This window comes from Mustela erminea, chromosome 2, assembly GCF_009829155.1.
Source record: "Mustela erminea isolate mMusErm1 chromosome 2, mMusErm1.Pri, whole genome shotgun sequence".
NCBI classification, from domain to species: Eukaryota; Metazoa; Chordata; class Mammalia; order Carnivora; family Mustelidae; genus Mustela; species Mustela erminea.
The window spans coordinates 106,708,761-106,852,939 of NC_045615.1; the positions used below are offsets into that span (position 1 = coordinate 106,708,761).

At 36.9% G+C, this 144,179-nt stretch overlaps 2 protein-coding genes across 3 annotated transcripts; both read right to left on the reverse strand.

Annotated features, from left to right (window-relative positions):
* Positions 1 to 1,135: 1,135 nt before the first annotated feature.
* Positions 1,136 to 112,175, reverse strand: RAB28 (RAB28, member RAS oncogene family). Of its 2 annotated transcripts, XM_032333857.1 has the most exons (8): positions 111,859 to 112,175; positions 107,166 to 107,262; positions 101,656 to 101,744; positions 90,507 to 90,636; positions 15,259 to 15,362; positions 10,423 to 10,500; positions 3,284 to 3,378; positions 1,937 to 2,035 (listed from the first exon to the last, which is right to left on the reverse strand). In XM_032333857.1, the coding sequence occupies exons 1-7, from the start codon at positions 111,931 to 111,933 to the stop codon at positions 3,289 to 3,291; spliced, it is 663 nt and encodes a 220-aa protein (XP_032189748.1). In that variant the 5' UTR covers positions 111,934 to 112,175; the 3' UTR covers positions 1,937 to 2,035; positions 3,284 to 3,288. The 2 variants fall into 2 exon arrangements, with proteins under 2 accessions (XP_032189747.1, XP_032189748.1); XM_032333856.1 differs by lacking the exon at positions 3,284 to 3,378 and having other exon boundaries at positions 1,136 to 2,035; positions 111,859 to 112,174.
* Positions 56,278 to 57,747, reverse strand: LOC116584887 (protein AF1q-like). The gene has a single exon (XM_032333858.1). It carries the CDS (start codon positions 57,573 to 57,575, stop codon positions 57,306 to 57,308), a length of 270 nt encoding a protein of 89 aa, XP_032189749.1. The 5' UTR covers positions 57,576 to 57,747; the 3' UTR covers positions 56,278 to 57,305.
* Positions 112,176 to 144,179: the final 32,004 nt, after the last annotated feature.

Genomic DNA, 144,179 nt, shown 5'->3' on the forward strand with positions numbered 1-144,179 from the left:
GAGGAACATAGGGAGAATATCCTCTCCCTAGGAGACTGGCCAGCATGTTAGGAGATGCTAAAAGGAAAGATAAAATGAAATACTTAGAAGGGCTTATTACCTTGTATGCTTATCACCTTGTATGACTTGAAAGGCATACAAGGCTGCTTAATTGCTATAAAATAAAAAACACAGAAATCACAGTTAAGAAAGATTGGACTTGCTACCTGATGACTTCCAAAGTCACAATCTTTAAAATTTCTCGAACTTTAAATCACTCTTGAGAAGTGGTGACGCCTGGCCTTGATACAGAAGACTTCCTATCAGCTCTAGCTTTGATCCCTGTCCTCTAGCAAGTTCCTTTTTCTCTCCAAACTTGTTTCCTTGGCCACACAGGATACGAAATAACAAGGTTTCTAAGATCCCTTACAGCTGTAAAATGAGGTGTCCAGAATTTGTGCACATACTTGTGGCAAGTCTCCTCTGAGGAAGGCACCCTGCTAGGCGCTCCAGAGAGGCGTGAAACAGAACAGACCCAGACTGTTCCCAGTAGGCTCATGGCTTACTATGTAATAAAACACGAGGACACAAATAACTATGATTAGAGGCAGGAAGGAATAATGACCATCCAAGAGGTACTCACATGGAACTTGTGCCATATAGATGAGGACTGGCTTTGGGGAGGGACAGCATTCATTCCTGTTTTGATGTGGCAAGTATGAAGCACTCACTAGGCCAAGCACAACTGTGACCAAGATACACATAGTGTATCTTCACTATGAAGATCTTCGTAAGACAGCCTAAAGGCTGTCTGGCAGAAGACAGAATTCGGAGGGGGCAGATACCAGGTAGAGGGAGCTGTGCACTAAGACAGGAAGGCAGAGCATCATAAAACACACAGGACTGAGTCCAGGGCTCTATCTGTGCAGAGGTAGGAAGTGCACAGGAGATCAGGATGAGAAAAGGCAGAGAGGTAGGGAGCACCTCATGAGGAGTCCTGACATGACAGGCTATGGACTTGACTTGGTCCAACAAAATAACCTACAAGTCTAAGAGAGTGAAAGCTTACTAAACATGACATGATCCCTCACTTTGTATCCAAATACACTATGTTTACTGTAACTAAAAGAAAGACACCAAAGAAAATTCCCCCAAAAAAGTAACTGAAATAAGTTTATTTGCAGGAGAAGAACATCTGAACATCGGGTACAGTCTGACCACAATGATCCAACACCAGCAGTGACTCGTCTGAGAACGCTCTTCTGCAGTTTGGAGGAGACATCAGCTGAACACTTATCAAACCTCAGAAAGCCATCTAACCTGAGTGTTACACAATACATAATGACCGTGACACAGTAATAAAAATACAACAGCAAATACTCACTACTTTGTGAGCTACAACTGCAATATAAACAATTTAGGCTCTTTTTTAAAAAATGAAAAAAATAGATCTATTACAACTTTATTTCAAGCATTTTCAGTTAGATACAACTTTATATATTTTTACTCACAACAGACAGCAAAAGAATGCCTTCTGAAGTATCTATAGATAAAATATATTACTTATTTAAATGTTTGCACTCAGAAGCACATTTGCCAGGTAGGAGTTCAGATGAGAGAATGATTTTGTGCCAAAATCCTGGCAGGTGATCAAGACTTGTATAGTTTTCATATTTGTCTAAAAAGGTTTACATTGGAGAAAAAAGAAGGGAGAACGTAAAGACAACCAACATTATTCTTTTTCAGTGAAGCAGTCTAATTCCAGAGAAGGGGCTTTCCATTTTGGATTCCAAGCGTGTCATCCCAAAGTTGAATCCTGTCCAGGCCGAGGAGGCAAGGGAGCTGGAAGGAAAGTGTTAACAGAATGCTACAGAGATGGCCACTGATAACAGAGCTTCTAGAGGCCCCAGGCCACACAGTGGGGAAGGGCCGCCAGGACTACTGGTACAAAGGTACAGTGCGCTCACTGAACTGCACACATAGAGCTCCTGGGAGGGTTAACAGTTCTTGACAGAGGTTCCTGGTTGTAGTTTACAATATCTGCCTTCACCACCCTCTGTCATAAAAGAAAACAGAGTTATTATCAGAACATCAGAACATTTAGAAAGAGCTCGTTGAAGTATATTTTTATTTTCTGAACTTTGGTGAACTCCTGATGACAGACATCATAAATGAAGCCAGAACTGATATTAAAAGAATCAATCAGGACAAACTGTTGGAGAGCTGAGATGCTGGAGAGTGAGGGACTTGGGTTTGCTTTTTGGTTTTGTTTTTTAAGGACGGAAGACCAATTCCTTTACTGAGTCTTCCTGGTTTTATGACATTAACTTGAGGTTACAACAAGTCTAAAATATAACTGACAAATCAATATGAAAAATTAAACCCTGGTTATAATTTAAAGCAAAGGAATGAGAATTAATCATTCACATATTTTAATTCACAGGCAAGACATCATAATTTCAAAGTAAAATATGTCATCATTTATTAATATTTAAATAAACCATTATACCCAGCCGTAACTTTTTTAGAGTATCTGCAGCAATCTGTGAGTTAGTAAGAAATGTGTAAATGTTAAATAGGAGTCACATACAAAGGAGAAATGTTTTGAGCAACCCAATTTTTAAAACTTTTCCAGTTTTTATAACTTTCCTCCCAAATCCCTAATTTACTACCAAAGAGCTCACTACTGGGTTATGAATAAGGACTCTAACAAAATATAGAATGAAAAATTTAGAAAATTACCTCATATTCATGGTTTTTTTTTAAATTATTTAAACCAAAAGACACTTTTAACTCTTCTTTTCATCCCTCTAACCCACACTTCAAGGAATATCTTCGATGATGAATTTAGTATATGCCCCAAGTAATAATTTAAATTAAAACAGCTCCTTCACTATTCCCAACTCTTTTACTAAATCTGTACACAGAAGCAGACAAAGAAAGGTAATTCAAAGCAAATTTTAAAAATACTCTTTCAATTACCATGCTGCTTCAAGAAAAATGGGAATAACCATTGCACTCTTCACTTCACTGCACATGTGATAAACACAACCATAAGGACAAATATGTTTGAAAGTAACTGAAATGTTATTTTAATTTGTTCCAATTTCTTGTTTTTCGGTCTCCTGGCAAAGAACCAATTTTTCAAAGTTCTAAAACAGGCCTTACAATTAACAATACTAACTTCCAATCATGTACAATAATCATTTGAACTTCTCTACTCATAAGGAATAAAGAGCAAGACAGCATCTACCAGTTCTCCCTCCCTCCTCCCCCCAAATGCAATCAATTTACCCCTTAATACCTGCACTACTGTACTGAACAGATTCTACTCTGAGCAGAGTTGGTATGTTGATTATCTTCTTCCGGGTACTTCACTATTTCTGCCCTGACAATATGCTGCCAATTCCGTACAACATAAACAAGATGAAGAAGAAAGCAGGGGGCAGGGAAAAGAAAAGAAAGAAAAAATGGAAAGTATGTTCAATGGCTGAAAATAGAAGGGAATACCAAAGCAGAAAAAGAAACAAACACATAAATTTAAACACGTCACAGAAAAAAAAAAACCTTATGCATATAAAAGGAAAGAAAATGAATGAAGATCCATGAAACACTCCTCTTTGCAACTCTAGTTAATTATTGAAACAGGTCTACTGAACCGCCCAGACAAGTTGGGAGTTCTATTTTTGGTATCACAATGACACATTGTACCTATAAGGCCCAGAATTTCAGAGGACAAAAAAGAATTACAAGGCTTTTCTATACTAAAGTACAGTAACAGTATTTAATTCCATCTTCTTCAACAAATATTACTGCAGATCTATGTACCAGCCACTCTCTACTGGGAATGCACAGGTGAATTACACAGGCTTTGTTCACTTGGTGCTCTACACTAAATGAGAAGAGAAACATGTACACAGCTAGTTGCCATACAAGGTAAGAGCTTTACTAGTGGACTTATACATGTTGTAGAAATACAGGCGGGAGGAGTAATTAATTCTCTTTGAAGGTGGGGAGCAGACACATAAATCTGGGGAAGCAATGTGCCACTTATAAATGTCCCAGATTTATGGACTTATTAATATATAATGCTTGTCAAAGACTTCTTTTTGATGTTCATTGCCTCGTCCCACACAACCCTCACCTCCACACTTACAAATTCCATAAAGAAATAAACAATTTCGAAACACACTTTTCTATCATTCCAGAGGAAGTCCTGACATACAGTATTTAAGCATAATAACTACTGTTTCAAATATCTAAAGGAGTTTTGCTAAATAAAAAATCAAAATTGCTTTGATAGGTTTTGGATGGCTCTAACCCTTAGGATGAAAAGGGCATGTATGACAAATATGATAGAGATAACGTGCTCCCCTCAAATTTCTTACACTTGAAATTACCCTCACTTTTTTTTATGATTTCAAATATCTTATTTCTGAAAATCTTTCTTCATATTAGTATATATTAATTAACACATATAGAAACACTTGTTAATGTGGGTAGTTGTTTGTAATAATATTTGTAACAAGTTAGATAAACAACTGATAATAAATGAAGAGGATTCTATGGCATATTAGCATTGGATGGGCTCGGCTCCAATCCTCTAGCAAGCAGCATTAACTTCTGGACAAGATTCATGATTTACTAGGCATTCAGCCTGATGCTATCAACAGAAGCATTACCAACTGCCACATGAGGTATTAAAGTTGAACACCATTATCTGACCTCCCCAAACCTAACTGTTTCATGACAAACTATGGGTTACAATAAAGAAAAGGGATTTTCATAATCAGTAAGCAACTCATTAATCCTCCACAATGTCGGTTTAAACCCTATCCTGTAAACACAACCAGGTTACTGACCTGTGGTCAAGACATTGTGGTTGAAGTACTGACTAACATAAATGACTTGGATTTTCACCATTAATTTTCATCAAATTAGTGAAGAACTAACAAGGCAACATCTTTCTTGGAGGCCTTGGCTGTCTGACATAAAGCTTTGTACAAAGTTTCTGAACTGGAAGTTAGACTAAGGCCCTACAGATTCAAAACTTTGCTTTCTATGAGGAGAAAAACAAAATTTCCATGCCATAAACTTCAGAGTCGTTGCTTTCATACTCATCAGCTTGTTTACAAGCCATTCATTGATGTTTTCAGAGAAAATGTTACCTACAAAACACCAAATTTTACTTGTGGAGCCACAAAGTACACTCTGCTATTATTCTCTGCTATTAGTTAACAGAGTAAAAATAAAGAAATGGCCCTAAGAGGAAAGAAGCTGTGTAGCTGAACACCGGCTTAACCCTTACTTTGTCAGAGTATTTACTTGTGAGTGCATATTAGAAATGGAAACGGCAGCTATGCAGAGGGTAAGCAAGAACGCAACCCAGGCGCTGGGCAGGAACGTGTAAAGAGTATAGATGGAGTCTTGCGAGGACACTGAAGATCAATTTGCCAATTCTGCAATGGTGTTTTAATCCAGATAGTAACACATTTGCCATTGCAAAAGTTGTAGTTTGTCATGTTCAGGATATGGAGTAAACATACCTTGAAGGCTTAAAACACTTGTCACTATTGCTCATTCAAAGTTAACCACTATTTTAGATATTGAAGACGTTCAGAAAAATAATACATAATCTCTCTTTCCGAGATGTGTAAGAGTCTAGCATGGAATACAGAGACGTAAACTATTAAAGAATATTATGATTGATACATATTCAAAGTGCAACAAAATTATAGATTACCACTTAAATATGGCTATAGCATTTTTTTAAAATATTTTATTTATTTATCAGAGAAAGAGAGAGAGAGACTGCACAAGCAGGGTGAGTGGCAGGCAGAGGGAGAAGCAGGTTCCCCACTGGGCAAGAAGCCCAGTGCAGGACTCGATCCCAGGATTCTGAGACCATGACCTGACCTGAAGGCAGACATTCAACCAACTGAGCCACCCAGGCATCCTGGTTATAGCATTTTTTTTAAAGCATGGAACTTTGTACACAGTAGAAACTTAAAGGAAACTACTTTTCTTTTTCTTGAATATAATGTGCCCTTAGATGCTCTCAGGAACTTTCATCACTTAGGGTGTAAGTTACTTTACCATTTTGGTGTTCACAACCTCCTGATCTAAAAACACAAGGTTTATTTATGTGGTCTCTAAAGTCCCACCTATAGATCTTGAAACTACTTAAAAAAAATCACTTTGAAGGTGAGGAGGAAAAGAAAAATATGGGATGATAAGGAAATCCATTAAGCAATGTTCAGTACTGAGGATTAAAATAGTATGTATAAAGCGAGTAAATATGTTCTGCAAGGAAGACAAGTGATGTTTAAGATAAGAAAAGAATCTCACTGCAGTTTTTGTAAACAGATTGGAAAAAATGATAAAGATTAACATCTAGGCAAGAAGAATCTAAGTTCCTTGTATCTCCTTAAGGAAGATCAATATTCAGATAAAGCTAAAGAGAGGGACGCTAGGATAAGGAGTTAAATGGGCACTTCAGTTGTACAGTTACGTGCATGCACTACCACGCTAGATGTGTTCATGTGTAGTACATGTATATATATACATACGTGTGTGTGTGTGTATATATTTTAGCATTTTTTTAGCAAGTTTACTATCTCAGACATAAGAGAAAAAAAAATTTTTTTTGAGAAACTAATGCTTATCAAGTTCAAACCAAACAGAAATTCATAGTTTATAAACTGGAAAGTGAAAATGTCCAGGCTTAAAAATGTATTAAGGACTCTTGGGATGCCTGGGTGGCTCAGCTGGTTAAGCACCAACCTGCCTTTGGCTCAGGTCACAATCCCAGGGTCCTAGGATTGAGTCCCACATCAAGCTCCTTGTTCAGCAGGGAGCCTGCTTCTCCCTCTGCCTGCCATTCTCCCTGAAAAGTTGAACGCTACACCTTTGAGAGAATACCAACTGGAAATTCATTTTTTCCCTAAAGGTCTGACTACTTTGTAAACAAACAAACAAAAAAACTTGAACAATATGGGAAATAAGGACATTTGGTAACAACCAGTCCTGGCTTTTACACTATCTAAGAAGAGAATAGTTAGGAAAAAAAGAGTACAGATAAATGATACAAATGCAACTATTGCTTAAATTGGGAACTGTGGACAAGGCATCTAGAGTGTACATAAGTGTTTAAATAGCTGTCTGCCCCAACTTGTTCTGGGAGCTCCATGAGGACAAGGACTTCCATATATTCTTCTCTAGATCCACAGATTCTACTGCAGCCCCTGGTATGAAGTAGACCAGCAAAGAACGTCTGCTGTATTAATGAACCGTGTTCCCTTTCCTTCCTCCCTTTTCCTCTTCTTTACAAAGCTTGCAAAATATGCTGGTAACTCATTTTATAGAACTCCCTAAGAGGAACAAACTACGTTAGAAGAACTAAAATAGCAGAATCTTTTAAAATAATCACTAAATGGAACCAAGACCATAACCTGATTATAAAAGTTTTTTGTTTTTGTTTTTTTTAAGATCACTCATACTTTTTTTTTAAAGGTTTTATTTATTTATTTGATAGACAGATTACAAATAGGCACAGAGGCAGGCAGAGAGAGAGAGAGAGAGAAGCAGGGTCCCCGCTGAGCAGAGAGCCCGATATGGGGCTCAATCCCAGAACCCTGAGATCACAACCCAAGCTGAAGGCAGTGGTTTAACCCACTGAGCCACCCAGGTGCCCCTATAACCTGATTATAAATACCTATGTCACAAACTGAATTACTATAGCATCAGTTTCCATGTGTCTGGTCAGTCTACCAACTAGCTCCTTCTCCAGAAAATAAAACACTTCAAAACGAAACACTTCAAATGTTACACCAAATTCCCTCAGGAATCATTCAAAAAACACAGAAAACAAGTGTGCACTCTCCTTCCCTCTTTGTCTTGCCTCCCTGACCCACTTCTTTTTCTCTCCCCCTCTTTCACTTACCAGTTAGAATGGCCAACATCAAGAATAAACAGATAAATGTTGGGGAGAATGTGAAGAAAAACAAACACTTTTGCACCACTGGTGGGAACGTACACTGGTGCAGCCACTATGGAAAACTGTGGCGGTTCCCCCTCAAATTAAAAACAAAACTACCATATGATCTTGCAATTCTATTTCCAGGTATTTAGCCAAAGAAAATAAAAACACTAACTTGAAGATATATGCACTCCCATGTTCACTGCAACATTATTTACAACAGCCCAAGATATACAAACAACCTAAGTGTCCAACAATAGATGGAAGAATCAAAAAAGGTCTAGTACATATAGGAGTGAGTACCTGGGTGACTCAATCTGTTGAGCGTCGGAGTCCTAGTTTCAGCTCAAGCTATGATCTCATAGGTCGTGATCTAATGGGTCATGGGATTGAACCCCATGCCAGGGTCTGCACTCAGCATGAAGCCTGCACAAGACTCCCTCTCCCTCTCCTTCCAACCTTCTCCCCACATGAGCACACATGTACTCTCTCTAGAACGAATACATAAATCTTCTTAAAAATATAGTATATATATATATATATATATATATATATATATATATATATAAAATGGAGGGTTACTCAGCCATGAGAGAGGAAGACATTCTGTCATTTGTGACAACATGGGTGGACCCTGAGCATGTTATGCTAAGTGACAGATGTCAGATAAAGACAAGCACTGTGTGATATCACTTATATGTGGAATTTTAAAAGGCCAAACTTATAAAACAGAATAAAACGGTAGCTGCCAGAGATCAGGGCTGGGAAGGATGAAGAAATGTTGTTTAAGGGTACAAATTTAAAACAAATAGTAAATAAACCCTAGAGACACAATACACAGTGCAGTGAAAATAAACAACAATATTGTATTACAATCATCAAACGTGTTAAGAAACTAGAACTTAATTACTCAAACTGCTAAACAGAAAAGATAACTATGTAATGTGATAGAGGTGTTAATTATCACTACAATGACAATCATATTACAATACATAAATGTATCAAATTAACATGCTGTATACCTTAAGTTTATGTTTATCCAATGTGATATGCCAAATAGATTTCAATTAAAAAAAGAAATAACTGTGCTCAACATGACTTGCTGGCTTGGACGTAGGTCCTTAAAAACCTCTTTTTAAAATCTGAACTTTCGAAAATGTTTCCACAGGGAAATGTTGTCAATTGTAAAATCAATAATTTAACTGGCAAAAGCACCAAATTAATCAGATTCAGAAAAGAACGAGGCTTCTCTACACAAAGGATTCTGGCAAACAATAACAAAAGAGGGTTCTAGTACAGTGAACTCATCTTCAGATGAATGGATTCAAAGTAAACCACACCGACAAACCAAAGACTGAAATAGCGTCATTGCCTAATAAACAAGATGAGGTGCACTAAAAAGGTAAGGTATTCAGGAAGGGCAGAGAGCTATGCAATTAACACATCTGAGTAAGTGCTGAAATAAATGCCTTTTGAAAAATGATAAATAAAAAGAGATTTCCAGAGTTTCAAATATTGTTATCAAGTCCTAGAAACAGTCACATCAGCATAAAAATTTTCAATTGGTATTTGCTCTAAGACAGACACACACACACACACACACACACACACACACACACACACAGATTTACCATGAAAATAAGACCAGGAACACTGAGAAAATTAAAGAAAATATAAGGATGGGAAAAGACAATTATACCTTTTTAGCTAAATGGGATGGGCACAGAGTAGATGGGATTGAGGGAAAATGTAATTTATCTGTTGCTTCTCAGCAAACCAAAAACTTACCTTTAGACTCTAGGATCTTACTCTGATTTTTCATTCTATCAAACATATGAATTGGTGTACTATTATGGTGGTATTTTTAAATGCTTGTTAGTATTCACATTTATTTATTAGTGTAGGGACTGCCTTTATAATTAATACCATTATTAAATTGTGTATTAAATTAACAATAAAATGACATCAAGAACTGGTCTTATTACAAGAGGGGATGTTTTAGAAGAACAGAGAACACAGATTCAAAGAAAAAATAATGTTTTACCAAAGAGAACGTGCAGGATGCCAAATGGAGTAAACTCTAAGACAAAACTTAATTAAACTGTTGGGACTTTGTATGAAATATAAAAAGAATATGGTAGTATAGTAATCCTGGAAGAACTTAAATAAAGAAGTACAAAACAATATGATCAGCATCTTAACCCATTATTTAACTACTGATGAAATGTGTATTATATTAATCTCAATTTTAGGACAAAATGAAGTTTCAAGGGTATCATAATTGAACAAAAAGTTAACATCTTCCATCTTCTACACTAAACACTGATTCACTCATACACACAATTTATTCCTAAGGCTTTTAGGGATATGTACAGAGGGTGCATAAATGATAAAGGAGTCAGTGGTGAAATTAATGTCTTTAGGAAATAAATAGTTTTTTAAAAATAAAAGTTCAAGATAATCACCTGTGACTGTTCTATTTCTGCTTTGTTTAATTTGATTCCAAGGATTTCAGCAGCAACTTTCTGAAAACACAGGAAGACCTACATAACAAAAATAGGTTTAAATGATTTAAAACAGGCATGCTTAAGTTAATGTCAAATAAATTGAACTTTCTAAAAAATGATAAACATCAAGAATTGTGAAAATATGATGTACCAAGTTATTCAAAAAATAGCTCTGTCAAATGCAATAACATTTTAAGTATAATAATTTTAAAATGATTAAATCACAATTTGAAAATCATGCAATTCACTAAACATAAAGATATTTATCCCTAAAAATTTACATTTACAATTTTTTTATTTTATTTTGTATTTTATTTATTTGAGAGAGAGAGATCACAAGCAGGAAGAGGGACAGAGGGAGAAGCAAATTCCCCACTAAGCCGGACAACACAGGGCTGGATCCCAGGACCCGGGGATCATGACCTGAGCCAAAGACAGCTGCTTAACCAACTCAGGTGCCACCTCAGGCACCCCTACATTTAAAAAATTTTAACAAAAGAGAATTAATTACAGATACTACATTAAAAAAAAAAAAAAAGACTACTAGCATAGCAAACTCCTAAAAGTCCAGGGGAAAACAAATTAGTCTGTACTTTAGTACCAAGGTTTTTCACTGCCAATTCTATATTGGTCTTTTGATCTGGCTTTAGCCTATCTTAAAAGTGCTTAACTTCTAACCCTTTAATAATCTTTGTGGCATTCATTAATTTCAATAAATGAGCCATATCTCTTGAGCAAAACAATTTAGTAATCTTTATTTTATTGGTTCAGAGTAAAGGAATAGTATACTGTGTTATCCTTAAACAGAAACCAAAAGTACTTTTCCATAAACAGACTTTCATACATACTTAGCATATGCTGAGCTCACTAGGATTCCCAGGACTCCAACCCAGACACTGACTGTAATGTTATACTTGTCTTTGTTTCATAAGCGTCTTTTCATATTCTTACCCCTACTTATCTCATGCTTATTGAATATTTATTGCAACTAATTTTTATTTCTAAAATAAAAGATACATACCTCCAAAAGGCTTATGTCATTTACATCCTAAAACGGACTATATATGATAGTTCACTCATGGTCAACATTCAAGAAAAATGAGAAAGCTAGCATGATGGGATGGAGAGAAAGTGGGGGATTATGAAGGACAATAAGCAAAGAGATTAAGGGAGTACACATATCACATAAGATCTGGTAAGCTATGGAAGTACTTTGACTTTTACTCCGAGTTAAATGGAAGCCATGGGAAGATGGCTTGATGTGACTTCTATTTTAATAGGGTCAATCTGATTCTTATATTGAATATTCTCACTACAGAAGATAAAGGGTACAAAAAGAGGATCCAGCAAGGACGCTAGTGTAAGAGATGATGGAGGCTTGAACCAAAGTGGTAGCAGTAGACAGGATAAGAAAGAGTCACCAGATTCTGGATATATCATGAAAGAACAACCAACAGGACTTAGCAATAGACAAATGTGGGGTATGAAAGAAAGAGAGAAGTCAAGAAGGATTCTAAAATTTTCTCCACCTTAGCACTTAGCAGAAGATCCGCCATTTATTGAACTGGGGAAGACTATGGGAGATTTCAGGAGAGACTATCAAGAGTTTAGTTATGAACCTGGATAAGACTAGGGATGCTTATTAGGCATGTAAGTGGAGGTGCTGGGCAGGCTGCAGTTCAGGGAAGAGGTCTGGTCAAAGCCCTGAGGCTAAATGAGGTCACTGGGGAGTAAGTTTAGAGAAAGGTACCAAGGACTGAGCCCTAAGGCACTCCAATATTCAGAAAATGGAGTGAGAGGGAATCAGCAAAAGGAAATGAGAGAGTAGCTAGTGAGGTAAGAGTAAACCAGGAGGTGTAGTATCCTGGAAGGTAAGTGAGGAACGTATTTCAAAGAAGAAAGAGTGATTGACTATTCTATATGCCTCAACTAAGTAAGATGAAGACTAAGAACTGACCACTGCATTTAGCAAAAATGAGGTCGTTGGTGATTAGAATAACAGTAGTATGGGTGAAATACTGGGTGAAAAAGTCCAGGTGAAACTATTCAAGAGAAACTACAAAGAGAAAACTGGAGACAACTCTTTCAAGACACATTCCACTGGAACTAGGGGAAAGAAAAAAGGCAACAGTTAGAGAAAACTGTGGGATTTATTATTTTTAAAATTAGGTAAGTCATAGCATTTTCTGTGATGATAGAATAATCCAGTAGACAGAAAAAAAAAAAAAAGTGATGATACAGGATGGAGAGAGAATTGCTGAGCAATCAATGTCCATTCCTAGGCCAAGAGAAATGGGACTAATGCACAATGGAGGAGTGGGCCCTAACCAGGAGCATGGATGGTTTGTCCTTCAGTAACCAGACAGAAGACAGAAGATATGGGAACAGAGACAGGGAGCAAGGAGAATGGGAGTGAATGTGGTGGCAAGACTATGCAGTTATCTTCTGTTGACTTCAGATTTCTATAGAAAAGAAAACAAGGTCATCAGCTCAGAGAATGGATGAGGAAATGTTGAAGATCTGAAAAGAGAAGAGAAGTTATGAAAACAGTCATCAAGGTGAGAGGGACTGATGATGGCTTATGGACATTAAGGCCCCCCCTTCAGGCTAGTGATTGTGAATTTTAAGTGAAACCTCCAGCATGCCTCTGTTTCTCTCTGATCACGTTCAAATACCTGGGTGCTGCCACAAAACAGCAGGAGCTTGGTTTAAACTAGAGTTAAGGTTTAGACAAGTGAATCTGAGAAAGTCAAAGCGAGGAAAGGGAATTGAGGGTACACATATGGCAATGATTTTTTTTTTTAAGATTTTATTTATTTACTTGGCAGAGAGAGAGAGAGATTACAAGTAGGTAGAGAGGAGGCAGAGAGAGAGAGGGGGAAGCAGGCTCCCTGTTGAGCAGAGAGCCCAATGTGGGGCTCGATCCCAAGACCCTGAGATCATGACCTGAGCCGAAGGCAGAGGCTTAACCCACTGAGCCACCCAGGCGCCCCTACATATGGCAATGATTTTGATTGGCCAAGAGATTTAAGTTAGGAAAACAGGAAAATGAGGACATGAAAGGAGGTTGGGGACATTAAAAAGATGTTAAGATGTGCAGATATCTAGCAGGTCCTGCCAGGACTGCAGATTGTCTGGACTAGGGCATTCAGGGGTATGAGCTGGAAAGACAGGAGGGTGGTCAGTGATTAGGATGTCTGACATTGAGATTTTGTGATCAGTAATGACAAAGCCTGCGAGTGAGTGGCTAAGGTGGGGTGAAGGACAAACAAAAATACTGGAATCACTAAGAATTACAACAAAGGTAATATCAGAGAAAGTACAGTCAGGAGCTCAACCCCCCAGGTGATGAGGAAAATAAGCTGAAGATGGAGATGACTGAAGTCTCAAAGTGATTCCACAAGAATAAACCATTTCAAAGTTGCATTTCAAAGGAAAATAACAAGGATTTTTAAGAATGGCTCAACATAAGTACCAAAAAATATGGAGTGGTTAAACACAAGGTAAATTACTGGAAGTTGAAATAATTCTAGGGGCACTTAGGTAGCTCAATGGGTTAAGCTTCCGACCCTTGATTTCAGCTCAGGTCATGATCTCAGGACTGTGAGACTGAGCCCTACATCAGGCTCCACACTGGGCATGGAGCCTGCTTAAGATTCTCCCTCTCCCTCTACCCCTTCCTGCCCACTCACATGTTCACTCACTCTCTCCCTCTCAAAAATAATAAAAAATTATTAAATAAAATAAAATAATTCAAAAATGACAGAAGATCCCTAGGAAGATAAGTGAGGGTAGAAGCCCAATCCATGTATTTATCAAGGAGTACTGATTTTACACATTTTTGAATGGCATGTGTGGGTATGTGCCCATGTTTGCATTATCTTGGAGGAAATTTCTGAAAATAATCAGAAAATAAATAGGTAATGAAATTTTTAAAAGTTCAACCTTGATAGCAATCAAAGAAATTCAAGCACCAAGGTACCTTTTTTTTTCTTATTTTTGGCCTACCAAATTAACACAGATTTAAAAGTAAATTAAAAAATCCTGGATGTTAAAAAAACACCACAGTGAAATAGCACTAATACAATGTTGGCAGTAGGATGGATTATTAAATCTACTTAAATCTAATGGATTATTAAATCTCTTTAATAGTATCAAATGACGTGGTCAAATTTTCTGCTCACAAATATATTAAATAAAACATTAAAACACCAAGTTATTTCTATATTTATGATCTTAATTTTTAAATAAATTTTTAGTGCAGTTAATAACCCTGGACGGTCACTACTTAGGTTTACAAATCCTATCCCCACCACTCATTAGCTGTGTACCCTGGACCCCCCTTACATAAACTGTCTAGGACTCCTCTATAGCACAGACATAATGGGAGAAGCACAACGCAAGTCACAGAGCAAGCATTCAGTGAATGCAATTCACTAGCAGCAACAGCAACAGCATGAGCATTTGGGAGCATCAGAAAACTATAAGGAATCACAGGAGGTTGTGAATGGTAATCTCTGGATGCTGAGATAGTAGGTGATTTTTACATTCTTTTTTTTTTTTTTTTTGGATATATGTTCTTTTTCTCTCGTACTTTTAAATTCCCTAAAATAACCATAAACTTAGGTTAAATGAATTATAAATGTAATATAAACAGAATAAACATTTTATCTATTTTATGTCTTCAATAGGAATTAATTTATTCCAAAAGTTAAGCCTAGGAAGTGTACTTCCTGTGAATACTATTACTAAAAAAGATCGCTCATAATATTCAATATTCATTATTTTACTTACAGAGTCTCCTGTCTTTGCTGAGACAAAGTGGCTACTAAAACCATTTTCCTGGCAAAACCGTAAGTGTTTTTCAGGTTTTACTGTTCGCATATGTTCCAAATCAACTAGAAAAGTAAACAAAAACAGAGAATAAAACTCAGTATCAGAATCAAACAATACATTAACATGTTTAAATTTGACTTACTTTCCAAAATTATTTCCCAGCTTAGACACTAGCTGTGTCACCTTGAGCAATTCTTTAACCTTTTTATGCTTGAGTCTATAAAGCTAAAAACTGAGACTAACCATGTATATATATACATGTAATATATATATACATGTGTGTGTATACACACACACACACACACACACACACACACACACACACACACACCTACCTTATGTAGAGTTATTTGAGAGTGAATGCATCGATGATGCACAATGACCAGCACATGAGAAGTGCTTGAAAAATGAAAGCTATCATTCTTATTACCTACAGCTTCAGGCACATTGATGAGACCCAAAAAAAGATCTACTTAGCATAACATGTTTAAACATAATGATTATGGCTGACACTTGAACATCGTGGGTTTGAACTTAGATGTGGATTTTTTTTTTAAAGATTTTATTTATTTATTTGACAGAGAGAAATCACAAGTAGATGGAGAGGCAGGCAGAGAGAGAGAGAGGGAAGCAGGCTCCCTGCCGAGCAGAGAGCCCGATGCGGGACCCGATCCCAGAACCCTGAGATCATGACCTGAGCCGAAGGCAGCGGCTTAAACCACTGAGCCACCCAGGCGCCCCTAGATGTGGATTTTTACAGTACAGCACTATAAAAGTTTTTTCTCTTCCTTGTGATTTTCTTAACAGCATTCTTTTCTCTGCCTGATTTTATTGTAAGAATATAGTATATAATAAACATAGCAAACAAAACTTGTGTTAATTGACTGTTTATGCTATCAGTAAATCTAGGCAATAGTAGCTGTTTGTGGTTATGTTTTAGGGAGCCAAAGTTATACATGGATTTGACTATGCAGGGAATTGGCACTCCAAACCCCCATGTTGTTCAAGAGTCAACTGTAACTGAAAGATGCACTTACCCAAGCATATTTAGTTTGAAACAATTTAATTGCTTTAATAATTACAATAGTTCTGCAATCTCTATAAACTTTAATGTTAACACAAATACAGAATTAATTTTATGCCAAAAGGTAGCAATATTTTGTTGCATGCTTACTTTATTTGAAACCATGGTTTAATTTCACAAAGATACATCTCAGTTGCTTTCCAAACCTAAAGTATACATTTAAAAGCACTCAGTAAGGGGATATTTCCTTGAATAGGTATTGGTGCTTTAAAGCAAAGCACGGTACTCATAGCCAATACTGGTTTTATCCAGCACAGTCTATTTTTTCAAATGTGATCCTTTATTGGACAGTTTCTCTTTTAACAACACTACAGACCCTATAAGGGTGTTGACTCAATGCCGTCAAATTATAAGGCAAATATATTTGCAGGATTTAAGGACAACTAGGCTCTTTGAGTCAATATAGGAAAAAAAAACTTGAACTGATTTCCTGAGGAAGGGACCCAACTGACTTGTAAAAAGTTGTAAATTTGTAAATCTACTAAGCCTACATAATAGTGGCAATTGATTATCAACTAAAAAATGTTCTCATACTACATAAAAGGCTTTATTTAAAATTATATTGAAGGTCTTTAGTTTGCAGGCTCAAAAGATCTTTCTCTAGGAGATTTTTGATCTAGTGGGGGATTTCTGAGTCTCGTTTATATTGCTTAGCTTGGATAATATGGAGCTTTTTTCTTTTCTGGCCACAGGTTGTTGTTCCTTAAACATCACTGAGACCTTATTTATAAGAACAAGCCAAAAAATAGCCAGATACCATAGGCATCAATTTGTAGAAGACTAAAATACTAAGCTATTAGCACTGACATTTATACATCTAGTTTATCATAATAGTGAGGCTAAAATGCTTTCCTAATTCAACATGAGTAAGAACAAGTCATGTCACTAAGAAAATTAACCAATGAAATCACTGTCCAATTAAAAATAAAAACAAACACATAGTTTGTCATTTAATATATGTGTGTATTCATCTTTTTGAATGGAATAGTCTATCATTGTTCCATTTTTTTTCTTGTTTTTCCTCTCCTCCTGTCCACCAACAACCTAACTACCACATTCACTTACTTATAGCACTGGGGAATATATTACCCAAGCAAAAGGTTTTCCCTAATAAAGATAACCATGATGGGGCACCTGGGTGGCTCAGTCAGCTGAGTGTCCAACTCTTGGTTTCAGCTCAGGATCATGAGATCAAGCCCCACAGCAGGCTCGGAGCTCAGCAGGGAGTCTGCTTGAGATTTTCTCCCTCTCCCTATGCCCCTCCCCCAGTTCACACTCTATCTCTCTAAAATAAAATAAATAAATATTTAAAAAAAAAAAAGACGATACCCTTGAGAAACTAGTACTATCACTGATCAACTGAAAACAACAACATTTATCCATCAAACACTTATTAAGTACCTATTATATACCAACTAGTAGGTTAAGCAATAAGAACCCAAAGATGGAAAAGATACAATCCTGGTCCTAAAAAAGTCATCATCCATACTTTAGGAGCATAAAAGATCACCAGCAATTGAAGCAGTTATAATTGAGAGTCTGACAAAGGAGACAGCAGATAGAGAATAGGCCCTCCCAGAACTTTACCACAAAGTTTTCCTCTGCTCTGTTAAAATTTAGTGGGCAATGTTTAAGAGGACTCAGTTACTAGAATTCTTAACTCTAAATGATCCAGAAATGTATATTCTGAAGATAAAGTTATAGTGAGACACTGGAAAATCTTTCCTTTCTTCACTTTTAAGATCATCCTTAAAAATATTATCCAGTGACAATGCATACATGTGGTAATACTCTCATATATGTGATAACATTCTATCATATATGTGGTAACACTCACTGCTTTAATTGCCTTTATGTCCTTCAGTGAACCACACCATCTTTCTAGTTCTCATATTTTGTTTTTGAAAATGGAATAAAAATTTCCTAATAATCATAATACATTTTCATTACCCAAATATTCAGAAAAACTATGAAAATGAAATGTAAAATATTATCTCCTGTGAGGATGATGCTGTCTTCTCCTGAAGCTCTTTTTTTTTCTCTTAGATTTTATCATTATTTTTTTTTCTTTTTTTTTTGAGTAAACTCTACCCCAACTTGGGGCTTGAATTCAGGGCTCTGCAATCAAGAGTTGCATGGTCTCAGGGTGTACCAGCTAAGCCACCCAAGCACCCCTCCTAAAGCTCTTTCAAATGTTAATTTTCCCCTGTTGTATCTACCTTATCAGTCAGGCCTGAAGGTGGGATAGGTGACCTTGTTCCATGTTTCTCTTTCTAGACCATTCTCCCTGTTTTCCCTAAAAACCTTTAGATTTGAATAATCATTTGAGCCAAATTATTATACCTCCGTCCATCTAGCTACTTTTATTTGTTGGCTTATCAGCCAACCCCTGCCTGAACTCGGTGAATATCTCAGAGATTTCTCCTGGGTCACAGTCACTCCATTACTGTTGCTGTCACCATTCCTGGTAACTCCAGTGCCCACACACAGTGTCCTTGCTCTCTCACGTTCCTTGAGTCCTTTACCTCTAGTCATCTTGTTCCCAACCTACACTAACATACTTAAGATCTAGTTTGTATCAATTTCTGTACCCTCTCTGTAATATCGATATTAATTTTATGTATCCCAGTCTATCCATTATCTCCTGTCTTTACAGCTCAGCTGCTTTTGTAACTCAACTCCAGCAATTTTTAGACTCACACAAAACTTTAACATCAGTTACCAATTATATCTTAACAATTTTCAATTTCCTGAACCATTCCTTACTCAACTTAGATTTCATGCTCCATCAGTATAATCACTTCCTTGCATTTACTATCTTCAAGTTACCTGCCCTTTTTCTCAGTGTTGTACATGGTACAGTTTCTCTGCTTAATTACTTAAGTAATTTCTCTGCTTGAATGCAAGCACTGATCTACTCAACACCTCTACTAATGCAGCTGAGTGTAGTTAGAACAAAACCTGTAACACACTGTGTCTCCTTTAAATCCAGATTAACTGTCTTTAAGTGATTTCTCTCAATCCCTCACATCCCATGTCAAATCCATTAGCATTTCATATTTACTTTTTATTTCAAAAATCTATTGAGGATCTGCCCTACTTTTTACATCTCTACTGCTACTAAGTAAAATATTGTCCAAACTATCATCTTCTTTTTCATAGATTTTAGATTTTTTTTCCTAAAAATGGAGGGAATTTTATAGCCTCACATAACTGAAAAACCCAATAACTATTTTATCTTTAGCTGTGGTGTGATCCAGGGACTCAAAAAATGCCATTAACTAGAGTCAACTACTGATAACACTTTTGTGCATATCCTGCCAATATCAAAGCAACTGAAGGACAGAGGCATTAATGTTGCACATACATGCAATTTCTTCTACCTCAAGCATACTACAATCCTGCTTAAACATGTGCTTAATAATTTCAAAGGATAACCACTTTATAGATCATTCATTCGTTTGGCTAACAAATACTTAAGGGCCTATTTTTAATATATTTTTTATATTTTACACTGGTAAAATCCTTCCTTTCTTCACTTTTAAGATCATCCTGGAAATTATTAATCAGCAAACATACATACATATGGTAACACTCTCATATATGTGATAACATTCTATCATATATGTGAAAACACTCACTGCTTTGATTTAATTTCCTTTATGTCCTTCAGTGAACCACACCATCTGCAGCCCAGTTTCTTCTAGCTCTGCTTTCTTCCCCGATTTTTTTTCCTTAAGATTTTTACAGTAGCTTCCTCAGTGGCTTCTCTGCTTCACATTTGACTCTCTGTAGTTTATTCTCAGCAAAGCAACCCAAATTAACCTTTTAAAACGCCAGATTACTTTTTGTTTGTTTGTTTGTGTTCTTCACAATCCCCCAGTAACTTCCCATCTCTTTTACAGTGGCCTATGCACCCTGTGTGATCTGGTTTCTGGCTTTTTAAACCTCATTTCCACTGTTTCCCTTTTTTTGCTAACTCATTTCAGCCATCCTGGCTGGCCTCCTGTTTTTCTCTTACTCCTAAGTGTAATCTTCCTTTAGGGTCTTTGCACTTACAGTTGTCTCTGATTATGTATTTTTCCTGTTAGTCTCTTTATCGAACTGTAAGCTCCTTGTATCTGCAGCACCCAGGACAGTGCCTGGCCAAATAGGCCCCCAACAGAAAAGATAAGTATGTACGTACATTATACGGTAGAAGTGTAGAACTTTTTTCAAGGAAGATATTAAAAATACAGGAATTTTATTGATGTGGAAGCATCTCAGAAACTAAAAAAGGATCGAAACTAGGGTTTACAAATGGGAGGTCAGAGCTGTATAGGATAAGAATGCAACAGATAAACCAATGATATTAATACCCTAGGTTTTCTTGTGTAGGGAACATAAGCGAGGACAAAAAGCACAAAGATGAAAAAATTCTAAGTCTACATTAGACAGACAAGAAAATCCAAATTTTTTATTGTCAAAACCAACTATGCAAAAAAAAAAAAAATTACGTGGCTCATTCATCCTGACCTGTATATTATAATGGAAAAGGGGAAAAAACATTGTCAAGATACTAAGACTATCTGTCATGTTCCTAAAATCACATGAAATAGAAATCGTATGATAAGCCTAATTTTGGTTAACAACCTTAATTTTGACAAAACTTAGAAAGCTATTAGAAAGAACAACCTGGAGTCAAGATGACGGAGAAGTAGCAGGCTGAGACTACTTCAGGTAGCAGGAGATCAGCTACATAGCTTATCTAAAGATTGCAAACACCTACAAATCCAATGGCAGATGGAAGAGAAGAAGAACAGCAATTCTAGAAACAGAAAATCAACCACTTTCTGAAAGGTAGGACTGGCGGAGAAGCGAATCCAAAGCGACGAGAAGATAGACCTGGGGGGGTGGGCGGCTCCCCGCAAGTGGCGGAGCAACGGAGCACAAAATCAGGACTTTTAAAAGTCTGTTCCACTGAGGGACTTCGCTCCAGAGGCTAAACGGGGTGAAGCCCACGTGGGGTCAGTGTGACCTCAGGTCCCACAGGGTCACAGAAGGTTTGGGGGTGTCTGAGTGTCACAGAGCTTACAGGTATTCAAACGGGGAAGCCGGCTACAGAGACAGAGCCGAGGAGTGAGCTCCCAGCTCAGGGTTACCTTGAACTGGTCGCAGGCTCGGTGAGCTCGGAGCGCAGCCGGAGGCCAGGGAGACGGGAGTAATTGGGCGCTGTTCTCTGAGGGTGCACTGAGGGGTGAGGCCCCGGGCTCTGGGCTCCTCCGGGCCAGAGACTGGGAGGCCGCCATTTTCGTTCCCATCCTCCGGAACTCTACAGAAAGCGCTCAGGGAACAAAAGCTCCAGAAAGCAAACCCAAGTGGATTACTCAGCCCAGCCCAGCCCAGCCCCTGGTAAGGGCAGTGTAATTCCGCCTGGGGCAAAGACTCTTTTGAATCACTACAACAGGCCCGTCCCCCAGAAGAACGAGAAATCCAGCCAGGACCAAGTTCACCTACCAAGGAGTGCAGTTTCAATACCAAGGAGAGCAGCTGAATTCCAGAGGAGGAGAAAGCAAAGCACGGAACTCAGGGCTTTCACCCCATGATTCTTTAGTCTTGCAGTTAATTTTTTTTTCTTTTTCAATTTTTTTCTCTTCTTCTGCTAAATTTTTTTTAACTTTTATCCTTTTCTTCTTTTAATGTTTTTTTAACTAGTTTATCTAATATATATATTTTTTTCTTTTTTATACTTTTTCTTTATTCGTTTTCTTTTTTTAATTGTTTCTTTTCTTATTTTGTTTTTTTTCTCTTTCTGAACCTCTTTTTATCCCCTTTCTCCCCTCTCACAATTTGGGATCTCCTCTGATTGGTTAAAGCATATTTTCCTGGGGTTGTTGCCACCCTTTTACTATTTTACTTGCACCTTCATATACTCTTATCTGGACAAAATGACAAGGTGGAAAAATTCACCACAAAATAAAAGAACAAGAGGCATTACCAAAGGCTAGGGACCTAATCAATACAGACATTGGTAATATGTCAGATCTAGAGTTCAGAATGATGATTCTCAAGGTTCTAGCTGGGCTCAAAAAACACATGGAAGATAGTAGAGAAACCCTCTCAGGAGAGATAAAAGCCCTTTCTGGAGAAATAAAAGAACTAAAATCTAACGAAGTTGAAATCAAAAAAGATATTAATGAGGTGCATTCAAAAATGGAGGCTCTCACTGCTACGATAAATGAGGCAGAAGAAAGAATTAGCAATATAGAAGACCAAATGATAGAGAATAAAGAAGCTGAGCAAAAGAGGGACAAACAGCTACTGGACGACGAGGGGAGAATTCGAGAGATAAGTGACACCATAAGATGGTGTCACTTATTCTAAACAACATTAGAATAATTGGGATTCCAGAAGAAAGAGAGAAAGATTCCAGAAAAGAGAGGAGAGCAGAAGGTATACTGGAGAGAATTATTGGAGAGCATTTCCCCAATATGGCAAAGGGAACAAGCATCAAAATCCAGGAGGTCGAGAGAACCCACCTCAAAATCAATGTGATAAAAAAGAATAGGTCCACACCCCGTCACCTAATAGTAAAATTTGCAAGTCTTAGTGACAAAAGAGAAAATCCAGAAAGCAGCCCGGGAAAAGAAGTCTGTAACATACAATGGTAAAAATATTAGATTGGCAGCAGACTTATCCACAGAGACTTGGCAGGCCAGAAAGAGCTGGCATGATATATTCAGAGCACTAAATGAGAAAAACATGCAGCCAAGAATACTATATCCAGCTAGGCTATCATTGAAAATAGAAGGAGAGATTAAAAGCTTCCAGGACAAATAAAAACTGAAAGAATTTGCAAACACCAAACCAGCTCTAGAGCAAATATTGAAAGGGGTCCTCTAAGCAAAAAGAGACCCTAAAAGTAGTAGATCAGAAAGGAACAGAGACAATATACAGTAACAGTCACCTTACAGGCAATACAATGGCACTAAATTCATACCTCTCAATAGTTACCCTGAATGTTAATGGGCTAAATGCCCCAATCAAAAGACACAAGGTATCAGAATGGATAAAAAAACAAAACCCATCTATATGTTGCCTACAAGAAACTCATTTTAAACCCAAAGACCCCTCCAGATTTAAAGTGAGGGGGTGGAAAAGAATTTACCATGCTAATGGACATCAGAAGAAAGCAGGAGTGGCAATCCTTATTATCAGATCAATGAGATTTTAGGCCAAAGACTATAATAAGAGATGAAGAAGGACACTATATCATACTCAAAGGATCTGTCCAACAAGAAGATCTAACAATTTTAAATATCTATGCCCCCTAACGTGGGAGCAGCCAACTATATAAACCCATTAATAACAAAATCAAAGAAACACATCAACAATAATACAATAATAGTAGGGGACTTTAACACTCCCCCACTGAAATGGACAGATCATCCAGGCAAAAGATCAACAAGGAAATAAAGGCCTTAAATGATACACTGGACCAGATGGACATCACAGATATATTTAGAACATTTCATCCTAAAGCAAAAGAATTCACATTCTTCTCTAGTGCACATGGAACATTCTCCAGAATAGATCACATCCTCGGTCCTAAATCAGGACTCAACCGGTATCAAAAGATTGGGATCATTCCCTGCATATTTTCAGACCACAATGCTCTAAAGCTAGAACTCAACCACAAAAGGAAGTTTGGAAAGAACCCAAATACATGGAGACTAAACAGCATCCTTCTAAAGAATGAATGGGTAAACCGGGAAATTAAAGAAGAATTGAAAAAAATCATGGAAACAAATGATAATGAAAATACAACGGTTCAAAATCTGTGGGACACAACAAAGGCAGTCCTGAGAGGAAAATATATAGCGGTACAAGCCTTTCTCAAGAAACAAGAAAGGTCTCAGGTACACAAACTAACCCTACACCTAAAGGAGCTGGAGAAAGAACAAGAAAGAAACCCTAAGCCCAGCAGGAGAAGAGAAATCATAAAGATCAGAGCAGAAATCAATGAAATAGAAACCAAAAAAACAATAGAACAAATCAACGAAACTAGGAGCTGGTTCTTTGAAAGAATTAATAAGATTGATAAACCCCTGGCCAGACTTATCAAAAAGAAAAGAGAAAGGACCCAAATAAATAAAATCATGAATGAAAGAGGAGAGATCACAACTAACACCAAAGAAATACAGACAATTATAAGAACATACTATGAGCAACTCTACGCCAACAATTTGACAATCTGGAAGAAATGGATGCATTCCTAGAGACATGTAAACTACCACAACTGAACCAGGAAGAAATAGAAAGCCTGAACAGACCCATTACCAGTAAGGAGATTGAAACAGTCATCAAAAATCTCCAAACAAACAAAAGCCCAGGGCCAGATGGCTTCCTGGGGGAATTCTACCAAACATTTAAAGAAGAACTAATTCCTATTCTCCTGAAACTGTTCCAAAAAATAGAAATGGAAGGAAAACTTCCAAACTCATTTTATGAGGCCAGCATCACCTTGATCCCAAAACCAGACAAGGACCCCATCAAAAAAGAGAACTACAGACCAATATCCTTGCTGAACAGATGCGAAAATTCTCACCAAAATACTAGCCAATAGGATTCAACAGTACATTAAAAGGATTATACACCACGACCAAGTGGGATTTATTCTTGGGCTGCAAGGTTGTTTCAACATCCGCAAATCAATCAATGTGATACAACACATCAATAAAAGAGCAAGAACCATATGATCCTCTCAATAGATGATGAAAAAGCATTTGACAAAGTACAGCATCCCTTCCTGATCAAAACTCTCCAAAGTGTAAGGATAAAGGGCACATACCTCAATCTTATCAAAGCCATCTATGAAAAACCCACTGCAAATATCATTCTCAATGGAGAAAAACTGAAAGCTTTTCCGCTAAGGTCAGGAACACGGCAAGGATGTCCATTATCACCACTGCTGTTCAACACAGTTCTAGAAGTCCTAGCCTCAGCAATCAGACAACAAAAGGAAATTAAAGGCATCCAAATTGGCAAAAAAGAAGTCAAACTACCACTCTTCGCAGATGATATGATGCTATATGTGGAAAACCCAAAAGACTCCACTTCAAAACTGCTAGAACTTGTACAGGAATTCAGTAAATTGTCAGGATATAAAATCAATGCACAGAAATCAGTTGCATTTCTCTACAGCAAGAGTAAGACAGAAGAAAGAGAAATTAAGGAGTCAATCCCATTTACAATTGTACCCAAAACTGTAAGATACCTAGGAATAAACCTAACCAAAGAGGCAAAGAATCTATACTCAGAAAACTATAAAGTACTCATGAAAGAAATTGAGGAAGACACAAAGAAATGGAAAAATGTTCCATGCTCCTGGATTGGAAGAATATTGTGAAAATGTCTATGCTACCTAAAGCAATCTACACATTTAATGCAATTCCTATCAAAATAGCACCCATTTTTTTCAAAGAAATGGAACAAAGAACCCTAAAATTTATATGGAACCAGAAAAGACCTCGAATAGCCAAAGGAATATTGAAAAAGAAAGCCAACGTTGGTGGCATCACAATTCCAGACTTCAAGCTCTATTACAAAGCTGTCATCATCAAGACACCATGGTACTGGCACAAAAACAGACACACAGATCAATGGAACAGAATAGAGAGCCCAGAAATAGACCCTCAACTCTATGATCAACTAATCTTCAACAAAGCAGGAAAGAATGTCCAATGGAAAAAAGACAGCCTCTTCAATAAATGGTGTTGGGAAAATTGGACAACCACATGCAGAAAAATGAAATTGGACCATTTCCTTACACCACACACAAAAATAGACTCAAAATGGATGAAGGACCTCAAGGTGAGAAATCCATCAAAATCCTTGAGGAGAACACAGGCAGCAACCTCCTCGACCTCAGCCGCAGCAACATCTTCCCAGGAACATCGCCAAAGGCAAGGGAAGCAAGGGCAAAAATGAACTATTGGGATTTCATCAAGATCAAAAACTTTTGCACAGCAAAGGAAACAGTTAACAAAACCAAAAGACAACTGACAGAATGGGAGAAGATATTTGCAAACGACATATCAGATAAAAGGTTAGTGTCCAAAATCTATAAAGAACTTAGCAAACTCAACACCCAAAGAATAATCCAATCAAGAAATGGGCAGAAGACATGAACAGACATTTCTGCAAAGAAGACATCCAGATGGCCAAAAGACACATGAAAACGTGCTCCATATCACTTGGCATCAGGGAAATACAAATCAAAACCACAATGAGATATCACCTCACACCAGTCAGAATGGCTAAAATCAACAAGTCAGGAAATGACAGATGCTGGCGAGGATGCGGAGAAAGGGGAACCCTCCTACACTGTTGGTGGGAATGCAAGCTGGTGCAATCACTCTGGAAAACAGCATGGAGGTTCCTCAAAATGTTGAAAATAGAACTATCCTATGACCCAGCAATGGCACTAGTGGGTATTTACCCTAAAGATACAAATGTAGTGATCCAAAGGGGCACGTGCACCCGAATGTTTATAGCAGCAATGTCTACAATAGCCAAACTATGGAAAGAACCTAGATGTCCATCAGCAGATGAATGGATAAAGAAGATGTGCTATATATACACAATGGAATACTATGCAGCCATCGAAAGACATGAAATCTTGCCATTTGCGACGATGTGGATGGAACTAGAGGGTATCATGCTTAGCGAAATAAGTCAAGCGAAGGAAGACAACTATCATATGATCTCCCTGATATGAGGAAGTGGTGATGCTACATGGGGGGTTAAGGGGGTAGGAGAAGAATAAATGAAACAAGATGGGATTGGGAGGGAGACAAACCATAAGTGACTCTTAATCTCACAAAACAAACTGAGGGTTGCTGGGGGGAGGGGGGTTGGGGGAAGGGCGGACAAATTTTAAAAAAGGGAAAAAAATGATGAAAACTAAAAAAAAAAGAAAGAACCTGTACAATTTTTAATGTATTTTTAAAATACAATTTACAATATTTCATATTTTATAATTTAGACTTACAGCAAGAAAGAGACACCAACAAAAGCATATGTCAGGGTTTCATGGAATACTAACAATCCAGTGAGAAGTGGTATTTTCTCAGTAACCTAACTAATAATTATGTTTGACAGAATGTTAGGCTACCTTAAAGGCCTTTTTAAGAATGTTTTCACATAAACCTGTGAAAGCATTGTTCAATCAGTATGCAAAGAAAAGCAAGTGAAAGAAAAAACAGAACTGATGTCTACCTTTCAAATGGCAAAACTAAAAACAAAACAAAACAAAAGAAAAACAAAAACAAAAACCCAAAGCAACATGAGAACACCCACAGTTGATGAAGGATGGTACTACTAGTTTTTTGAAAAGCAACTTGGAAATCTGTGCTGAACTTTAAAACATTTATACTCCATAACCACATAACATAACTTGGAAGAGTTTATCTTGAAGAAAAAATCAGAGGTGTAAAAAGTAACAATTATAAATTAAGATCTTCACCACACAGTTATCTGTAGCACAAAAAAATATCAGAAGAAAGATTCATGTCCCAAAAGAGACACAGAGTTAAATTATGACACAACCACATAATGCAATATACTCTCTGGCCATTAAAAATCACAGACTTAAAGACTATTAACTGAAGTTTTAGTAATGATTTTTTGGGTTTGACACAAAAAGTAAAGACAACAAAATAAAACATAAACAAATGGGACTACATCAAATTAAACTTCTCCACAGCAAAGGAAACCATCAAACAAAATGAAAAGGCAACCTACAGAATGGGAGAAAATATTTGCAAGTCATATATCTGGTAAGGAATTAATATCCAGAATATATGAAGAATTCATACAACTCAATAGTGAAAAAACAAACATTCCAATTATAAAATGGGCAGAGAAACTGGATAGATATTTTTCCAAAGAAGACATACAAATGGCTAACAGGTACCCAAAAAGATACTCAACATCACTAAACATCCGAGAAATAAAAATTAAAATCACAATGAGATACACCACATCTGCCAGAATAGCTATCATCAAAGAGACAAGAGACAACAAGTGCTGGCGAGAATGTAGAAAAGGGAACCCTTATGCACTGTTAGTAGAAATGTAAAGAAGCATGGAATATGGAAAAGAGTATGGAGGTTCTGCAAAAAAAAAAAAAAAAAAAAATCCCACTTCTGGGTATATAACCAAAGGGAATGAAAATAGGATCTTGAAGAATATCTGCATTCCCATGTTCACTCGCCAGGATGGCTGAGTTAGTTAAGCATCCAGCTCTTGATTTCAGCTCAAATCATGATCTCACAGTTGTGAGATCAAGTCCCATGTCGGATGTGGAGTCCCAAGTCCCAGGCTGGATGTGGAGCCTGCTTAAGATTCTTTCTCTCCCTCAACCTCTGTCCCTCCCGCTAACTACAAAAAAAAGAAAAGAAAAAAAAGGATGTGGTGTGTACACACACACACACACACACACACACACACATACACATACACAATGGGGTATTATTCAGCCATGAGAAAGAAGAGAATCTTACCATCTGCAAAAGCATGGATGAATCCTATGGGCATTATGCTAAGTGAAATAAGATAGAGAAAGACAAATACTATATGATATAACTTATATGTGGAATCTAAAAAAGCTGACCTGGTAATTATGTGAGGTGATGGAGGTGTCAGCTAATGTCATGGTGATAATCATTTATGCAGTATATAAGTGTATCAAATAAACAGGTTGTATACCTTAAGTTTATACCACGTTACACATTAATTATATCCTAATAAAGGTGAAAAAAAAAGACTCTTTAAGTGAAATAAACAAGAGTATAGGATGTTAAATTTAAAAGTAGAGTACAAAATTGTGTATTTAATAAAAGTCCTATTTTATAAACATTATAGATATAGGTACATAAATGACAAAAATACACTAAAATTTGGTACATAATTTTTTGAAAGAGTTATATTTATTTATTTCATAAGCAGGTGGACAAGCAAGGGGAGGGGCAGAGGCAGAGGGAGAGAAAGAGAATCTCCAGAAGACTCCATAGTGCAGCCCACGACTCAATCCCACGACCCTGAGATCATAACCTCAGCCAAAATCAAGAGTCAAATGCTCAACCAACTGAGCCACCTGGGTGCCCTTGTTACACCAATTTTTAAAAATTAAAATTGGAAAGAGTAAAATTTTTAAATGACAGCTTTTATTTTAGACTATCCTTTCAAAGATGTTTTTACATCAAGCAGTCTAGAGATAGTGCCTTCCTCATGGATAAAGCTTAAGTCTGTACACTGTCTGGTATAATAAAGATGGTACCCACCTCTAGAGCAAAGTTCTGAGGTTTACTTGTAACCCATCATAAAGGATTCAGGTTTCCTAAGCTCCTTGGCTGTGATAAAAATCACTGCAGGCATATATCATCTACGTAGGCCCTCTCACACTGCCCTAGTGGAACTTAGGAACAAGGAGAACCAGTGCAAACAGGGCTGACCTTGCCTGCTTGCTGTGATATGAGTAACAAAGTCCTTTATCTCTGACCCAGGATCTCAGGCCTTTTGCCAGTGGCCACAGTGGCAGTAGGATAATTTGTTAGCTTGCAAGTAAGGTAAAATCTAAGATCCTTCCCTGTTCTTAACAAAAAGAAGAGTAAAATAGATAAACAATTGATAAGACAGTGAGAGCTGACAGCGGTTTATCAACCTACAGTGCATTTCTCAGCTTGGCTTGTGGTTTGGTATGGCCATAACACTAACTTCTGATCAATGTAATGAAGAAGTGACATGCATCACTACAAGGCCTGACCCATATAAAACTTCCAGGTGTGGGTGCCTGGGTAGCTTCATCGATTAAGCATCTGCCTTTGGCTCAGGTCATGATCTCGGGGTCCTCCGATAGAAGCTCGATCCTCGGATTGAGCCCCGCATGAACTCCCTGCTCAACAGGAGTCTACTTCTCCCTCATTCTCCCTCTGTGCTTTCAAACAAACAAACAAACAAATTTATTCAAATAGATAAATAAAATAAATAAAATCTAAATTAATTAATTAATTAAAGTTCATTTAAAAAATGAATAAATAGGGGCACCCAGGTGGCTCAGTGGGTTAAGCCTCTGCCTTCGGCTCAGGTCATGATCTCAGGGTCTGGGATCGAGCCCCACATCGGGCACTCTGCTCAGCAGGGAGCCTGCTTCCCCCCCTCTCTCTCTGCCTGCCTCTCTGCCTAGTTGTGATCTCTGTCTGTCAAATAAATAAATAAAATATTTTAAAAAATAAGAAATAAAAATTTAAAAAATTAAAAAGGAATAAATAAACCTTCTAGGTGTGGTAGTCCTTATTCTCCTGCTTCATGGTAACCAATGAAGCCATCTGTTGAAAATGGCAGTTCCATAAAGATCTAAGGAGTTTATATCTGAAAGGGGGATGAGCCACTAGTGATAAGCATTACCTGGTTTTGGTCTTTACATAAACAAGAAATAAATTTCTATTGTACTAAGATGGTGAAACTTTAGGAATTGTCTCTTTATAGCATCTAGCATTACCTTAACTAATACAGATTACCTAACTAACATAAAATATAGGTCTACATCATTTTTTTTTTAGATTTTTTATTTATTTAGATTATTTATTTATTTATTTGACATAGAGAGATCACAAGTAGGCAGAGAGAGATGGGAGAGAAGCAGGCTCCCTTCTGAGCAGAGAGCCTAATGCGGGACTTGATCCCAGGACCCTGAGATCACAACCTGGGCTGAAGGCAGAGGCCTAACCCACTGAGCCACCCAGGCACCCAAAGATTTTCTTTTACTTTTTTTTTTTTTTTGAGGACTTTATCTTTTTTAATGCAACCTCTACCCCCAGCTTGGGGACTGAACCCACAACCCTCAGATCAAGAGTCAGAGCTTCTACTGACTGGGCCAACCAAGGACCCCTGGTCTACATCATTCTTGTTAATAATGAACCTCTCTTCCTGAGTATACACTGAGTCTTGAGTTATTAACTAATGATAACTGAAAGTTATAATTAGCCAAATAACAAAAATCTAAGCACTATAATTTTCTCTTTGATTGGGTTCTGTCAATATTCAGTCACAAAATTACATTGAATAATCACAGATTGAGAAGCCTCTTTTGCATTTTTTACTTACTAGGGAAAAAAAATAAAACATGAAATATTGGAGAAATATCCTTTCTTCTGCCATTCAATGGCTCAAGTAATACATGGAAAATTGTATGAAAACAAAAATGCATTCTTTGTCACTACATTTTGTTGGAAGATACAAGGAAAGATTCTTCAACAATTATCAGGTCATGACCAATCTTGTTTTATTCATATCCCCACTCTCAGATTATTTTAAGAAACTCAAACATATTATACATAACTTCATCCATAAATATTTTAGTATCATGTACCTTATTTTGTTTTGATTTTATTGAGGTTCATAGCTTTGATTTAGAAGCAACAAATCAGAATTTTGTATCTAAAGTTGTCACTTTCATCCTTCATTTGGCCGTGCTAATTCTAATGGAACACTAACTCTATAAATTGATGTGATGGTTCAAAATTTATTCACTGGATAACTTCCAGGATAAAGTGGCCTATATAAAGGCCCAGAGACAGATTTTATAAGTAACAATAAATGATGTTTAATAAAAAGGATTCTAATAAAATTCACATCATATCAAATATCATAAAGACTTATTGCAAAAAATTTATTCATAGCCCAATAGATTATCTTTGTTACTATTTTATTGATATAAAGTGATGATAGATTACATATGAGAATTAATCTCATATAAGAAATAACTTTTTGGTACTTCTCAATCGTTTATAATAAGGCAAATAAAGAAAAAAACTATGGTTCTTCAATAATTCACCAATTTATGTGAATACCTATTTACGTGAAGAGGAAGTAAGACATGGTAAGTAAAAATGCAATCTTCAGAACCAGACTGCCTGGGTTTGGTTTCCTCTTTTATTACCACTTGTGAAATTTTGAACAAATCATTCTCTCTTTATCTTGGTTTTCTCATTTATAAAAGGGGGGCAACAACAGTTCCTACCTCATAATGTTACTATGATAAATAAAATAAATATGTAAAAACCACATACTCAGTAAGTATTAGCTAGTGTTAGTGTGGTTTGTCTATCCATTCATTTATTCCTGAGTTATTTACCAGCACCACCTAAGTGCTAAGTGCTAGGAAGGCTAAGAGAAACACATATAGAAAGGTATACAGTGGAATTCTAAGACCAAGAGAGCAACAGTATTCTATATAAGATAAGGTGCAACAGGAGAACACAGAAAGGAAATTTCTAGAACTGCTTAAAGGAAAGATCTCACAGAGAAGATGATGCTTTAGCTAACTACTGAAAGATGAGGAAAAAACCAGTTAGACAACCTTGGGGTAGAGAGGATGTATACTCTTTAACAAAGGAAAATGTGCAAAAGCATCTGGAAGAACCTGGCTTCTAAGAGATGGTGAAATCAGCAGGGCTGAGGCATCAGGATCTTATACTGGGTGCTAAGGAATTCATATGCATACAGGTAACATCTGCACAGCTCCACTTTTTTTTTTTTTTTAACATTTTATTTATTTGAGAGAGAGAGAGTGAATAGGAGGGAAAGGAGAAAATGAAGCCAACTCCATGTTGAGCACAAAGCCATACAGACCCCAAACTCACAACTGTAAGATCATGACATGAGCCAAAACCAAGAGTTGGACACTCAACCAACTGCACCACAGCTGCACTTTTCACCCATCTTACCTTAGCTATTCCAGCTCACCTGAGCAAAGACATCGGCACGAAAAAGAAATCCTTGTGAGTAACATATATTGAAAATCCTTCAACCTTCCCTTATTGAATTCAAAGCTCTTCCATTCACTATACAATAGCAACTCCTTGTTTCTAAACTCAGACCATTCAAAAGAATATTACAAATGATAAAAAAAAAAGGGGGGGTATACTCCTACAGATTTCATGGATATGGCATTTTTTCTGTTCAGCCATCTTGTATAACTAGTTTTATTCATATCCCCATTATCTATATAACTTTAAAAATAAAAGCCGGCAAGTTTTACACACATGCAGCTGATTCTTTTTCCTCCAAAAGTTGTTACAGTCCTACACGTTAATCAACCTAAAGATGACTCAGATTAACTGTGTAGTCACAAAAATCACAGGTTACCAAAAAAAAAAAAAAAAAAAAAATGTGCTTCTTTGAAAGAAGTAAAACAATACCTTAAGATTCATTTATTTAATAAATATAAATACCTATTATGTGTCAAGTACTGTGCTAAGTAAAAGCAATAAAGAACAAAATACATTAACCTTAATCTCACAGTAACAAGGGAGAAAGACTGATAAACAAGTAAACACATAAATACACAAGGCAATGAAACAATTTTCATAATGTGAATTTGGGGGGGAGGGCGGATGGAGAGTGATAGGAACCAAGATAGTAATTATGCCAATTTTATACGGTAGCTATGGAAGACCTCTTTGATCTGAGATCTAAAAGATAAGGACAAGCCAACCAGGCTAAGAGGAGACTGGAGGAGAAAAATGTTTCAGTTGCTGGAACAGCTGGGGACAAACCTAACAGAGGAAAATGACCGAGTACAACTGAGAAAAACCAAGAAGCATAATGAGTAAGAGTAGGGGCATGCAGCAGGTATAACATGAGGATTCATATAACCCAAATTCACCAATGCAAAGCCCTTACAGAGTTGTAACCAATGGCACAATGTGATCTTGCATTTCAATAAAACTACATTGGCTACTATGAAGAAGAAAGATGGGAAAGGGCAAAAACAGAAACCAATCTTGGACACTTGGAAAGCAATCTAAACTATGTTTCAAAATTTGCAAATACTTTGGAACCTCGTAACACTCCTGGAAAATAGGTAAAGCATTCATCTAATTCACATCTGAAAAAAACAAGGCTTGGAGTGAATTAACCGAAGTCCCAATGTTAGTCATCAATAGCACCAGAATTAGAACAGAGCCACCAAAAAAAAAGGAACAAAAAAAAAACAGAGCCACCTAATTCCAAATCCACCTAGTGTCTTACCAAGAAGAATGAACACCCTCTTTGGGGATGATCACTTAACACTCTAACTTTCATTGAGTCTTAGCTAAAAGAATAAAGACATAAAAACTTTAAATGCTCATCATTATAAAAAAGTGAACTATTTATACCTGGTTATAACTTATTAGTAACTTAAAAGTATTCATTAATAATAATAAATCGTAAAACTGAGCCCATCAGCATTACTAAGATACTCTTTGCCTTAACACTACAAGTTCTTTACAAAGTACTTGCAGCTGTGCAAATTGTGAAATTACATAATGTTTAAAAATGATCCATCAGGATTAGCCCAAATATGACAAGTAAAATACCCTTAATAATGCACTAAATTTGATCTATGTGTGCTTATAATATGTATATATTTGACATCTAAAACATACACTAATACTAATTAGCCAAGTATATGACAACTTCCTTCTTTAAGTCTTATTTGTTTACTGGCATTCAGGTATCCTTATTCAGGAGTCCCACTGCATCTACCTATAGGATTACTGATATAATCAACAGAAGAGTCTTCAAAGTTATAGTACAAATGTAATAAATAGCTTAAAAACTAGGTATGCCAAATGTGTAATAATCTGACCTACTGATCAGACTAAGTGATGAGAAATCTTAAGATTTTTAAAATCTGAAAAACATTGCAATAGTATCATTTTTTGGGGGGCCTGAGACTTTATGATATTCCTACTTTCCGAAATATTCATTTTTTACATGCTATAAAAACACATTCTGTAATTAATATAACTTTTTCATCAAAATCAGAATGTATTATTGTACGTTTTTACAAAAAGGGAAAGTGCTGTATGATGCTAATCATTATAAATGTTGATTCCCTATCAACGGAAAGAAAGCACTAAAAGGATATTTTGCTCCTCAGTTCATGGCAGAAACATAATATTCTCTGTGAAATGACTGTAAAATATGTCGCTAACTTGAAGAAGTAAAAGCAAAATACAAATACAGCACTTGTACAGATTTTCGCAGTAATTTTTAGGGTATCAAGGAAACATCTAGAGTGTTGATCTGGTTATACTCAATTCAAACAAACTACTTGTCACATTAACTACCTCCAGGAAGTTACTCCAAACACAAAATAAACTGTTTATGCCCCTACTCAGATAGATAACATGACAGATTGTTATTAGTTGAAGACAGATGAAATACATTAATTTGATTGTGAGCATGTGTTTAATTTTACCTTGCCATGCACACTCTCTAATGCTGTCTTTCTCTGATGACATAATAAATCATACTGTATTAGAAGAATTGCTAATGCCACAAAATAAAAAACGACCAGAACTTGACTTTGACTCTGTAGATTCTTAAATGAACCTTCCTAAAAAAGAGAACTGCCTGAAAATCAGTGTCCCACAGATAAAGAAAAAGGTATCATCAAAGAAACTACTTTCTAGTTTAAAGTTTCAAACCTCAGTGAAGTTTAACATTTTTCCTGTGTATTTATCAAATGTCCCTTCCTTCCTTTCCTATTTTCTACTGTGTTTTATGTATTTCACCTTATCAATGTGTATAAGCACTTTCTCTAATAAGGACATTTGCCAAATTTGTTCTAAATATTCCTCCCACGTAAGGATTTTCTTTTTAAATGTTTCATGATGCTTTAGAGACACAGAAATTAGGATTTTATTAGGATTTTACATCACTGATGTAATGATGTAAGAAGCTCAATATTTAAGCCACGCTTATTTTGTTGTTAACATGCAGCTAAAAACAAAAGCAGGTAAGCACAAAAAAGCACATAATAGCCACTCACAAAAAAACAAAAATATTTTTTAAGCTCTTGAAAGAAATCCAAAGCATAGGGGCACCTGTGTGCAGACACTTAACCAGTTGTTAAGTGTCTGCCTTCAGCTCAGGTCAATGTTCCAGGGTCCTGGGATCAAGCCTTGCATCGGGCTCCCTGCTTGGCAAGAAGCCTCCTTCCTCTCCCACTCCTCCTGCTCGTGTTCCCTCTCTCACTGTCTCTCTGTCAAATAATTAAATAAAAATCTGAAAGAAAGAGAAGAAAGAAAAGAAAAGGAAGGAAGGAAGGAAGGAAGGAAGGAAGGAAGGAAGGAAGGAAGGAAGGAGAGAAAATAAAAAAGAAATACAAAGCATCAATGGTGTCTAAAATAATATACAGTTGATCCTTAAACAACACTGGGTTTGAAACTACAGGTCCACCTACATGCTAGCCTTTATTTATTTATTTATTTTGAGTTCCAGTTCTACTTCCTTTTTATTTAAATAACCAAAGCAACTGATTTGGCATAGCTGAGGGAAGCTGCACTGGAGTGCGTAAGAGGTGGCCAGTAGTGTGGCCTAACTGGGGGGCTAGTGGGGAAGTAGTGACTGGTCATAGTGGGCTCTCCAGACCCTAAGTCCAGTTCAGCAGTCATGGCTGTGGGACTGGGGGCACTAGAGAGGAGACATCAAGTGGTGATGTCTCGCGAAGTCCCAGAGACCTCAGGGATGGGGGCTAAGTCAGCTCCCTCCAGTAACAGAGCCAGGGCATCCCAGTCAGGGGTCACAAGACCTGGAAGGCATTTTTGAGCCCCCGGAGCCGCACTGGCAGCTACAGTTTGCACCATCAAATTAGGAAGACACGGGAAGCAAATTCTTGCCAGGCCTTCTGAAAGCTGGCATCTATGTGGCAGTGCAAAGAGTGGCTCTGCCTGAGCAACCCAATTCCCAGGAGAGTGATGCTAGTGAAGAACAAGGTAAGCAGCAGCATGAACACAGCTACAGCCATGCTTCAGCACCATTAGAATGGAGATCCAGCCACTGAACCCCCAACCTGGAATGCCTATCACCCGGAGGACAAAAAACATCCCGAATGAAGAAAATGAAGAAAACAAAGAAACTGAATGAACTGTTTCTCCAGGAAGCCTTACACATATGGCAATACCAGCACACAAAGGAGCAGGGAGTGAAAAGCAGGACCCAGAGGACAGATAGCCCAAGCCTGAGCCACTGCTGGTCTCTATGCAAAGCTGGGCAGGCAAGGACATTCAGGAGAAGAGCCAGAGTGCTGCACATGCAGAGGCAGTACATGGTGGATACAGTCTTCAGAAATTCCTGGAGGATCTCCATTGATATGTCCTGGACAAAGTAAGGCTGAGCTGGGCAAAAAAAGGGCCCAACTCTTCTGTTGAGTAACTGTGTTCCCTAAAGTAGCATGCTGCAGCCCTCACTCTCTCTGGTCCAACTCCTCTGTCTTCCAGCTAACCTGCTTCTGCCTGTTTAGCAGTGAGGCCATGACTGCTGCAGGGGAAGCCTGGGTGCTACAGGATCATAGATCTGACCATGTGAACTTTCTGGAGGACCATAAGAAGGAAGCCAAGGGTGGAGGCAACAATGAAGGAGCAGAAGGCTCTTCGGCTAGTGGCAGCTCCCAGAGTCTCAAAGAGTTGTAGACGACAAGCGTGGCACACTGCAGGCTGGGTCGGCGCTGGGACACAGAGCTGGAACATGAAGCCCGTTTTAAACCCTGTTTGCTTCTGCAGCCCAGGCTGCCCCCTACTGTTCACACCCTTGCCAGAGCAGTGGCAGCCACAGTAGCTCTTGGAGCTCCCTCCTGTGTGCCAAATAAATACAGTACAGTACTGTACATGTATTTTATTTTCCTTATGATTTTCTTAACATTGTCTTTTCTCTAGCTTACTTTATTGTAAGAATACAGCATATAATACATATAACCTATAGAATATGTGTTAACCAATAGCATATGTTATCTGTAAGTCTTCCAGTCAACAGTAGACTACTAGTAGCTAAGTTTTTGGTCAAAAGTTATATGTACATTTTCAACTGCATGGGAGTCACCCATAGCCCCATGTTGTTCAAGAATCAACTGTATATACTTCCTTATTTTTGCAGGAATACTATACAGGTCTGAAAAATTAAGAGTCTCCCTTCACAGTAAGAATGAATATCACAAACATGTGAGCAAGAGAAACAAGACACAAAGGAATACACATAAATGAGAGCATTCATATGAAATTTTTAAAGTGATCAAAATAAATATTATTTAGTGAGGTATATACAGATAATAAAACTAAAACAAACAAACAAAACAAAACAAAAACAAAAACAAAAACAAACCAAAACACAGCAAGAAAAAGATCAGGACAAAGGGTAATAGTTAACCCTAAGAAGTTAGCAAGAGGATTAAGAAAGGCACTTCATAGGCCTTTGGGGTGCCTGGCAATGCTCTAAGTCCTAACCCAGGGAAGAGCTATTCTATATCTTACATATTCTTGTATGTATGTCTCACTATATTAAAACTTCCTATTAAAATTGTAATGATGACAATCTTCATTTCAAACCTAATTTTTCATATGATCATAAAGAAGCATCACTGTTGCAAAAATATTCATAGTGTTTACAGATCTTCCCAAGGACTTCTATTAATCATTTATCAGATCATATTCTTTTGACCTCATGCCATGCCACGAGCCTTGGGGATCTATTTATCACCTGACTCTGTCAGATCCTCATTTGTTAATTACTTTTCTTCTAATAATTCTCCAACCCTTTTATAGATTCTCCATATTATTATAAAATTTGCCTAATCACTTCGCATTGCATTTCTACTGTAGTCACATATATTATCACAAACCAATGTATAAGAACTCCAAAGTGATAATGAATATGAACTCTATAGAATAAGCAGAGCAACACCAACAGCAGCCAGAATCAAGAGGAAAGGAGGGAGTATGTGAGAATCCATATTATTTCCTCAACTTAGTTAGTATCATTAATTAGATTACCCAACTTCTTTCTGGGAACAGATAATGGATAACTACTTCTCCTCTCACTTCACACTAAAATGAATTAATAGGTCTAATTGAGAACAGAGAGTAAGTAAATCTTTCTGCACTTGTGGCTATCTACAACTTTCTATTGCTTTTTGTAACACCTGTGCATAAATCATCAAGATTAACATTTGCCCATATGCCAAAAGCCTGAAGGAACTGAAAAATTAATCCAGGTTTTGAACATTTTCCATATGAATTCTTACTAGAGAATTTCATACCTGAACAGAACTGTACAAGTTTGCAAAATTCTGTGTGATTTATAGATAATAGGGTCTAAATTCACTTATGCCTTTCATAGACAGACTTGCATGGGGTTGTCCTGCCTAGATACCAGCATACCCTGGGATCTTGCAAAGAACAGAATCAACAGTAAGAATTGCCTTTATTAGCAATTATATTACAGTTATTTAATTCTTCTTTATATGTTCTAATTCCCCACCATATATCAGATCTACTGGGAGAGAGAGAATGAAAAAAGATCATTTAAAAATAACAATCATAAGAAAATAATAAAGAGAAAAGTGCCTGATACCAAAAGATCTGAGTAATAGGAAGAGCTAACGTTTCTAGAGAGCCGTTTTTACAGGTACTTTACACTATCAAATCATTTCATCCTCAAAACAGCCATCATTTGACAGATGAAAAACCTGAGGCACAAAGAGGGTAAATGACTTAAGTACGAACACACACCTAGTAAGCAGGGGAGCCAGAACTCAACCTCACATCAATCCAGTTCCAGAGTCTCACATAACTTTCTCTTCATACATGTAGTCTTCTGGAACTGACTTTTTTTTTTTTTTAAGATTTTTATTTATTTGACAGACAGAGAACACAAGTAGGCAGAGAAGCAGGCAGAGAGGAAGGGAAGCAGGCTCCCCGCTGAGCGAAGAGCCCAACACGAGGCTCGATCCCAGAACTCTGAGACCATGACCCGAGCCGCAGGCAGAGGCTTTAACCCACTGAGCCACCAGGTGCCCCTGGAACTGACTATTTTTATGCTATGTTGTTTCATGAATGTTATCCCAAGTAGAAAAGTTCACTCACTTTCACTGCCATAGAGGGTATCTCTGATGAACATATCACAATTTGTATCTCTCTTCTCCAACGGTGGACACTCGAGTTTTTTTTTTTTCCCAAGTATGAGCTATTACCAACAATGACGCACTGTGACTATTCACAGTACATGTCACCTAATATGTATGAGAAGCAGTCTGAGCTATACAGCAGAGTTAAAAAAAAAAAAAAAAACGTTGAATCATAGTCTATGAATGTTCATCGCTTCTCGGCCTATTGGCTGAGAGCAAGCATAGTCTATGAATATTCTTTATAGAATAATGCCAAATTATTCTCAAAGTGGTTATACCAATTTGCAATCCACCTACCAGTGAAAATGAACTCCTGTAGATTCATATTATGTCTCCATCACTGTTATTCTTGGGCCTCCTGATTTGTACCTTACTACTTAACTGGTGGTCATATCTTGCATTTTCTTCCCAGAGATGAGACTGCACTTACTTTCATGTCTTTGGGCCATTTGTCTTTCTTATTCTATGAAATTCCTATTTCTGCTTTATGCCCATTTTTCTAATGAGTTGCCTTTTCCTTGTATATCTGTAAAAGTATAGTAATCTTCTGTCATTTACTTTTGTTATAAATACCTTCTCCCAATTTGTGGCTTATCTTTTTTAATTCTTTAACGTGTCACTTGATAAAAACAAAGATGTTTATCTTCTTTGGTATTTACCTTATGTGGTTGATATATTCATTATTTAAATTTAGCATTTAGATCTTGTTTAAGAACTCCTTCCACATACCAAGATAAGAAACAAATTCCTTTATTTGTTTCTTCTAAAAAGATGTACCATTAACATTTCATTCCAAGTGAACTGATTTTTTGTGAATGGGAATAATATAGGGATCCACTTTCTTTTTCAAATAAACAACTGTCCAAGGACTACTCAATAAATATTCTACTCTTTCTCAAAGATTTTCAATAACACTTTCAAAATAACATCCCAATGCCATTTACATGAGCTTTGTTTCCAGCATCTCTCTTCTGTTTCCTTGAGTGCATTCCACACTGTCTTTATTATAAGCTACTTATAAAAAGTCTTGATCACTGGCAAGGTGTATGCTCCTCAACTTGTAATTCAGGAGCATAGTGACTTTTCAGGACCTTTACCCTTCCATATACATTTTAGATATGGTCTGTTTAAGCACTACACACAAAAATACCATCAGGCTTTAATTGAAATTATGCTGAATCCATAAATCAATCGAGAAGAACTTACATTTTTACAATATTCAGTCTTTGTATCCTTTAATATGGTATTTGTCTTATTTTATTTGGACCTTATGCTTGTACAATTTTCTCAAGAGGGATTTTCAACATAATTAATCATATCTAAGAATCTGGTAATTTTGTTTCTTCATTTTTAATCTATATATCTTATTATATTTTTCTTACCATCTTACAATAGCTGGGATCTCAAGAATGATGTGTTGAATATAAGAATCATGAAAGTAGACATACTTGTACGTACCTGATCTCAGGAGGAAAACATTCGCTCTGTGACTACTCAGTATGATATTAACTATGGGTTTTTCATAGATGTCATTTATCAGGTTGAAGAAGTCCCCTCTTGTTCCTAGTTTGCTGAGAGTTTTTTTAAATCATGAATTGATGTTGAATTTAGTCAAATGCTTTTTATACATCTATTGAGATCATCAAATGGGTTTTGTTCTTTAGTTTATTTAGTTTATTGATACAGTAAATTATACTAATTGATTTTGAATACTGAATTAGCCTACATTTCCAGGACAATGTAGTATCTTTTTATACTGTATTTTGTTGAGCATATTGTATATGCTCTCCCTCTGTCCCTACCCACTTCTTCCCCAAAAAGAGAGCAAAAACAAAGAAAAACAGTAGAGAAATCAATGAAACCAAAAACTGGTCCTTGAGAAAGCGATGAAATTGATAAACCTCTAGCCAAACTGAACATGAAAAAAAAGATAATTACAATATCAGGAATGTAAGAGGGAATTTACCATATGTCCTGCAGATATGCAAAAAGACTTTTCTGTGAATTAACCCTCTGAATATTATGTTTTCTGTCTTACTTATTCATTTTCTTTTTTTAATCCCAAGACTAAATTCCTTATCTTATTAATATTGCTACTCCAACTTTCTTTTGATTAGTGTTTGCAGAATATATCTTTTTCCTTCTTTTTACTTTTAACCTATCTGAATCTTCATATTTAAAGTGGGTTTCTTATAGACAGCTTATAAGTGTGTCTTGCTTTTTTATCCATTTTATCATCATATTTTTAATTGGTATATTTAGACAAGGTTTTGGGAAACTTTTCTCTGTAAAGGGTTAGAAAGTAAGTCAATTATGAGTCTGTGGGTTATATGTTCTTCATAGCAACTACTCAACTCTGCCATTGCACTGAAAAAACAGCCCCAGACATAATGTAAAAGGTGAGTGTGGCTCTCTTCCAATAAAAATACTTATGGACGATTTTCATATAATTTTCAGAATATCCTTCTTTTGATGTTTTTCCAACCATTTAAAAATGTAAAAACCATTCTTAGTGGACCATACAAAAAGAGGACCCTTACTCTACACTAATGGTCAAATCACTATCTGTTTAAAAGCCTTTGGAGACTTTCTAGAGTTCTTAGAAGAAAATCTAAACTCCTTAAAACATTATCTCTTTTTCTCAACTCTCCTTCCTTACACCCTAACCTCTAGCTGGGACAAATACAAATTTCCATTATATTTCAGACTGTTTCCTAGCTTCTAAAGTTTTATTTCAACCTGGACTGCTCTTTCTTGCACTTTTCTATATAGTATGTTCCTATATAACCCATAAGACTCTGTTTAAGTATTTACTTCTGCTGTGAAGTCCCCCTGTGTACTCAGCACATCACTACAGGACAACACTGTCATATTGTCTCCCCCACACTTGTGCTTGGCACTTATGAATGAATTAATGAATGAGTGGGTACTTTTAAATATAAGAGGAAACTGAATATGTGCAAATATCTACAATAATAACAAATTCTAACACACAGTAGTTTTTAATGGTTATCAGCATGCATTTTAACCAAACTGATTTTAGGGGAAAAAAATCCAATTCTCATAACAACTGAAAGCATTTTCTTAATTACAAAACGTCCCTTAGAGTTTGATATTAAACTATTATATAACAGACTCAGAAGATGGTGCTAGTGTGATATGTTAATAAGCAAGAAATAAAAAATAAGACAAAAAGCAAAGAAAACACTTCCTCTAAAAAAAATCTCTATTTAAGGAAAAGGCACAAATATAGATAATTCCTAACAGAAAACTTCCTTTGAAAGAGAAAAACTTGACTACTGAATCTAAGATTAAATGTAAAATGTAATCAATTTTTGTCAATTCTTACGTAAGTATAGAAAAGTGGTCAGTAATCTAGAATGCTTAAAACGAGATCCTGAAGGAAGAAAGAGCTTAATTGCAAACCTAGAAAACATTCATCTCCACTGACAAAGAATCCAGTTCACAGACTCAATGTATCAGTATATCAGGTTATAACTCTGTGGATGTAAGTAGCAATCATGGGGAAAAAGGGAATAAAGAATGAAAATTACACAATCATGTTTGGTGCTCAGTTTTAAACCAAAAAATACTTTTTACTGAAACTGAAATGGACAAATTCAGTTGATAAGTTTTAACAACAGTCACTTGTTTTTTTTTTTTTATTTTCAAATACCTGCCATTTTGTTTTTGTTTTTGTTTTTTTTGTTAAGACTTAACTGACTGCTCTGTACTTTTTGACTAGCCACAAATTACAGAAAAAGTGGGATTTAATAATCACTCCTGAATATTTTTAAAACTTTACATTCAAGTATTCATTTTCAAAAGATTTACCATTTTTGTGTAGAATATCTCTGTCTCCTAATGAAAATGTAAACCCGAGGATATACAGCAGCTTTTCCACTATGAGTGGGGTAAAACCTTGACACCATGGAAACCACATAGAACTAGAGAAGAACCCTAACCAGGCCCTTCTGGATCTGCATTTGCGGGGTTCTCTGTGACTGCCTGAAAAGCCACTTCCTACTTGAGGAGGTGAAAGGTCACGAATATGGTGACCACCTGACTAACCTCGGCAGGCTGCCCACTCCATGGTTGGATTGGCCAGTAGCTATTCCAAAAGCTCATGCTCAGCGGCAACCAGGAGCTTCCAGAGCCCATTAGCCTTTGAGAGGCCTCTCTGCATCTGCCTGGTGCCAGGGTATCTGTCTGAGCTTCTTCCTATGGCCACTGGGCAGCTTTTTAACCATATGGGAGCCTCTCTCAAGCTGTGTATCAAATGGAAACAATAAAGTTTTTGCAGGGGAAAAAAAAAAAAAAGGAAAAGAGAAAATGTAAACCTGTATTTGAGAAGTAAATGGCTTGTCCTGGAAGACTGAGTAAAAATTTTCTAGCTTAGGAGGAAACAAATGCATAGTCAAAATATCAAATCTAAGAATATCTAACTCAAAACCAGCAGTCTTTCTTTTATTGGGATATGCTACTATATGATACATTCTAACTTCAAAATACTTCTTATTTAAAATTATATCCCACAGGGGCCTGGGGCTGGCTCAGTCCACAGAGCATGTAACCCTTCATCTCAGCATTGTAAATCTGAGCTTCACCATGGGTGTAGGGATTCTGTTTAAGTATTTACTTCTGCTGTAAAGTCCCCCTACATATCATAATGTAGGGTGTAGGATTACTTAAAAATTAAATTAATAAATAAATCTTTTAAAAAATTAAAACCTCAGAAATATATCTCATGGGTGCAATGTGTTCTATGAAGCTGAAACAATAAACACCAGTCTACACTCAAAAGAGGCAAAAGAAAGCTGTCAGCCTTTATGAAATACAAAGAGACCACAGAACTATTCAAGAGACTACAGAACTATTAATACACTATATCTTTACTAAATTGAATTTAAATTTTATAAAAAGAGACAAAGACTACAGAAAATCCTTCTGAAAACTACTGTTCTCATGTTAATGAATTACCTGATTCTGAGACTTAAAAAATAGATTTCTTTTATTGACTACTCCAAAAAGCTTTTTTTCTTAAGATTTTACTTATTTGACAGAGACAGCTGAAGAGAGAAAGACCACAAGCAGAGGGAGTGGCAGGCAAAGGAACAGGGAGAAGCAGACTCCCTGTTAGCAGGGAGCCCGTTGCGGGGCTCGATCCCAGGACCCTGGAATTATGACCTGAGCTGAAGGTAGACGCTTAACTGGTTGAGCCACCCAGGTGCCCCAAGAAAAACTTTTAATAAGAAAAGGTGGCAGCACTCCTTACAATTCTATGTCAGAAATACAATCAGTATTTATGTATAAAGTTCTGAGATTTCTTTATGAATATTGTAATCATGGGGGAGAAATGAATGGGAAAATACTGAACTCCGATTCCCATTTTTTAGAATACTCAATTCACTATTTGAAAAATAAATGAAAACTACACCATGAGAATTTAAAATGAACAAGCATTATATGGCTTTCAGGTGAAAACACTAACAAAAATTTTTAATTCCTCCGTTTAGCAGCCCAAACTATAACTTTCACAGTTCACTGGGATCTACTGTTCATCTAAGTTTGACTTTTGGTTCACTGCCCCCTTATAATAGTCAACATTATAAAAGTCATGCTTCTTAGAAATAATCACAAAGAAATAATCATAAATGGAAAAATGAGTAAACTACAGGGTATCCAATCAGTAGAAATTTTAGGTAGCTCTTCAAAATAGAGCTTTAAAAACAGTCTGCATACAAGAAAAGATATATAGGCTTAAAACTTTAAGTGAAAAGAAAATATATACAGAAAGAGCTTAAAAGAATACATGCACATATTAACTGGTTGGTTCTATACGGTAGACTTCGTAGTGATTTTTTTTTTCATAGGTGTCTGCATTTTCCAATTTTCTAAATCAAACATGTAATGATTACTCTTTACTCTAAAGTCCTGCAAAGTATCTATTACAGAATAATTGTAGAATAACTTTAAAATAACACTGTAACGACATCTTAGAATACATTACAAAAGTGATATGTTTTAAATAATTCATTATGCTAAAACTTCAATATGAGACATAAATGTACAGTAAAGTGATTTTTTAAACAAGTGTATCAGGGCACCTGGGAGGCTCAATCGTTAAGCGTCTGCCTTCAGCTCAGGGTCATGATCCCAGGGTCCTGGGATGGAGCCCTGCATTGGGCTCCCTGCTCAGAAGGAGGCCTACTTCTCCCTCTCCCACTCTCCCTGCCTGTTTTCTCTCTTTTTCTCTGTCAAATAAATAAATAAAATATTTAAAAAAATAAAAATAAAAACAAAAAAAGTATATTTTTATGCAATATTTTTTAATTTATTTTTTATTTATTTTCAGCATAACAGTATTCATTATTTTTGCACCACACCCAGTGCTCCATGCAATCCGTGCCCTCTATAATACCCACCACCTGGTACCCCAACCTCCCACCCCCCTCCCCTTCAAAACCCTCTGATTGTTTTTCAGAGTCCATAGTCTCTCATGGTTGACCTCCCCTTCCAATTTCCCACAACTCCCTTCTCCTCTCTAACTCCCCATGTCCTCCATGCTATTTGTTATGCTCCACAAATAAGTGAAACCATATGATAACTGACTCTCTCTGCTTGACTTATTTCACTCAGCAAAACAAGTATATTAATGACATATTTGGCATCAACAGCACTCTAAAAAGTTATGAAGTTAACACCACTAATATTTAATAATATATTTTATTAAAATTTAAGAATATTTTCAGATCTCCCCATTTGGTATTAATCCATTCAAAAATTATTTATTATATTATCTTTTAAATATAAATGTCTCAGAAGAAAATAATGCACTATAATAAAATCTCATTTGGGGCAAAAAGTGGCATCAATTAAACTGAATGGATATAAACAATTCTATCAATTGCCAATAAAAAAGTCAACTTCAAAAATCAAAATATACACCGCTGATACTACTCAATCATGATGAAAACAAAAGATATGCAAGCCAATTCCAATGAAGAACTACATGTCACTGAAACAATCATTCAAACTTTAAAGTTTCCAAAAAGAAAAGTTTTAGACCTCTTTTTATTGATCACATCACATTACATTACCCTTCTATAGCATAATACAAAAGTATGTCTGAATATTGGTTGTCTAACATCTCTCACTACATCTCTCTCATGGCACTAATTTAAAATAACACTTTTATTTTACTCTAGGCCATTTTTTTAAAGATTTTATTTATTTATTTGATAAAGAGAGATCACAAATAGGCAGAGAGGCAGGCAGAGAGAGAGAGGGGGAAGCAGGCTCCCCACTGAGCAGAGATCCCGACGTGGGGCTCGTGGGGCTGATCCCAGGACCCTGAGATCATGACCCAAGCCGGAGGCAGAGGCTTAACCCACTGAGCCACCCAGATGCCCCTACTCTAGACCATTTAAATGCAAAAACTTCTTTGGGTTTTTCATACTCTCTCCAGCTCAGTGTTTTGTTAAATGAGTCTTTATGGTAAAAAAAAAAAAAAAAGCTTCAACTGTCTTTACAAGACTGTTATCTCTGTTAATTGTTTTTAAAATCAGTACTTAAGCAAAATAAGGATTTGTTATTTATTACTATTACTTAGGGTTCAAAGTACCACTGATATGCCAGATGAAATATTAAAAATGAGAGTACAAGCAGTATTTTAAAAAATGAAGGTGCAGGTAGAAAAGAGAAAAAAAATTCTTAAAGATAAAATGAGCTGGTAGAAATAACTCTCAATATATAATACAAAAGTTTTCTAGTATGAATCCCAGAAGAGTAAAGTGTATCAACTAGGGTTGTACCAAAGATGCAGAACCAGCATGGGTGTTAAAGAAGAATTTATTATAGGGGTTAGACCTTGTATAACTGTGGAAGCTGTTGGAGCCGCAGATGTAAGCTTTTGCCTCTGCATCTAATCTTAAGCCTGAAGTCACTATAGGTCAGCCAAACCAGCAATGAGAAAGGGAACAGAATAAAAAGAGGAGCAAACAAACAAACAAACAAACAAACAAAGGAGCAAAGAGAAATTGGAACCCCCAAGGATGAGCCTGGATGGATAAAGACAACTGAAATCTACAAGAACTGGAACCCACGAAGACAAAAGAAAGTGGCAATGACAAACTGGAACTCACATCTGTCTCTCACCAACTCCAACTTTGATGCCAAGTGTGAGCTAGGAGAGAAGCTACACCCTTCCCTAGAGGTTTGTACATGAAGGGCAAGTACTCAGAGATGCTGAAAAGGGAAATCTGGCAGGAGCTGAAAGAACTGCTGATCCACATGCAATCCCACACCTACAAGTGACCTAACAAATCAATGACACTGTAAGAGAGCTAACATAGTGCCTGGTACTCAGCACTGACCCTCAGAGAGACAAAAAGCATGCCTGCCACTTCCTGTGCAAAATGTCTCTTGTGGCCACTACTAACCAAAATCTGGGGAAGCATTTTCAGGTTAGCCAAGTTGACCTAGTACAATGCCACCAGAGAGAGAAAATAGGTTAATACCTCCATGTAACTGCAAACTATTATAAAGGTATGAGTGAAGGAGGACAACTGTACAGACTGGTACACTGGTGGTACACCAGTCTAGGGAAAGTCCTTCTTAACTTCTACAATGGGCAGTGGACTCAGTTATCACCTGCCTATGTACCCATATTAGAAGCCCAACTTTTCCATTTGCCACCAATATTCTACAATCAAGGTGAAAAAAGACTGCAAGCCCTGAGGTCCATCCTCACATTCAAGGTAACAACTACTGAGAAAATCTAATATTGACTATCATCATAAATTTAAAAACCCAGAGCAGCTACTAATACTATTCAATTCTATCTTCATATTTTAATAGGAATAAGCAAGTATCCACAGATCATAAGGAATCAATGTGAGGCCAAAGAACTATTGACTCTCAAGAAAACAGTCAATAAAGAAAATGAAGAACAATACAAAAGAAAGAAAGAGAGAGAGAGAGAGAGAAAGAAAGAAAGAAAGAAAAAGAAAGAAAGGCAGGCAATCATCCTGTCCTCCTCATCTCCAGTCTCTTCCTGTTGGGCAGCAGGGGCTGCTGCAGTTAATTCTTTCATTTCAGCATCATGGTAGAGACAATTGATGCAGCGGGATATGGAGGGCAACGAGGAAGGCTGGGCTCATCTAGGATAGTAATATTCTGTATTTTATACAGACTTAGGTTATACAGGGGTACAAACTGTCAAAATCAACAAATAGTACTCTTGAGATCTTTTCATTTCACTGTATCCCCACCAAAAAAAAAAAAAAAAAAAAAAAAAATTGAAGTCTAAGTAATGGTATGCACAATGAAATGTTAAGTGTGAAAAGCACCATCTGCAAGTTATTTTGAAATGCATGAAAAAGTAGATGAACTGCTTGACTGGTAAGAGGGTATGGCTAGATGGGCAAATTTGTGATAAAGCAAACATAGCAAAATATCCATTGTAAACTCTAGATCAGGAGACAGCAAACCATAGCATGTGGGCCACATCCGGTCTGCCACTTGTTTTTGTTATGGCCCAAGAGCTAATATTGGGTTTTACAATTCTTAAAGATTTAAAACAAATGAATAACCCATGACATGAATGTGAAATATGAAATACAAATTTCAGTGACAATAAGGTTTGGAATACAGCCACATTCATTCACTTATATACTTTCTATGGCTGGCTTCACACTACAGTGAAACAGGTAGGATAATTGTAACAGTTAGCTTATGACTTGCAAAGCCTAAAATATCTACCATCCAGATCATTTCAAAAAAATAAGTTTGCTGACTCCTGCTCTAGATAATGAGTATACAAGTTTACTGTAAAATTCTTTCAGCTTTTCTGTGTGCTTGAAAATATTTATAACAGAATGCTAAAAAAAAAAATCCGTATTTTAACTGATTCTACATTGGCTCACTGGGAGGTTAAGAGAGATTCTATCTGATTTAAGCACTGCAGTCAGCTTTTCTAAAACCTACCCAGAAAAAAATCATGTGCTTACAGTTGCAAACAGAGAGAAAACTACTATCAAGACTCTCATAAAGCTAAGAATCCTAAAGAGATGCTTTGTCCACTAAAACTGGATAGAAACATTCTACCCAACAGCCAATCAAAGTGTCAAGGCAGTATAACATTGTATGAAATCACAGGTTAAAGAAAGAAAAGAGACATCCATAAGAAATCAAGACATCAAGCCTTCCTCCATTCCCACTCTCAGTTGAAGACTGGTAGTTTCCCAGGGCTACATTAAGAAAGTATCACAAACTAGGTAGCTTAAAACAACAGAAATTTATTCTCTCACAACTTCAGAGGCTAGAGGTCAAAAATCAAAGTACTGGCAGGGCTGTGCTCCATCTGAAAGCTATAGGGAAGAATTGTGCCTTGCGTCTTCCTGGCTTCTTGAGGTTTCCAGCAAACCTGGACATTCCTTGGCTTGTAGCTGTATCACCACAAACTCTGCCTCCATCTTCACATGGATTTCTTCCTTAATTGTTTGTGTTTCTGTCCAATTTTCTCTTCCTTAAAAGATATATCATTGTATTTAAAGTTAACCCTACTCAAGTATGATTCATCTTAACTTGATTATATCTGCAAAGACCCCACATTTATGTAAGGTCACACTTACAGGTACTAGACGTCAGGATTTCAATGTATATTTTTGAGGAAAAACAATTTAACCCACAACAAAGACTATTCCTCCTATCTCACTGAGAAACTGGAAACAGTCAAGAGACCATTCACCACATGTGCCACCAAACCTATACATCAAATATGGTATAAGAGGTGTGCCTAGTGGCTCAGTTGGTTAAGCATCTGTCTCTTGATATCAGCTCAGGTCATGATCTCAGGGTGATGAGATCGAGCTCCACATTGGGCTCTGCAACTGGGCATGAAGGTTTCTTCAGATTCTCTCCCTCTCCCTTTGCCCCCACCCCACTCACATTCATATATGCACACTCTCTCTCTCCTCTCTTAAAAAAAGAAAGAAAGAGAGAGAGAAAGAAAAAGAAAAAAGAAAACTCCTCATAAGAATAATCTATATTTATTGATCCCAATTTGTCTTCTGTCCTCACTTCACCAAAATTGATCTTATAGATAAATAATGAATTGCTGCTAATTCTAATAGTCAGTTATTGATCTTCTTACTTACCTATCAGCAACACTTGACATAGTTGATTCCTCCTGCCTTAGAATATCTTCTTCAACTAGCATCCAGAATATCATACTCAATACCAAAACTAGGTAAGTAACATTTTTTTTGAAATGTTTAAGAGGTACACTGAGATGTAGTAAGTACTTTAAGGCATTCTTTGAAATAACATTAAGAATAGCAGCAAGGTTGCAGGATGCAAGGTTAATATAAAAATGTCAACTGCTTTTATATATTCCAGTGATGAATAATTGAAATGTGAAATTAAAAACATAATACCATTGGGGCATGGTATACCACCATAATACCAGGTGGTTCAGTCAATTAAGCTCAGCTCAGGTCATGATCTCAGGGTCCTTGGACTAAGCCCCACGCTGGGCTCTCTGCTCAGCAAGGAGTCTCCTTCTCCCACTCCCTCTATCCCTCCCTTTGCTTGTTCTCTCTCTCTCCTCAGATAAATACATTTTAAAAATCTTTTTAAAAAATTTTTTGAACCATAATACCATTTACATTAGTAACTACCCCCCCCCAATTAAGTCTTTAGGTATAAATCTAATAAAATATGTGCAAGATCTATACCCTGTAGAGAAAATGTATATGTAGAGAAAAACTACAAAAGTCTCATGAACAGGGGCACCTGGGTGGCTCAGTGGGTTAAGCCTCTGCCTTCAGCTCAAGTTGTGATCCCAGGGTCCTGGGATCCCGCATCAGGCTCTCTGCTCAGCAGGGAGCCTGCTTCCTCCTCTCTTTCTGCCTGCCTCCCTGCCTACTTGTGATCTCTGTCTGTCAAATAAATAAATAAAATCTTAAAAAAAAAAATCCCCCTCAAAACAGGATTAAAAAAAAAAGTCTCATGAACAAAACCAAATAAGAGCTAAATAAATTGAGAGATACCCCATGTTTATGGACAGGAAGGCTCAATATTATAAAGATGCCAGTTCTATCCAACTTGATCTATAAATTCAATGCAATCCCTTTCAAAATCCCAGAAAGTTATTTTGTGTATATTGACAAAACTGATTCTAAAGTTTATATAAAGAGGCAAAGGATCCAGAATAGCCAAAACAATAATGGAGAAGAGCAAAGTTAGAGGACTGACACTACTCAAATTCAAGACTTATTATAAAGCTCAAGGAATCAAGTTACTCTGGTATGGCAAAAAAAAAAAAAAAAGAAGAAAAGATAAATGGAACAGGAGAGAAAGTCTAGAAATAGGCCTATATAAATATAGTCAACTGATCTTTAACAAAAAACAAAGATAGTACAATAGAGCAAAGACAGTCCTTTCAATAAATGGTGCTAGAACAACTGGATAGCCATATCCAAAAATAAGTGATCTAGATACAGACTTTACATCCTTTACAAAAATTAACTCAAAAAAGATCACAGACCTAAATGTAAAGCACAAAACTATAAAACTCTTATTAGGTAATATAGGAGAAAACCTAGATGATCTTGGATATGGTGATACCTTTCCAGATATAACACCAAAGGCACAATCCAAAAAAAAAAAAATGATTAGCTGTTTCTTCATTAAAATTAAAAACTTCTACTCTGGGAAACACAGTGTCAATAGAATGAGTAGATAAGTCCCACACTAGCAGAAAATACTTGCAAAAGATACATCTGATAAAGCAATGTTATCCCAAATTTCAAAAAAAACTCTTAAAATTCAGTAATAAGAAAACAAATTGAAAAATGGAACAAAGATCTTAACAGACACATCACCAAAGAAGATATACAGATGGGAAATGGCCTAAGAAAAAATGTTCCACATCATATATCAGTAGGAAAGCACATATTAAAACAATGACATAGCACTGTAACCTACTAGAATGGACAAAATCCAGAACTGGATTTTGACAACACTAAATTCTCACAAGGATGTGGAGCAAGAGGAGCTCTCAATAATTGCTCAATCACCGTTATTTAAAATACAAAATAGAATAGCCCCTTTAGAAGAGAGTTTGACATTTTCTTACAAAACTAAAAATATGCTTACTATATGATCCAGCAATCATGTTCCTTGGTATTTACCTAAATGAACTGAAAACACATGTCCATAAAAACAAAACAAAACAAAACAAAAAAAACTGCACACCAAAGCTTATAGCACCTTCATTATAATTGCTAAAACTTAAAAACAACCAAGATGTCCTTCAGTAGATGAATGGAGATAGACTACATCAAAAAGAAATGAATTATCAAGCCATGAAAAGACATGGAAGAGAATTACTGCATATCACTAAGTTAAAGAAGCAAGTCTGAAAAGGTCACACACTGTATGACTCAAACTACATGACATTCTTGAAAAGAAAAAACTATGGAGACAGTAAAAACATCAGTGGTTGCAAGGAGCTGGGCAGGGAAGGTAGGGGGGCTGGAGAAAAGGTGAAGCACAGAAGATTTTTAGGGCAGTGAAAATACTCTGTATAATACCACAATGACAGACAAATGCCACTACATGTTTGTCCAAACCCAGAGAGTACATAATACCAAAAATGAAGCAGGGAACTATGGACTTTGAGTGATATATGGTATGTCAGTATAGGTTTGTCAATTGTAATTCTGATGTGGTGTTAATAACGGGAAAAGCAGTGAGGTTTGGGGAAAGATGGCGGAGGAGTAGGGGACCCTATTTCAATTGGTCCCCTGAATTGAGCTGGGTATCTACCAGATCACTCTGAACACCCACAAAATCAGCCTGAGATGTAGGAAGATATATCTGTATCTCTACAGAGTATCTCTGGGGGTTGGTTTAGAGGTATGAAGCAGGGAGCCATGATTCTGCAGGCAGATACTGGAAGATAATGGAAGGGGGAGGGAGCCTCTGGGATCCCATGCCCACAGAGCACAAAACCCTCCCACGCTAGGGACTGGGCACAGACTCACAGACTGGTAGCAGCAGGTAAAGGACTTCAGGACAGCTCCCCCAGACTGAAACCTGGAGCTGTGGGGATACATGTGCAAACTAGAGGTGGCTGGTGGTTTTAGAAGCACAAAGGGCAGAGATGGGCCTGGACCTGGAAGCACAGGCTGGGAGTGTTGCTGTGGGGGACACAACCCAGGACTCTGTGGTTTTTAGCAGCACACACAGAAACGGAGACAGTGAGGCTTGGAGAGTACACTGAGGAGCAGACTGTAATCTCTCTGTTCTGAGAAAGAGGTTTGGATATAGTCACTTCTGCTCTGACTCTTAGGGAGGACCCAGAAAGCCATCAGAGAAAGCCACCAGAGAACAAAAGCCTCAAAACACCAGTTTTCAGAGAGCCCATCCCCCTTCATAGGGTACAGGGCAACTCTGCTCCAACATGGCTGACTGAATAACAGCACTACAGCCCCCTCCCCCAGAAGACAGGCTGGAAGAAAAAGAGGCCAACAACTCTAAGGTCGCTATAAAACAGGTGCATCTCACTTGGTTGTGGTCAATAATTTGTACTCTGTACATCCTCCACCACCCCTCAACAAAATGACTAAGAGAACACCCACACAAGAAAAATTCAGCGACTGTGACCTCTGCCACAGAATCAACGGATATGGATATAAGCAAGATGGCAAAAACAGACTTCAGGTAACAGTTATGCAGATAACAGCTAGGATGGAGAAAACCATTAATGGCAATAGATTCTCTAAGGGCAGAAATGAGAGCTCATCTGGAAGAACTTACAGATGCTATCAACGAGATCCAATCTAATCTAGATACTCCAACAGCTAGGGTAAATGAGGCAGAACAACAAATTAGTGATCTAGAAGACAAACTGAGAGAAAAGAAGGAACATGAGGAGGCCTGGAACAAACAGCTTAAAATCCATGAAAACAGAATTAGAGAAACAAATGACACTATGAGAAGTTCCAATGTCAGAATTATTAGGATCCCAGAGGGGCCGGAGATAGAGAGAGGACTGGAAGATATATTTGAGCAAATCGTAGCTGAAAACTTCCCTAATCAGGGGAATGAAACAAGCATTCATATCCTAGAAGCAGAGAGGACCCCTCCCAAGATCAAGAAGAATAGACCAAGCCAGGCATGTAATAATAAAACTCAAAAATTTTAGAACAAAGGAAACCATCTTAAGGGAAGTTAGGGGCAGGAGATTCCTTACATACAGAGGCAGGAGCATCAGAATAACGTCAGACCTGTCCACAGAGACCTGGCAAGCCAGAAAGGGCTGCCAAGACATATTCAGGGTACTATATGAAAAGAAAATGCAGCCAAGAATACTTTACCCGACAAGGCTGTCATTTAGAATGGATGGAGAGATAAAGAGCTTCCAAGACCGGCAAAAACAAAGAATATGTGACCACTAAGCTGGCCCTGCAAGAAATATTAAGGAGGCTCTATAAGAGAAGAAAGCCCCCAAGAGTGATAAAGAACAGAAATTTACAGAGACAATCTACAGAGGAGGGACTTTACAGGCTCAACATGATGACAATAAAATCATATTTTTCAATAATCACTCTCAACGTGAATGGCATAAATGTTCCCATAAAACGGACTAAATGCAGATTGGATTAAAAGATAGGACCCCTCCATATGCTGTCTATAAGAGACTGATTTTGAACCTAAAGCTACATCCAGACTGAAAGTGAAGGGATGGAGAACCATCCTTCATGCCAACCAACCTCAAAGGAAACCTGGGGTAGCAATTCTCTTATCAGACAAATCAGATTTTAAGTTAAAGACTGTAGTTAAGTTAGAGATACAGAAGGACACTATACTATTCTTTTTTTTGGGGGGGGTGGGGATCGAATGTGTTTATTAAAGAAATGAGTAAATGGCAGCACAAATCAGCAGCAATAATTTTGGAAGGAATGAGGGGACAAGGTGTATGGTCATAAATGTGATTATTTCATGGTCTCAAGGTAGCTGAAGAAGTGTGCCTGAGGCCCACTGATCGGTATTACACATTGCAGATGCAAGGCAAGACTAAAACACTAAAGGCCAAACCCTATGCCATTCAGAAGCCGAATCAAAACCTTACAGATTATCACAGTAATCAGTAAGATTGCATCTTAAGAATTGAAATTGGAGTCATTTTCCTCAGAGTTTTCAGTTAGGAGCAAAGCTATAAAGTGAGTAGGCTTGAAAGAGGAACACCCTTTTGAGAATGTAGTTATTTCTGAAATGATTCAGTGCTTTCCCCTATTTTAATTTTCCATGATGTATTACTTCCTTTGTTTTATACTTTTAACTATCCCCAATTTCTCTGAGAAAACATATATTACAAGGAGCAGGATCAAATAGCAAGAGACTTATCACCTTAGCCATTTAGAAATCCTACTGTCTTATCGCAGATAATCTCAAATGAAAACTTCTAAGGTTTTCAACAACGGTGGAAGAAAGATTTATGTTTACTGATCTGGAGCAGGAAATTAGGTTTAAGCAATCTCTAAAGCTGATTAAAATGAAGTAAAAAAATCCACCCTCCATTTTGTACCATTGTACTACTCTCTGGTGCCCCCACCAGGCTTGTTTTCTGGAATTAGTTGGGGCCCTCGTGGAGGGAGGGGGAATCCCTGTGATCCAATACTCCATTGCTCAAACCCTTTTCTTTGTGGCTTAAGGGCTTTTGAGAGAAACTGATAAAATAGAGAGATAGATAAATAAATAGATAAATAAATAAATACAACACAACTCTGGCAGATTAATCAGCACCACCTCAACACAATAGAGGGGAGAGAGCAAGATTAATAGGAGAAAAGGGTAGAAAGGAAGGGGCTTGAAAGGGAAGACAGTGACAGCAGGTGGTGGGAAAGAGAAGTCTTGGGCTTAAAGCAAGTCCAAATCAAAGGAGTGGATGCTAGCAATGGGAGCTCTCCAGAAGTTGAAGGTGCTGTATTCAAGGAGGGAATCGCCTTCGGAGTTTTTCTCCTGTTCTCCCGTTGCTTGCCTGGTCATTTTGCCAGCACTGCCGTCTTTGATCTTGTAGATGGATGTATCTGACAGACCCAGGCCTTCCAGCTCCGACAGATCCAGTTCTGGAATGGGCATCCTCCAGAAAAGAAAGGAGCTGTACTGGCTACTCACAGGATCCCTCATAACTTCCTGTTATCAGTGAATTACTAGTGTGTTCCAAAGATGGAAGGAGTACCTCGGGGGGGCTCAGGCGTCTGCTCTGGGCTGGAGAAAAAGAAAGCTGTTGGGGCTTTGACGGCATTGTCTTCTCACTCCCTCTCCCTCTTCCGTGGCTGAGTCTATCTGTTCAGTCTCCCCCTGCTGACACTATACTATTCTTAAAGAGTCTATCCAACAAGAAGATCTAATAATTGTAAATATCTATGCCCCCAATATGGGAGCAGCCAACTATCTAAGCCAACTGTTAACCAAAATAAAGAGACATATTGATAATAATAAATTAATAATAGGACATTTCAACACTCAACTCTCAACAGTAGACAGATTATCTAAACAGAAAATCAGGGGGGAGGAGTCAAGATGGCGGAGAAGTAGCAGGCTGAGACTGCTTCAGCTAGCCGGAGATCAGCTAGATAGCTTATCTAAAGATTGCAAACACCTGAAAATCCATCGGCAGATCGAAGAGAAGAAGAACAGCAATTCTGGAAACAGAAAAACAACCACTTTCTGAAAGGTGTTTTCCTTTTTTTTTTTTTTTTTTTTAATTCTTTTCTTTTCTTTTTTTTTTTTTCTTTTTTCTTTTTTTTTCTTTTTTCTTTTTTTTTCTTTCTTCCTTTTTGAACCTCTTTTTTATCCCCTTTCTCCCCCCTCACGATTTTGGATCTCTTCTAATTTGGTTAAAGCATTTTTTCCTGGGGTTGTTGCCACCCTTTTAGTATTTTACTTGCCCCTTCATATACTCTTATCTGGACAAAATGACAAGACGGAAAAATTCAACACAAAAAAAAGAACAAGAGGCAGTACCGAAGGCTAGGGACCTAATCAATACAGACATTGGTAATATGTCAGATCTAGAGTTCAGAATGACAATTCTCAAGGTTCTAGCCGGGCTCGAAAAAGGCATGGAAGATATTAGAGAAACCCTCTCGAGAGATATAAAAGCCCTTTCTGGAGAAATAAAAGAACTAAAATCTAACCAAGTTGAAATAAAAAAAGCTATTAATGAAGTGCAATCAAAAATGGAGGCTCTCACTGCTAGGATAAATGAGGCAGAAGAAAGAATTAGTGATATAGAAGACCAAATGACAGAGAATAAAGAAGCTGAGCAAAAGAGGGACAAACAGCTACTGGACCACGAGGGGAGAATTCGAGAGATAAGTGACACCATAAGACGAAACAACATTAGAATAATTGGGATTCCAGAAGAAGAAGAAAGAGAGAGGGGAGCAGAAGGTATACTGGAGAGAATTATTGGGGAGAATTTCCCCAATATGGCAAAGGGAACGAGCATCAAAATTCAGGAGGTTCAGAGAACGCCCCTCAAAATCAATAGGAATAGGCCCACACCCCGTCACCTAAGTAGTAAAATTTACAAGTCTCAGTGACAAAGAGAAAATCCTGAAAGCAGCCCGGGAAAAGAAGTCTGTAACATACAATGGTAAAAATATTAGATTGGCAGCTGACTTATCCACAGAGACCTGGCAGGCCAGAAAGAGCTGGCATGATATTTTCAGAGCACTAAACGAGAAAAACATGCAGCCAAGAATACTATATCCAGCTAGGCTATCATTGAAAATAGAAGGAGAGATTAAAAGCTTCCAGGACAAACAAAAACTGAAAGAATTTGCAAATACCAAACCAGCTCTACAGGAAATATTGAAAGGGGTCCTCTAAGCAAAGAGAGAGCCTACAAGTGGTAGATCAGAAAGGAACAGAGACCATATACAGTAACAGTCAACTTACAGGCAATACAATGGCACTAAATTCATATCTCTCAATAGTTACCCTGAATGTTAATGGGCTAAATGCCCCTGTCAAAAGACACAGGGTATCAGAATGGATAAAAAAACAAAACCCATCTATATGTTGCCTCCAAGAAACTCATTTTAAGCCCGAAGACACCTCCAGATTTAAAGTGAGGGGGTGGAAAAGAATTTACCATGCTAATGGACATCAGAAGAAAGCAGGAGTGGCAATCCTTATATCAGATCAATTAGATTTTAAGCCAAAGACTATAATAAGAGATGAGGAAGGACACTATATCATACTCAAAGGGTCTGTCCAACAAGAAGATTTAACAATTTTAAATATCCATGCCCCCAACGTGGGAGCAGCCAACTATATAAACCAATTAATAACAAAATCAAAGAAACACATCAACAATAATACAATAATAGTAGGGGACTTTAACACTCCCCTCACTGAAATGGACAGATCATCCAAACAAAAGATCAGCAAGGAAATAAAGGCCTTAAACGACACACTGGACCAAATGGACATCACAGATATATTCAGAATATTTCATCCCAAAGCAACAGAATACACATTCTTCTCTAGTGCACATGGAACATTCTCCAGAATAGATCACATCCTCGGTCCTAAATCAGGACTCAAGCGGTATCAAAAGATTGGGATCATTCCCTGCATATTTTCAGACCACAATGCTCTAAAGCTAGAACTCAACCACAAAAGGAAGTTTGGAAAGAACCCAAACACATGGAGACTAAACAGCATCCTTCTAAAGAATGAATGGGTAAACCGGGAAATTAAAGAAGAATTGAAAAAAATCATGGAAACAAATGATAATGAAAATACAACGGTTCAAAATCTGTGGGACACAACAAAGGCAGTCCTGAGAGGAAAATATATAGCGGTACAAGCCTTTCTCAAGAAACAAGAAAGGTCTCAGGTACACAACCTAACCCTACACCTAAAGGAGCTGGAGAAAGAACAAGAAAGAAACCCTAAGCCCAGCAGGAGAAGAGAAATCATAAAGATCAGAGCAGAAATCAATGAAATAGAAACCAAAAAAACAATAGAACAAATCAACGAAACTAGGAGCTGGTTCTTTGAAAGAATTAATAAAATTGATAAACCCCTGGCCCGACTTATCAAAAAGAAAAGAGAAAGGACCCAAATAAATAAAATCATGAATGAAAGAGGAGAGATCACAACTAACACCAAAGAAATACAAACTATTATAAGAACATATTATGAGCAACTCTACGCCAATAAATTTGACAATCTGGAAGAAATGGATGCATTCCTAGAAACATATAAACTACCACAACTGAACCAGGAAGAAATAGAAAGCCTGAACAGACCCATAACCAGTAAGGAGATTGAAACAGTCATTAAAAATCTCCAAACAAACAAAAGCCCAGGGCCAGACGGCTTCCCGGGGGAATTCTACCAAACATTTAAAGAAGAACTAATTCCTATTCTCCTGAAACTGTTCCAAAAAATAGAAATGGAAGGAAAACTTCCAAACTCATTTTATGAGGCCAGCATCACCTTGATCCTAAAACCAGACAAGGATCCCACCAAAAAAGAGAGCTATAGACCGATATCCTTGATGAACACAGATGCGAAAATACTCAACAAAATACTAGCCAATAGGATTCAACAGTACATTAAAAAGATTATTCACCACGACCAAGTGGGATTTATTCCAGGGCTGCAAGGTTGGTTCAACATCCGCAAATCAGTCAATGTGATACAACACATCAATAAAAGAAAGAACAAGAACCATATGATACTCTCAATAGATGCTGGAAAAGCATTTGACAAAGTACAGCATCCCTTCCTGATCAAAACTCTTCAAAGTGTAGGGATAGAGGGCACATACCTCAATATCATCAAAGCCATCTATGAAAAACCCACCGCAAATATCATTCTCAATGGAGAAAAACTGAAAGCTTTTCCACTAAGGTCAGGAACACGGCAGGGATGTCCATTATCACCACTGCTATTCAACATAGTACTAGAGGTCCTAGCCTCAGCAATCAGACAACAAAAGGAAATTAAAGGCATCCAAATCGGCAAAGAAGAAGTCAAATTATCACTCTTCGCAGATGATATGATACTATATGTGGAAAACCCAAAAGACTCCACTCCAAAACTGCTAGAACTTATACAGGAATTCAGTAAAGTGTCAGGATATAAAATCAATGCACAGAAATCAGTTGCATTTCTCTACACCAACAGCAAGACAGAAGAAAGAGAAATTAAGGAGTCAATCCCATTTACAATTGCACCCAAAACCATAAGATACCTAGGAATAAACCTAACCAAAGAGACACAGAATCTATACTCAGAAAACTATAAAGTACTCATGAAAGAAATTGAGGAAGACACAAAGAAATGGAAAAATGTTCCATGCTCCTGGATTGGAAGAATAAATATTGTGAAAATGTCTATGCTACCTAAAGCAATCTACACATTTAATGCAATTCCTATCAAAGTACCATCCATCTTTTTCAAAGAAATGGAACAAATAATGCTAAAATTTATATGGAACCAGAAAAGACCTCGAATAGCCAAAGGGATATTGAAAAAGAAAGCCAACGTTGGTGGCATCACAATTCCGGACTTCAAGCTCTATTACAAAGCTGTCGTCATCAAGACAGCATGGTACTGGCACAAAAACAGACACATAGATCAATGGAACAGAATAGAGAGCCCAGAAATAGACCCTCAACTCTATGGTCAACTAATCTTCGACAAAGCAGGAAAGAATGTCCAATGGCAAAAAGACAGCCTCTTCAATAAATGGTGCTGGGAAAATTGGACAGCCACATGCAGAAAAATGAAATTGGACCATTTCCTTACACCACACACAAAAATAGACTCAAAATGGATGAAGGACCTCAATGTGCGAAAGGAATCCATCAAAATCCTTGAGGAGAACACAGGCAGCAACCTCTTTGACCTCAACCGCAGCAACATCTTCCTAGGAACAACGCAAAAGGCAAGGGAAGCAAGGGCAAAAATGAACTATTGGGATTTCATCAAGATCAAAAGCTTTTGCACAGCAAAGGAAACAGTTAACAAAATCAAAAGACAACTGACAGAATGGGAGAAGATATTTGCAAATGACATATCAGATAAAGGACTAGTGTCCAGAATCTATAAAGAACTTAGCAAACTCAACACCCAAAGAACAAATAATCCAATCAAGAAATGGGCAGAGGACATGAACAGACATTTCTGCAAAGAAGACATCCAGATGGCCAACAGACACATGAAAAAGTGCTCCCTATCACTCGGCATCAGGGAAATACAAATCAAAACCACAATGAGATATCACCTCACACCAGTCAGAATGGCTAAAATCAACAAGTCAGGAAATGACAGATGCTGGCGAGGATGCGGAGAAAGGGGAACCCTCCTACACTGTTGGTGGGAATGCAAGCTGGTGCAGCCACTCTGGAAAACAGCATGGAGGTTCCTCAAAATGTTGAAAATAGAACTGCCCTATGACCCAGCAATTGCACTATTGGGTATTTACCCTAAGGATACAAACGTAGTGATCCAAAGGGGCACATGCACCCGAATGTTTATAGCAGCAATGTCCACAATAGCCAAACTATGGAAAGAACCTAGATGTCCATCAACAGATGAATGGATCAAGAAGATGTGGTATATATACACAATGGAATACTATGCAGCCATCAAAAGAAATGAAATCTTGCCATTTGCGACAACATGGATGGAACTAGAGCGTATCATGCTTAGCGAAATAAGTCAAGCAGAGAAAGACAACTATCATATGATCTCCCTGATATGAGGAAGTGGTGATGCAACATGGGGGCTTAAGTGGGTAGGAGAAGAATAAATGAAACAAGATGGGATTGGGAGGGAGACAAACCATAAGTGACTTTTAATCTCACAAAACAAACTGCGGGTTGCTGGGGGGAGGGGGGTTTGGGAGAAGGGGGTGGGATTATGGACATTGGGGAGGGTATGTGCTTTGGTGAGTGCTGTGAAGTGTGTAAACCTGGTGATTCACAGACCTGTACCCCTGGGGATAGAGTATTATGCCTCCATCAGAAAGGATGAATACCCAACTTTTGTAGCAACATGGATGGGACTGGAAGAGATTATGCTGAGTGAAATAAGTCAAGCAGAGAGAGTCAATTATCATATGGTTTCACTTATTTGTGGAGCATAACAAATAGCATGGAGGACATGGGGACTTAGAGTGGAGAAGGGAGTTGGGGGAAATTGGAAGCGGAGGTGAACCATGAGAGACTATGGACTCTGAAAAACAATCTGAGGGTTTTGAAGGGACGGGGGGTGGGTGGTTGGGGTACCAGGTGGTGGGTATTATAGAGGGCACGGATTGCATGGAGCACGGGGTGTGGTGCAAAAATAATGAATACTGTTATGCTGGAAATAAAAAAAAAAAAATCAACAAAGAAACAAGATACTTTGAATGATACTCTGGGCCAGATGGACCTCATAGATACATGCAAAACATTCCACCCTAAAACAACAGAATACTCATTCTTCCCTAGCACACAGAGAACTTTTTCCAGAACACACCATATGCTGGGTCACAAATTAAGTCTCAACCAATATCATAAGACTGAGATTATTCCCTGCATATTGTCAGACCACAGTGCTTTGAAACTGGAACTCAATCACAAGAAAGAGTTTGTAAGAAATGCAGATACTTGGAAGCTACAGACCATCCTGCTCAAGAGTGTCTGGGTCAACCAAGAAATCAAAGAACTTAATTCATGGAAACAAACAATAATAAAAACACATTCATCCAAAACCTATGGGATATGGCAAAGGCAGTCCTAAGGGGGAAATACATGGCCATCCAAGCCTCAATCAGAAAAAATAGAAAAATCCCAAATACACAAACTGTCTTTGTACCTTAAAGAACTGGAGAATCAACAAAACTTAACCCTAACTCATGCAGAGGAAAGGAAATAATTAAGATTAGAACAGAAATCAATGAATTAGAAACAAGAAATACAGTAGAACACATCAAAGAAACTAGAAGCTGGTTCTCTCTTTTTTTTTTTTTTTAAGATTTTATTTATTTATTTGACAGAAATCACAAGTAGGCAGAGAGACAGGCCTCTGGGGGGGGGGGGGCGGGTGCGGTGGGGAGAGGCAGGCTCTCTGCTAAGCAGAGAGCCCTATGCAGGGCTTGATCCCAGGGCTCTGGGATCACGACCTGAACCAAAGGCAGAGGCCTCAACCCACTGAGCCACCCAGGCACCCCCTAGAAGCTGGTTCTTTTAAAGAATTAGTAAGATCAATAAACCACTGGCCAGACTTACCCAAAAGAAAAGAGAAAGGACCCAAATTAACAAAACTATGAATGAAAGGGGAGAGATCATGACTAACAGCAAGGAAATAGAAACAATAATCAGAAATTATCAATAGCTATATGCCAATAAGTTAAGCAACCTAGAAGAAATGGATGCATTCCTGGAAACTTATGAACTACCAAGACCGAAACAGGAAGAAAGTGACAACATGACTAGACTAATAACCAGTAACGAGACTGAAGCAGTGATCAAAAACCTCCCCAAAAACAAGAGTCAGGACCTAATGGATTTCCTGGGGAATTCTACCAAATATTCAAAGAAGAAATAACACCTACTCTCCTGAGGTTGTTTTTAAAAAAGGAAACAGAAGGAAAGCTCCCAGATTCTTTCTATGAGGCCAACATAACCTTGATCCCAAAACCAAGCAAAGACCCCATCAAAAAGGAGAATTTCAGACCAATAAATTCGATAAATGAATACTCACCAGGATAAACATAGATTCTAAAATTCTCAACAAGATCTTAGCTAATAGGATCCGACAGTACATTAAAAGGATTATCCACCACGACCAGGAGGGATTTATCCCTGGGATCCAAGGTAGTTCAACATTTGCAGGTCAATCAATGTGACAGTACGCATTATCTTATATGTTGTTATGTGTTCTATGTTCTTATCTTACCTTATGTGTTAAATGCTCTTATCTTACCTTATGTGTTATGTGTTCTTATCTTATATATCTTATGTGTTCTCCTTAAGAGACGAGAGAGGAGAAGAAGAGAGAGAAGAACCACATGGTCCTCTCAATTGATGCAGAAAAAACATTTGACAAAAAACAGCATCCTTTCCTGATTAAAACTCTACAGAGTATAGGGATAGAAGGAACATTATTCAAATTCAAAAAATCCATCTATGAAAATCCAGAGCAAATATCATTCTCAACGGGGAAAAGTTGGAAACTTTCCCTTTAAGATCAGGTATGCAACAAGGATGCCCACTCCCACCATTATTGTTCAATATAGTGCTAGAAGTCCTAGCCTCTGCAATCAGACAACAAAAAGAAATAAAAAGTATTCAAATTAGCAAAGAAGGAGTCAAACCCTCTCTCTTCACAGATGACATGATACTTTATGTGGAAAACCTAAAAGACTCCACCTCCAAATTACTAGAACTCATACATCATACATACTGAAAGGATATTCAGTAATGTGGCAGGATACAAAATCAATGCACAGAAATCAGTTTCCTTCTTATAAACTAAAATTTTAACTGCAGAAAGAGAAATTAGAAAATCAATTCCATTTACAGTAGCACCAAAAACATAAAATACCTTGGAATAAACCTAACCAAAGAGCTAAAGGATCTATACTCTAGGAACTGCAGAACACTCATGAAAGAAATCAAAGAAGACACAAAAGGATGGAAAAACATTTCATGCTCATGGATTGGAAGAATACTGTTAAAATGTCTATGCTGCCCAGAGCAATTTACACTTTCAATGCCATCTCAATCAAAATACCAACGACATTTTTCAAAGTACTGGAACAAACAATCCTAAAATTTGCACAGAACCAGAAAAGACCCCAAATTGCCAAGGAAATGTTGAAAAAGAAAAAGGGAGGGCATCACATTGCCTGACTTCAAGCTATACCACAAAGCTGTGATCACCAAGACAGCATGGTACTGACAAAAAAAACACACACAGACCAATGGAACAGGACAGAGAGCCCAGATATGGACCTCAAAACTCTATAGTCAAATAATTTTTGACAAAGGAAGAAAAAATATCCAGTGGAAAAAAGACAGTCTCTTCAACAAATGATGCTGGGAAAAATTGGACAGCTCTATACAGAAGAATGAAACTCAACCACTCTCTTAAACCATACACAAAGATAGATTCATTGTGGATGAAAGACCTCTATGTGGGACAGGAATCCATCAAAATCCTAGAGGAGAACATAGGCAGTAACCTCTTCAAAATCAGCCACAAGAGCTTCTTTCACGACACATCTCCAAAGGCAAGGGAAACAAAAATGAAAATGAACTTTTGGGATTTCATCAAGATAAAAAAGCTTCTGCACAGCAAAGGAAACAGTGAATAAAACAAAGAGGCAACCCACAGAATGGGAGAAGATATTCGCAAATGACACTACAGACAAAGGGCTGATATCCAAGATCTATAAAGAACTTCTCAAACTCAACACCCAAAAAACAAATAAGCACATCAAAAAATGGGCAGAAGACATGAACAGACACTTCTCCAAAGAAAACATACAAATGGCTAACAGACACATGAAAAAATGTTCATCATCACTAGCCATCAGGGAGTTTCAAATCAAAACCACATTGAGACACCACCTTACAACCAGTTAGAATGGCAAAAATTGACAAGGCAAGAAACTACATTATGTTGGAGAGGCTGTGGAGAAAGGAGAACTCTTTTACACTGTTGGTGGGAATGCAAGTTGGTACAGCCACTTTGGAAAACAGTGTGGAGTTTCCTCAAAAAATTAAAAATAGAGCTATCCCATTACCTAGCAATTGCACTACTGGGTATTTACTCCAAAGATACAGATTTAGTGAAAAAAAGGGCTGCATGCACCCCAATGTTCATAGCAGTAATGTCTATAATAGACAAACTGTGTAAAGAACCAAGACGCCCTTCAACCAATGAATGGATAAAGATGTGGTCCATATATACAATGGAATACTCAGCCACCAAAATGGATAAATACCCAAGTTTTGCATCAACATGGATGGGACTAGAGAAGATTATGCTAAGTTAAATAAGTCAAGCAGAGAAAGCCAATCATACGGTTTCACTTATTTGTGGAACATAAGGAATAGCATGAAAGACATTAGGAGAAGGAAGGGAAAAATGAAGGGGGGAAAATCGGAGGGGGAGATGAACCATGAGAGACTATGGACTCCAGGAAACAAACTGAGGGTTTTGGGTGGGTGGGGGGGATGGGTTTAGCCAGGTGATTGTTATTAAGAAGGGTACATATTGCATGGAGCACTGGGTATTATATGCAAACACTGAATCATGGAACACTACATCAAAAACTAATCATATACTATATGGTAACTAATGTAACATAATAAAAAAAAAAAAACGGAAAGGCAAAAAGTAAAATAAAAATAATGGAAGAAGCAACACCATGTGTGGGAGCAGGGGGTATATGGGAAATCTCTGTACCTTCCTTTCAATTTTGTTTTGTCCTTCCTTTCAATTTGTTGTGAACCTTAAACTGCTCTTAAAAAAAAAAAAAAAAGACTTTTTTAATGACTTTATTTTTTTTATTTGACAGAGAGAACACAAGCAGGGGAAGTGGCTAGCAGAGGGAGAGGGAGAAGCAGGCTCCCCATTGAGCAGGGAGCCTGCAACAGAGCTCAATCCCAGGACCCTGAGATCATGGCCTGAGCAGAGGACACTTAACTGACTCAACCATTCAGGTGCTCCAAAAAATCTGTCTTAATAGTACTATATTTTTTAAAAACAATAATATCAGCAAGCAATCAACTGGTTCTGGAATTAAATAAACTTGCTTGGATATTAATAAAATTAAAGACTGAATCCCATGTAAAACTATGTCAACAAATGCTGTTTTCCTTAAATACTTCTTAGTAATGTAACACAGATCTTCCCACTTCAGAAACAAACATAAGCAAATTCAATCTCTAGCATCATGAAAAGCACTCAAGATCCTATACTAAAGCTGTGTGTGTGTGTGTGTACACATATTCAGTTGAGGAAGAATTCTTAGAGAAAGCCAAATTTGGATCCACATACATCTTTTCAAGATCTCAATGAATCTGGCATTATAGGAGGATCAATAGAAGCTTCTCACCTCCAGCAAAATTCTTGGCTTTAATAGATCCTAGCAGTTTTTTGGGTTTTGATTTTTTAATTTACCACATGTATACAGAATTCTGTGGCAAGAAAAATGTGATAGTATGATCTACTTTGAAGCTGAATCAATTCTAAACAATACATAAATGACTATCCTCATAAGATATCACTTTGAGGCACTATTTTCCCCTTCTACTCCCACTTAACACCTACTTGTATTCTAGTAGTGAAATATAAAAGAAAAAGAAATTAAAGCTTAGGTTAAAAGTGAGATTTGATTTCAAATTTTACACTAATAATTTTAAGTTTAATGACTATCATATTAGTATCAATCTATTTTCTCAAGAGATTTAAACATAACATAATGTTCAAACTGAAGAGGACAAAAATTTGCCTGATTGCTGCTTCAACCTGGAGACCCTCTCTTTGACATCCCCATCTTTTGAAAAAATTCCTGTTGAGACTCCATAAAGATTTGGTGTAAAAACCTTTATTCAGGAAGAGAGGGCAGAGCAGAATTCATCCTCTTCTTAGCCTCAGGTTATCATATGGTCTCAACCAATCTGACAGAAATCCTGTATGATTCAGGAAGCAATCCTGGAGAAGAATGTCTGAGGAAAGGAACCTGGCATGAGATTTCAATAGAGGACCATGAAACCCCAAAAAATACTTCATCAATATCTATTACTTTGTTATTCCACAGTCTTCACACGATTCTGATCCTTTACCTCAATCTCCATTCAATATCCACCTTCCCCTGTCTGCCCATATATCCAACCTCATAAATCCAATCTTCCTCATAATTTTATGGCCAAATACTGAAAACTATCAGATCTTTAAGGGTAGTTAAGGGTAGGGACCATTATCTTACTCTTCTTGTATTACCAGTATTTAGTATGATTCTTAGGCAAACAGGTCCTTAACAAATGTTTGCTAAATAAAAGCATAATAACATATTGCACTGATGAGATGATACCCATGTTATTCAACAGTGTTGGTCAAAATATTTGGCTAACCTTTAAAATGGTTAATTATTAGTTTTAGTAACCTCTACTCTCAAGATTATGAATAATGACAATATTTTGTTACCGATGGTAACAACATGTACTTTAGAAGTTCGGATTTTCGAAGCCACTTTCTTTAAAAAAAAAAAAAATTCAGTTTGTAGGTTTTTTAAAGATTTTATTTATTTATTTATTTATTTAATTTGGCAGACAGAGATCACAGGTAGGCAGAGAGGCAGGCAGAGAGAAAGGAGGAAGCAGGCTCCCTGCTGAGCAAAGAGCCCCACGTGGGGCTCAGTCCCAGGACCCTAAGATCATGACCTGAGCCGAAAGCAGAGGTTTTAACCCACTGAGCTACCCAGGCGCACCCAGTTTGTATGTTTTTAAATCACCATTAACATTGTCCTTCTCCTTGCTTTCCATGAAATCCAGGTAAGCATGGTGTAAGAAAATGGCTCAGCCTCATGGTCCAAATGAATGGAATTCCCTATAGGTCTGATATTCTGAAATAAACTGATCTATTTTTGAGTTTCTCTAACTATTTCTAGTTTTGAAACTCTCCTCATAAAAACACCTAACACAAAACGTTGGTAAATATAATCAACGTTTTATCTGATTTGTTGAATTTGAAAATATAAAACATTTTGAAGATATAAAATATTAAAGACTAAAACCCTTCTTAAAGTACTTCCAGCTATGACAGAATAACTGGAACAAGATTTTCCTCCTGCCACAAATCACCAGAAAATTGGATAAAATATATAAAGCAGACACTGAACATTAGGCTGGATGATCCTTGAGAGACAAGATACAAATAAGGTGAGCTTTATAGTCACTCTGACTTTCTATCTGGAAGTACTCTCTGGACAACACAAAGGGAATGAAGAACTAAAGGCAAGCAGCAGTGGCTCAGTGACTAGGGAAAACTGAAAACACGATTCAAACAAGTAGGAGCACTTGAGACTCTGTGAAGCAGAATACTGGAAAGGACAACTCTACGAAAAGAAAAAGGTCCAGAAATATTTATAAAAAGAGTCTTTTTGAGCCTATTCTGGAATACTAAGCTACACATATATAGGGTAAAATTCCATGAGGCTGGGCAAAGAAGAACTACAAAAATTCCCAGAAAAATTCCTAGGAGATATTCAATTTCTAACCAACTATAGAGGAAGGAACTCATGGAATTACCAGGGCATTCAGTGGAGAACACAAAAGGCTAAACTCTTTGGAATGGAATTAAACTAGCCCTAGAGTATAGGCATGCTAACAAAGCTCAAAGACTATCAAGCTACAAATAATTTAAGTGCCTACCAAAGTACAAAAGATAACAAAATACAGCAACAAAATATAGCACTCAAGAATGTCCAAAGTGTCCAGGGGCAGCTGGGTGGTTCAGTTAGTTAAATGCCTGCCTTCAGCTGCAGTCATGATCCTGGGGTCCTAGGATCAGACTCCATGTCAGGCTCCCCGCTCAAGGGAGAGTCTGCTTCTCCCTCTGCCTACCTCCCCTTCCTGTGCTCTCTCTCAAATAAAATCTAAAAAAAAAAAAAAAGGTCCAAAGGCCAGTAAGAGAAATATTACATAAAGAAACAATAAAATCTGAGCAATGTCAGGGGAAAAAACAGAAAAACAGATCCAGAAAGAATAAAAATCATGCGTTAATTAACGAGCACTAATGAAAAATTCACTAGAGTAGTTCAACAGCAGAGTCAAGCAGGCAGAAAAAATAATCAGTAAACTTGAAGACAGGCCAGTTGAAGATAGGCCAGGTCATAATCAAACTGAAATAGAGAAAAAAAATGATTGTCTCCAGAGATAAAGAAAAAGCATTTCACAAAATCTAACAGTCTTCTATGATAACAACATGACAGGGATATCTGTTCTCATCATTTCGGTTCAATGGAAGTTCTAGCTAGGGCAATTAAGCAAGAAAATTAATTAATTAAAAGATATCCACATTGGAAAGAAAAGAAGTAAGTTTATCTCTACTTAGAGATGACATGACTTTATATGTTGAAAATCTTAAAGAATCCACACACATAAGACAATTGGAAGGGGAAGTGAACCATGAGAGACTATGGACTCTGAAAAACAACCTGAGGGTTTTGAAGGGGCGGGGAGGTTGGGGGAACCAGGTGGTGAGGTTGGGGGAACCAGGTGGTGGGTATTAAGGAGGGCACATATTGCATGGAGCACTGGGTGTGGTGCAAAAACAATGAATACTGTTACACTGAAAAGAAATTAAAAAAAAAAAAGAATGAATAAACTAGTTCAGTAAAGTTGTAGAATATAAGATCAATATAGAAAAATCATCTGCATGTCTATATACTAGCAATTAACAACCCAAAATTGAAAGAAGAAAACATTTCCATTTATAATAGGACAATAGCACTAAAAAGATTAAAATATTTAGGAATAAATTTAACAAGAGAAGTATATATTTTACTCTCTGAAAACTATAAAATATTGTTGAAAGAAATTAAAGAAAAACTAAATAAATGGAAAAACTTGCCATGCTCTTGGACTGGAAGACTTAACATGGTTAAAATGGCATTACTCCCCAAACTGATCTACAGATTCAATACAGTATATACCCAATTTCCATCTGACTCCTTTACAGCAAATGACAAGTAGATACTAAGATTCATAGGGATAGGCAAGGAACTCAAAATAGTCTACTCTTGAAAAAGAAGAAAGCAGGAGGAATCACACTTCCTAATTTCATACTACAAAGCTATAGTACTGGCATAAGGACAGACTTTAGTAAAGATCAGAGAAATACAAGCAAGAGTCCAGAAATAAACCCATCTATGGTCAACTGACTGTGACAAGCGTCAAGACTATTCAGTGGGAAAAGAATATTTTTAACAAACTGTGCTGGGACATACACACATGCAAAAAAGATGAATCTGGACTCTTACATAATAAAGAAAACTTACTCAAAATGGACTAAAGGCCTAAAGATCTAAAACCATAAAACTCTTAAAACAAAATAAAGGTATAAATATTCATGGCCCTGGATAGGGCAAGAGTTTCTTAGCTATAACAACTAAAGTCTAAGCTACCAAAGAAAAATATAGATAAAATAGATTTCAAAGTTTAAAATTTCTGTGTATCAAATGGCATTACCAAGAAGATGAAAAGGTAAACTGCAGAATCAAAGAGTTACAAATCATATATCTGATAAGGGATTTATATACTATAAAGAACACTAACAACTCAATAATAAAAAGTCAGCCCAGTTTAAAAAATGGGCCAATGATGTGAATATACATTTCTCCAAAGGAGATATGCAGCAATGTCCACAATAGCCAAATTATAGAAAGAGCCTAGATATCCATCAACACATGAATGGATAAAGAACATATAAATACACACACACACACACACACACACACACACACACACACAATGGAATACTATGCAGCCATCAAAAAAACCAAAATCTTGCCATTTGCAATGATGTGGATGGAACTAGAGGGTATTATGCTAAGCAAAATAAGTCAATCAGAGAAAAACAATTATCATATGATCTCACTGATACGAGAAATTTGAGAAACAAGACAGAGGATCATAGGGGAAGGGAGGGAAAAATGAAACAAGATGAAATCAGAGAGAGAGACAAACCATAAGAGACTTTTAATCTCAGGAACAAGCTGAGGGTTGCTGGAGGGGAGGAGGGTGAGAGGGATGGGGTGGCTGGGTGATGGACATTGGGGAGGGTATGTGCTATGGTGAGAAAAAAATTAAAATTTTTAAAAAGAAGATATGTAAATATGCATTAAGTACATGAAAAGATACCTAATATCGATAATCATTAAAAAATGCAAATCAAAACCACAATGAAATATTGCTTCACACACATTAGAATGTCTATCTTTTAAGTATAATAACACATACTAGTAAAGATACAGAGAAATTACAGCCCTCATACAATGCCAACAGAAATGTAAACTGGGGGGACACCTGGGTGGCTCAGTGGGTTAAAGCCTCTGCCTTCAGCTCAGGTCATGATCCCAGGGTCCTGGGATCAAGCCCCACATTGGGCTCTCTGCTCTGTGGGGAGCCTGCTTCCTCCTCTCTCTCTTTCTGCCTGCCTCTCTGCCTACTTGAGATCTCTGTCTGTCAAATAAATAAAATAAAATAAATAAAAAATCTAAAAAAAAGAAATGTAAAATGGGACAGCTACTGTAGAAAGCAGGAAAGCAGCTTGGCAGTTCCTCAAACAGTTTCTCAAATATGACCCAGAAATTTCACTCCTGGATATCTTCCCAAAAGAAATGAAAACTTATGTCTATACAAAAACTTGGGCAAAATATTCATAACAGCATTATTCATAATACCCCAAAATTAGAAACAACCCAGTGTCCATCACCTGATGAAAAGATAAATAAAATGTGGCAAAATCTATCCAAAAATGCAATATTGTACAACCATAAAAAGAAATGAAGTAATGATACATTTATAAGCAAAATACCTTGAAGACATCATTAGAAGTGGAAAAACGCAGACACAAAAGGCCACATATTTCATGATTCCATTTATAATGCCCAGAATAAGCAAACCCATAGAGACAGAAAGTAAATTAGTACTTGCCAGGGGCTAGGAATGGGGAAGAGTGGGGAGAAGGTAAAAGAGCCATGACCGCTAATGGGAAAAGAGTTTCTTTTTGGAGGGATAAAAATACTCTGTAATTAGACAGTGGCACTGGTTACATAACCTAGAGAATATACCAAAAACTATATACTTTAAAATGGTGACTCTTAAGGTATATGAATTATACCTCATACCAAAAAAAGATCGCCTAGGGGCTCCTGGTGGCTCAGTTAGTTAAGTCTCTGCCTTCGGCTCAGGGCATGATCTCAGGGTCCTGGGATCGAGCCCCACATAGTGCTCCCTGCTTCTCCCTCTCACTCTGCCTGCCACTCCCCCACCTGTACTCTCTACCTAAATAAAATCTTTAAAAAAAAAAAAAAACCTCATAATTATAGCATCTTAAAATTATAAAAGTATAAAATGGTCAACAGTCTCTTGGGGTGATAAAAAGTATTTGACTCCTAGTTTACAAATTTGAATGAATACAAGGACAATGAAACTTTAAATCATGCATGCAAAACTCCCAGATCCTCTCTTAATCCTCAAATTTTTCTTCAATACCAAACACAATGAATAATGCCATCAAACACAATTATGTATGTACAGTTACCAAAGCAGACTGTATCTCTACCAATTTCTCTCTCTTTAGCAAGCATATCAGAATATAAGGTAATATTTTATATATACATGTGTTATGCTACATATATTATCACACATTAAATATGTATCTACTTTATTACTAGATCATCTGAAATACAGAGCACAACTAATTACATCAAGTGTGTCATGACTGCCTTTATTACACTTCTATGATTATTTGAGATTTATGTCTAACATACTAAATATAACGGTTCTATTTTGGATTAACTGCATTACCCTCATCCCCCCAAATTCATATGTTAAGGTTCTAACCCCTTATTCCTCAGAATGTGACTCTGGAGATAGGGTCTTTAAAAGAAATAATAAGGTAAAGTCAAGGTCACATAGATGGACTCTAATCTGAAATGACTGGTGTCTTTATAGGAGATTAAGACCCAGACAGGCAGAGCGGAAAGAACATGTGAAGACAAAGGGAGATGACTGCCAACTACAAGCCAAGGAAAGAGGTCTCAAAAGAAAACCTTGATCCTGGACTTCTAGCCTCCAGAACTCAGGAAATAAATTTCTGTTGTTTAAGCCATCGAGTCTGAGGTACTTCGTTACGGCAGTCCTGGTAAATCTCCTTAGCATGAAAAAAAAAAAAATCTCCTTAGCATGGAAACAAACACCAAAATAAAGAAGTGGAACTAGTATTTCAGAAAATTCTAAAATGAGTTCTTTGGAGACATAAAAGCTGAACTATTTCGGTTACAGCAAGACTTTAGAAATAGTAAATTCCTCATCCTAAAGCAAAATTGACTTCCTACTAGCTTTTTGTGTTCCAGTGTATGTATAAATATGTTTGTGTAGTTGGAGTTTTTTTTTCTTAAATTCCAAAAGAGCCAACATTAAATTCCATATGGATAGATAGCCTTGAATTGGCTCAAAACTTAGCTGTAACAAGATGGACAGAAGTGAAGTATTTTGGAGGAAAACAGCTGGGTTCAAATCTTGGCTCCACCTCCTCCTAGCTATTTAATAACAATCTACTCTCTCTGAGATTCAGTTTCCTCAGTCACAAAGGGAGATCACTTAGCATGATACCTAGCATATAACCAATGCTCTATAAAAGGAGACATCATTTCATCATTGTATTTAAATAACTCAGAATTAGCCACAAGGAACAGTAAGCTATCTACCTAAGCACTACTTATGTGTGTGCTTGTGTGGCACCAATGTGCCAAGTGCTATTATCTAATTTTTACTCTAACTTAAGTAATAAAGCGCAAATAAAATCAAATTGACACAAGAACTTATATTGCTTTGAAAAATAATACATACTTGCTCTAGACTCTATTTAATAATGACTCAAATACTTAAGGATTTAGATTTGTCAAATTCTCCCTAAATACACTATCTTAAAATGTTACATTCTGCCTGAAACTCCAGCCTTCCATTTATGTATCCAAACCCGACTAGTTTTGCAAAGACTCAGTTTAAGTTCCAGATTCCTCTTAATCCTTAGGTGACAATTTTTCCCTCGCATTCATACAACAGTACAAAATTATATTTTGTCTTTCCTTTGTACTTTTTACGTAAATCTTGCTTCCACAACAAGACTTGAAGTTTCCTGACAGTAGGATTCCTAATATATGTGCCTAGGAAGCAGCCATGTGTTCACAGAAAGAATTTACTACTTCATGGACTGACTATGTTAAGTAGTTATAACAAAGTGGGCTACTGCTTTTCTACATTACTTAATTTAAAAGTATTTCAAATTAGGGAGAAATCAGAACATATAGAGAACTACACAGATTTGAAAAAATCTTAAAGGATCATCTAATTTTACCTAATTACCTAAATTAATTCTTTAAAGGTAATTATTAGATAAAATACAGACCACAATAACATTTTTTCATTTTTTCTTATTTTTCCATTGTTAGCAATATATCTCTTTTATACTCTACAGCAGTTAATCTCTACCAGTCCCTGAATGATAATGAGAATGTATTTTCACAGTAGCAACTGGTGACATTTCAATAAATCAATGTGCTGCAGTGATACCTAAATAAAAGCTTATTTCACTATAATGATGCTTCCAGGCTTCCCTCAAGTCAGGTGGTTACTTGCAGTTAATGATCTGTGACATACCACACAAGTAGTCCTAAAAAGACTTATTATCCACTGCATGTGCAACAATATTTGCTTTATGGATGGCTACATGAATGAAGACATTCAATGTAACTGTAAAAGTAAAATCAAAAGAAAACTTACAAGTAACATGTTTTCTTTAAGTAAAAGGGCTGTGACCATTTTCCATTAATACTTAACCTTTTGCTGGAGCAGTGCAACCACATATAATGCTCAAATCCATAAAGCCCAAGAGCTGTTCTGGGTTAATGCTAATTAACTGCCCCCAATCAGAAGAGCAGTAACTTACCAAAAATGTGAGATCATCAACCTCTATTGCTGACATCAAAGTCTTATCAAAAAGCTTAATGAACAATAAAAAAGACAAATATGCTTTACGTATGCTAAGAACCCGTCTAACTGAATTTCTATATACTTGTTCAATAGAAACATGCTGACCAAACAATTATGCTGCACAAAATTTGCTAATCTCAAACAATCCTCTTATCTTTCATAGTTGCAAGACTTTGCAAGCATTCACATGTTTACCATTTATAATTTTATTTCATTCACTAGACTCAGCTTTTGTCCACCATATGTCCACTGTGGATTAACTATTCCCTTAGGTACAATTAAGGCCTTTCCATTTGTTGTAAGAAGAGCTAAGTATGAAGGACACAGCCAGAAATAACATTTATACCTCAACCAAAAACAGAAGCACATTGAAACTCAAACCATAGTTTATGCAGCATCTTTTTTTTTATTAGACACATGTCTACACAGCAAAATAAACTTGAGATAAAAATTCATGGCAACTATACACCTACACCAGCTTTCACCATTGAGATTAGATATCAAAACGATATCACCTCCAAGTTTAAATGATTTTTCGGAAAAATATATTCCTAAAATAGAAGTTAAATGAAGGCTAGTTTCCAAACATTAATAATAACTGAAACTTTAATCATTACTTACATATTTCAAGGACATTTTACACAGTTTTTTAAAGATTTTGGCTTTTAAATCCTTAAATTAAATATATATACATATACACTAAGCAGTAGTTCCTCCCATTATACATAACGTTAGAAGACAGAATTTGAGGAAACAGTGAGACACACAATAATAAGAACTAACACATTTAGCACCTGTTACATACAGGCTTTGGTTCTAGGGGATAGATAGATAGATAGATAGATAGATAGATAGATAAAACTCAACCTCCCTATAAAGTAGCTGCTATTATTATGCCCACTTTACAGATGGGAAAACTGAGCTACAAAAAGGGTATCTTACCACAGCCAAAAATTAATAAATGAGCCCATATCTGAACTTAAGTGGCCTTACTTAGAAGTCTGTGTCCTTAACCACTTCTCTACACTGTCTCTCTGTATTGAATATTAACGTGCCAGAACACACTCTATCAAAAATATCCATAAAAGAAAAAACAATTTTTCATCTTTTTTAAACTAAAATTTTATATGAAAATTAAAAGATTAATTAGAATTAGGAGTCTGTTTTCAAAAGAACTATATTTGTAATGTAGCAGGTGTCTTGCATGGTCTGATGTAGTAATAACTCATAAGCACAAAGTGAGTCTGTCATTATTAAACTCCTCTTCCGATTGAAAAATCTGGGGTCAGAGCTGTACAGAAGCCAAAACAGTATTATTTTCACTTTATTATCTCAAAAGGTCTATAGTTCCATTTTTCACTGAGACAGAGAATTAATACTTTTCTAGTCATTCATAACAAGTACCTATTGAACCCTTACTGTGTGCAAAGACTAAGCTAGATACTAGAATGACAACCATGAGCAGTCTCTGCCTTCATGGAGCTTCAACTACAAAACACCTGAATAACTACAGGATGGGGGGGTAGTTTTACTCTAAAAATGGTGACTTTTTCAGAAGAATCACACAGTTTAAAAATAGATAAATAGCTATTAATTATTTAAAAATAAATAAAAGAGAAGGTAAAATGTAGCATTTAGACAACTGAGAGAAAGAAAATTAAGTGAGAAACTAGTATTCTGTCCTAGTCCTCTTCTATTTATTCACTTCTCTCAACACACTAAAGAGCTTAAGATTTGGGAAAGTCTTCACAGACTCCTCATGTTCTACTTTTTCACTAACTCTGAATCAATGCAATAGATTGAAGATTAAGGAATGGAAATGACTCATTCAAAATTATATCTAAAAATAGAACAAGTTCAAAAACAATAAAAAGACATGCATTTTATGTCCCCGGGTATTTGCACACATACCCCATGTCTGTCTTTCTCTTCCTATGAACATAAAACATGCTGTAATATCCTCCATCCTTTACAAACACACTACCACAGAATTCTGACCCACATTCCCTCCAGCAGCTGCCCCATTTACCAACTCCTTTATAGAGTGGCATTACGTATACATATCGCTTCTACTCATTGTCTACCATTCGTCGACTTCCTTTCTTTCTTCAAACTCACTCTACCCAGCTTTCACCCACACCACTCCCATGAACCTGTAGAGGTCAATACCCATCACCTCTACATACTTTAATAATCATTCTTGGTCCTCATCTATTGATCAACCCCTTCTTAAAACACCTTTACATGTAGCTGCCAGGATACTTCACTCTTGGGACTTTCCTACAATCTCCACTGGCCACATTTCAATTCCTTTGCTCCTCTTTCTTTATTTCCCCAAACTTTAAAACATGGCGATAGCCCAAGGATCAACCTTTGGACTTCTTCTCTTTTTATACGCATTCCTATGTAAAATTCATCTCTCAGGATTTAAATACAATCAATATGTTGTTGACTCCCCGACTTTTATCTCTAGACCTCCTCTTGCCCCTGAACTCCAGACTCATTTCCAACTACCTATTAAATATCTCCACAAAGACGATTAATTTAAGCATCTCAAATTTAACATGTCCAAAAGCAAACTTGTGATTCTCACCCAAAACTTTTCTTCCTGCACTCTTTCTCAAGTCAGTAGATCGAACTTTAGCCTTCCAGATGCCTAGGCCAAAAATCTTGGCATTATCTTGCCTCTTCTCTCCTCTAACTCCACAACCAATCTATGAGAAAATCCAACACCTCCTTCGAAATGTATCCAGAGGCCAACTCCTTCTCACTACTTGTACCACCATTATTTCTCACCTGGATTATGTCAAAAACCTCTCATTTTTTTTACTTTGCTTCCATACATACCCACTAGAGTAAATTCTCTCAACAAGAACTGTAGTGATTCTTTCAAGTTAAATCACTTCATTCTTTTTTTTTTATCTTTTTTTTTATTTCTTTTCAGCATAACAGTATTCATTGTTTTTGTACCACACCCAGTGCTCCATGCAATACATGCCCTCCCTAATACCCACGGCCTGGTTCCACCAACCTCCCATCCCCCCATCCCTTCAAGACCCTCAGGTTTTTCAGAGTCCATAGTCTATCATGGTTCACCTCCCCTTCCAATTTCCCTCAACTCCCTTCTCCTAACTCCCCATGTCCTCCATGCTATTTGTTATGCTCTACAAATAAATGAAACCATATGATAATTGACTCTCTCTGCTTGACTTATTTCACTCAGCCTAATCTCTTCCAGTCCCATCCATGTTGCTACAAAAGTTGGATATTCATCCTTTCTCATAGAGGCATAATACTCCATAGTGTATATGGACCATATCTTCCTTATCCATTTGTCCGCTGAAGGGCATCTTGGTTCTTTCCACAGTTTGGCGACCATGGCCATTGCTGCTATAAACATTGGGGTACAGATGACCCTTCTTCTCACTACATTTGTATCTTTGGGGTAAATACCCAGTAGTGAATTGCAGGGTCATAGGGAAGTTCTATTTTTAATTTCTTGAGGAATCTCTACAGGGTTCTCCAAAGTGGCTGCACCAACTTGCATTCCCACCAACAGTGTAAGAGGGTTGCCCTTTCTCCACATCCTCTCCAACACATATTGTTTCCTGTCTTGCTAATTTTGGTCATTCTAACTGGTGTAAGGTGGTATCTCAATGTGGTTTTAATTTGAATCTCCTTGATGGCTAGTGATGATGAACATTTTTTCATGTGTCTGATAGCCATTTGTATGTCTTCATTGGAGAAGTGTCTGTTCATATCTTCTGCCCATTTTTTGATATTATTATCTGTTTTGTGTGTGTTGAGTCTGAGGAGTTCTTTATAGATCCTGAATATCAACCTTTTGTCTGTAGTGTCATTTGCAAATACCTTTTCCCATTCCGTGGGTTGCCTCTTTGTTTTGTTGACTGTTTTCCTTTGCTGAGCAGAAGCTTTTGATATTGATGAAGTCCCAAAAGTTCATTTTCGCTTTTGTTTCCCTTGCCTTTGGAGACATATCTTGAAAGAAGTTGCTGTCTGCTAAAAACCCTCAGTGGCCTTCCTTCTCACCCAAAGTAAAAGTTGAAGCCCTTACAAAGGTTTTCCTGATCTGTTCTCTTCCTAGATCCTTTCCCCTTTGTATCTAACTTCACATCCTACACTATTCTTGCACTGACTATTCCCTACATATAGCTACGCACACAGCTATACAGACACACACACACACACACACACACACACACTCACATGCCTACTTGGAGTTCCGGGGGTACGGGGGAACAAAATACTATCTCAAAGGCTTACTACTACTCTTCCCTTCTACTTGGGTAACTCTCCATCCAGATTATCTCTGAAGCACTTCTTCTTCTTTTATCTCTTTGCTCAGATGTCATCTTCTCAAACTTTCCCTGCTACCATCTTTAAAATATTAATACCTTCTTCCAAGTCTTTTTTCTCCCCTCCCTGCTTTACCTACATAAAATATCATTTAACATATTATATATTTTATTATTCATTTATTTACTGTCTTACTCTATTAAAACCAGGATAGATGAGGGCAAGAATTTTTGCCTGTTCATTGCTGTATCCCAACACCTAGACATGTATGTGCAAAGTAACTATTTGTTAAATGAAATGAATGAATGAAAGAAGACACAGAAAACAAAACAAAATGAAATAGCTGCTGAACTGCTTTCTTTATACTGTAAAAACTAGACATTTATATAAAATTTTAGGGAATAATATCACAGAAAATAAAAAGTAAATTCTCAGCTTAAGAAAATTTTTAAATTAAAAGGAAATGCTATTTTTAGAGCCCCGCAAATACTCCAAAGTTAACAGTATTTCCAAGGTGTGCCTAGCAAGTAATAAAAAATTAATAAATCTTAGCTAGTTATTATTACTGTTATTAGGAATATGGACCTATCCATGTATAAAGAAAATTCTTAATAATCTAACAACTGAATAAAATGAGCCAAAGAAACCATCTGCAAAGATAAGAAGACAGGGTTTACAGGACATGTAAAGTTAAAATTAAACTCTCTTAAAATTATGGGGTGCCTGGGCAGCTCAGTCGGTTAAGCGACTGCCTTCCACTTGGGTCAAAATCCAAGGGTCCTGGGATCAAGTCCCACATTGGGCTCCTTGCTCAGTGGGGAGCTTGCTTCTCGCTCTGCCTCTGCCTGCCACTCTGCTTGCTTGTGCTCTCTGACAAATAAATAAATAAATAAAACCTTTTTAAAAATAAATAAATAAAAGTAAACTCTATTAAAATTATATGGCAATAGGGACGCCTGGGTGGCTCAGTTGGTTAAGCGGCTGCTTTCAGCTCAGGTCATGATCCCAGCGTCCAGGGATCGAGTCCCACATCGGGCTCCTTGCTTGGCAGGGAGCCTGCTTCTCCCTCTGCCTCTGCCTGCCACTCTGTCTGCCTATGCTTGCTCTCGCTTCTCTCTCTATGACAAATAAATAAAATAAAATCTTTAAAAAAAAAAAAATTATATGGCAATAAATATGTTCGAGTAAGCAGACTTATTACTAAACATGTTTGGGTCATCATATTTTAGGAATAGAAGGTGCTTATGATTACCAAATATAATCCCTCATTTTATGCAGGAGGATGATCCTAAGTAATTAAGTAAATTGGCCAAGGTGATGTAATCAGATAAAATGACAGCACCAGGACAAAAGCTAAAGTTTTCTGATCCCCACTCTAACTCTTCCTTTAAATTATGGAGCAAATCCACAATTACTGCAGATAAAATTAAAATAAATTAATTAATAAAGAGGTTTAAATTACATTTATGAGAAATTTTAATCTCCTTTCTACAAAGAAATGTTTTATAGCTATAGATAACTTTAATTTATAAATTTTCTAAAGCTATATATTTTTGTAATTGTAATTTAATAAATTAAAATATTTAATAATTTCTTCTCATTTTTAAAATCAGAGATTTCCCATAAAAGAAAAAAAAAGTAAAGTGGATGACATTTCTTTAGCATTTAATAAAGTTTCTCTATCATGAGAAGGAGACAAACATAAATTTCAGAAACAGGGGTAGGGTGGCTCAGTTGGTTAAATGACTGCCTTCGGCTGAGGTCATGATTTCAGGGTCCTGGGATCAAGCCCCACACTGGGCTCCCTGCTCGGAAGGAAGCCTGCGTCTCTCTCTCCCACTACCCCCTTTGGATTCCCTCTCTCACTGTCTCCCTCTGTCAAATAAATAAATACAATCTTAAAAAAAAATTCTATTAAAAAATTTCATAAACAGAATGTTATGACAGAAATGCTTACACAATTCCCCCAAGCAAACAAAACAAAATCACAGAAACCTTAATGCTTCTCAGGCTAGGAACATTTTTTTTTTAATTTTATTTATTTATTTGACAGAGAGAGAAATCACAAGTAGGCAGAGAGGCAGGCAGAGAGAAAGGGAAGCAGGATCCCTGCTGAGCAGAGAGCCTGATGCAGGGCTCAATCCCAGAACCCTGAGATCATGACCTGAGCCAAAGGCAGAGGCTTTAACCTACTGAGCCATCCAGGTGCACCAGGCTAAGGACATTATAATACTGTCAAATGGTTTGAAGTAGGCTATCTAAAAAAAGAAAATTAAGTATGAAATGACATAACATCACTGCAACAACTGATTTTGATGAGTATTATGAAAAAGCACTCATTTGACATTTTCTTCCCCAGTTAGTATCAGTCCTAACACCAGTCTGAATGCAATCTTATGCATTTAATTTGAGGAAATTACTCAACCAACTGAACTGGAAATACTATCAAAATGTTCTGAAAGTATAGCAGGACTGTGAAGTATCATGTAAAGGAACAGCTTTAAGAGTGTGTGTTAAAATACTCTCTCAGTACACAGACTACTGATGCTGTCAGTATCAGAATCAGATGCTCTCAGCATTTTCCAGGACATAAATAATCATAGCTTTAGTTAACAAATTTACATGCAAAGAGAGGAAAAAGAAAAAAAAAATGAAGCAACAGAAGCAAAAATATAAAGTCCATCTGAAAAAGACACTTGTATCTGATACTTTAGGATTACTATTCCCAGAACAAAATAGAACCAAAGTATTAAAATAAATGGGCAAGGAGGCAGAATGTTTTAATTCACAATGTATGAACAGAATGAACTTTTCAAATTCTCAAAAGAGTTTCTGTTCACGCTTTATATAAATTATAAACTCTCTTAAGCAAACTGATAATAATGACTCACTCGTTCACTTTGCTATAATATTGTAGATAATAACTTTTATAGAAGTTAATGTGAGTCCTTCAAAATAGGAATCAAAGTAAATGTTACCTACTTCACATTTTCTACTCTGCAGATAAAGTAAGAATTTTTGAACACTCAAGAGAGTCACAGAATAAGCAAGCATATTTCTGTAAATTCCACTGAAGTTTTTCAAGCTGAATGTATAACCATTTCTTACACTCCTCTGTCACTAAGAATAAAGAACAATCTTTTAAAAACTTTGTGATAATTTTATTGAGGGCATCAGTTAAATTTTCCAACCTGAAATTTACTTGTTTTTCTAATACATTTCCATTGAGTTCAGGGAACACAACTACAGCGTACATTAAAATGTAACCTTTGAACCTGGCAGTGTAAAACATCACTTCCTGGGCAGAGATAGCACTCCAAGAACAATCAATCACTGTTAAGAAGAATATACACTCAACATTGTTAATTAGTGTTGATGCACTCTCCTCTATGCCCTCATCTGTCATGAAGATTGTTTAAAAATCTGAGTTATTAGTCTTTATTTGGGAAAGGATCTGGTTAATATCTTTAAGAGCAGAAATCAGTCATCCACCCACTCTATCCCAGAGCGTGATAATTCCTATCCCCAATACAAGTTACTGATAACCACCACCCCTCCACTAACTAAGAAGCTATAAATCAGGGAGAGGGCAGCTTCTATGCAACCCCTGTTAATTTCTGTTTACAATCTATCCCACTGAGAATGTTAGCTAGTCAGGGGAGAAACTAGTTGATGGATCAGATAGTAGGAAAACATAACAGCTTAAACACAGAAAGTAACAAAATGACAAATTAAAATGCCGTGTGCTTATAAAACACGAATTGAATTTAAAATTAATCTTTAAAAAATTAATATTCCTGAATGTTCATTTCATTTCAATGGGACTGAAAGAAAAATTAAAGGTGCAACTTCAATGCATATGGTTTTTGGAATTAAACACCAAAATTAAGAAAAAAATTAAAAGTCAAAAGTGTAGGTTTCTACCACTACATAAAAGTTACATCAGCAAAAAGCAAAATTCTTATTCTTTTATATTTATTTAACCTAAAATCATAATATAAAACCTATGACACTTTATCTCAAACATGATCCAGCATAATATAACTTCAATATATTTCCTAAGAAACTCTGAAGTTGTTCACCAAGGTGGAATTCAGTAGGCCAGTTGGGCTGAAGGTCATCTAACAGATTCCCTGTATCTATACATGTATTTTTCCTCATTAAGAAAATCATTTTCCCTTAATAACACATCCCAGGCCATTAACACTTCAATGAAGGCTTCATGAAAAGGCTTTTATTCATTCATTCAGCATTCATTCATTCAGGCACTGTTCTCAGTGATAAGGTCCCTAGGTTTCATTGAGCTTACATTTTAGTGGGGAAAGAAGATAAGGAACAAACAAGAACATCAGATGGCACTGATGCTCCACAGATAATTGAAACCGAATTGTCTTGAGAAAGGAACTGCATGGCCTGTTCACACTGAGTGGCCAAGAAAGGCAACTCTGAGGAGATCACATTTAAGATGAGATCCAAATGATAAAATGGAGCCAGTCAAGCAAAGACCAGAAGTATTTCAAGCAGAAGAAATCCTATAGTACAAATTAACTTAGAATGTTTTAAGTACAGGAAAAAAAGACATGTGCCTTAGCATATAGTGGAAAGAGGCAGGAAGGAGCCAGATCACCTAGTGCTTGGTAAATCTGGATGAGGAGTTTGGAATATGTTTTCTAAGTGTGATGAGAAAGCATTAGAAGAGTCGAATAACATGATTTGCCATTTGGGAAGTGGACTACAGGAAGGCAAAGCCAGAAGCAGGAGGGACAGTTAGGAAGCTACTGCAGTAGTTCACATGAGGTGATGATGGTGTGTTAAGCTATTGCCAAGTCCACCTATAAGAAACCTGGAAGCAGACATAAATAGAAAACCTTGAGGCTCCGAGGTGCAGGCTCTGATCAACTGAGAGAGCAACGCACTCAAGGCCAGGAAACCAGGTACCAGACCTGGTAAATCTGACTCCCTGAATTGCAGAAATCATCTTAAATAGCAACAGAATGGTTTCCAGGTGTCTATCAATTGTTTCATTCCACACTGGGCTGCAGACACCATCAAACTTCAACAGCTCTTCAGTAAAGTACACAGAATAAGCAGGTGACTTACCCTCTTTCCTATTTTGGAAGTTACCTATCAAGAATTTATGCTTACCTCGCTAAGGAAAAGCAGGGTCTTCCCTGAAGATTTAGACATAATTATATTTATTAATCCCAACAACCAAACAGAGCAAAAGAAAGGCAGTCAATTTTTTAGAAAACTAAAAAGGCAGCTAAGCAAAAGAATAAAACTAAGACTTAATTAATTTGGTTAAAATTAAGGTTAACAGGTCCCTATCACCCCTTAAGCACTCTCTTTGTCTCAACCTTTGTGCAAATGAATGTCTAACTGAATATACATAGCTGGCACTCCAGAATGTTTGCTGAATTAAATTGCTCCACCCATCACATGGTACAGAGAAGTACTGATCTAAAACACAAAACAAAACAAAATAAAAACCCAAGGCATAAGATGACAAGCGGATTCTCTAGGAAATTCACCTACAAGCCACTTTTGTAAGATATCTGTTTCAGCTCTACTAATTTGTAATTGTGATCATTTAAATTGAAGCTATAATCAGTTTTTTTAAAGGCTATTATGAATGATAATGGTGGTGATAACAGTTATTGAGGATTTACAGTATACAGATTACAGACTAAGTGCTTTCCATGTAATATCTCATTTAAAGTTTAAACCAACTTTATCAGACAAAAGCTATTATCCTTACCTGCAGATGAGGAAGTTGAGGTATGCAGATACAAAGTAAACTCTGTTGTCAAACTGCTATTAAACGAAGAAACTGGGCTTGTAAAAGAAAAGCACCCCAAAATTTAAAGCCCTATGATCTTAACCATAACTCAACACAAATTTAAATAGTACAGGGGTCCAGTCAGTTAAGCATCTGTCTTCAACTCAGGTCATGATCCCATTGTGCTGGGATCGAGCCCAACAGGCTCCCCACTCTTGGGGGGGTCTCCTTCTTCCTCTCCCTTTGTGTGCTTGTGCGCTCTCTCTCTTTCTCTGATAACTAAATAAAATCTTTAAAAAATAAAAAATAAATAAAATCTTAAATAGTACAAAGAAAAAACACTAATGTCCTACAGCCTTTAAGAATAGAATATAAAATAAAATAAATTTGTTTTAAGCATTATACAGTGAAATAATTTAGTTGTTACCAATTCTATTTCATAAAAGCAAATCCCTTCCTATACTGGCTACTTAATTATTCCAGTTGCTTTTTATATTTAAACATAATAAAACACAACTTTTAATAAAAATAAACCCATAACTCATTCCTACCTAAGACTATCCTCAATCCTTAGCCCAAATTTCTGTGAGTTTACTATATTTTAATAAAAAACAAATGATTTTATAACATTATAAACTCTTCCTATAATACAAATTCACACATACACACACATATGTACACACTCCCTCTCCTCTCCCTCCCTCCTTCCTTCTCTCTCTCCCCCTCTCTCCCTGTATAGAAATTTTCTGTCTATCCTATCTTTCTGCCAAACTCTGGCTAAAAGCTGGCTACACCCAGGTGGCTCAGTCGGTTAAGCACTGGACTCATTTCAGCTCAAGTCATGATCTCATGGGTTGTGGCATCAAGCCCCACATGAGGCTTCTTACTCAGCATGGAGTCTGCTTGGGATTCTCTCTCTCTCCCTCTCCCTCTACCCCTACCCCGCACCGCCCCCCGGCTCACTCACTCGCTCACATGCACACATGCTCTCTCTCTAAAATAAATAAATAAATAAAATCTTTTTAAAAATGAAATAAAAGTTGGCTACTGCTGCCAATATTTTCATACATACTTCTTTTCAACATATGCTTTCTATTTTGCAACTTTCTAAGTTGCAAAGAAAAGGACACAATGATGAGTTTTAAAAAGCACGTTTAGGTAGAAGATGACTCTTTATAGATAAGGCACATAATAATCCAGTTTCAGATATCTTCCCATCATGTTTCTTTTGTTTTCCCTTTAATCCATATGTCAAATCTTTGCTTTTTAATATAATTTTGCCCCCCCAAACAGAAGGAGAGAACATACTACTATACTACTGTAACATCAACTTGGAAACACAGATTTCAAGATCTTTTATTACATGACCATATGAAATCAGCCCAGTGACAGTATGCAGTAAATAATATCCAGGAAAATGTTCATCTTATAATCTCTTCATTTTACAAATGTAACATTCTGTGTGACTGCATACTTTATTCTATGATCTCATTCTGAAAAAGAGTATTATAAATACAAGGAAGGGGTTAAAGCTAAGCCAAAAGCTAAAAAAACTCAACTTTTTATGCTATTAAATCTCAAACATGACACTAATATTTTTTTCATAAATTCATATAACTTATATAAATGTTTGTTTTTAAAACTTAGGAATGGCATCACCAGAACAGTCCCACAGTCAACCTAGTCTGATAGCCTCTCTTTGACAGTGACTAATGGCAGATGCCTCACAGGACCGCATAAACACATAACATATAAAATTATGCACCACTACACCATTTTATCTTGAAAGAAATAAAAACAAGCCTCAACCCCCAACCCTTTTCTACTCTATAATTTCCTAAAAGGTGATGAGAAACTGCTACTAAAGCACAAATTTAACCATAATACATGCTAGTGCTTCAGTAACATGACAACAAAGAAATGGTCTCCTAAAACGAATAGCTGCACTCAGAAATAGAATCTAAGGTCATCAAAACTTTCTAAGGAAGAATTTCAATGACTTTAAAAGCATCTGATTCATTCAATTAGAACTATTTACGGAACAGAAGAGCAAAATTGAACTAAAGCTTTAAAAAACTGTATCTTTTACTCAAGACACCCATTTCATGATATATAATACTATTTTCTAAAAAAGTATTATAAAATTTGTATTTTTAACTCTTCAGAGAAATGGTATCCACACCTGTTCTATAATGATTTTAAAGTAAGGCCTGGATTTATTAAATGTTCATCTAAGTGTGCAAAAGCACACAATGAAGAAATCTTGGTTTAGTCCTTCAGGAAGTACTATTTCCTAAATAATTACACACACAAAAATGCACTACACTTTTAAAGACCTTTGGAGAAGACAATTCTCCTGGTAGTATACTTGGGTATTGGTTTAACAATGCTTGTAGTCAGGAAACTATTCCTGACCTAAATCCTCCATGGTATAATTTAAATTCATTTCTCTTTTTCTGACCTCAAATAGTTATAGAAGATTAGGTTGTATCATAATATTTTATATTTAAAAACCCTTATTAATGTCTATTTCTCCAGGTAACTGCACTGTAGGACTATGAACCAACTAACAGTCCTGTACTAAATTCAGTCTTATAATTTTATATGCTATATATCATAGCCCAAGAGACAGATCTCAAAAATTACTTATCCACCATTTTTAACAAGCACTACTCATCTCTCAATACAGTCTTTCCTTAAAAAAAAAAAAAAAAAAAATCTGTATTTTAGAACAAACCCCAAAAATTTAAAAAGGGAAGTTTATGAGAGATGGGAGCAAGAAACAATGCATACAAAATTCTACCCAAACGCTGCTTTCTTTCCTAGAAAAGGGGACCATTTAATGAAATCTATCTCTCAGAATCTCTGGGGCAGAGCTGAAGCTGCAGTGCAGTATCATAAAATCTGCAGCTGTGTTGCTGTTCTTAATAGTCCATGCTGCTTCCTCAGTCCACAGGAAGCCAAAACACACATGGTCAGAACAGAACTTACCTGAACAGGCACTGGCCAAAGCAGCAGAGCAGTTATGACAAATCAAGCAAGCATTAAAACTCTTACTGAAAAGATTGTATACATCTTTAAAAATATTCCCAACTAATGTGCTTACTCCAGGAAAGCTACATCTTTGATGTTTCTAAACATTAACATTTTGGTAGGAAAAAAGACTATGGGATAGGCAAATAAACTACTATACATAAATAAGCATTAATAACTTACTTTTATTGCCCACCAAGGCAACCAGTGGCTGAGTTTCTGACTCCTCGCTCACTTTCTTCACCACAGAATACCAGTCTTCTAAATTCTCAAAGCTTTGATAATTTGTAATATCATATACCAAGAGGATTCCCTGTCACAAAAGAGTTACAGAATCTTTGTCAGATACCTGGTACATGCATGGCAAGTTACAATGAATATAAGAAAACCATATCATAGAGGAGAAAAAGCTGCAAGGTCCATAATCCTGCCTGTAACTTTCATGAGGTCGAACATGTAAGACTTTCAATAACAGCCATCTGCTGCTGCTCTTTTTAAATATTTTCAAAAATGGAGATTCCATGACATCCCTTGATAGTCAATTTTAGTGTTTAACACAATTTTCTTTAAATGAAATAAGTCGATTTCCTCTTTTGGTCCTCTGTGCATTTGGAGAACAACATGAGAGTATCCTCCTCATAATAACCCTTCATGTACTTGAAGATAGTTAAGTAACTCCTTTACCGTCTCCTTTCCAGAATAAACAAATTCAATTCCTTAAACTTGCCTCAAAGGACCTATTTTCTATCCCTTTAATCATAGTTGTTGGGTTCTTCCCAGGACACACTACATACAGTTTTTTGACATCCTCTTTAAAATGAGCAATGTAAAACTAGACATGATACTGTAATAAGAGCCTGAACAAAGCCAAATATAACAGAGGGATTGCTTCCTGCCTCTTATATATCATATTCCTTTTAATATATCCCATTATTTTGTGTGGGAAGGAGAAGAAATATGTACACACACAAAAATAACAGTGCCACATTCTTGATTCTCATCCAGTTTGTGGTCAAACACTTAATACAAAGCTCTGCATACAGTGTAAGTCTGGACCCTAACAGCATTTATGTCTCCTTCTTCTTAGGTTGTAATCATAAATTTTAACTACATTTTTGTACCTACTATGTATCTAGACATATATTTAGATTTTTTCATTAGTCCTTTCAACAATCGTGCAATGCTGGTATTCTTATTCTCATTTTACTAATAAACAGAGGTTACAATAACCAAGGTCATACAGCTAGGTAAGTAATGAAGCCAGATATGAATCAAGAGCTGAAAGAATATAAAGTTCACTCATTCATTCTATAAGCACTTGTCTACCAACTATATGCCAAGCATTGTGCTGGGTCCTAGGAGTATAAATTCCAAACCTCGAAAGACTCAGTCTTGCAGCAAGGCAGGCACATAAACGGACAAGTACAGAACACGAAAGTGATGGCCAGTGATATGCTGGTAAAGGTTAATCAACTGGCTATGGTCATGGAAGAGGGTAGGGAGCTATAGAGTGTGATTTGTAGCATTTGCCTATTTCTGTGGTGTAAATACTCCCCTAGGGCCATTTTCAAGCTACTGATGTCACTTCACTGAACAGAGCTAGGTAGGACACTACCCTACTGCATCTGCACCATAGTTACACTAGACATAAATAATTTCAAGAACAAAGATAATAACAAAAATATATGTTAAGATAACATGCATCTGAGCATATATCTTTGTTCTCAGTATAATTTATATCTTTCTGTATAATTTTTAATCATGAATGTATTCAACAACTGGCTCACAAAAATTCCCAAAAATTTAACAACTGACTTTCACAAGCCAGTTTCAGCACACTATCTCATAACTTTCTAGCACCATGTTCTTTTATTAAATTACACTGGCTCCAAAGTCACTTAGCTTCTCTGGGTCTCGGCTTTGTTTGCCTCTAAAATTAGATCACTGAGGGGCGCTGGGGTGGCTCAGTGGGTTAAAGCCTCTGCCTTTGGCGTAGGTCATGATCCCAGAGTCCTGGGATTGAGCCCCAGGACTGGCTCTCTGCTCAGCAGGGAGCCTGCTTCCCTTCCTCTCTCTCTGCCTGCCTCTCTGCCTACTTGTGATCTTTGTCAAGTAAATAAATAAAATCTTTTATAAATAAATAAATAAATAAATAAATAAAATTAGATCATTGAAAGCTAAATGGTCTCTAAGATCCCTTCCAGTGTAAATATTCTATAATTTTTATGCAAAATCATTTGTCTGATTCATTTTGATAACTTAGACACCTATTTCTGTCTTCTCAATGCTTTCAAATAACATCCAACACAGAATTATTTGAAATAATCAGCATAAGTCCACTTTTCTTTTCTTTTCTTTTCTTTTAACATATAATATAATATTTGCCCCAGGGTTACAGGTCTGTGAATCATCAGGCTTTCACATTTCACAGCACTCACCATAGCACATACCCTCCCCAATGTCTATAACCAGCCACCCTACCCCTTCCCCCACAAACCCTGTTTGTTTCCTAAGATTCAGAGTCTCTTATGGTTTGTCTCCCTCCCCAGGCCCATCTTGTTTCATTTTTTCCCTCCCTTCACCCAGGACCCACTGCCCTGCAATTTTCTTATTAATAACATCCCAGGGGCTCCTGGGTAGCTCCATCAATTGGGCATCTGGCTTTTGGTTTTGGTTCAGGTCATACTCTCCAGATCATGAGATCAAGCCCCAGGGTTGGGCTACACGTTCAGTGGAATCTGCTTGGGATTCCCTCCCTCTCTGCCTCTCCTCTCAAATAAATTAATAAGTAAATAAATAAATAAGTAAAATCTTTAAAAAAGCAAAGAAAAATGCCCCAGAACTGGCCTTTGAAGAAAACTAATCTTCAATCTACTGTCTCCACCTCCAGTTGACTTGAATGATACAATATATTGTGTTAAAAGAGCTCTGTCCTGAAAGTCATATTGCTGTTGGACTACAGTCTTGGCCCTACCATCTACTGATCTTGGGCAATGCTTTTGTCATCCACCTCTAAAATACTTAATATGTCTACATGATTATTTAAAGTAATAAAAATAGACTTATTTAAAAACTAACTTTAAAGTTAAAAACTAACGGGGTACCTGTGTGGCTCAGTGGGTTAAAGCCTCTGCCTTCAGCTCAGGTCATGATCCCAGGGTCCTGGAATCAAGCCCCACATCAGGCTCGCAGAGGGCCTGCTTCCCCTCCTCCTTTCTCTGCCTGCCTCTCTGCCTGCTTGTGATCTCTGTCTGTCAAATAAATAAATAGAACCTTTAATAAAAATAAATAAATAAATAGATAAAGAAAGTTAAAAACTAACTTAAAATTTTTTTGAAATTACATAATGGCTGGGAATTTTTTCTTTATTATTCTAAGCAAATAAGAATCACATTTTCAAGGCAACTTTGAGGTAGTTTTTATACTCATAGATTGAGCCACCAACCTATGATGTCTCTTAAACCTTTAGATTTTTGGAACTCTTCAAATCAATATATGAAAATCTTCATCTTAACATGGATCAATATGTGAATGTGACAGAATATGCAAATAAAACATGGCCAACTTCTCTGTGATCAATACCAAAGACCAGAGCTATAGAATAAAAATTAAGTACTACTAAGGTGTCTGGGTGGCTCAATCAATTATGTCTCCAACTCTTTTATTTATTTATGTATTTGAGATAGAGCGAGAGTGAGGCAGAGAGAGAGTGCACAAGCACAGGGAGCAGCAGGCAGAGGGAGAAGCAGGCTCTCCACTGAGCAGGGAGCCTGATGTGGGACTCCATTCCAGGACACCAGGATCATAACCTGAGCTGAAGGCAAACATTTAACCGACTGAGCCACCCAGGCATCCCAAGCCTCCAACTCTTGATTTCAGCTCAGGTCTCCATATCAGGGTCATGAGTTTGAGTCCCACACTGGGCTCCACACTGGGCATAGAGCCCACTGCATTAAAAACTAATAATGTATTTTATGGTGACTAACATAACACAATAAAAATTAAAAAAAAAAAAATGGGGGACACTTGGGTGGCTCAGTGGGTTAAGGCCTCTGCCTTCAGCTCAGGTCATGATCCCAGGGTCCAGGGATTGAGCCCCGCATCAGGTTCTCTGCTCAGCAGGGAGCCTGCTTCCCTTCCTCTCTCTCTGCCTGCCTCTCTGCCTACTTGTGATCTCTATCTGTCAAATGAATAAATAAAATCTTTAAAAAAAAAAATGGGGGCACCTGGGTGGCTCACTCAGTGAACTGTTGGCCTTCGGCTTAGGTCACTGTCCCAGGGTCCTCGGATTGAGCCCCACATCAGGCCCCCTGAGAGTCTGCTTCTCCTTCTCCCTCTCCTTCAGCCCCTCCCCCCAACTCATGGTTATGCACTCTCTAATAAATAAATACAATCTTTTCTAAAAATTTAAATTAGATACTATAGGGATTGGTAAACTATGGCCCCCAGGTCAACTCAGCTCAAAGCCCATATTTGTAAATAAATTTTCACTGAAACACAATCATACTTATTTAAGTATTATCAATGGCAGCCTTTGTACTACAACTGCAGAACTGAGTAGCTACAACAGAGACAATATGGCCTGTGAAACCTAAAATATTTTCTATCTGGTTCTCTAAGGAGAAGTTTGCCAATTCCTGATCTAGATCAGTATGTCCAATATTTTTAAGAGAGCAATACCTATAAATCTTCCAGAACTCATAAGAAAGGCAGAAGGATTAAATGCCTTTCATTAATCTAGCTATCCATCAACCAAAACATCTGTTCGTAAACCCCATTCTCAATAACACTTAATGTAAAAAACTATGATTCCATCTTTGCTCCTAACATGACAATCCTTCACCAATTCTGACCTACACCAATGTGGTCAAATTCTGAAAAGGGAAAATGAGAAAACAGAAAAGACAATAAAACACAGAAGTGTTCTAGAATTTTCAGTTTCAACTCTGACCTGTAAAAAAGCCTGAAAGTCATCATGTCTGTCCTTATAGTAAGAAAAAAAAACCTAAACAAACTAAAAATCAATGACTTCTCTTGGACAAAACAGAGAACTGAGTTTGCAGGGTAAGTCGCCACCCTGAAATCTGGGAGATAGGTGAATTGAAAGAGTCACAGCCAAAACATGTTTACCTGAACAAAAGCCACTATAGCCAGTAAAGGGTGGGAACACTTAAATGATAATTTCGATAAACTGCTGGAGGCTGCATATGATCCACTTTGAGAATGAAAAACTCCAGGTGACACAGTATGGGAGTACTCTTACACTTTCACAGATTTTACCTCCAGAAACCCTATCAGATCCTTTTGGTAAAGCAACAAGAAATATCCCCCACATGGCTCTGACATGGTGAGAGACAAATTAACCATTGTAACATACCCCCAGAGTATTATCCACAAAAAAAAGTGTCTTATATCACACAGGGGAAAGACAGTTCCCATCTCCAGCCCCCTCTAGCCACCCTCTCTCACCTGAGTGGGAAGAGCTAATAAACTCGTGTGAAGGTCACAGCCCGGGGACACAAGACCAATATAAGACTGTGACTTAATCAAAGTATATAGATTGCTTCCCTGCCTCCATACTTTACCACACCACCAAATGGGTTCCAGCCTAATAGCAGTATATTACATTCGAGAGCTGCAAAACACAAACCTCAACTGAAGAAGAGTTTTTTGAGGTGCCCAAAAAGGGAGAAAAAAACAAGAACACTAGAGGAATTGGATGTCTCCAGTACCTAGAGCCTCAGCAAACATTAAACACAGACCAACCAATTAACATAAAACCTCACACTAAAGCCTTATTTACCTGAGTTCTTATTACTCTATACATCATATCTTGCCTTAAAAAAAAAAAAAAAATGGGATGACTAGGTGGCTCAGTCGGTTAAGGGTCTGCCTTTGGCTCAGGTCATGATCCCAGGGTCCTGGGATCGAGTCCTGCACATCAGGCTCCTTGCTCTGTCTCTGCCTGCCACTCTGCCTGCTTGTGTTCTCTCTGTCAAATAAATAAATAAAATATTTTAAAAATTAAAAAATAAAAATAAATTAGAAGGCAGTTTGAAGGAAAAAGTAAACCTTAGAACCAGACTCAAATATGATATGGATTTTGGAATGATCAGGACTTTAAAACAAATAATGATAAATATTTTTAAAAAGGTTCCAATGGAAAAGGTCGACAACATACAAGAACTAAGCGAAATAAGTCAATCAGAGAAAGACAATTATCATATGATATCTGATATGAGAAAGAAAGAGTATTAGAAAAGGAGTAAGTAAAAGTAAAATAAAAGCATTTATTTTTCTTATTCTTACATGATCTAAAATGCAAATGTTTAATAATAGTAACAATGTATTGAGTGATTATAGCATATGGGTAAAGTGAAATGAATGACAGTCATGTCATAGGGGATGAGGGGATGGATTAAGAATAATGCTTTTATGAATTATCTGAACTATACATGCAAAGCAATACAATGCTATGTGAAGGTGGACTTAAACTAGTTAAAAATATATATTGAAAACTCCAGGGCAATTGCTTAAAAAAATGTATTTACATATAACTGAAAGGTTAAGAGAAGAGTTAAAATGCTCAAATAAAACAATAAAAGCGAGACAGGTTTAAAAGAAAACAAAAGACTAGCACAAGAATTAGAAAACAAATATGACAGAAATTAACCAAACTGTATCAATAATCACTTTAAATGTGAATAGTCTAAATATACCAATTAAAGGACAGATTATCAGAGGGGATGGAAAAACCAAGATTCAACTATACATTGCCAACAGAAAATTCACTTTAAATATAAAAACACAAATTAAAGTAAAGGGATAGAGAAATACCATGCTAACACTAATGAAAACAAAACTGGAGTATTCATATTCATTTCAGACAAAGCAGATTTTGGAATAAGGAAAGGTATTGGGTATAAAATGATAAAGGGATCAATTCTCAAAGAAGACATAACAATCCTTAAAGTGTATACACCTAACAACAGAGAATCAAAATATGTAATGCCAAAACTGATAGAACTGTAAATCCACAAATCCACTAGTACTGTTGGAGACCTAAACACCCCCTTTTTCACTGACTGATACATTAAGCAGCTGACAATCAGTAACTTACATGAAACATTCACCAAGACAGACTACATTCTGGGCCTTAAAATATACTTTAACCAATTTATAAGAACAGAAATCATACCAACTGTGTTCTTAGACTAAACCAGAAATCAACAATAGAAAGATAGCTGGAAAAACTCAAAATATTTGGTTATTAAACAAGATGCTTGTAAATAACACATGGGTCAAAAAAGAAGTCTCAAAAGAAGTTTTAAAATAAATTAATAAAAACACAGCCTATCAAAACTTGTGGGATATAGCAAAAACAGTGCTCAGAGGAAAATGCATAGCACTGAATCCATATATTAGAAAAGAAGAAACATCAATGATCTAAGGTTCTACTTGAGGAAACTGAGGAAGAAGAGCAATTTAGGCTTAATGAAAGCAGAACAAAAAAAAAAAAAAATCATAAAAACTAGAGCAGAGGGGAACCTGAGTGGCTCAGTAGATTAAAGCCTCTGCCTTCGGCTAAGGTCATGATCTCAGGGTCCTAGGATCGAGCCCCACATCGGGTTCTCAGCTCCCCTTTCCCCCTCTCCCTCTCTGTCTGCCTTTCTGCCTACTTGTGATCTCTGTCAAATAAACAAATTAAAAAAAAAATCTAGAGCAGATATCAGTGAAATTTAAAAGAAGAAAATAATAGAGAAATTCAACAAAACCAAAAGCTGGTATACCTCCAGCCAGATTAATCAAAAAAGAGAGAGAGGGGAAGAGAAAATTCAAATTAATGAGGGGACATCACTATTACTCCCACAGACATTGTAAGAATAGTAAGGGAGTAATATAAACAACTCTATGGCCAAAAGGTTGATCACTGAGATGAAAGGCAATTCTTTGAAAGACACAACTGACCAAAACTCATACAAGCAGCCACTGACCAATACCAAGGCCTCTACCCACCAGCTTCAGCACACACCAAAGTCATATGTCTAAGTACTCACCTCTTCAGGAGCCTATAACACAAGCACCCTCAAAGCCCTGAATCTCTCACCACATCCATCAATCCGGACCTCTTCTGACTGCTTCCAGAAAACTATCAGAATCTTCTCAGCCACAAGAAAGTATAAATCTCTCAGAAATGCAACACAACATGGCAATAACTGAAGCAATCTACAAGGAACTGCTAGAAGTATTTTCTTGGCAACCCTAAGGCCATTGAAACCCCTATCTCCTGATGCACTTTTATCACCTACCTACGTTCCATTCATCTTTCTCCTATATCTCTTCCCTACACTGCTCTGTGCTTGCTTTCACTGATGTACCCTCAAACTGCTCCTCTTCATCCCAAATCTTTCTGTTATGACTTTTGGAAATCCTTCTGTATCTTCAAATTCTTCAACAAAAGATCCCTGTATTTTCTATGCCTTAACTTCACTTTTTCTGCCTGCAATTACTAGAATACACTATCACCCCTTCTCTTTATAGACCACAAGACCTTGAGTAAATATTACATAAAGTTTCTTCATACAGTATTTTGTTTTCACCTATTTTCACTTATCACCTTATCTAATGAACATGATGAACCAGTAACCAGATAGATAGCATTTTCAAAGGAATACTGAAGTTTCAAAGGACAATAACTTATCTAAATACTGTAAGTTATTCCACAGATTTAGTTCAGAAATTTAACAGGCACAATACACACACAATTTAATCTTCCACAAAATGAAAGGTTCCCAGTTCCCGTAATACAGGTATTTTTTTCTCCCTGATTTGTAAAACAAATAATCTACTTTAGCTTTTAATTATATGTGGAAATGTGTTAAAACATATAGATTGTACCATAGTACTTACAACACACGCTTTGCTCCATAAGTACAACCTATAAGAAGAAACACTAATGCAAGAGAGGTCTGTATAATCAGTTATAAGATGGCAAATATCCAAGTAAGAAATGCACAGTAAAAGACAGCACATGGCCTCAGAGAGTCCAGCTTCGCGATGCATTCTCTCCCCATCATGTGGGCATCATGTGGGCAACCAAATCCTTTTGTTGGCGGTTAACAGGCTGGCTCATCTGTGTGGGGCACTGGCAACAATAGTAGTTATGTTCTGCCTCACAAATGACTATACTTCATTGAGTTTATGCTCAGTAAGGCAGTGTTTGCAAACCACTTAGATTCCAGGACAGAAAGAGCTACAAAAATGAAACACCCAGTTCTTCTCTGAGGTTTGTTATTAGCCTCTGTTAGCCACAGGTTACAGGGCACTAAACACTATGTACTGTGTGTTTGCTTGTAACCACTATGAAAAATAGCCTATGACATCTTTCTGAAGACTCCTAGAAAATTTTAAGTTAATTTAAAATCTGGGAATTTAACTGGGAAATGCTTTGATTCTTAGAACTAGTTCTTGTCAAAATATCTCACTAATTCTTTCTTGGGTGTCAATCCTATTTTGTTTCAACTAACACTATTCAATAGATGATTGCTCAAGTTTAATGCTACTGGAGGTAAAATGTAAACAAGGTAAAACAGTTCTACTTGAATCTAAGCTCATTCCCAGCCTACCAATAACCTTCTTGATGTTCAGAAATGCTTTAAGAAAAATAGATTCACTAGCTTAATAGCCCAGATATATATAAGATAATTCTTTCTATATACAATACATAAGTTAGAGAACCTAAACCACAATCCTAAATAATCCATTAAACCGATGCCCTCAAAACAGCCTGACAAAACATATTCTGAGCAATTTCTATCCTGTAACATTTATACCAAAATGCAAAGTATTCATTCATGAGATGAGCAATATAAGCATCTATAGAACTCTAGAAACAGTATAGATACACTTTGAAGAATAATTATATGACTATATAAAGTTGTTAAATATCTTAAAATGCTATTGGAACATTTTGAAAGCAATGTTTCTGAAAAGTAACATTCCCCTCAGTTTTTGGTAGTGAATTGTCCTCAGAGCTTCTCTGGCCTAGATAAAAAATTTACATATATTTAGAAAAATGTACTTCATTTTGTTTGCATAAGCTAATTTAGAAACTCTGGAAAGCAGAGAAAATTAAGTATATTTTCATTAGTTTACGATTAATTCATTTTGATCATCTCAGAATTCATAGTTTCCTGGTACAATTTGATGAAAATGTTCATGAACTTCTCAGAAATACTGTACTTACATTGCTGTTCAATTAAACAAGATACAGTCTTATAACATTCACACAAATTGTAAAGTATAAACAATAAAAGGCAAGAAAGAAATGTCATATGTACCTTCAAAACAGAAATCTTATTTGACAACTTATAAGAGGGAATATAACATGCTCTTTCTCATAAGATATGAGGGACATCAGAAGAGAATAGAGATATTTTACTAAACTCAGGATCCCTAAAAAAGATGAAAATTTTTTTTAATTTCTACAAATTCGACCAATAATGTCTGATTTTTAAGCAATTACATAATAGCATAAAACACTACAAAAAAATGATTTAGAAGAACAGTCACATAACATTGTGAATGCACTAAATGCCACTGATTATATACTTTAACAGTGGTTAATGTTGACTTCAAGTCAACATTAATTTTATATATAATTTTCTATTTATAACAAATTTACATAAATCAAATAAGTTTTTAAATGATGGAAAGGTAAAAATAAGAGAATTACATACTCTCAATTTTTAGTGAAGAAAAATTTGTTAATTTTGTATTATTTGCCCTAAGATTCACAAAATCTTCCTACTCTCCACTAACTAGATAAATCTATAAACAATAAAAAGTTACCTTATTTGACATTCAGAGTCAAATATTATGAGAAGCTTGACTAATGTAATGTTTATCTTTTTAAAAAATCCAGTATGTACCCCTGAAGGTAGACTTTAAAGGACAAAGAGGAAAGAGATTATTATTTTCAAAATTCATTTTACCAAATAGGTGAACAAAACAAAGAACTGTGGCTTCCCACAAATCTCTGTCGAGCAATTCTTTTTTATCTAATATCACTTTGAATGTACTTAGTTTAAAGCAGAAAAAAATAAACAAAAAAGCCAGACACAAAAATCTGAGATGTATCTTTTAAGAGAAAAATGAATATGCATAAATGTAAAATCAGTCTCTCCACATATCAGATAAAAATCAAGGTAGAGAGAGAGACAGAGTGTGTGTGTGTGTGTGTGTGTGTGTTTATGTATGCATGTACCCAGTTGTATGTGCTTATGAGAAGAATATTTTTAGAACTGGAATAATCATAGAATTTATGTCATACCTGTGCTCCATAGATATATTTATCCAACATCTTGCCTCCTATTGTCTGTCCTCCTATATCCCAAACTTGGAGAGTAACATTCAAGTTCCCTTGAATATAAAAACAAGAATGCAGAAATGGTAAGTAACAAAGTAACAACTGAATACAGTTCCAAAGAATTCTAAGTCACAATGATAAACTGTGGAACTAATCTGCCTTTTTTTTTTAAGATTTTTATTTATTTATTTGACCCTAATCTGCCCTTTATTCTGCATGTTCATATGGTCAGATATTTGGAACTGTAAAATAATATTATCAAAAGAAATTATAATGGAGAATGTAGGTTTATACTTTTACCCCATTTATACAGAACCATATTTATGATTACTACCAAAATAAAAAAAGCTTTAATTCATAAACTGCTCAAAACTTTAAAAAAAAATTTTCTTAAACAGAAAATAGGATGATAGAACACTTGTACGGGAGGTAAAAAAAATATATAATTTAAAAATAAAAATAGAACTTTATAATATTAACCTACCCTATAGCACATAATGAATTTTACTGTAAACTCTAAATTCTACAGGTTCTAATACTCACAGATTAACAAAAGACTACAAAAATGGACCCAGAGTTTCATCTCAAATTAATGCACTTTTTAAAACTTAAATGTCACCCATTTATATGCAATAGAAAACATAATTTTTAAAACCACATATTTTCAAATTTGATCTATAAAATATAAACACATATGACAGCCCTCTTCAGAACAGATGTAGGATACATACCCAGTATTTCACTAAACATTATGATGCATTTACTGCTCAAAGCATTTCCATTGAAACAAATCATAATATGTGCTTCAAAGCCTTCATAAAATGGTAGAACAAATACTCCCCATACAAGCATTATAAAAGCATTTAAAAATATTAAAAAGCAAGCAGGATGCCTGGATGACTCAGGCCATTAAGCGGCTACCTTCAGCTTAGGTCATGATCCCAGTCTCCTGGGATCAAGTCCCACATCGGGCTCCTTGCTAGGCAGGGAGCCTGCTTCTCCCTCTGCCTCTGCCTGCCACTCTGCCTGCCTGTGCTTTCTCTCTCTCTCTCTCTGACAAATAAATAAATAAAATCTTAAAAAAAAAAAAAAGCACTGAAAAGCAATCTTTAAAATTCATCTATTTTGCAAAGTATTTGCCTGATACAAAAATTTATGAGATAAACTATTCTCCCTTATGAATCCATAACCCCAAAAGTTAAAGACCATGTCCAATATAGTTTAACATTTCAAAGTATTTCTCCTAATGATGCAGTTTTCTCCAAAGAAGACAAAGTCTCCATTAGTATCTTCAAAATGAGCTCTCACACTAAAAAATGTACCTTCCTGAATGATTTGCAAATCAGAAAAAGTCAAAATAAAAACATAAGACACTGAAAAAAATCTTCTCACTTCAAAAACAATAATGAAAAAGATTATAAAGACGTGAATTTTTATGCCAATGCCAAACATTAAAATCAGAGAATGTTAGTCACATCATTCAACTGAAAAGCAAGTATAACAATGGATTAACCAGCCAAGCTTTACCCTTAACTCTAAGTTTTGTTGGGTTTCTATTACAATCTTTCCATTATTTTGAGGTAGGTCTGTTGCATCTGCCAACGTGCAAAGGATTTACATGAGGAACTTCCATTAGCATTAATAAGAACTCCTGAAGTTTATCACCCATCATCATTCTCACATACATACACTTTCAACACTCACAGAGTAATGACGAAATGGTCCTAGAGTTCTGTGAAGATGAAAACCAAAATGCACAACCTAAATAAGACTTATCCAACAACTGGAATAAACCCATTTACTTAAAAATCTAAATCTGTCAAGTTTCAAAGCTGAATTCATTCTATGACACTGTCTCACACTAAGCAGGTGAGAAAGGACTAGCGGTCACTAGTAGTGTTAAATCGCTTCAAGAAGCACCTAGATAAAGAGGCAGTACTCTATTCATTTTACTTGCAGACTCTTTTTACAATCATTTGTTTACGTTAAAAAAAAAAAAAAAAAAACAGTGCTTAACAATATTAACTTTTTTCTGGTAAGATTGTAGGCAACACTTCATATAAGGTATTTAATACCATTTTCTTCAAGGCCAATAAATCCTATCACTTGGCTTTGCATCAAGAAATATAAAGCTTTTCTGCCTTTAAATTCTGATAGTCAGATCCAATTTGAATTGGTTATTGTGAACACCTTAGCTACAAACTTTATGAACATGATATTCATGTTTCCAAATCCTCACTACATCATTTCAAGACTAAATCATATATTCAGTTGCCCCCCATTTGAGTTTATATTTATATTCATGTTTTGCAGGTATTTTTTAAATTCATACCTTTCTATATAAACACTGTTGTTGTTGGCTTGTTTTTCTTAATATACATATTCTAGTGCCTCAGAAATAAAAATAGTTATGCGTTACTGATAATCGACAATGCTAGCCCCCCCCAAAAAAAACCCACTTCTGCCATCATTATAGCTTCCACAAATGATACTCGCTGCATATTTGTTACATATGTCTAGAAATATATTTTTAACTTCTACATGTGGATTTTAGGATTATTAACACATAAAAATAACTTTCCCTATTTGGGAAGCAAAATCACATAAAGATGGAATTCTAATCAATATTCATTTTAACTTCCCTAAATATAAATACATAAAACTGCCATGTGTATTTTCAAAATGACATACCTAATTACCTATTAAAATAGTACTCAAATAATCAATGCTGTAAAATTTTTTTAAAAAATCAAGAATACATCTGATATAAATTTCCTACTAATAAAGAACATTAAGGAGATTGTCAGCAATCTAATCTCAAGTGCAAAATGCTACAAAATTCCTGCTACCCAGTAAGAAATGACATGTAACCAATGGAAAAAAATAAAGTAAATGAGGTGACAAAATACAGGTAAGCTGCTTTTGGTATGAATCAAAGCCACCAAGAGGATTCAACAGTGACCTTGTAAAAGTACACTTGGTGCCTTGGTTAACCTTACTTAAAGTGCTGCATAGTCAAGATGGAACTAAAAACACAAGTCTGCCCACTTCTTGCACTAAAGACTTAGAAATCCTTTTCACAGTAGAACGCTGTTTACTGGACTGTACCCACAAGCTTCCTGAAAGTATTTTGACTAAGGCTCTTAAGAAGCTCTATCAGCAGAATCTCTGACTAACAGATACACTATTTTAAGAAGTAAACTCTGCACAGTGGTTGCATCCAGACTATACAGCATACCGGAACATGAAATATACTAAAATGGATGAATATTTACAAAGTAATGACCTTGAAAACTTGCATGAAGAGAATGTCAATAGATGGACAGGAGGTATTCACGTTTAACAATCTGAATGGACAGAAGACTTACTAGAATATTTCACAAATATTAGATTCACCTAGTATGTTCTTTACTATAAATTCAATAATGCTGCCTGTAATGTTTTAGCAAATGATACAAATTATTAGTCATCCTACATTTGCCACTACAATGAATTAAAATTAAGGTTAAAATATGTAAAGGATATACTGTGACCCTTGTAATTTATTTACTTCATTTCTTAATGTATGTATTAATTATATAATATCAAGTTATATCAAAACAATTTTTTCCTACTGAAATTTCTAACACAATTTTGAGTTCATGAAGTAACATAAAACCAACTGCTTTTAAAAAAAAAGAATTTTTTTCTGGAATTCTACCCATCAAAATAAAAATTTAATCAGGAATTCATTAAAATATACATTTATTAAGAGTATAAATTTCCTAATGTCATTTTTAATATAAGTACTTTCTAACTCTAAAAATATTATACTATAAATTTTGATTTCAAAAATACCAAATATTTTTTACAAAGTAATAAAACTTTAAAATGGGTAGTATTGTGCAACAAATCAGAAATCATCATATGTATATATCACCTATTATAAAATGTCCAAAACCAGTCCTAAGATATTTTTAATGATTGAATGTTGCTTGTTTCTGTATTTAAGGCTTTGAACTAAAAAAAAAGTCAGAAAAACTAAGTAATATTAATGGTACAGAAAGCTGATGCTCTTGCTAGTTAGCATCAAAAATAATAATCAATAACTAGATATATGACGGTTCTCTATGTACAACTGGCATCTCTGAAAAAACTGATGCAAAAAATAAGCTTTCAGCATGTATATTATACAACTTGTGTATATTTTCTTCTAGTAATTGCTATAAATACTCTGAATGCAGCATTAACCTATCCACACAAATGAGAATAACAAAAATAAAATGAGATTTTTCAGTTCTGAATACATTAAAAGGAAATACAAATGAAACAAAATATGCATATGTTTCTCATAAGCCTCTTGCTAAACAATAACTTAGTAACAGAAAGTTGGAATTCTTTTTTCATACTCTATCTTTCAATTTATTTTTCATTGGTAGCTGAATACAGACAATCACAAAATATAACAGAGCATACCACTAGTGAGATAAGCAGAATACCTTCAATTACCAAGAGTTTTCATTAGCTGCTCCAAAACTTTGATGGAGAGTTGTCTGACAGATGGGGTGTTTGAGAGGTTAACGTATTTCGATAATATTGGAATTTATTAAACCCCTTCCCACTATATCACTCACGCTCCAGTATATGAATCTGATACTACATTTGCAACCGTTTTTATTCAAATGTGTTGCCTCAGAGAGGAGAGAGACGGACTGGTTTAGAAAGTCAATCAAGATAAACTGCTTTTAATAAAATACTTTAAACATATAATTTAACCATCACAAATGAATGGACAGAGCATTTTAAAGCCCCAATTGTTCAGAAACTAACTTAAAACAGAAACCACTCTCTTTTTGTTATTATTTCCCTGTATTTCCCACAAAATGTGCTGCAACTGGCATCTAAATAGTTTCTTTGCATGGTGAACTGAAACATCTTGAATGCTCAAACTGTATTTTTATGAGTGCCTAGGGACCCTAAATTTTAGTGGTCTATTAAATGCCAGCAATTTCATGCTGCCTTGCATAAAACAGCATTCACATATTAGAGCACAGAAGTTCCATAGCTACATTATACTTCTGTTCCAACCTTCTCTTGAACAAAAAACTGAAGCAGAGGCTAATCAAAATAATATTTAAAAAAAATAATCCTTTCCAGTCTTTTCACATTTAGTTTATACAATATCTGTTTATAATTGTGTAACATTTGATTTTTTTCAACTTTTTAGAATTTTATAAGTAACTATTGTTTATTCTCAAAAAATGTGTGGAGTGGTCAAAAACAGCGGGAGAATGGGGGAATATATAAACTTTTTTCTCACACTCATGGACAATATGTCTTCATGGGAGATCCTGATCAAAGTTAACCTCCCTATGATAGATTTGCTAATTATATATATTTTCATGCAGAAAGAGCCCCCAAATTTATTTTACATATCTCTGCTATTATTGTAAGATATGTACAATTTTCTATGTTAAGATTTTTTAGTCTCTTACCTGGCAATGTTATCCTTCTCAAAAAGAAATCCAGTCCTATAGTTTGTTTGTACTGTTTCCCAAAAGTTTCTTGAGCAAAACACGTAGCTAAGGAGGTCTAAAAAAATTGATGCATAGAATATCAAAATTAATGTCTTTGTTTTAGAAATGTAAACATAAAGTCATTACTAAACCTTATTAAGTAATCTTAGTATTTATACTACCATTAATCCAACCAACAACTTTAAGCAGTTCTAATCAGTTACAAAGCAAGGAGGGACTTAACACTCCACCAGGTAAATTTCACTTGCCAACAGCTATTAGTGAGGACAACAGACTAATAGGTTAGATCTCTTTAAATCCCCTGATAGTCAAGCTCCTTCTCCTTGCTGGAAATTAGAATTTGAGATGTATCAACAAGAAAATTAAAACAACATGACTAAAGATCTGAATCCTAAATATCTATATATATCAGTCCAATACAATTCTAAGTTTCATTTCTGAGGCTAAATACTCTGAATTATTTGTGCTCTCAGAAACAATAAGTACTAATTAAAAGGAGGAAAGTCTGTTCATATAATTTTCCTTTACTTGTAAAGTATCTTTAAATGTCTAATTTTTCTCTATATTAAAGAAGTTAATGAAAATTATACTACAGAATGACTGAGATAATATTTATCTTTAAAATTAAGAAGCTGGTATTTTTAAGACTAATATTAAGTGGGCAAAAATATTTTCTATCCAACAACCATAAGGATTAAGTCACAAGAATATTACAACCAGAATAGATACCCATATTTCTACATATTTTTAAATAACAACTCGAAGTTGTATTCAAAACTCTGGAGTACCATTTCCTATCAAAGCAGAATAAAAACCATTCTGGAAACAAATGAAATAACTCAATAACTTAAAAGTTTCTCAAACATTTTAAATGCCCTACTTATTTGTAAACTTCACCAAAAAGAAAGGCAGCTTCACAAAGCTTTTAAAGAGCTCTACGCTCTTTAAGAAAGACTACCAAAGTGAAAATTGCTCTTTTTTACTTTAAATGTTAAAATTAGATATCAACTCCTAAAATAATGAAAACTAAAATAAAATTCCCAAGACACCTTAGTATAATTAGTTATAAGTGCAGCAATGCAAAAGAAAACTTGGCCAATTTTCAATTTCTTCAAACAAAAAGACATAAAATTATTTTTGACACAAGAACCATATTTTTCACACAAATGACAATGTGCACACTCTAATTCATTTATTATTTAAATACTCAGCACTTGTAATAAATTTCTAAGATATGTGGTCAAATATTTATTGAACACCCTAAGAAAGATGTTCTGCTAGGCACTGAGAAATAAACTCACTACACTCAAATGAAAATTTGTTTGGCTTCCTAAAGCATGTAACAATAATATAATAACTGAGAGCCTGGAATAAAAAAACTAAGCATTCCTTTTTAAAACTCTTTTGTTTTTCATTTATCTTTATTTATGCCATTGAGCGTGTTTAACTCACAGTACAAAATCTTCTGTTAAGAGGTTCAGAGTTCCAGAGTTAAAACTGCCACTATTTAACTATTACAGATATTTCAAAATGTTTAATATAGGGATGGTTGCTATACTTTTATAACAGAAAGAGAAACTCAAGGCACATGTAACATTAGCATAGTGCCATTTAAGGTAATTTTGCACTTTCATGTAAGCTTCTCAAAGTTCAGTATTTTTATATTAATGAATAGTTTTAAAAATTCGAAGGTTCTTTTCTTGGAAACAGGACTTCGAGATTCTGAAAACCTTACCCTCACATTTTTGAGGCAAACATAAAGCTAGGATTTTTTGATTAGAAGAAAGTATAATCTGTCAAAAATACAGGCCTGTGAGAACATGAGAATATTAAAGTGTATTCTTATACCATCTCTGGACATACTATAAAAATTAAACAGAAAATCAACTGAATCAGTGGTAGGCACTTCCTCTTCAATTCTCTAGACTTTCTGCCTTCTTTCACACTTAATAATTTCTCTCAAGTCATTATATAAATACCTTTCTTAAACAATTATGACGTGAACAATCATCTACCATATGTGAAACATCTTTTTGTGAAACGTCTTTATCTGATTCTTTATATCGTTTTGTCTGGTGAGTTTCTGCTAACAATTTTTACCATACTACATTTAGTAATACCAAAGAAAAAAAAAAGAAAAATATTTTGCCTCAAAAAAATCTTAAGAAATATGTAATAAAATCAAATTATGAATCAAAACAGAAAGAACTAAAAACACATGTTACTAGAAGGAGGAGCTAAATTTCTCTTGGAGAAATTATTAGTGATTATATCAATACTCTATTGCTTCTATCAATGTGTATTTAAATGCCATGAGTTAAAACTGACAAGAGAAACTAATGCTAGAAAAAACAGTCAGGAGTTCAATCAGGATACAAATAAGAATGAAAGTGAGGCTGACTTCATAAAAGGATAGTAAAGGAAACAGAATGGGAAATTTGGTAGCTGCCAAAAACTTGAGAGCAGAATAGAGCATGAAGAAGAAAAAAGCTTGATATACAAATATTGAAATAAAGGTTAGGTTTCTGATGTTTGTGTCAGAAAATCTCTGGCAGAAAATGCCTTTACAGTTTTAAAAGAGTTTAGTCAAGATGATAAAGACTAAGTCAAACACCATAAACAGTTACCACTCTTACTCTTTTAAGCAGAATGATAGTCCTAACTCAACAATATGGAAGGGAAAAAATCATGTCTTGTCCTACACTAGAAAGAATTTTAGACAGAGATGAAAAATTGTAATTATTCACACTAAATTAGCAACAAGAAGAAAACATGGCAGGCTAAACAAAAAACCCAGATAAAAAACTATGAACAAAATTCAACTAACAAATGTATGAAACTAACTGATAAATACTGGAAGAAAAAGTAAAAAATTTAAAGAATTATGATAGACCACAGGGTAACTGGCAATTTTGGTCTCTTTTAACAAGTGTTTTAGTGCTATAGATTGTCATTATAATTTTAAACAGGAAATGAATTCAGTTATGAGTTGACCATAAAAGGATTTAGGAAATGAAAAATTAGCAAGGTATTCAAAAGAACACTGAATAATCAGAAAACTATACAAATATACCTCAAAATTTTTATTGAATAAGACTGTTAGAAACAATACTGATCTATTTAAAACAATTGAAACATTCAAAAAGTTTCTTCCCAAAAATCTTTTAAAGGTAATCAGAGCATATTAGGTTGTTTTTCCTCAGCAATAAAAATCAGTAACAAAATATCATCCGGAAAGGCAAGAAAAGAAATTAACAGAATGTTCCAAATTTTGCACATAAATGACAACTCTCCCAGGAGCCCTAGGAACTCAAATCTCAGAACCAAAGACTGGAGCAGCTCTGCAGGGCCAACTGCCAGGGAAGATGCAAAGAGCAGTCGTCACCAGAGAAGCCAGGGTCCAAGCTACACCAGTAAAGGGGAATCATGAGCCGGAAACTGGTAACAATAACAACCTGCGTTTCTGAAGACCCTGGCTGGGAAAAGGGAGGGAAGAAGAAAGGAGGCGGACTTTAGCAATATTCCCAGAAACAGTGTTGGCGTCTTGGACAGAAGCGACAGGTGTGAAGACACCCCGGGTAGAGGCTCCTCACTTTATTTGGGGGGGGGGGGTTACACACCGTTTTGAGATCCCATGGACCCTCCCCAAAGAGCAAGCACCAAGAGATGATTCTTCGGGAGCTCCCCAACCCAGAGTTAAAAACGTCAGCCTGAAGAGGTAAGGGGACTGGCTGTCGGATATTCTCAAGCACTCAGTCTCGTTTATTCGATCAACCGTCACCGAGACTAGACTCTAAGCAAGGATCCCCACCCCCCCCCCCCCCCCCCCCCCCGGCCACGATAGCAACTGTACTCTCAGCATCAGCCTAAAGTAAGCGCTCAGTGGATACTCGCTGAATGAGTGCTTGTGTTGACAGGTGCTGTGCTTGGAGGGAGCAGGGATGAACAGGTATGATGCTACGAACCAGCGGCCAGCGTTTATTGAGTGCACACCATGTTCTGAAAGCTTTCTGTGGATTTTCACACTGAATGTGTATTTGCACACTTCACCCTCTGAGGCGACCCCTATCAATAGCCACCTTACCGATGAAGCACAAATAGGGAAGCAATGTTGCCCTCCGGTGTCCCGACCATAAGTGATGGGGCAGTGCTCACCCAGGGAATCTAATTCCAGAGCCACGTTCTTGGGAGTGCAGTGTAGGTACGTGAAACCGCAAGGCGGCCGGCGGTGCGGGGATGGGGGGATGTGGGGGCGGAGAGGGCGGGGGTGGGGAGGCAAAGTGTGACCTGGACTAAAGTGGTAAGAGCAGATTTTTGCCAGTCCTCAGAGGCAAGAAGCTGGAAAGCTTCCCACGAGGGCGATGCTGGCTAGACTCCTGAAGAAGTAGGAGTTCGCGCAGGCAAGGAGCTGGGAAGTGACTTTTTTTTTTCTTTTTTTTTTTTTTTTTTTTATTTAATTTAAGGAGAGCTAGACGGCTCTCGTCAGCCTTCACCCAGCGCCTACTTCGTGTCTGGCCCCAGGCCACGATCAGACGGACCCCGGCCCTTGGGATAACGAGGCGACGCCGAGCGGCGGGAGGAGGCTGGGGTTTGCAGGGGCCGCGCCGGGGTTCCTGCAGGCCGGAGACGGCGGGCCCGCTGGAGGACTGACCTTCCCGGAGGTGCCGTCCCCCAGCACGACGATTTTCAGTTGGCGGTCCTGGCTCTCCTCCTCAGAGTCCGACATGGTGTCCGGGGAAACAGGCCCGCTCCCCCACCCCCACCCCGAGGTAGAGGGAGGAAGGGTAACAGGGGGTCTCCGGGGGCGGGGGAGAGGAGGAAGGGCGGCAGTGGGGGCAGAACCCCCCGCCCCGAAGTCTCAGCGGCCGCTGGACGTAACTAGGCTGAATCACTCGCCGGGCGCCATCTTGCCCACCTCCCCTCCCCTGGCCGCCGCCCCGCCCCCCACGCGCTACGTCTGCCGCGCGCCCCCTCCTCTGCGCCAACCCGCGCGGACGCGAGCCTCCCTAGCAAACCGGCCCATTTCCGGGCCTGGGACGGGGGAGGCGTTTGAACTGACCTGGCGAGACGGGCGCTGCTCTCGCACAGGCAGCTGTGGAGAAGAAGAACAAAATGTATCACTCAAACCCGGTAGAAAAATGGCAGTCCAGTAGCATTCTGGCATTCTATCATATTCCCATGTGTCCATCACCCCCTGTGAAGGTCCCTGAAGCGAATGGTTTAACCCGAGGCGGGGGCGTAGTCGCCTGGGCCGCGCGCCCCGGTTGCTATGGAAGCCGGGAGTTGGTGGAGAGGCGGTGGGGCGGCGCCTGTCTCTGGGCGCCGGGGAAGCCGGAGGACTGCGCTGCCCACTGAGGCTGGCCCTCCACCCGGAGGTGGTAGGGGCGCCGGGGGTCGCGTCCGGGGAGGAGCGTGGGCGCCGCAGAGGCTGCCGAGGACGGTTCTGCCTGCGGGGAAGCGCCCGTAGGGGCCTTCACTTGAACAGAGTTCTGGCGCTGCCTCTTGTTTTGATCTCTGAAACCATGGGGTTCCGTGGACAGAACAACAGAATCTGATGGTTCATTCATCAAGCAAGGAACCTAGAGCAGCAGTTCTCAAAGTGTGGTCCGGGGAACCCTGGGGGACGCCAATAAAGCCAAAATTCTTTTCATAATAATACAAACACCTTTTTTTTTTTTTTTTTTTTTGCCTTTTTCGTTTTCATTCTCTCACGAGTTTAAGTGTTCCAGGGGATGCATGATGTATATGATGGCATTACTCTGGCAGTTACGGAATCATGTGCTTGTTATAGAGTGCCAAACATTTTAGTATTAATTTCAAAACAGTAATGATAATAATGAACAATGTTTATGAACAAAAACTCTTTGAGGTCTACAGTAATTTCTTAAGAGTGTAGAGAGGCCCTGAGCCCAAAAAGTATTAAGAATTGCTGTACTGTCTCAGTCCAGTAGAGTAGGTAAAAGATGTCACAGAAAATTTCAATAAACATAAATTCTATAATAATAATGCCAACCTACTATGCTGGTCTCATTGTTAATTACTTTACAGGGATGATCATGGTTCATTCCTCACGAGAACCCTATAAACTAGGTAGAATTATCTCATTTTACAGATGCATAAGCTTAAGGCATAGAAAGCTTAGCTCAGAGTCAGTGGTCCTGGAAAGAATGCAGGAAGTAGAATGGGAAAGCAGTACAGTTTTAAGAAATGCCCAGTCCTAGAGGGAGCACTGGAGTTCTAATCACAGACCTATGCTTACTAGATGTGTGATCCTGAACCACAGTTTCATCCATAAAATAGAGGTACCACCTCCTTCATAAAGTTGAAAATTAAATGAAGTACTGAATATAAAATAACAGCACAATGCCTGGCATATACTAGTAACACTCAGTATTAACCGGTGTAATTATCCTCTTCATCATCATCAGTAGATATGGTCCATATTGGAGCATCACTTCTTCCTTGGGATGTTACCTTAGACAGGTTTCTTATGTAGATTACATTTAATTGTACATTTGCTGTTCAGTCTTCTCCTCACATATTATTATACATTAATGATATGCCCCTTGCATATAAGCATGTATTTATTATGTTTGCCAGCAGGGCCCCTATGAATTATTGTGCATATAAGCATGTAAATACAATTATTAATCTTGCATAAGACATTAAATTAATCTAGTATCCAGTAATACTTAAATTGGAATGCACTTCACTTCTCCAAAAAAGACCTTGATCAGCAAACCTCAAGAAACCAGCAATCCTTACACAAATGTGTACTTCTTCTCACTCTGGGCCCATAACACATTGTGGGGGGGTGTCCTATATTAAAACTATACTTGGCATCAGATTCTTACTTTAGGGCCTTGTAACCCTTTACTCCTACCTACAATCCTTTTAAATGGAACATCTAGATGGACTGATGACTAATCAGCCCATAATCACACAAAATTGTGGTGTCATGCATTTAATATCTTTTCATTTTTAGAGGAAGAAGTAGTATCACTCAGCCATAAAGCTCTCAACATGTAGAGCCTGGTTTCTTCATCTGTAGGTAGGATTAGTCCCCAAAAGTAGCTACCCAGTTAGTATTAGTTCCCAGTACTTTCCCTACTCCCAAACACCACCACTAACAACTTCCTACATTACCAAGTTTTTAATGAGTATCAGTAGGAAAAGTACCTGAAAGGGTTTTGCCAAGTTCTTTATAAATGTTGATTTGAGGAATCTGTTTCTAATGAAGACAGATTTAACCCCTTCTTGTCCATAAAGGGAGTTAATGTTGCAGAAATTTGCTTTTCCATTTGTCCTTAATGGAAATGGTTATGTAACCCAGTTCTGACCAACGAGACAGAAGAGGATGTCTTTTGGGAGACATCTGGGAAAGATTTTCCTCCCTGATTAAAAAGGAAGGAAGGGCACCTGGGTAGCTCAGTCTGTTAGGCTTCAGACTTTCAGTTCCAGCTCAGATCATGATCTTGTCATGAGATCAAGCCCCAGGTCATCAGGCTCTAAGTGGGGCACAAAGCCTGTTTAGGATTCTCTCTTTCCCTCTCTATCCACCCCCCCCCCCAACACACACACACACACACAAATGTGTTCTCTCTCCCTTTCTCTTTAAAAAAGAAAATGGAGGGGCACCTGGGTGGCGCAGTCATTAAGCATCTGCCTTTTGCTCAGATCATGATCCCCGGATCCAGGATCAAGCTCCACATCAGGCTCTCCCTGCTCAGTGGGAAGCCTGCTTCTTCCTCTTTCACTCCCCTGCTTGTGTTCCCTCTCTCTCTCTGCCAAATAAATAAATAAAATCTTTTTTAAAAAGAAAGAGAGAGAGAGAGAGAGAGAAGGAAGGAAGGAGAAAAAGGAGAGATTCAGAAAGAAATATTTCCCCCTCCCTTCCCTTGGTGTCATTATTTGGGTGAGGACATAATTGGAATTACCACAGCCTTCCAGGCTTCTTGTTATAGGGCACTTTGGCTGTGTATTCCATTACTCGCAGATAGAAACATCCCAACTGGCACAAATGCTTTGGCCCCAAACTAGATTCAGCTGAGGTTGTTAAGACGGATTTTCACTGTGGTTTCATATGAAGGGAAATTTAGAAGAAAACCTTGGATTTTCCTATCATTAATTTCCTAGACAACTGCTTTGATGGAGGGACATCATTTATTTGGACATGGATTCATCCCTGGGCAGTGCTGCTACATGAAACAAGCCAATTGCATTATTTTAGTGACCATATTTTACCCATCTATGACAAGATTCCAGGTTGAATATTAAGATTTGAAGACTTGGAACCATATTTGTAAATTAAAAAGAAAAAAAAAAGGAGGTGTGCCTAGGTGTTTCAGTCAGTTAATCCCAAGTCTAACTTCAGCTCAGGTCATGATCTCAGAGCCCTGGGATCAAGCTGCACATCAGGTTCCCTGCTGGATGGGGAGTCTGCTTATCTACCTCCCTATTCCTCGGCCCCTCCCCCTCCCCCAGCTCATGCTCTCTCTCTCAAATAAATAAATAAAAATATTTAAAAATATATATTTCTCTCGTGTAAGAGAACATGCTACCTAGCACTGAAAGCTTCCAGTATGGTGCCTTACCATTCTAAAGAGTAATAGAGCTGATCCACAGAAAAGGAAAATGTGGAGCTTATGTAAGAACCTGCAACAGGGTCATAAACTAGGGAAATCTTTCAGTGGTCATAAGAACAATAAATTAACAAAATGTTTAAAGATGAATTCTAGAAAATTCAGGAGATTAGGGTTCTTTAGCTGTGAAGAAGTAAAAGTACTTAAGTAAGATAAACCTGACTGCTATCTGCTACCACCTTCCCACCTAATTTTAAGATATCTTCTCTAGCATCTTTAACATGATAATCCAAACTCTGTTGAAGTACATCCAAATACAAGGAGTTCATTCCCCTGAAGGAATCTGAACTATGGACATAAGCCTGGTTATTAGAATATTTGTTCTGAGATGAACAGAAACCCTTCACTATAAATTCAACTAATGGTATCAGGTATGTCTTTTGGAGTGAAACAGAACTCCCCCATTCTAAAAGAAGGTCTTCAAATGTATTCATTACAATTAATGATTTATTTCACAAATACTACATAAATGCCTACCATGTGCCAGGCATTCTCATTCACAGTTGTTTTAAGCAGTGAGAACACACAAGACATACAAGGGCTCTGTGTCTACAGAACTTGGAATTTGGTGGTGAGGTATTGCAGACAGAATAGTGACTTCTCCATAGATAACAGGTCCCAATCTCTGGAACCTAAAAATATTACCTTATTTCCAAGGTGATTAAATTAAGGATGTTGGTATAGAGAGATTATCCTGGATTATCAGGGTGGGCCTTAAATGCAATCACAACTACCCTTATAAAAGAAAGACAGAGTGAAATTTGACTCAGACAGAAAAAGAGAAGGCGGGGCGCCTGGGTGGCTCAGTGGGTTAAGCCGCTGCCTTCGGCTCAGGTCATGATCTCACGGTCCTGGGATCGAGTCCCACATCGGGCTCTCTGCTCCGCAGGGGGCCTGTTTCCCTTTCTCTCTCTCTGCTTACTTGTGATCTCTCTCTGTCAAATAAATAAATAATTTTAAAAAAAAGAAAAGAAAGAAAGAAAAAAGAGAAGGCATTGAGGCCACAGAGACAAAAACAAGTGACACAGCCACCAGCCAAGGAATGTCGGCAGCACCAGAAACTGGAAGAGGCAAGGAAGGAATTCTGCCTCTCAAGCCAATGGAGAGAGTGCAGCTCTGTCAACACACTGAATTCAGCCCAGCAGACACTGGTTTAACATTCGCAGACTGCAAAGCTATGAGAGAATAAATGTTGTTTTAAGCCACCAAATTTACAGTAATTTGTCACAATGGCCACAGGAAACTAATCTAAGGAGAAACACTGAAGTTTCATAAATCAACAGGAAAGTTTTAGATTCGGGTCAAAAAAAAAAGATAGTAAAACAGTCAATGGATGGGATAGAGAGTATCTGAACATTTTTATCACCAATTAATGTGAAAAAAACAGTAAGTGAATCAACAAGTAAACTGATTTCAAAACCACCAACCTCTGCTCTCATTTTAAATCAAATAGTCATCCATGAGTTTTCTGTTAGCTTTTTAAATATTTCATTATTTTGAAGTTGTAGACCTTAGGATTAAAGCCCCAGTGAATATGGATTCATAAAAAAGGATAAAATATTGTTGAGTAAGACAGAATAATGGCCATGCTTTTAGCTCATGCACTTGGTATTGCTGTATTTCTGTTGAAAACATAAGAAAACTATAGTAATGATTCATAGGATGTATTGGTTGATTGAACTCCTACAAGGAAAGAAGGAAGGAAGGAAGGAAGGAAGGAAGGAAGGAAGGAAGGAAGGAAAGGAAGGGGGAGAAGGAGGGGGAGGAAGGAAGGAAGGAAGGGGGAGTGAGAAAGAAGGAAGGAAGGAGAAGAAAGAAAGAGGGAGGGAGGGAGGAAGAAGGCTCTCTTCCAGAAATTCTCTTCTCCCTTGGTTATACAAATACACACATATGCACACACATATACATGTGTGTGTTGAATGTGTTGCAGATACATGTAACCACCATCTAGATCAACATATAATCCAGAATGCCAGCAGGTTCCCTTGTGTCATCTCTCAGTCACTAACTCCCCAAGGGTAACTACCATTCTGAATTCTAGCACCATAAATCAGTTCTACCAGGTTTTGAATTTTATGTGAAGAGACTCCATACACTATGTGCTCTTTGACATCTGGCTCCTTTCACTAAATATTGTCTGGGAAAGTCATCCACATTGTTATGTCCAATGGCAGTTTGTGCTTTTTCCTTGCTGCATACTACTCAATTGTATGAATTAATGTCAACTTAGTTATCCACTCTACAATTGATGGACAAATAGATTGTTTCCAGTTTGGGGATATTATAAATAATTCTCTTCAACATGCTTCACCCCTCCCCCGAAGAAAACCCCAGTCCACAAATAACATTGTTCTCACATACAAGCAAATGCTTACACACATGTGTGCATGCATACACACACACACACACACACACACACACACACAAATCATCCCTCTACATTTTACAGCCTTGAGATGGCTGGATCATTTCATAATCATGGAACTGGTTTTTGGATACACCTTTGTAACATCTAGATTTGTTGATTTTCTCTTGGAGTGGCTCATACATTGTGTCTAGTAGTCTCCACTGAAAGTTCAGTTTCCATACAGTGTTTTGTTCAACATTATAAACATGCTAGTTCCACACAAATAGATTAAGTTCACTTTCAGTTAAAACCTCCCTAACTTTTTTTAAATGGCAGATGATGTTAAACTTCATCCAAAAGAATAAACAATGAGGAACATTAAGGGAAAGGGCAAGAAATGAGAAGATCAACAGACAACATAATTTTTCTAAAAGACACTATTTACAATTGCAAGTATATCATGCAATACCTAGGAATTTACCTTTTAAATATGTATATGGAAAAAATTACATAACATTGAAAGACAATAAATAAACACTAAATAATTGTGAAATATCCCATGTCCATGCATAGAAATACAATATTGCAAACATATCAGTTCTACCAAATGACCTACAGTGTCAATGCGATTCTAATAAAATTATTCACGGACCATTGAAATGATGTGTATGGAAGGCAAAGATCCAAGAATACTGAAGAAATTCCAACATTACAGGAAAATAAAGGCAAAGAAATTGCTTTACAGATACCAAAACTTTGCATCATTTTAGTAATTTCAGTACAAAGTATTTGTTTTTCAGAAATAAAAATATTGACCATTATAACAAAATGAAGAGCCACAAAATTGACTCCCATTTCATGAAACTTTGATATTTGACACAAATTATATGATAGTGCATAAAAGGGTAGTAGTTAGAAACCATATAGAAAAAGAAATGAAACTGGAATCCTACCTCTCATCTCTCTCTTGCACTCTCTCACAATGTAATGGAATTAAGATTCTAAATGTGAAAAACAAAATTTAAATAATTTAAGGTGACTATTTTTCTTGAAATAGATTTCTTGAACAAGGCACAAAAAGTTAATCATAAAAGATTATGTATTATATATATAAAAAAGAAAATCACATTAAAATTAAAAATGATTCCATGAAAAGATACCATAAAGAAAGGGAAAGTAGAAGTCACAAACTGGGAGAAGATATTTCTACCACATAAAATTTACAACCAACTGATATCTAGAATCTACAAAGAACTAAATATCAATAAGAAAACAAAAATCCAGTAGAAAAATCAGCAAATTCATGAGAGGGTGTTTCACAGAAAATGAAATATGGATGATAACCTTATCCAAAAATGTCCACCCAGGTGCCTGGGTGGTTGTCAGTTAAGCATCCAACTCTTGATTTTGGCTCAGATCATGATCTCAGGATCATGGTGTTGGGCTCTGTGCTGAGCATGAAGTCTGCTTGGGAGTCTCTGTCTCTCCCTCTTCTGGCCCTCCCCCCTCACACATGCGCACTCTCTCTCTCTCTCTCTCTCTCAAATAAAATAAAATAAAATATTTTTTAAATGTCCAACCTCCTTAGTATAACCACAGAAACACACACACAAAGAGCTCAATGAGATACCATCTCATACCCACTACATCGGCAAAAATTAAGAAGTCCAACAGTATCTTAATCAGTCAAGAAAACAGAAGCTACGTAGTTGAGAGAGAATTTAACATAAGAATTGGTTACATGATGTTGAAGGACTTAAAAAGAAAAGGGTGGAGGGGAACACTGAGGTAACAACAAGGTAGATACCACAGGAAACAGTTACTACCACAAGACCCAGAGGACAAAGGGAGGAGGTCAGGAGTTATCATAACATTGAAGCTTGCAGGAGAAGGCCTGGGGATCTGGGATCGAGACTACTGCCTCACTGTGGTTCTGCTCCAGGGACACAGAGGAAGAAGTCAAGTAGCTAGAGAATTCTGAGGGCAGAGTTCCACTGGCTGCTACTGGCCATGCATTAGAAGGTCTGCACAGGGGCTCCCCAGAGCTGGAACTCCTTGCTGAGAAGAGAAAACTGTTCCTGTGTTGTGGTGTCTCCACATGAGCACAATGAGGCTGATTCTAGGAACGTGGAAAGAAGTAGGAAGCAGGAAAGAATCAGCTTCCTCTGCTAAGGTGAAATGTTGAAAGAACGTTAATGGGACTACCCTAAAAGCGGGGCAGTGGGGAAAGACCCATCTGCCTCCTCCTACCCTCCAAACTCTCTCTACCCCGCCAATCCCCCGCCATTGGCAGAAACTAAAAAGAAGCAAGCGAGCAGAAGAAAAGAAAAAAAAAAAAGGTAAATGTTTATAACCTTGGGTAGAAATAGGTCCTGTAAACATCTCATAAAATTCAAGTCAAAAAACTAAATACTGATAATTTGTGTACATAAAATTTTAAGCATCCATGTGGCAAAAAGCACCATTTAGGGTCATATAAGCTTCCAGCAAAAATAGGTTAGATGATTAGGACTAATCTTCCCACTAAGGAAAACTCAAAAATCTAGCCATAATATTTTTTTCATTTGTTTGAACTTATCAGAAAATTACCAAAGGTCTAAAGGAGAAAGGAAACCCAAAAAGCAGAATCCAGCTTGGGGCCACTCTTCCCAGAAGGTATTTGCAAATTAAAGAGTCCACTTGAAAGATAGGTATATAGGGCTCTCAACAGCCTCCTAGAGCCAGGAGCAGAGCGCTGAACATACATCACAGTTAACCTCCTCAAGGATTGTAAGAGAGCTCCCATGTTTTTTAAGACCCTGAAAAGCTACATTGTAGAAGCAAGGGTTGAGTGAACCAGAAAGAAATCATCTCCACAGAAAGTAAAGTCAATTTTTATATTATCTCAGTCCCTCATAGGACTCAAGGAACCAGGCGTTGCTGGTGCCCTAACTGAACTACCAGAAACAAAGCCATATCTGCCCTAGAGGACTACCAGATTATTATTAAAATCTTTCACAATTTCTGTCACTCAGTCAAAAACTTGGTATATAAGGAGCAAGATTCTGTGACTAAAATTCAAAAGAAATGATGAACTATAGAAGTATACCACCGAGATCCAGATAATGGAGCTGTGAAACATGGACTTTAAATAGCTAGTATGTAGGGTACCTGGATGGCTCAGTAGGTTAGGCACCGCCTTTGGTTCAGGTAATGCTCCCACAGTCCTGGGCTGGATCCCTGCATTGGGCTCCCTGCTTAGAAGACAGTCTGCTTCTCCCCCCCAACCCCTGCTCATGTTCTCTCACTCTCTGTCAAATAAATAAAATATTAATAATACATAAATAAATCTTAATAATAAATTTAATAATAAATAAAGCTTCAAATAAATAAATCTTAATAAAATAAATAATAAATAAATAAATACATAGATAGATAGCTAGTATGTGTAAGGGTTTTACATGACAAGACTGAAAACTTCATTAGCGATGTGGAAACTATAAACAAGGACTGGATGGAAAGTAGCAATAAAAAATATAATAACTGAAATTAACGAGTTAATTTAATAGCAGGTTAGACATAGGTAAAGAGAGCAGAAAGGTGTCAGAAGACAGTACCTACACTGAAGGACACAAAAACAGTGGGATAGAAAATAGAGAGATGACTATGGAATATGTTCAAAATATATAATTGCAGTTCCAAAACATATACTTTTTCTTGATTCATCATAAAAGTGGCACTCCAGAACACGGGGAAAAGGAATCTCTTTGCAATAAATAGTCCTGGGCCAATTAGATATTCATACAGAACAAAAATGAATCTTGACTCCTACTTTACGCAAAATTCAAAAACCAGTTCCAAGCATTTTGTAAAGCTAAGCCTAAAGTAAGAAAGTTATTTGGGTGTCTGGCTGGCTCAGTCAGTAGAGCATGCGATCCTTGATCTCACAGTGGGTTCAAGCCCAACTCTTGATCCCTGGATCATGGGTTCAAGTCCCACATTCAGCCTAGAGCTCACTTTAAAAAAAATAAATAAATAAAATAAGTTAGAAAGCTTTAAAAAGGTAACACCGTGAAGTATTTTCATAATCTTGAGCTAGGTGAAGGTTTGTTAAAGAAGACACAAGATAAACCAAGCTTTAAGGGAAAAGTTAATTAGATGAGTTACATTAAAACTTTAAAATTGCACTCATCAAAAGACATCTTTTAAAATGTAAAATAAGAAAACCCCAGAGTAGAAGAAAATATTTTCAGTACAGTAGACCTGCATCTAAATTGGAAAGTATACCTATTTCGATAAGAAAAAGACACAAATGACTCAACAGAATCTTGGACATGAAGCTTGAATAAACACTTCACAAAATGATAACATAAAAAAAGTTCTTAACTTCATTAATAATCAGGTAAATCTGAAGGAAAAACCACAATGAACTACCACTATACCCACACCAGAATGGCTAAAACTAGAAAGAATGGCATTGTCAAGTGTTGGAGATGTGGAGCATTTCGACTTTCCATGCACTGTTAGTGGGAGTATGAATTTCTGTAACCATTTTAGCTGCTTTTGGGGCATCATCTACTAAGGCTGAATATATATCCGGTAGTCAAACAATGTCATTTTTTTTAGTGCTTATCTGACCAAAATGCATCTAAACACATGCACAACAATAATCATAGCACCATTATTCATGATCCCCCCAAATTGGAACCATTCCAAATGTCCATCAACAGTTGAATTGCCGTATATTCACACAATGAGAAATTATGCAGCCATTAAAATGAATGAGTTGCCGCATGTTACAATGCGGAAGGAGCTCATCAACATGAGTAAGGAAAGGAAGCCAGGACCAATGAGTACATCCTCCATGATTCTATTTAGGCAAAGTTCAAAAAAATCAACCTCTAGTATTCAAAGTCAAATAATGGTTACCTCAGGAGAGAAGGAAGAAAATAGTGATCAGGGCACAAGCTTTTGGAGTACAGGCAATGTTCTATTTTTTTTTATTTGGGTGATGGTTGCATGGATATATCCAATTTCCTATAATTCACTAGGGTATACACTTAAGATAGTGCAATTTTTGCATATATGTATAACTATGCATATATGTATATATGTATGTATTTTGCATATATGTATAAATTTAGGTATAAACTTAAATTTAAGAATAAATTTATTTTATATTTAAGAAAAAATTCTTTAAATAAAAAATTTTATTTAATAAAAGAATATTTTATTTTATTCTAAAATAAAATATTTTATATTTAAGAATAAATATATTCCTATATATAATATATTCTTATGTATACATATATGAAATTTAAATTTAATGTATACATAATATATATATGGGGGCACCTGGATAGCTCAGTCAGTTAGGCATCCAACTGGATATCAACTCGGGTCATGATCTTAGGGTCCTGGGATCGAGCCTGGGTCAGGCTCTGCACCCAGTGGGAAGTCTGCTTGAGATTCTCTCTCTCCCTCTCCCTCGTGTCACCTCCCATGCTGTTTTTTTCACTCTCTCTCTTAATAAATAAGTCTTTAAAGAAATTTTATATATATATATATATATATGTACATCTGATAGTAAATAAATAGTAAAATTACATCTAGAAGAATAAAAACCATGTTCTTGACAGTCATTGATAATAATGAGATTATCAAGAACTATCACTTTCCATATTATACATTTCTGCAGTATATGATTTTTTATAGTGAGCATGAATGTATGTTATAATCAGAAACAAAAACCTGAAAAAATATATCAACAGCAACAGAAGACTAGTTAGCTACAGTCCTTTTCACTGTGGGCAGATGAGGGCTTTGTGATGTGATCAGTAGATTCCACGAATATAGAAAACCCGCCAGTTTCATAATCGTCTAAGAGCCTTTGTTTGAAAAGGAAAAAAACAACAACAACACCCTCTTGCTGGCAAGGGGACCCCAGGCTGGTGTGTGAGCTGCAATTTCCAGCTGTCCACAGTTCTGCCTCATTGCTTAGGGATGTGCTTCACTGATTCCTCAAGCATAGCTCCAGACAAAACCAAAAATTTGTAAAGCAGGAGAATTCTCAAATCACCTCTGCAGCTGTGAAAACCAGACCTATCACAACTTACCAGTGGGTCTGACATGGTTAAATAAGGTAATACGTGTAGACATGTTTTTGAAATAGAGAAGTTATGGTACAAATGCAAAATATTATTTGAAACGTGGTTGCTGGAGCTTTGGGAATGTGAGTTTCCCTGACCATCAAGGACCAGCATAGAGAAGCCAGTGATTTTAAGGAAACTCTGCATTTCCAGATTCCATAGAGAGTACTGGCATAATATCCTTTACTTTGATCCCTTCTGAAACCTTGCTTTCCACAGCTCTCCTCTAGAACGTAACTGCTTTACCGCTGGTGTACCTTAGCTGTCTGGGTTTCCAGCTTATCTACTTTGTTATATGTAGGTTTAAAACATTCCAACAAGCAAGATGATATTATAAAGTGTTATCTTAACCTTGGGATAGCAATTCCCAAAAGTGTGTTCTTGGGGATACTAGTCCCATGAATTGCTACTCAAAGGAAGTTTAAAGTGGCTATATCTACCCTACATTTGCACAGCAACCGTGCCCTTGAGCACAGCATACTCTGAGAAATACTGAAGAAAACAATCTCTTTGGACTTTTTAAACTCCAAATTGCCCAAACTTGTTTGACCAAAGAACCCTTTTCCAAGTACTCCTTACTGATATTGTATAGAACTAAAGTTGCATAAAACATTATGTCAGAAACTCTACTTTTAAACTAAATAATTCCAAGAGAGAAATTTTAGAAGTATTTAAGACAGTTTTCCAATACTTAGATCCTTATTGTAGAAAAGTTCTCATGAAAAAGGCCTAAATTCTCCTACATATATCAAGAGTTCAGTCTTACTATATAAAAATGCTTTGACTCAGAATGTACTTAAGGATGTCCCAGTGCCTTAGATATTGTTACTAAAATAAATAAATTAGTACCCTAAGAACATGAATTAGCTGCTCAAGCATAATGTTTGAAGCTGTCGCCTAGATTCAAACAAATCTGATTTTCACCTGTAGTCAAGTTTATGACTTTGGACAAATCATTTAAATCCTTTGAGTTTCCATTTTCTCCTCTATAAAATAGGGATTATATAAATAGTACTTACTTCATGGGGTTATTATAAAGCTTATCAGTAATACATATACAGGGGTGTCTGGCTGGCTCAGTTGGTAGAGCATACAAACTCTTCATCTCAGGAATGTGAGCTCAAGCCCCAAGTTGGGTGCAGAGATTACTTAAAATCTTAAGGGATACCTGGGTGTTGTGGTGGGTTAAAGTGCCTGACTCTTAGTTCACCTCAGGTCATGCTCTGAGGTCTGGAATTAAGCCTGTGGGGCTCCATGCTCAGCGAGGAGTCTGCTTGTCCCTCTCCCTCTGTTCCTCCCCGACCTCAAATAAATGAAATAAAATCTTAAAAAAAGAGTAAAAAAATAAAATAGAATCTTAAAAAGAAAATATATATACAGTATTTAGGACTGGATATGTCTGTTATTGAAGTGTCTCATTTTGATATCAAGAAAGTCCATTCAAATATAAATATTTGAATGAAGTTTGCCAAAAAGCAATCACCATGGCAAGCTATACAGTTAAGTCAATGATGCCAATATTTTTCAAATATCTTTTTTAGAAGGTGAGCAAAGGGAAGTAATAAGCTTGCTTGCTAAATGTGGAAAAATTAAAGTTGATGTGATATGTAAGAAACATTCTCCTAACAACACAATTTAAATAGATTAAATAAAACATGTGATATAGGCTCTGTTTACACGAAGCCATAGATTAATACTACACACTGTGTGATGACTAATTTTCAAAAACTGAGGTTTCCTGGAAAAGAAATTCTACCTCAAGATGGCAACAAAGAAATCTTGCCTGTTTCCAGCCTGCAAGACCACCCTACAAATTTCAGACTTACCAGTCTCCCACAATCATGTGAGCCAATTCTTTAAAAATCAGTCTTTGTCTCTCTCTCCATCTCCCTCTATAAGGGTGCATGCATGTGCACACAGGCACACACACATACACACACATACACACGAACACTAGTGGTTCTGTTTCTCTGGAGAACCCCGACAGATACATGCTATAAGGGATATAAGATGAATTATGACTTCAATGGATTAGCAGTACACTTTCTTTGCAAATAAAATAGTCTAAAAATTTCTCCTTTTTTGAATGCCTGTCATGAGCCAGATATCTCATGAGGAACTTGGATGTATATCCCTGAACTTCATCCTTATAATGATCCAAATAGACTTAAAATTTTGTAAATTGCTATACAGAACACAAGGTCCTAAAAGAAGGGGCTGAAAGCAGCAATGTCCACAATAGCCAAACTATGGAAAGAACCTAGATGTCCATCAACAGATGAATGGATCAAGAAGATATGGTATATATACACAATGGAATACTATGCAGCCATCAAAAGAAATGAAATCTTGCCATTTGCAACAACATGGATGGAACTAGAGCGTATCATGCTTAGCGAAATAAGTCAAGCGGAGAAAGACAACTATCATATGATCTCCCTGATATGAGGAAGTGGTGATGCAACATGGGGTCTTAAGTGGGTAGGAGAAGAATAAATGAAACAAGATGAGATTGGGAGGGAGACAAACCATAAGCGACTCTTAATCTCACAAAACAAACTGAGGGTTGCTGGGGGGGGGGGGGTGGGAGAAGGGGGGTGGGGTTATGGACATTGGGGAGGGTATGTGCTTTGGTGAGTGCTGTGAAGTGTGTAAACCTGGCGATTCACAGACCTGTACCCCTGGGGATAAAAATATATGTTTATAAAAAATAAAAAATTTTTTAAAAAAAGTAAAAAAAAAAAGATTTTTAAAAAAGGAGAAAAAAAAAGAAGGGGCTGAAAAGTAGAAAAAAATTAAGTAAGAAATAATTTTTAAAAAAAAAAGGAAAGATGGGTAATTCTGAAAATCTGTTGTCGTTTTGAGAAAACATTTGGAGTTATCTTGGGCTGAGCCTCATTAGGTTTTTCCAAAGATTGTTTAGTTTTTAGATAATGGAATGAAGCACACCTTTCCCTAATTACTCAACCCTCCACTATTCCATGGTAAATAGACAAAAATTATTCAAGGTTATATACTGGGAAATTATGGACTAGATTGAGAGGCACTGAGCATAGGTATGCCTTCAGCTCTACGTATTACTAGTTTGAAGGCCTTGGGTAAGTCTCAGAGCCTCAGTTTCATTACTCATAAAATGGAAACAAGAATAAGCACCTCATAAGATTACTGTGAAGATCAAACTAAATACGAGTAGCTAAAGAACTCTGCAAACTATACAGGATGTTCAAGCCCTTGTTTTTGTTAATTTGAGCTTTCAGACTATTACATTTTCTGCTGTCTGACAGTTTATTTATTATAGCAGAAATGGACTTGTAAAGAAGCTAAATTTCTGTGTCTATCGGTTTTGCAGACTATAAACTCTATTAAGTCCTCCCAACACACAACCAAAGACTTTCAGAAGTGAACACTCTGTCTTTAAAAATAAATGGAACTTTGAGAAAGGAAAACTGCAGTCACTGTAATTGAACTCCTAGTGAATGGAATCAGTCGTCCATTCGAAACAGCTCAGTAACTGGAAGGTGGATATAACGAAATAACCCAGAATGTAATGCAAATATTTCAGGAGATACCCCCCCCCAAAAAAAAGAAGAAGAAGAAAAGAAATAGGGATTAAGAAACATGGAGAATACGTTGAAAAAGTACCACATTCAACAGGAGTCGGCAAAGGACAGGGTAGAGAAGATATAGAAGTGATATTCTGCAAGGCAAAGCCTGGGGATTTTCCAAATTAATGAAGGGCATTAATGTGTATAGAGAAAACACAATGCACTAAAGGGAATGATAGAATTGTGGTAAAACTTCATAACCTACCAAAGACAAAAAAAAAAATGGTTTGCATGTTATAGTCTATTTGCTAATCACTATATATTTACTTGTAATCAGGAGAATAAGGGCAAAATAATAATATGCCATAGCGATACATTTAATTGCTATTTTTAAAGCATTTGGAGTTTTTCTTGTGTTTTAGTGTGTTTCTCTCTCTCTGCATCAGGCCAATTCATTACCTGCTGGAACTCATACCACAAAGCATTTTTGCCAACTATTTATGTTCTTTTCTAACTTAGGTAAAGTAAATCCCATACTTTCTCAGTGGGGTTAAGGTCAAGACTCGGAGGGGAGCCACTCCTTCCTAATTAGTTCCCCAGACTCCTCTCTTTTTTTTCCCCTTTAAATGGCCACAACAGTTTAGAAAAATGTTTGGAGTCATAATCCTCCTGATAAATGAATCCTTGATCAAGCAGCTGGTTTCCAGAAGGGACTCCTTGCTGTGCTGCAATTATGTTGAATTTGAGCTCTGGTAGTTCAGGTCACAGCTGAAGTACTTGAGGGAAAAATACCTGTCTCGGAGCTCCACTGTGTGATACACTAAGCTAAGAGACTCCAGCTTCTTCTCTCCAAAGCCCTCACTCAAAATATCCATTTTTCTTGCAAGCAAATGAGAAAAATACCTACTAATATGAGTGCATGTGAAGATCCTCTACTGGTGACCGAAGCTGGGGGAAGATCCGTGTTTTCAGAGATAATGGCATTGCAATACTTTATCCTAAAAATCTTGAAAATAATTTTCTATTTAGATAATGCACTTAAATTTTTGAGCTACTGAATAGTGATCTATTGATATTAGTAGCATAATAACTATTAGCAGCACCATGTATCTGCTGAGAGTTTAAGTTTAGATTTAAGTCATTCTGAAGGTAAATGTTTATAAAAACAAAGTTATAGCTCAGACTAAGAAAAGAAGGTACAGAAAATTACAAAAGGTGACATCTTAAACAGTATAAACAATGATACACACACACACACACACACACACACGTGCATAAACACACAAATGCACACAGAATTTTTACCTGAGCACATGCTGAATGAATTTGAACTCCAGTAACGTATTTTCCATAAATCTTATAGATTTTTTTTCCCTCTCTGATCCTCCTAGAATAACAAAATTTTTGTCTTTGTGTTCCATGTGAAAGTACAATCCTACCTTCTTTTGGTACCATCAATAATAACTTCAGAGTTGATTCGTTTTTGCCAAGAGACTACTCTGCTGTCAGTGTCTCTAATAAGAAACATACCTTTCCATGAGACCGCTAAGACTCCACCTTTACCTTAATTACAACAATAAATAAAATCTATCTATCAATAAATTTAATAAATCTATCTATCATCTATCTATCTATCTATCTCTCTATCTATCTATCTATCCTTCTGGTGAAAAAAACCTCAGAGGCATTTTAGAAGACAATGGACTCACTATGTGAAAAGAGATGATGATCACCCATACTTATTTAAAAAACAAGAGGCTCATGGAAGAGGTTCACAACATGTAAAATAGAGAAACAATTAATAACAAGATAAAGAATCCCTACTCTATTAGTTTTCTAGGAACATCGTAAAAAATTGCCCCAACAGAAATTTATTGTCTCACCGTTCTGAAACCCAGAAATCCAAAACCGATCTGTCCATAGAACTGCACTCCCTCAAAGACTCTAGTGAAGAAAACTTTTCCACTTGTTCTGTTTCTGGTGGCTCTAGGCAGTCCTTGGCTTGTGGCTGCATGATACAGAGAGAAAGAAAATAAGGCCGTGTAAAGAATCCAACTTCCTCTTCTGTATGCCTCTTAGAATGACACTTGCCATTAGATTTAGAACTTACCTAGATAATCTAGAATGAGTTCATCTTGAGATCCTTAACTTAAGAATATCTGTAAAGATATATTTTAAACAATGTCACATTTACAGGTCTCAGAGCTTAGAATATGGACATATTTTTTTAGGAGCCACCTACCACACCTATCAGTGAGACTATAGTTAAAATAGTTCTATAGGGACACCTGGGTGGTTCATATGGAAAAGTGTCTGACCTCAACTGAGGTCATTATCTCAGGGTCCTGGGATCAAGTACCAAGTTGGGCTTCCTGCTCAGTGGGGAGTCTGCGTCTCCCTTTGCCTCTCCCTCTGCTCAAGTTCTCTCAAATGAATAAATAAAATCTTAAAAGAAATAGTTTTAGGGGCACCTGAGTGGCCCAGTGGGTTAAGCCTCTGCCTTCGGCTCAGGTCATGATCTCAGGGCCCTGGGATCAAGTCCCACATCTGGCTCCCTGCTTTGCAGGAGGACTGCTTCTCCCTCTCCCACTTCCCCTGCTTATGTTCCCTCACTTGCTGCATCTCTCTCTGTCAAATAAATAAATAAAATCTTTAAAAAGTTTTAAAAATAAAGAATCTTTTTTTAAAAGAAATACCGTATTTTTTGTATGTTGATCTTATATCCAGCAAACTTAATGAACTATAAGTTTGTTAGAATGTTTTAGTACTCTAAGTGTTTTAGTACTAGAAGTTTATTAGAATGTTTCCCTAACTTTTCAATACAGTTGATCATATCATCTACAGAGACAGTTTTGTCTCTTCCTTTTCAATGTTTATTCCGTTTGAAGTATTGAATAGTAAGCATTCTTGTTTATTCCCAACTTAGGAATGTTTCAATAGTTTTGCCATTAAGTGTAAAGAAGGTTGTAAGAATTCTGAAGATTTTGAGTTTTTTAACAGAATATATAAGTTCCCTCTATTCCTCATTTTCTAAGAGTTTTTTTTTAAATCCTTAATTAATATGGACTCTTGCTGAATGCCCTTTTTATCTAAGACTGAAAGATATAAATTCATTTGTCTTTTCAATACCTGAAGTCACTTATGCCATAGTTTCAGCTCGATGTCTTTAATTTTCTGACTCAACGTGGACGACTGAGCCACCTAAGCACCCCTATTTTTTTTTTTTTTTTTTTTTTTTGGAGAAAGAGTGGTTGGGGGAGGCAAAGGGAGAGGGAGAGGGAAATCAGACTCCCTGTGGAGCACAGAGCCTGATCTCCCAACACAGAGATGAAGACTTGAACAGAAACCAAGAGTCAAATGCTTAACTGACTGAGCCACCTAGTCAACCCTGCTAATGGTATTTCTAAAGACCAGCTAAATCAAGTAAAAAGTATAATTTTAAAAAAGAAGCCATTCACAAGCAAACACAAAAATTACAAAGGTAAAGAGGAACAGAATGTGTTCAAAAATTTTGTGAAGAATATTAAAATATGTCATTGAAGAAATAAAATGAAGATATACACTATATAAATAGGTAGAAAGACTCAAAAATTTGGAACAGTTGTTACTGTAAAGTGGACCCAAATCTACATAAATTCTACTCCATTTCAATTAATTTCCAACAGGTTTTAATGTGGTACTTGACAGGATAAACCTTAAATTTGGTAGTCAAGTAATTTTGAGAAAGAAAAACAAGTTAAGCAGACAGTGTGGAGATAAGGTGTCAATGGGACAGGATAGAGAACCCAGAAACAGACTCATACATACACTAAAGAATAGTACTTTAAGTTGCAAGTAAAAGATGAACTACCTAGTAATTGGCACTTGGACTACTGAATATTCATTAAGAAAAAAATAAGTGTTCTATCTTACACTATAAATAAAAATAATTTACAGATAGAAAAATCAAACTTTAGGGCGCCTGGGTGGCTCAGTGGGTTAAAGCCTCTGCCTTCAGTTCAGGTCATGATCCCAGGACCCTGGGATCAAGGTCCACATCAGGCTCTCTGGTCAGCAGGGAGCCTGCTTCCTTCTCTGGCTCTCTGCCTGCCTCTCTGCCTACTTGTGATCTCTGTCTGTCAAATAAATTAAAAAAAAAAATCTAAAAAAAAAAGAAAAATCAAACTTTATAGTATTTTACACAAAAAAATATAGAATATATGACTTAGAGTAAAAACAAAATGATGAAGGAAAGCTTTAATGCTCTCCTTAAAAAAAAAAAACAAAAAACTTTAATTCAATAAAAAACACTGTAAACAGGGGCACCTGGGTGGCTCAATTGGTTAAGCATACTGATCTCAATTTTGGCTCAGGTCATGATCTTGAAATCCTGGGATCAAGCCCATGTCAAGGTCCCTGCTCAGAGAGGAGTCTGCTTGTCTCCCTCTGCCACTCCTCCTGCTCTCTCTCTATCAAATAAATAAATAATTCTTTAAAAAAAACAAACTGTAAACTAAGTTAAAAGACAAGTTATGAGGGAAGAGCTATGCCACTCATATAACTGATAAAATTCAACCCATCAATTTAGCTTAAACTGGGTCTCCAATCTTAGTGCTCTTAGGCACATGGAAAAAACAAAAACAAATCATTTCTGGAGGTAGACACCCATACTCTATGCCACAAAAAATCCCCACAATTAGTTTTCCAAGAAAAATAAACAATTCATAAAGATATCTTGCAACATAAAGAAATAGGCATTCTAAATGACAATCAGCTGAGAAAACAGGCAACATAAAGGGAACTACATGACTAATATAATGGAATTATTGATACAGATTATGAAGAAAATCTGCTTGGTCTGTTTAAAGAGATAAAAGGTAAGCCTGAAAGCTTCAATTTATTTGCAGGAAAGAGGACTTTATTAAAAATAGCATAGCAGATATAAAAAAAATCAAATGATATTTCTTAACCTGAAAATTAAAATAATTGAGATTTAAAACACAACAAGGAGATTTGACACAGATGATAAAAGAATTTGTGAATTAGGGAACAGTCCAGATGACAGTATTAAGGATGCAACACAGAAAGGAAAAAATAAAGCATATTAAATAAAAGTTGAGAAACATATAGGATAAAGTGAAGAGATCTATCAGGAATCTACTCTGAGTCCAGAACACAATGGAAGAGGAAACAAGGTGGATGCTAAGAGGGGAGAGTTGTGGTGATAAAAGGGGGGGAGAATTTTCTAAAAACTGATACATAACATTCACTTACTGATTCAAGAATCACAGTGAATCTTAAACAAGTTAAATAAAAATAAATTCACACCCCAATGCATCCTGTGGAAATACAGAACTTCAAAGACAAAGGGAGGATCTGCAAGCTATCACTAAAAGAGTAGTATATTGACTCCTGACTTCTCAAGACCCACAGCTAAAGTCAGAAGACTGGGGAATGGAATCTTTAACACTCTACAAGAGAATAACTATCCTGCTGGATTTCTATATACAGAGAAAATATTGCACAAGGAAAAAGATAAAATTAAGATATTTTCAGGCTAATAAAACTGGTTAACCACCATTAGATGCAACCTAAAGAAAATTTTAAGCATAGCAGATATAAAAAAAATCAAATGATATTTCTTAACCTGAAAATTAAAATAATTGAGATTTAAAACACAACAAGGAGATTTGACACAGATGATAAAAGAATTTGTGAATTAGGGAACAGTCCAGATGACAGTAAAAATGATCCCATAGCGACTGACATGGAAGAAAAGCAAAGAATGTGATAACTACGTGGATAAAAATAAGTGAACATTGAATATATAATCATAATAATCATTATCATAGCTTCTATGATTTAAAAGGGTAGGATTAAAATACATCACAATAATAGCATATAAGCCAGGAAAAGAAAGGTATGAATAGAGTAAAGTGGTGTCAAATCATGATGAAGTAGCACTTATCCTAGGATTATAAGGTTGGTTTGACACCATAGAATTAAGTACTATCATATACTGCATTTAAAGATTAAAGAATACAAAGTATGACCATCTCAATTGATGGAGAAAAGGATTTCAATGCAGAAGAATTCAACATCCTTTCCTGATTAACAAATATCTTTTTAGGGGTGCCTGGCTGGCTCAGTTGGAAGAACACGTGACTCTTAATCTCAGGGTCATGAATTTGAGCCCCACCTTGGGTGTAGAGATTACTACAATAAATAAATGAATAAATAAATAAAATTGAAAAATAAACAAAAATTTAAAATTTAAAAAATCCTTTAAGCAAACCAGACATAAAAAGGACTCTCGTATGTTGTTAAAGGAATTTATAGAAAGCCTACAGCAAATATTACACTTAGTGTTAAAATATTGAAAGTTTCTATTTGAGGTTGGTAAGAGCATTTCCACTATCACAGGTATTCATTGATATACTGGCAATCTTACTTAAGAAACTTTTTTTTTAAAGATTTTAGGGGTGCCTGGGTGGCTCAGTGTGTTAAGCTGCTGCCCTCGGCTCAGGTCATGATCCCAGAGTCCTAGGATCGAGTCCCGCATTGGGCTCTCTGCTCAGCGGGGAGCCTGCTTCCCTTTCTATCTCTCTGCCTGCCTCTCTGTCTACTTGTGATCTCTGTCTGTCAAATAAACAAATAAAATCTTTTTTTAAAAAAACTATTTGTTTATTTGACAGACAGAGATCACAAGTAGACAGAGAGGCAGGCAGAGAAGAGAGCGGAATGAAGGCTAGATCCCGGATACCAGGCTAGATCCCAGGACCCTGAGATCATGGCTGAGCTGAAGGCAGAGACTTAACCCACTGAGCCACTCAGGCGCCCCAAGAAACTTTTTTTTAAAGATTTGTTCAAATTAATTTATTTGAAAGAGAGACAAAGAGAGACAGCACACAGGGGGAAGAGCAGAGTGGGAGAAGCAGACACAGGGCTCCATCCCAGACCCCAAGATCATGACCTGAGCTGAAGGTAAAGACTTAACTGAGTCACCCAGGCACCCCAACTTAAGATATTTCTATGAACTTTAACAACAAACATATGCTATTTATGCTTTTATGTAAAATCTCAAAATACAAAATACAAAATTTTTAATTCTTGGCTTAATTTTTAGTGCCCCAACACATTCATATTATAACCCATTAATGAGTTGTGACCTGGTATTCCAGCTACTGTTGCTGCATAACAAATCACCTCAAACTAGTGGCAGGAAACAAGCGCCATTTTATTATATTTAGGGTTTCTGTTGGTCAAGAACTTCGCCAGAGCACAGCAGGGGGGTGGTTCTCTCTGTTTTGCAATGCCTGGGGCTACAGCTGGGAAGAATCAAATGGCAGAGAATGACCTAAAGGCCTCGGGTCTGGAGTCATCGGCAGGCTTCTTCATTCAATGCTTGGATCCTACGCAAGGATGACCTAAAGACTTGGCTCAGCTGAGGCTGTCGTGGGAGCATCTCCTTGCAGCTTCTCACTGCGTCTTGGGCTCCTCATGGGATGGTGGCTGTGTTCCCAGGGGGGAGCATCTTGAGAAGGTGTGACCAGAAAGCATGCATTCCCAAACACTTAGGCAGAAGCTGCAAAGCTTCTTCTGGCGAAGCCTCAGAAGTCATAGGATGTCACTTGTGCTGCATGTGACTGGTTGCAGCAGGTCACTAAGTCAGGCCTATATTCCAGGGAGGGAGAATTATACTCCGTGTATCCACAGAGGACTGAATGGCAAGCACAGGCTGCAGGAGAGTACCTAGAATAGGAGACATTGTTGCTGCCCTTTTTGCAAGATAGGAGCTAAAATATCCACAGTCTGAAAAACACTTGTCTACTGAATAATGGTATATATACACACAACCCATCCGGAGTTGAATTGTTTACCTCCACCAAAAAGAAGAAGAAGAAAGAAGAAAGAAGGAAGAAGGAAGAAGGGAGAAGGAAGAAGGGAGAAGGGAGAAGGGAGAAGGGAGAAGGGAGAAGGGAGAAGGAGAAGGAGAAGGAGAAGAAGAAGAAGAAGAAGAAGAAGAAGAAGAAGTCCTAACCATCCAGCTCCCTGCCTCCTCTGCTGCACCTGTTAATGTGACCTTATTTGGAGACAGGCTCTTTGCAGATGTCCTCAAGTTAAAAGAGGTCATTGGTGTGGGGCTTTCGTTTAATAAAACTGGGGTTCTTGGGGCGCCTGGGTGGCTCAGTGGGTTAAAGCCTCTGCCTTCAGCTCAGGTCATGATCCCAGAGTCCTGGGATTGAGCCCCATATTGGGCTCTCTGCTCAGCAGGGAGCCTGCTTCCTCCTCTCTCTCTCACTGTCTGCCTGCCTCTCTGCCTAATTGTGATCTTCGTCAAATAAATAAATAAAATCGTTTAAAAAACAAAAAACCCTGGGGTTCTTATAAGAAGAGGAGAGAGCAAAGACAGAACGCCATGTGAAGACACTGAGAACAGAGAGTGGAGGAGGCCAGTTCAAGACAGGCAGAGATGAGAGTGATCGTGCCGTAGACCAAGGAATGTCTGGAGCTGGAAGAGGCCAGGGAAGATTCTCCCCTGGAGCCTCCAAAGAGAGTGTGACCCTGGCAACACCTTGATTTTGGACTTCTCACCTCCAGAACTGTGCGAGAATAAATTCCTTTTGTTTTAAGCGCTCAGTTTGTGCTTTTTTGTTAGAGCAGCCCTGGGAAACTAACATAGAACCCCTCCAAAATAGGATATACATCATTCTACGTTTTGCTTTTTTCATTTGTAAGTGCTCATATTTAGTCAGACTTAAATGTAAGTTTGGCTTTGCTTCTTCCTAACATTTTCTTCATCTAAAGACATAAATATTGTTATCAGTTCACTTCCTGAACATTTTTACCTGATAAAAACACCGGATTTTCCTTTCTATGCCCACTTCTTTTCTCTAGTGATCTCTAAGGGAATGTGTGAAATGGTTTTCCCTTGGTATTTTTCCTCTCCCCACTTCAATCATTAGCCAAATTTGTACAGTTGCATGTAACAAAATCAAGCTACTTTCTTGTCCCACTCTAGAGAAATCTTCATTATTTACCTCATCTTATATCATTTCAGCTGAGCCAATTCTACATGTTCTTTGCAACCCAAATTCTGGTACCAATATCCTAGTTAAGATTTTTTTTTAACCAATATATAATTGACACATAACATTATATTAGTATTGGGTGTAAAACAATACAGCCACAAAATAAGGCTCATTATCATCAGCACCTCACATAGCTACACTTATTTTTCTTATGATGAAAACTTTTAAGATCTACTCTCTTAGCAACTTTCAAAATATGGTATCATTAACTATAGTCACCATGCTGTACATTGCATCCCCAGTACTTAGTCAACTTATAACTGGAAATTTGTACATTTTGACACCTTTTACTACCTTGTCCACCCCCACCCCCCACTTTGGGTGACCAGTATAGATACTGTTCTCAGTATCTATGAGCTCCATTTCTTTTTTTTTCTTTTGTTTCCTTTTTAGATTCCATATTCCACATATAAGTGTGAGATCACACAATATTTTTCTTTCTCTGTCTGACTTATTTCAATTGGCATAATGCCTTCCAAGTCCATCCATTGTTGTCACAAGTGGCAAGATTTCCTTCATTTATATGGCTGCATAATATTCATATTACGCAGCCATATAAATACACACACACACACACACACACACCACACCACATGTTCTTTATCCATTCATTCATCAAGGGACACTTAGGTTGCTCCCACGTCTTAGTTATGATAAATAATTCTGCAATGAATATGGGGTTGCATTTATTTTTTGAGTAAGTCTTTCCATTTTCTTCACATGAAAAAACCCAGAAGTGGAAAACTCTTTTTTTTTTTTTTAAGATTTTATTTATTTATTTGACAGACAGAGACCACAAGCAGGCAGAGAAGCAGGCAGAGAGAGAGGGGGAAGCAGGCTCCCTGCTGAGCAGAGAGCCTAATGTGGGGCTTGATCCCAGGACCCTGGATCATGACCTGAGCCTAAGGCAGAGGCTTTAACCCACTGGGCCACCCAGGCGCCCCGGAAAACTTTTTTGATTCAAGTAGTAAAATGTGACTTGGACTAGACTTAATTATCAGGATACAGGAGTTTCCTATAGATTCAAAGAATGGAGTTGAAGCTCCCAGAACACTTTAAACAAGACTTAGAAATCCATACAGAAAAGAGAGTACTCTGCCTGTCTCTCATATTTATTTTTCTCTATGTATATAATGTGTCCCACTCTAGTTGCCTGGTACTCTTTGCTTCCTTATCTGGAAGACAGCCATGCCTCAGTTCCCAGGCTTACATTATTGTAATTCTGATTGCATGCACAGATGAATTCTCTCTCTCTGAATCCCAATTCCAAATTTCTCACTGTTCCAGTTGGGTCAAGGGATCTATTACAAGTATAATCAGTGAAAGCTGGGGGCTTCCATTAAGGACAAAGTCCTTGGTAGGGAAGGACACTAACCTGAGAAAGGGTGAGCGGAAGCTGTCTTAAATTGCATAGTCCATAGAGAACAACTTGGCAGAAATTCCTTCAGACTTTCTTATCCTTCAAATTTATATTTCAACCTCCTTTCTGCCCAGGCCCCTCCTGTTTGTCTTTTTTAAGCAACACCCAGCTACCCTCTTTTCATTTGCCTTCTTCCTGATTTCCCTTAGAACTTTAGACTTCTCCTTCTCTATCCTCTGAGCTCTTGGCGCCAGCCTATGCCTGCATATTTGGGTTGAGGGTGTTATGGGCAAGGTTGGGAAATGGGAGAGCATCACAGGAATCTCTGCATTACCCTAAAAGATAGCCCTATCCCTAAAAATGGTACTGTGGCAAACAACGTTTCTCCATTCTATTGTGTATGTTTATTTATTAATGTTTATCCTTTCTCTTCTCAAAAATGATTACAGAAGCTCCTCTCATCTCTACCTCTCCCCCTTCATTCCTCTTTCTGCACTTTTTCTTCTAGGACCGTTTCTATACAATGCTTAGCCTTGCATGCTTACACGTAGTCTTAAAGCCTACAGGAATCCCAGGGCCTGTTGACACTCCCTAGTTCTTAACATTATTTTTTGTCCTGCCTATGAACTTCCAAGTTCATATTTTGGGAAGATATACATGAAGTCATATGGTTTCTTGGATGGGATTCCTTGAAAACAGAGTTCGAGCCAAAGAATTGCATGCAAAATGTTGATTGGTGAGTGCTCTAGAGAGATATTCCCAGAAGGAAGTCAGGATTGGACAGCATGAGGAGCTGACCTGAACACTGTTGCAATTGTGACTGAGGCCTCAGCTCACTCCATGTGGTGCTTGGGAGCTGGTTGGCTCGTAAGAGCTGTCCCAATTGGAAAGAGGAGAGCCAGATCTTTGTATTCTTAAATCAGCCAGTCGCTCACCATGAGACACTCTCTGGGAGAAGGGCATAACCTTGGCCAGAGCAGTCTCCTGCAGCCAAGAGCAGTCCTCTGTGAGCATTGAGGCCGTGAGCTGCCAGAAGCTGCTGCCCCAGGCTCTGAGGAGGGGAGCGTTCTCTGTGAATAGAGGATTCGGGCAGACTCCAAGTAGCCACCACATATGGTATCACAGAAAAGTCCGTGAACTATGAACCAGGAGACCTGGGCTTCAGTCCTGGCTTTACCAGTCCTATGGCAAATCAGTCCATCTCTATGGACCGTGGGGGACACAATTATAAAATAAGAGAATTTTGGCACAGTTCATAGTTACTTGCTCCAGTGCAATAATCCCACATGTATGTAAAGAGGGGCAAAGGACATGGTTATAATAATGAAACTTTGAGAGGTGCTTAATATGATGGATTTATAGGCCCTGATCAAAAAGAATTAGGTATATCTATATGTGCTAATATGGAAAGCTCTTTAAGTAATATTACAAGGTGAAAGTCTGCACAAGAAGTATGGTATGATTCCATTTATATCTGCAATAAATCACATAAAACAAAATTATGTATGAAAATACAGTTGTTGGGGCACCTGGGTGGCTCAGTGGGTTAAAGCCTCTGCCTTTAGCTCAGGTCATGATCTCAGGGTCCTGGGATCAAGCCCCGCATCAGGCTCTCTGCTCAGCAGGGAGACTGCTTCCCCCTCTCTCTCTGCCTGCCTCTCTGCCTACTTGTGATCGCTCTCTGGGTGTCAAATAAATAAATAAAATCTTAAAAAAAAATAAAGAAAGAAAATACACTTGTGTCTGGAAGGACTGATGCCAAAGTAACATCAGTAATCACCACTGGGAAGGTTCTAGGATTGAGGGGGATGAGGGGAGAGTAAACTATTTTACTTTATATAACTTATATATTTTTAATATTCATATATCACTAATGTAATTTGAAATAAAAATAGAAAAAGAACATGAAGTAGGTTAAAATAAGGTGGCTGAATGTGAGCCTTGAGATTCCAACTCTGACATTCCATGATTTTAAGGCCACTTGTCCATGTTTATTTTACCTCCACCCATTGGACAGCAATCCACCCAAATACTGGTAATCCTAACAAGACAGAGTTGACCTTGGCAGCAGATTCAGCCAGAAGTGATAAGGCAAGATGAGAAACCAGAAATAGAAATATTCTCAAAAGTAACCACCTCTCAAATTTAAACATATTAGCTCAGGAAAACTTAAGAACCATGTGACTTGTATGTAGTCCATGCTTAACTCTAGTCTTCATTCAGTATGAAACAATGGCAAGAGTTATTAAAACTGGAACAGCTTCAAGTAGGATGTTGGCTGATCCACACAGGTCTTGAAGAAAGGATTCTGACTTTTAATATAGAAAGGAAAGTTAGCCTCCCAAGATGCGATTCCTATCTTAGTAATCACAATCTTTAAATATGTATAAATTATTATCATAAAGCATTCTTGATTTCCACCACTTTGAAAATGAGCTGTTGAAACTCTGAGATTAAAATAACTGCTTTATGTCATCCCTTAAATACTTTAAAATTAAAATCTTTTGAAGAAACAGTCTATGCACCCACCAAATAATGTTTATAATTTAGAAATTCTAAATGTCTTCTAATACTTACACATTCATAGTGTTGAAATTCACCTTTAACTACTTTGATCATGTATAGAACATCCTAATACTCTCAGAAATTTAGTCGAAGAAGGGGTGACTGTCTTTCCTCTTTCTGCCAGAATGGGGTATGTTTTGGGGGGCAGAAGGAAGGCTTCCCAAAGTGAAGAAAAGCGTCAGACCCAATTAAAACTGCAAAGGAATCTTCGAAAGGACGAATGCCATTAGCCCTAACTGGAATGTGGCCAAACACGGTGTAATACTTCAACTCTTAGAAAAAGTCCCAGGGGGATATTTAACAACTGCAGGTGGCCAAATGCCTTCTCATAAGTCTCATCAGAAAAGTCACTTATGGCAACAATATTCACCAAGGTAAAACAATATTATTTGACAAACTGCATATTCAAGTACTATGTTTAAATTCTGACATTTGTCAGGTTATCAATTGAAACTACTTCTCTATAGGACAACTAGAGAATTGAGCTGTTTCTGTTAAGAAGCAAGGCTAGAACATAGGAAACAATTGTTATTTAAATCTAGTATCAGACTTCCTTAAATGAAACACCAATCATCATTTTGTCCAATAAACTGAGCCTTTATGCATGCATGTTTTTGATTTTCCTTCTAGGTTTTAGAAGTCCTCAGGATATTTTTAACTAAGATTGTATTCCCCACAATATTTTCTCATTATATGTTTATTTTATATGACTTTAATCAAGTTTATAGTTTCCATAATGTCCATAAGGAGCTTAACTAGTTTTGAAAAAAATGTATCAGTTCATATTGTAAAACATTAATATGATGCAGCTTCTTATATCCTTCTTAATTTATCTTTCTTTATATCTCTTTAATTTCTTTATTTCCTTTTAAGCAACCACCCCCTCTTTTCCTCCCTTATCTCCTTCCCTCTCTCCTAAGGTTGCCAGAGAAACATTCTGTGAACTGTGATAGAAAGGCTGTGGAAAATGCAAGCCTGTTAAGTGACATAACACATCCATTCTTGAATGCTGCAAAGAATATTATGTGAGCAAAGGCACATAGTGAAACCTGAAAAAGGTTCCCGTTTTAAAATGCTGAATGCTTGAGAGTTCTGCTTTTACCTGCTGTGATTTAAAAGGTTAGAGGCCTCATTTTGAGCCACTAAAATTCAAAGTGACAGAAACCTACAAATTTTTATTGCTGTGCATTTAATAAAATTTACATTTACAAGCTGTCAGTTTGAAATGTTGAATAACGGGTACTTTCGCATTCAGAGGAGCAGATTTGGTTGTACTGGGGGTTCATTACTACCTACTTACACGTTCTTGAAATGCTCAGAATAATCCTTCAATCTATTACTTTTGATATCTCTTAATTCAACACTGCACAAAAACACCATTGAGCTTTGCAGTAAGGTCAACAAAAGGAATTTATTGTGCTCCCATAAAGCAAGGCATAATTAAGAGCCCCCTTTCTGCTTGTTTTAATGTGCTAATACGAGAACATTAGAACCAAGGAACAGCCAATTGCTAGGTGTCTGCAACAGCTGCCTAGGTTTTTGGTAATTTACTTACTCAATTATGTCGACTCTCTTAAATCCACAACACTGGTGGGTGGTAAGGTAGAGGGATAATAAAATAACATAGAGTAGGAAACGCCTTTAATGCATGTTTTATGTGCATCTTGGGTAACATTTTCTGTTTGTTTGCTTTTGAGAACAAGAATTAAAGATTGTAACTTTAGGAAATTCAGCACAGGAATAACCGTGCATGGGTTTAAGACACCTCTAAAAATTATGACATGTCTAATAATCCTATGATTATGTGGTCTGTTTTGAAAAAGAATATTAAACCAAATGTTTGACTCAGTATTACAAAAACAGATTATCTAATGGCTTCCAAGGGGGAAATATGAGAAAGACCATTCATAAAGTTCCTTAATAGTAATAAATTACACACACTTCCTTATTCTCCACGTAAATGGAAAGACAAAGAGACTCTGAGAGGATGTGTTCTCACACTTTTATAAGAGCCACACTGTAATATAGTCTTTTAAAATTGTTTGCTATCAGTGTGAATCTGATATTCTTTCAAAGCAAGCCCCAGGAAAATGCACATTACACTTGTGAAGTATCTCATTTTTTTAACATTCAAAGAAGCCTTGAATGCCAACTTTAATGTCCTCTTTTTTTTTTTTTTAAGAATGCATTTCCATTATACGCAAATCAAAACTAACTAAGGGGAAAAGGCCCAAAGTATAAAATTCATCCAGATTTTCCTTGGCATTATTCAAATTAAAAAAAAATTGATTTATTGAACTAAATGGAAATCACTGACAACAATGGAAATTCAAATGGCCTCATTTTAAATTTTATTTAAATTATCTCTATAATTGTGGCATCTGTATAAGGGGACACATCTTTATATGTTGATATAAATTGATGCTTGGAGGAAAAAAGTTATGTAATTTTCTTTAAATGCCAAAATTTACCTAGTATGCATCATCTATTTTCTTTTCAATTTAAGTTCCACAAAATGTCTTTGATAAATCAAATAATTTTCATGTTACAGTTCAGAAATTGTAAAAGAAATTCCAAATACCCACCTACTAGTTTTGATTGCATATTAGATATCCTTAAGCTTTCCTCCCTGGAACTTTGCCTTCTCTCTTAGACAAGGAGACATAATTTTAAAAGAAGAAAGAAGAAAAAATACCATATTTTAGTCATTGTGTTTAAAACCATTTTTATCTTTTGACTCAAAGAGAACACTTTTTCATTTTGGTCTCAAAGGAATTTAAGGTATAAAACATTATACTCAATTAAGTCCTATACAATATTATGTCCAGTAATGCAGATAACTTGCTGGCTTTTCAAAAGGAATTTATGCCTCATTTTTCTCTTTAGTAGCCAGCAGTGAATTAAACAGTTTGGAAGGGAGCATATGAAACTTTGTTTTTAAAATGAAAAGTGAAACCTGAAAATGGCTGGGAGGCTACAAAATGACAGAAGAATGTGTAAAAGTCATCTTTTCTCTCTTTTATTTTCCTAATAATGAAGCCACCGAGCTAGAGGGACCCACTGAATTTTCACTGTGCAAAAGATCACTGAACTAGCCTCTGTCTGAATTCTGTATGTCCAACTGAGCCACTCAATTCTGTGCTGATAAGTCTGTTCTGGAAGATTACACCTTATTCAGAAAACATAAACGACTATCACACCTCTAACAGAGCAAAACAATTTCACCTCTCAAAACAAAAAACAAAAACCTGACAGTATAATAATTTCATGGTAAACACAGCAAGTGACACATCTAAGATAACAATTGCCAAATA

Coding starts and splice junctions, on each gene's coding strand:
- LOC116584887 (XM_032333858.1), bottom strand. CDS start 57,575: ATGAGGGATCCTGTGAGTAGCCAGTACAGCTCCTTTCTTTTCTGGAGG.
- RAB28 (XM_032333856.1), bottom strand. CDS start 111,933: ATGTCGGACTCTGAGGAGGAGAGCCAGGACCGCCAACTGAAAATCGTC. Junction 107,263..111,858: donor GGGACGGCACCTCCGGGAAG/GTCAGTCCTCCA, acceptor CAATTTTTTTAG/ACCTCCTTAGCTACGTGTTT. Junction 15,363..90,506: donor TGCCTTGGTGGGCAATAAAA/GTAAGTTATTAA, acceptor TTACTTTTCTAG/TTGATTTGGAACATATGCGA.